This window comes from Podarcis liolepis (genome assembly GCF_965112155.1).
Source record: "Podarcis liolepis genome assembly, chromosome: 1".
In the NCBI taxonomy this organism is placed as follows: domain Eukaryota; kingdom Metazoa; phylum Chordata; class Lepidosauria; order Squamata; family Lacertidae; genus Podarcis; species Podarcis liolepis.
The window spans coordinates 91,002,116-91,146,294 of record NC_139554.1 but is presented as its reverse complement, the minus strand read 5'-3'; the positions used below and the strand labels follow the sequence as shown (position 1 = coordinate 91,146,294).

At 42.6% G+C, this 144,179-nt stretch overlaps 2 protein-coding genes and 3 long non-coding RNA genes across 9 annotated transcripts; 2 read left to right on the top strand and 3 right to left on the bottom strand.

Moving 5' to 3' along the window:
- Window positions 1-7,101: 7,101 nt before the first annotated feature.
- Window positions 7,102-11,394, bottom strand: LOC310701421. Its single transcript, XR_014523043.1, has 3 exons — window positions 11,320-11,394; window positions 10,150-10,222; window positions 7,102-7,234 (listed from the first exon to the last, which is right to left on the bottom strand). It is a non-coding gene; the product is annotated as an uncharacterized lncRNA (long non-coding RNA).
- A 15,203-nt stretch (window positions 11,395-26,597) lies between these two features.
- On the top strand, window positions 26,598-51,987 carry LOC310701322. 2 transcript variants are annotated; one of them, XR_014523002.1, is made up of 5 exons: window positions 26,598-27,873; window positions 32,542-32,630; window positions 33,130-33,314; window positions 49,200-49,320; window positions 51,414-51,987. It is a non-coding gene; the product is annotated as an uncharacterized lncRNA (long non-coding RNA). The 2 variants fall into 2 exon arrangements; XR_014523003.1 differs by lacking the exon at window positions 26,598-27,873 and having other exon boundaries at window positions 32,380-32,630; window positions 51,414-51,985.
- On the bottom strand, window positions 39,718-111,118 carry SLC15A2 (solute carrier family 15 member 2). Of its 3 annotated transcripts, none has more exons than XM_083489584.1 (23): window positions 110,796-111,118; window positions 102,684-102,730; window positions 98,149-98,236; window positions 96,106-96,247; window positions 94,201-94,293; window positions 90,622-90,721; window positions 81,323-81,413; window positions 72,365-72,442; window positions 70,415-70,497; window positions 68,340-68,426; window positions 67,275-67,364; window positions 65,042-65,086; window positions 63,639-63,671; window positions 63,322-63,410; window positions 62,375-62,456; window positions 61,329-61,454; window positions 58,797-58,961; window positions 54,188-54,234; window positions 50,299-50,409; window positions 48,837-48,933; window positions 46,334-46,480; window positions 43,782-43,886; window positions 39,718-41,048 (listed from the first exon to the last, which is right to left on the bottom strand). In XM_083489584.1, exons 1-23 carry the CDS (start codon window positions 110,842-110,844, stop codon window positions 40,872-40,874), a joined length of 2,172 nt encoding a protein of 723 aa, XP_083345710.1. In that variant the 5' UTR covers window positions 110,845-111,118; the 3' UTR covers window positions 39,718-40,871. The 3 variants fall into 3 exon arrangements, with proteins under 3 accessions (XP_083345710.1, XP_083345711.1, XP_083345709.1); XM_083489585.1 differs by lacking the exon at window positions 110,796-111,118 and adding an exon at window positions 103,041-103,112; XM_083489583.1 differs by lacking the exon at window positions 110,796-111,118 and having other exon boundaries at window positions 102,684-103,034.
- A 4,334-nt stretch (window positions 111,119-115,452) lies between these two features.
- On the bottom strand, window positions 115,453-126,523 carry LOC310700335 (uncharacterized protein). Of its 2 annotated transcripts, none has more exons than XM_083489634.1 (9): window positions 126,316-126,523; window positions 125,956-126,066; window positions 124,853-124,996; window positions 123,958-124,067; window positions 122,346-122,399; window positions 121,126-121,209; window positions 120,056-120,149; window positions 119,068-119,138; window positions 115,453-117,254 (listed from the first exon to the last, which is right to left on the bottom strand). In XM_083489634.1, the coding sequence occupies exons 3-9, from the start codon at window positions 124,924-124,926 to the stop codon at window positions 115,657-115,659; spliced, it is 2,085 nt and encodes a 694-aa protein (XP_083345760.1). In that variant the 5' UTR covers window positions 124,927-124,996; window positions 125,956-126,066; window positions 126,316-126,523; the 3' UTR covers window positions 115,453-115,656. The 2 variants fall into 2 exon arrangements, with proteins under 2 accessions (XP_083345760.1, XP_083345759.1); XM_083489633.1 differs by having other exon boundaries at window positions 124,853-124,954.
- A 27-nt stretch (window positions 126,524-126,550) lies between these two features.
- Window positions 126,551-129,998, top strand: LOC310701291. Its single transcript, XR_014522977.1, has 2 exons — window positions 126,551-126,640; window positions 129,240-129,998. It is a non-coding gene; the product is annotated as an uncharacterized lncRNA (long non-coding RNA).
- The last annotated feature ends 14,181 nt before the right edge of the window (window positions 129,999-144,179 follow it).

Below are 144,179 nucleotides of genomic sequence, written 5' to 3'. Positions count from 1 at the left end.
TGCCACTCAAATCTTGTGTGTGCACTGCGCCATGTGATCGATTATGTGGGGTGGAGCTTACCTGAGCGCCCCCCTCCCTATATTTTATTCAAGTTGGCCCCCTGGTGCAAATCAAATGGAAAATCATTCTCAAGTTACAGCCAATGCAATGGTATGTGTGTATGAATGCTCAAATGTAAGTACCCCGGAGCTCAATGGTGCTCTTTCGTCTAGCTAAGCAGGATGAGACTGCATAGTATTTAGAGCAAGAGATGAAGATGCAATAATAGGAATGTGGATGGAACATGCTGGAGCTATAATGAGGTCAAAGGTGGTCATGTCCCAAAGTTAAATGTTTTTGCAATCGTAAGAAAAATATTGAGTTTGATCCAACTTTGATTTGTTTCTTTAAGGGCTGCAAAATAGGTTGCAGGTTGAAACCTCCTGAAGTTGAGATGGTTGAGAAAACTGGGTTTTAATGTATCTTGGTTCTCATACTTAATCTGCTCTGGAAGTCCGTTCCAAAACCAAAGCGTTCCAAAACCAAGGCACTCTTTCCCATAGAAAGTAATGCAAAATGGATTAATCCGTTACTGACTTTTAAAAACAACCCCTAAAACAGCAATTTAACATGAATTTTACTATCTAATGAGACCATTGATCCATAAAATGAAAGCAGTAAACAACGTACTGCAGTCACACAATCAATCAGTCAGTAGGTGAACTGGGTTCCACACAGTCACAAAAATGCAAAATAATAGCAAAAACAGACAGACCTCAGCATAACAGTCAAAACGGAAGTGTGGCACTCAAATAGAAAACATAACATTCAAAATGGATGTGTAACATGCAAAACAGAAGTGTGGCACTCAAAACAGAGCACGTTTGGCTTCCGAAAAAAGTTCGTATACCAGAACACTTGCTTCGGGGTTTGCAGTGTTTGGGTTCCAAGTTGTTTGAGTACCAAGGAGTTTGAGAACCAAGGTACCACTGTATTAGGTTGCTGGTAGGAATGGTTTAAATGTGTGCATTTTACCAGAAGTGTTGAGAAATATGTGAACTATGAATGATGGAGAGTACTGATGATTGATTATGGATAAGGTGCCAGGTGAAAACATTTCTATATAACCAGGTCTTTGGATCCTATGTATGACCTTTTAAATGTGTTTGTGGTAGAGTGGTTATTTTGTATTTTGTGTTCTCATTTTCTATTTTTATGTTGTGAACCGCCCTGTGATCTTCGGATGAATTATGGTATACAAATTTAATCAATAAGTTGGCTCTCTTTTCTCTCTCTTTTCCTTCTGGGTGGTTTTGTTGTGTATGTAAAGCTCTGTGTTCACTTACAATAGATAAAATTGAATAAAACCTCAAAATCCCACAGTAACCACACCTGACCAACTTATTTAGGCTTCATAAACACTTTGGGAAAACGCTACTGTGATTTTTAGAACAAAGTTGTCCCCCATTCCTCAAAACAGTGGCAATTCTTTTGCTCCACAGCCTGCAGCAAATCGATGTATTTTCAGTGAAGACTCCCTGCATCTCCCTTGCAGTCTCCTAAATCAGCTCCTTGGGTTTAAAAGGAAAATAAAAACTTTTTTCTGGGGTAGGCTGCATGCTACACAAGTCCTAAAAGAGCACATTCCTCTCAAAAATGAAGGCAGTAAATAAGGCCTATTCCCCCTTACAATCTTAAAAAGACCCTACAAGATTACTCTTCTGAATCTAAAATAAGGCAGTCAATATGTGGGCAGAGGAAGAGGGTCCTGCTCTGGAAGACCTCCAGTGAATCCAGAAGTTTTATTTTCTGCATCAGGAAGCTCATAATTTATACTGAAGAGGCAGGAGACCTTTCAAAAGTGGTATCAACACTCTTGAAGCTTCCCCCTCCCCTCGGGGCTCTTGTTTCTCTTGCTCTCTCATTTTGCCTCCTTGCTTTTTTGAAAAGTTGCTTCCACAACAAGGCCCTTTATCATGGCTGAGGGGCTGCTTTTCCATGGTCAGCTGGAAGTGGAATTAAAACAACAGTGTGTCTACACACACACACACACACACACCACTTTGAATTGAACTGGAAAGCATTTCAGAACTGTTTAACATATTATAATCTGAGTGGTGAACAAAAATTCAATGTAAAAACAATAAAACGGTATTGTAAAAACCGATTTAAAAAAGAGGAATTCAGGAATAACAGGGTCTAGACTTACAGACCTGGAAAAGCCTGGGCAATAAGATAAAAACTTACAAAATGTCTGCAACAACAGATGGGTGACTTTTAAATATACAGACGTATCCCCACTTGCATATGATCAGGGCACATGCTCCCAATGACACGAAAACAGTGCCAAAAGGGGGCAGGGCAGGGCCAGAATGGGCGTAGAATGGGGCAGAGCGGGGGTGGAACAGGGGGGTCCCCACTTGCACGCATCCTGGAATGGAACCCCCACGTAAGTGGGGATTCCCCTGTTTATAATTTTATCCTATCCTTCGTCATAGAAGTCAAAGACGTGCAGGGCAATAAACAACAAAAACTAATTTTGGTCTATCTCCTGGCATACTGCAAAGCCTCAAGGCAGATTACAACAGTTAAATACAAGCCATGGATAAAAATAACAATTAAAAAACCACAAAAGCAGAAATAATAATAATAATAATAATAATAATAATAATAATAATAATAATAATAATATACCCATAAACCAGTAAAACCTCACACAAACAAAGACAGTTAAAAGTATCATTGTTGTATAAACTTTTGTTAAATGCTACTTTTATCTCAGGCCAAAATCATTGGTCCTAGTGGGAACACAATTGGGGAGCTCAGATAGGAGAAAAGGCTTGGGAAAAGGTTCACTATAGATCTCTTTCAGCTCAAATCAGGGAATTCTCTCTGCACCGTGAAATTAAGGGAAGTGTGAATATCAAAGAGTGGCTGTATTTTGGTTCACATATTATTTTGGAAAATGTGGGCTCTGTAGGTTTTAAATGCAAACTGAAATGAATTTCTCTGCCATCCCTTATTATAGATAATGGGGATGGATAATTTTTTGGTCTCTCTTTTCACTTCTTTGCTTGCTGTACGATCCGTTAGCCTTTGTGCTGCTTAGAGGAAATAGAGAATAATATTCAGTCACTGGGAAAGCACAGCAGCTCTTTTGCTTCCTGTTGTAAAACAGCAAAAGTAGTCTTGTCTCTATTTTAACATGAATAGAAGAAAAATAGCCTTGCTAATCCCCATTTATCAAGGAAGACTGAAGGGCAATCAGTGAACAAGCTTTGGGATAGCCTTTCCATACTGTATTTTTTTGTCTATATTGCAAGTGGTATAATTACAAAAATTGGTGTGGGTACACACACACACATATGCATTATTGTCACAGTTAGGAAATATTTCAAGCCATCAGAAAAGACACTTGCAGCTCTTTACTGGGGAGATTATTGCAATTCTTAGTTTTAGTTTCAATTTAGGTCCACTTTTCAGAGATTCCCCATCACTGCCTTCAGATCACCTGCTGCTACGGAGCCATGTAGCTGCTACAGAACAAACAACAGCAACAAAATCTAAATAACTTTCAGCAACTACAATATAGCTATCCACTCTGACCTGGAAGGTCACTTACTGATTCATTTGCTTTTAAAATAAAAATCGATTTTCACTTTCCATGATAAAACAATCCCAAAACAGGGTACACTACCAATAAAACTCAATGAAATCATAGTCGGCCAACGTATAAACTATGACAAACTGATGTCGGTACATACACAACCAAACAACTATTTACAAAGTGCAACAACACAGATTCAACCGGAAGCCTGAGTGAGTAAGTAGCAGTTTGCACAGCACCCTACACTTGGAAGACTTGCCGTCAACTGGAGAGAGAGATTTGTCCACAAACAGGGTGCATGTATCAAGAACGTTTCTTGAGTTGCCACATATCAAATTCCTGGGAAATGTGGCATTGCCATCAATAAGGCAACTCTGTTAGACCTTAAAATCCCAACTGGTATCTAAGAGAGAAGGTGTTTAATTCTGGATCCGCCCCGTTTACTTTAGAGGAACTATTATTGAGCAACCAGGATAAGTCTGTCAAGAGCCGCTTGCCAGGGTGGCTGTGTATACCCTTGAGGCACAGAGTCAGTATTGCTAGGAATACCAGTTGCTGGGGACCACAAGTAAGAGAGTGTTATTGTGCCCATGTCCTACTTGTTTACTTCCCAGAGGGCATCTGATCCCACAGGATATTGGACTTGATTGTCCTTTTGTTTGATCCAGCAGCATGGGCATAGTCAAGGGGGGTCAGGGAGGGGCAGCTGCCCTCCACCTAATCAATAAAAATGCATAACTAACTGAGGTTCTGCCTCCTCCCAACCAAAATCCTGGCTAGGCCCGTGCCCAGCAGCCCTGTTTTGTCCCTGTGTTGTGTGGTCTTGGCTAAAGGATTCCAGTTCAAACGGACCTAAGTGTGTCTTGGCTCCTTTGTCTCTTGCCTGGTTCTCATCAAGCAGTGAAATATGTCTTGTTGTGGGTTGCATTCCTGAATACAACATTTAAAACAATTACATCTACAATTATTAAAGTAATTCAAATGAATAGCTACTTTGTAATGTAATTATTTGCTACAAATGAACATAAATGATTTCAATATATTAAACATTTGTTCGAGCAGCTGTTGAAATCTGTCTTCATTAAAAGTGCCTGTGGGCTAGGCAAACCCCTGGCAGATGCCTATTTATCAACACACCCCACTTTATAATTCTGAGTTTTAATTTCTTTCACCGGTGCCAATTCTTCGTTTTCTTCCCTCAGCCCTATACTAGGTACTAGAGGCGGACATGTTGATTCAGAAGTCTACTGCATTCTTTAAAGAGCTGTACATATGATGTAACTATGCTGGAATGACTGTATTCATTTGAATGGAACCATTGCAGAGTGCATGGCTTATACAGCCTCTAAATGCAAAAACTTACCTGTGGGCCGAAATAAGAACAAGCTGCAGAAAATGTAGATGTATGCTTAGTTTTTAAGAATATTTTAATTGAGAAATAAGGTGGTTTATTTGACAATTTGGCAGCTCAAGGGGAATCAGAAATGGGGCAGGGATTAGTTGGAACATGGAAGCAGAAACACAAGACTGTTGAAAGGAGCAGCAGGGAGTGGAAAATATAGACATTATTCCCATGAGTTAATGGTCCATAACCCTTCCGGAGTTTAGATTTTCATACTTTTTGACAGTAACAGACAGATTTTGCCACACCAAGGGTGCAGAACCTGTGTCCCTCCTCTAAATTTGGACACTAAATGCCATCAGCCCCAGCCAACATGGCCATTGGTTAGACATGATGGGAACTGTAGTCCAGCAACTTCTGAAGGAACACAGATTTCCCATCCCTTTGCTACAAGTCTACTTACCTTATTTGGTGGGTGGCATTGTGGCTGATCCAGCTAGAGGATGGAGACTTGCGCCCTCCTCGCTACCGCTTGCCCATGCCAGTGGCACTGGGCAGGGCCCCACTGACCAATCAGCGCTGACAGGGGGTGTGACCACAGGGAATTTAAACCACGGCGCAGCAGGGAGGATGTCCTCTCGGGCTGTTTGCTGGATCTCCCACCCACCAGCCCTCTTTTTCTGCTTTGCTGCAATACGGCCTTGCTATGGACAAATGTTGGTCACCATATTTTGGGATGGGGCGGAAATTCTTCCACTTGGCAACTGGCTCCAGCCATTTGGTTTTCGCCTACCTCGTAACAATCGCCACAACTTTGAGAGATAGTCTGGTTTTACCAGATGCCTAAGCCAAACTGCTTGCATCTGTAACCAATAAAGTATTTGAACCCATAAACCAAAATCTGCTTTTTCGTGTGTTTTATTTATCCACTGGGGAACTGCGGGTCATGGGGCCTTGGCACGCAAGAACAGATTCAACACTGACAAGCATTAACTAGGGCTGTGGAGATTCCTAGAACCATTTCCTTTACAGAATAATTTTGTGCAGAGGAGGAACAAGTTCTTTTGGCAGAAACCCTGTTGTGTTAAGTAGCATTTTAATAGGTAAATAATGGTTATTATGGTACAGGAATGAAAAGAAGGAATCTCTAAAGACTTTGGCTTGGGGGAGAAGAGATACAGGGGCCATTAAATGTCTCTGTATAATCTAAGTAACAACTCATTTAAATATTATGTCTTAGCTGCGTGCTGCTTCTTTTATGTTGTTTAACTTTACACCCTCTATATTCATGCAGATGTAAATTTGGCATCTGGATGGAGCTAAGGAAACATAAAAGTATCAAACCACATCTAATTCCCATCCGTCCAGGTTTATACTATAAATAAATTATGCCGCAGACCTCTAAGAGAGAGAGGATGAACAGCCTGCATCAATGCATAAAGAAGTAGCTTGTAAGAATTGAGTGCAATGTGTAAATATTAGCTTCTTTTCTAAATGCAAAAATGTCTAAAGGATGTCCAGAAATTCATCAACTTTGAGGGCAGGCCACTTGCACATATATTTATCAGCATTTAGATATTTGTGGGAATGCTGGTTCAGCCAAAAACCTCACAACTTCTTTCAAGTCATCAGACTTAGTATATCTGTTAGCTTTTCCACGAAAGGAGGAACTAAAGTCGATAGCAAAGGTTGGAGCAATGATTCCCGGGCAAGAGCACATTCCTTTTCGTAACCCAACTATCTGTGTCCAAATTAATTAGAAGGTGTTGCAATGGGCAGGCTAATAGTTTTGGATTCTTCTCCTTGGAGCCTAGTTAGGTTGTCACCTGTCAGAGAATGGTAGCAATTCAAGTGGACTGAAAGGGCAATTCACCTTTCTTTATGGAATTACATGGAATTTACTGGGAAAGCAAAGCACTAAGTACATTTGGTTGTGTGACTCCCCAGGAGTGGCTCGCTGCAACAGGTTGGTTTCCCCTGAGCTGCAAAGTGATTTTGAGGATTACCTGATGTTGTAGCAGAGCCAACACTGTCTGCGCTTGAAGGAGCCGTGTATATGTTTAGCCTGGAAAAAGAGGAAAAAGAGGAGATGTGATAGCCATCTTCAAATATCTAAAGGGCTGTCACATGGAAGATGGCTTCAAATTAGAAGAAAAGATTTCAACTAAACATCAGGAATAACTTTCTGACAGTAAGAGCTATTTGACAGTGGAATGGTCTCCCGAGTCCTGGTTGCTTCAGCTGTGGATCATCTTGGCTCAGATTGGATCTTCTTTATGGCTTCCCACAGGCATCTGAATGGCCACTGTGAGAACAGAATGATGGACTAAATGGGTCATTGGCTTGACCCAGCAGGCCCTTCTTATGTTCTGAACTAGCTAAGTCTCATTCTGATCTAGGGTGGGTGGTCCTGGGATACAAAGAGGTGTAGAATTTCACCAACAGTGAGGCTTTAATTGTTAGTTATTGTTGCATTCTAGAGGTTATTTTGTTACAGCATTTGGGAATCGTACAATGTGCCTTTGCAATATTAATGTTTTAATGGATTGTTTTATAGGATACTTTAATCTGTATTTTAACAATGCAGTTCAATTGGTTTTATGATTTGCAAACCACTTAGAAGAACATTAAGTGGTAAATAAATAAATAATACGGATATGGATAAAAATCTGAATAAATAAATACATAGATTGTATATTACTACTAGGGCTGTACACCAGATCTAGCCAAATCTCAGAACCTGAACTGAATTGGGCCAATTTGCTTAGATTGGGTTGAGGCAGCCTTGGATCACTTCAGGTTGGATTGGGTCAACCCAGGGCTGTCAAAGAGGGTTAAATCCTGATTAAACACATGGTCAGCGGAGAAGAATAAGGGTTTTAAACCCTGATTAAACATATGATTGGGAGCGAGAAAGGGAGAGGCACATGCCATGACTGTACAAGGCTCTAAATAAATTTTGGACTCTCCCCAGACCATCCAGGTTGGATTGGAGCCACTACAAATCGCCATATTTACTCCTGAATTGGATTACATAGATCTTATAAGAAGCTGCTGGCTGTGAATGCCCTCTCCCAATAAAGCATTTAGTCCAAGGATGGGGAATCTCAGGCCTAGGGATGGAATGGGGAATCTCAGGCCTGTCTACCTTGCCCTTGGGGCTCTCCACATACCACACCCGCTACCTCCCCACCACCTGCTTCACACCCTTAGTGTTTTTGCCTTGCTATACAGTGTCTGTGGACCCTCTGATAATGCCTCTTGCTTGTCTGGATGGGAGAAGAGTGTGAGAGTTGTTAGGAGACCCCTATTCCCCTCATGGAGCAGCCATTTCCAGAGTGGCCTGACAACCAATCCCTCTTCCCAGGGAACTCTGGAAAAGTAGCTCTGTGAGGGGAATAAGGATCTCCTAACAACGGGATGCAGGTGGCACTAGGAAAGTGGGTGGCGCTGTGGTCTAAACCATAGAGCCTAGGACTTGCCAATCAGAAGGTCGGCGGTTCGAATCCCCACGACTGGGTCAGCTCCCATTGCTCAGTCCCTGCTCCTGCCAACCTAGCAGTTCGAAAGCATGTCAAAGTGCAAGTAGATAAATAGATACCTTCCGGCGAGAAGGTAAATGGCGTTTCCGAGCACTGCTCTGTTTTGCCAGAAGCAGCTTAGTCATGCTGGCCACATGACCCAGAAGCTGTACACCGCCTCCCTCAGCCAATAAAGCGAGATGAGCGCCGCAACCCCAGAGTCGGTCACGACTGGACCAAATGGTCAGGGGTACCTTTACCTTTTAACAACTCTCAGCACCCTCAGCAAATTACAGTCCCCAGGATTCTTTGAGGAAAGTGGTATGATACTACTTTAAATGTATAGTGCAGATGTGGCCTTACCCATGCTCTTCCCCCACCCAGCCACCTCCCACTTCACTGTGTTTGTTTGCTATGGAAGTCTCCTCCATTGAGCATGCTGTCACAGCTCTGATTTTAAGTGCTGGTAAAAGGTCACTGAAATAAGTCCACCCATAACCAAGCGAGCTAAAGGATATAGCCATTAAAACCAATCATCAAATCACTCCTAGTCCACCCCTGACCCAGCAAGGGGAGCTAGTGATTTATAGTCGTTTCTGAAATGCTGTGTTATTTTGTGATAGGTGTATATATCATGTTTTTGCTAGTTGCTCCGATGTCAGCAATCCACTTGCAAATCTCACTTTCCAAAGGTTTATTACCTGCTCATAAAAATATTCTTTATGTCACAATGAAATTTGGCAGCCGTGCTAGTGAATTGTATAATTTCTTTTTCAGAATAAACAATTATACAGCCAAACATTCAGATGAAGCTGATGTCTAACACAGACCAATTTTTTTTATCCATTAAATTCAAAGGCAAACTCTTTAGTGTATGGGAGCGTATGTGCAGTTATCAAACTATAGCATTCAAAAAAGGATGCCATTGTTCAAGCTGTTTGTTTTTGCTTTATGAGAAAGAATGGTAGTGGTTGTCAAATCATTTTTATAGTATAATAGCAATGTCTAGCCTCAGTTGTGTTTAAGTGTTGACTGAAGATCGGCAGGTACAAATTTTCAGAAACTACTAAAATGGCATCTTCTGCCTAATTATTAAAACATAAAGCAGAGGAGGGCAAGCTTTTTCTGTTGAGAGCTATTTTCCCTCAAGGATTAATGGGGGGCCTGTATACCAATGATAGTGGACACGGGTGGCTTAAACCACAGACCCTAGGGCTTGCTTATCAGAAGGTCAGCGGTTCGAATCCCCATGACGGGGTGAGCTCCCATTGCTCGGTCCCTGCTCCTACCAACCTAGCAGTTCGAAAGCACGTCAAAGTGCAAGTAGATAAATAGGTACCGCTCCGGCGGGAAGGTAAACAGCGTTTCCATGCGCTGCTCTGGTTTGCCAGAAGCGGCTTAGTCATGCTGGCCGGCTCCCTTGGCCAATAAAGCGAGATGAGCGCCGCAACCCCAGGGTCGGTCACGACTGGACCTAATGGTCAGGGGTCCCTTTACCTTTATACCAGTGAAGGGTAGCAATGGAACCAAAAGCAAGGGGGACCAGAGGTGGGTGGGTGGGGTCACCTCTATTTCGCTCTTTTTGCCATTCCCCTCTCTTTCCTACCCCTTCTTTTCTCCCGTTCCCCCTTTTGCTGTCCCACATGAAGCTCAGCCCTTGTGACCTAAGATATAGGAGCTATATTGCTGAAAGACTGACCATTCCTGTAGAACAGCAGCTGCTCCTTTGTGTTCCTCAGGATTCAGAGAGACTCAAAAGAGTGATAGTGACGCTGGAAGATATAGCAGAGAACTCCCATAGTAAGGGGATCCCAACAGAATCTGCATGTAGCTGATTGTAAACCACACAACCATTCATTTAATCATGGTGTCAAATCTAGAAATGATGGGAAGGCTTGGAAAGGGAATTTCACCAGTCTGAGCCCCCTCTGAATCAGTCCTAGATCCCTCAGAAGTTTGGCTAATAGGTGCTCAATTCTCTGCTACCACTCCTCCCAGCCACTAGTTCTGCCTGCATCTTTCCAAATTCAAACCTTATTGAGGGAAGAAGCTTTGCAAGTAGCCTAACTTTCAGGCTTAAGGACTATGAGGAATGGAGCTCCAAAGGTTTCATCAAGCGTGAGGAGCAGTATCCACTATACTGCTTCCCAGTGCCAACTGGCTATGGCCACGCTTGCTTGTGATGGCATGCAGTAAGGCCTAGGGTTGCTGAGAGACTTCCTTGACGGCAGTCCCCTTCAATAATGTGGTGTACCTGTTAAGAGTGCCAGACTGGAGACCAGCATTCAAATCCCCACTGGGTAACATCCAACTAATCACTGTCTCTCAGCCTAATCAACATCACAGGGGAGAACCATTATTTGCGTGCCACTTTGGTCTCCTTGGAGGGAAGGTGTGATCTAAATGTAATTATTAAATTAATAATAATAATAAACAAGGCAAGCTGGAAAAGGCGAGGCAGCAGTGGAGAGGGCTGACTTGGTGTGGATTGGTGGCAATGAGGTGATGTGGCTCTAGCTTCAGATAAAAATACATAATAAAAAGACCCAAAATATGAAAACAATACCATAATGAACTCTAGGAACATCAGGAAAACTCTAAGAATGCCTCCCAGAGAGAAAGAGAATAAATACCACTTTCGTTAAACATAATCTATTATAGCTGTGATTATGCTTTCTCATGTGACTAATCCTTGATTATCATAAACAGATGTTAAAGCAACATAGATAATCCAAGTTTGCTGTTGAGTCCATTAAGACTCAGTGTGAAAATCCAAAATGTCTAACATATCTCTAATGTTCGACTTGGATCTTGCCCTTTACACAGAGGCATGTGTGCCTGTTCTACAGATAAGTAAATAAATAAGCACCTCGGCAGTAGGTTTACATTCTGCAAAATGTGAAGTCTTCGGATGTTCCAAAGCATCGGTATGAATTTTACTCTTATGTACACCAGTAAAAGTTGTTAAGCTCTTCTGGCTTGTCCTACATACCTTGTGCCCTTGCCGCTTAACATAACAAATGCACTGTTATGATGTCAGCCTGTGCCAAAGTCTGCACTGATTGACTCAATCCACATCTTCAACTCACCAGTTTGGATGTTCCTAAAGTTGAGATTGAATCAAAATCCTAAAGGAATTCAATTCTTAACCTGGCAGAATCTCTCCTTTCATTTTTTTACTATTACCCCACTTCAGGAAACAGGCCACCTTTCGTGACAATTATTTTACTAACCTATGTCTCCCAGGAGCCTGCCTTGTCTAGACTTTCCTATTTTCCACAGCTCTGTACGTGAAGACTAGTCCATTAAAAGCATTCAATTTACAACTGTAACACTCAAATTTGGCATTTTGGTGACATATTGGACAAGTCATCTAGGATGACAAATTAATTTCACTTTAAAATCCAAGCAGAAAGGTCCTGAATTAGTGCTTCTATGCATTACTTTATCCAGCACCATTGACTTGTGAATCTATATGCATGGAGTTATAATATACAATATATAGTAATAGATTTTAATTGCATTGGGCCGTGGTGAAAATTGGATTGCTGGCAGATCATCACTGCTGACCTTGTGTAGCTGTGCAGGAGAATGCTAATGCAAGGCCTGCTCATTCAGCAAATCAACAACATGGAGGTTGTATCAAATATCATGAAGCCAGATCAAAATCACATTCTGTGTCTGAATGGCCTTTGTGAGGAACAAAGCCATGTAAATGAAAGCAAGTTCTTGGTTTCATCTTTTTCCTGGTCATGCAGGACTTTTTAGCACATTATGCATTATTCCCCTGTTGTTGTGGTTGCATTTTCAAAACCAGCTCTCCCCTCGCCCCACTACCATATGAGAAAGTTGCCAACAGGAAGTTAACAAGAGAGCAAGAATATAGTCTCTTTCCCCTACCCTGGGACAAGAGGAATGGCCTGGAAAATATGAACACAACCTCAGGGTTCAACAGGGCACTGAATTCCAGCTGCTGGGGATAAAGCAGTAAGGAAGGGCAAGGACACTGCTTTCGTTCAGACCACAAAACAACTCAGGCTGTAAACCTATGAACACTGACCCCACTGGGCACAATGGGACTTGCTTCTAAGCATGCATAAGATCAAGGCAGTGAATATAATTGTGGACTAGTGACTACCCAATTTAAGAATAATGCCTTCAAACTCAAAATCCCCCGGAAGCTGGCATTATCTATAGTGGAATTCTTTGCGCAATTGAGCGCTCACAAGTTGTACATCTTTTGGCCACACTCACATGTTACCACCGGGCACCTCTCAGGAACTATGTGCTCCACCCACCTCTGCGTGGCATGGTTTTGCTATGGTTAAAGTGGCAATTTATTGCTACAGTTTTCTTGACGTCGAGACACATAGTGGAAATATAGATTTACTTGAAGTGCTCTGTTTCCCTGGCACAACACAACACAACACATGCACACGCAGTCTTTTAGCAGTAAGGGAAGTAAAGGGGAAATGCATTGAAGAGTGTAGAACAAACACAAACAAATGATGGGATGTATAAAAACCTCCACAAGCAAATCTGGTTGATTGCTCATTGTATAATCTCCTCCTGCAAATAAATCACAATGAATCCTCAAGACCAGACATAGTCTAAACTCCTCAACCAATAAAAAGGTCTGGAGGAGCCCCCATAGTCACCTCTCACATTCATACTGCTTTTAACACTGATTCAAGAGATAATTGTGATGGGTCTATCATCTGATAGTATGAGCAGCATTGAGGAATTTACTTAGTCTTTTCTATAGAACATCCTTGAGGTGATTCCCCTTCCACAGAGTATGGCAAAATATCACTTTAAAAAACAGGCAACGCAGCCATCACAGGGACAAAAATACCCCTACTACTACATGTGCTGCATCTTCATTTTGTCAGCATCCCTCCACAGAGAGATTTGTAGAAGTCTCCATCCGTGCATTGCCATCCATAACTTCTCCATAGTTCATTGGCCTCAAACATTTTATCGACTTTCACCACTATGTGAATCCCTGGATATTTATTCTGTAAGCCCCCAGGGATCCATTGAAAATAAAATTTATTTTATGGAGCTTTATGACAAAGGTACTTCTGCAGATAAAATCTTTCCGTTACTGCTCAGCTTTTGTTCTCTGTATGGTATGCTTTGCCAACTCACCACCTAAAGCCCATTTTAGATTAAGACAGTGGCCATAAAGATACCCGCAGGATGTAAGCACTCATGATTAAATAGGAGGGTGTCCGCTTATTGCCTGTCATTTGCTCAAGGGGAAATGTTAGGACAAATTGGGACGGTAGGAAAGGTAATGTACAGATGTGGACTTGAAGCTTGAACTCTTTTCTGCACAAGGCAGTCTAGTTACAAAACGCTCCTCCCAGCTCTCCTTTGTAGACTGCACTAAACACCAGGTTTTTCTGATGCTAAAGCTGTTGTAAATTTATCCTGGACTACCTTGCAGTCACATCACTTATTCATTTCCTTCAAACATATGTCGAAACTGGTGATCACACATTCAAGAGGAACTTTTAAAAAATGCTTAAAATATCATGTTAAAAAACAAACAAACCCAGAGGCGTACCTCTTGGGAATTATATCGACTGACATTCCTGCCGCTAGGAAAAAAGTTTTCTTATATGCAACTGCTGCGGCCAGAATGATTATAGCAAAAAATTGGAAGGGAGAAAAAACTCCCTCAGTAAGAGAATGGCAAATAAGATTTTGTGAATATATAGAATCAGCAAGACTTACTGCAGTGGTAAGAGGCCAATCAGACCCAAAACTGATAGAGGAGTGGACTTGCGTGAAGGAATACATTTAAAAACATTGTTCTAGTATTAATATATCAATATGCAATGAATGAAACATAGAGTAAAAAATTAAGAAGAAATGGGTATAAGATGAGATAGTCAAAAATAATATTGATAACACAGTGAAAAGAAGAAAAGAAACAAAGGAAGCCACATATAGGTGGAGGGAAGTCAAAATTTATGTTTAGTTTATATGTTTGTTTTCTTTTTTGCAATTAAGTTGAGAGGTGTATGTATCTATGTACAATAAGGCATTTCCTCTCCAGTTCATGGCGGCTGGCAGCTGGGGAAGCTCAGGCTCGGTGGCCCGGGTCTTCACGAAGAGACAACACACCATAATCTTTTCAGTGCATAGGGCCTTTAAATGTCTTAATCCAGCCCTGGAAGGAAAACTTCCACCAAGGTGAGGTGGGCAGTAGGAAAGCTGGCATATCCTATTCCAGCATTCCCTTCTGGCACATTGCACTTCCCTTTCCTTTGTGACGGCTATGACAGTTTCCAGTCAGAGCGGAGAATTATACCTATTGGTACCACTAGTGATATTAACAGTCAGGAAGCCTGCTTAAGCTTGAAGAAAATTAGTAATATTAAGAACAAATTAATCAAGAGGGCAGACAGGTATGTCACTGGAGCCATTTATCTGCTGGTCTCTTTGCTCTGAAAGCCCATAATTCATGTCCTCCTGACTTATTACTTGGGCAAGTTTCTAGACGCTGGCACTCTGTGGCTATTTGCTTTAGGGGAGACAAGAGGCTGAGTAAAAAGACAGTGATGAGAAAACCACTTTAGGAACCTGCCATTTGCCAGAAAAGAAGAATTGTCCACAAAGATCCTCTGTGATTTGTCGGAAGAGCTCGGCAACCAGAGGGACTCGGCAGTCATTGATCAAGTCTGCTTTTAACAGTTCCTAGTGTATTTATGGCCCACAGCAAGACATCGGAGTGGATGGGGAAGACTCTTCCAACTGCATGCAATTGCTGCCGTTGGGCACAACGTATGTTTCAAAGGGTGAACAGACAATCTGTACTGTGGTTCATTTTTGGTACATTGTACTGAGGAACGGAGCAAAACCTCCTGATCTGAGCAGGGTCAGCTCAAGATATTTTGCTGCCTGAGGTTAAGGACAAGATGGCGCCTCGCTTCCGTTTCATGAAGAGACTGGCAACTGGAAACCTGACTTCAATTCTGGCCAGGTAGCAGCTTCTTCCATCACACCTGAGCAGGAGGGGGAGAGAAGGAATCTGACTCAGTTCACCTTTAAAGGCAAACCTACCTATATTGCACTTTCTGAAACGACTTGCAAACTGAAACACAACCATCCTTTGAAATTCTCATGTCCTTGACTTTTTCAGTGTAGTTCTCTAGCCATGTAATATGCACAAAATGCATATACTAGGATAAAGTGTGTGTGTGTGTGTGTGTGTGTGTGTGTGTGAAGAGAGAGAGAGGGGGTGGGGAATTAACTAATGCATTGGCAGAAAATTGCTTTGCCAAAAAAGTGTACAGTGGTACCTCAGGTTAAGTACTTAATTTGTTCTGGAGCTCCGTTCTTAACCTGAAACTGTTCTTAACCTGAAGCACCACTTTAGCTAATGGGGCCTTCTGCTGCTGCCGTGCCGCCGGACCATGATTTCTGTTCTCATCCTGAAGCAAAGTTCTTAACCTGAAGCACTATTTCTGGGTTAGCAGAGTCTGTAACCTGAAATGTATGTAACCTGAAGCGTATGTAACCCGAGGTACCACTGTATATAGGACAATATTTCATGCAAACATGTGCATAAGAAGAAATTGGCACAAAAATGCTGGCAAATTTTAATTAGGTTTTTAAAATTGTAAACTGATATGGAGAACTGAACTTAAGAATGAAGAAAAAGAGAATCTGAGAGAAACCTTATCAGAGAGGTTTGCCCACCCCTACCTGAGTGCAGCAAGTTTCCTTGAAGAACAAAGGGCAGCCTGCATGGCAGCCTGGCAGCAGTGCTCCCCTTCCCCACCTCCCAGCATCCACTGCCTGAGGCAGCTGGCACACACTGCCTAATCATTAGGCCACCCCTGCATCCATACCACACGCCAAGCAGAGGGTGCTGCTGATTATATCCATGAAGCAAATTCATAGTTCATGGAAGCCAATGTGATCCACTAGTCTTTAGGCAAGGTCATTGGAAGAGGAGTAGGGAGACATGCTTAGGGAGGGCCTAAACCTATGCTGGTTGAACATGGAGAGAAATGACTGAGCTAGTTAGGTTATTGGTCTGAACCAATATAACTAATCTGGAGTAATTTTGAGATGGAGCTTTAGAAAGAAAGAAAGAAAGAAAGAAAGAAAGAAAGAAAGAAAGAAAGAAAGAAATTGTACTAGTGTGAGCTCACACGTTTTAGTAACATGGTGCAGGTATTCCTGAATGGAGAAAAAGGGTCAATAATACATTGCACTCTTCTGCCTAATTGATTTCCCAATGCTATGCAGAGCAACATGGCTATCAGTTGATTATGCCATTTAAAATATGATCAAAAGCTAACTAATATTATAGCCCCTAAATATGCTTTAGACCGATACAATATCTTCTCAAAGCAGAGGATTAAGCAGTGTAAGTAGGCAATTTAAATTGACTAGAACTAAAAATTGGAGTCCATTTACATTTACAGTTTCAGTAATTAAATGATAACGCAAACCATTACTGCCTTTGATATGAAAAGGGAACTCAATTTCTCCCCTCTCCCTGCAAAGTGCCCATTTAGAACTGCATTCCATGGAGGGCTGCTACTCGGAAACCACACGAAGCTATCTCAAAGCCCTGGTGCCTTTACGAAGATTTCCCTCTCACAGTGGTTTTCTGAAAACTGGGCCTCCAGTAATGCTGAGTAAATCCATGGGAAATGTGCTCCACTCTCGCACATCTGGATGCCTCTATGAGGCAATGATGCTTTCTCGCTTGGTCTCTCTGACACGAGCTGTTTGAGGCAAGCTGCAAGGCACGTTAACCAGAAGGCATTACTGAGTGGAGGCAAGGAGTGAACTGGGGCAGCCCAGTGTAGCTGCTGTACCTGGAGAATACAGTATATGGTGCCATTGGTTTGTGTGGCAGGCATTCTCTAGATATGGCACCTGTTCAGGCACAGCACACACACCTACCGTCTTCACTGCTACCAAGGTATGCAGACTGGGCCCCTTCCCTCCATCTCAGCCACCAGCCAACAGCATCAGTGCTGCTACCAGCATTAGCATCCACCCCTCCACATGAACAGATTTGGTATCTCAGAGACAACATACCTCTGAAATGTTGCTGTCAGACAGAGATAGAGAACCTGAGGGATGGGGGCCAAATGTGGCTCTCCAGGTCTCTCTATCTGGCCCTTGGGACTTTCCCCTACACACGTCCCCAGCCACATCCTCTCCCTCCAGGCCACACACATTACCAGCCCTACTTTGTACCCTGCCAGCCAGTTGAGTGTTTTCACTTGGCTTGACTGTGCCGATGAACTCTGGCGGCGCTTCTTGTTTGCCCAGATGGGAGGATAAATGGATGGAGGTCTGCACATGCACATAGAAGGCAACCTACAGTACCAAAGGTGAATTTCACATTTGTTGCTCTGTCCACTTTTGCCTCTGGTTCTGCCCATCACTAGCATTTGGCCCCTGGAAGAATATCCAGAAGGAAACATGGCCCTTGGGTTGAAAAAGCTTCTCCCACCCCATGTTTGATAACAACAGAAGAGCCTGTGCAAAAGTTTCAAATGTGAGTTTCATGACTCTATTTGATTTCATTAGGAAAAGAAGTTCAGTCTTGAAAGACCATCAAAGTCATAGTTTTGACTGCAGTCCAGGAAACAAATGGCTGTGCATTTTTGCAAATCCTGGTGAAGGTAACGTTAGCTTGAGTAACTGTGCTGAGCAAATCAGAGACAGTGGGATGGAACTACAAAAACAGCAGAAGGGTCAGAGGGAAACTGGCTGAGGAAGACGACTCGTTTTTCAAGCAGGAATATTGAAATGCATGAAAATGATTGAGAAGGCAAGGGCAGCAGTTTGCAATCCCCCTAGCTATTCAATAAAACATTGGCTAAGACCCTTCTTTTTTTCTTCTTTTTGTTGTTGAGGGTGATAAAAGAAAATCATTATGACTTTGTTCATGATGAACACTTGAAGGGTTTTCTGTGGTGCTTGGAGTGCCATGGAAGCTGTCAGAAGGGGCAACTCCATCCAGAACTGAAAACTGGTGATTCAAGGCAGCTGGATTAGAATGGTGTGTCTTTTCTCTTTATCTGGATTGCATACTCCAGCAGCTTTCCAAAGCCTTAGGCAGAGATGTTTTCATAAACAGCTACTTGATCCTTTTAAGTGCTGTTAGCAGCTAAACTAAGGACTTTCTTTTTTAAGGCCTATAGCAGGAGTCAGAAACCTATGATCCTCTAGATGCTGTTGGACTAAGGTTACCAGATTTTTTTCAATGAATCCGGGGACACTTTTCAACTTCAATTGATTTTGTATGGGGACTGATGTGTAAATCTGGGGACTGTCCCTGGGAAACGGGGACATCTGGTAACCTTATGTTGGACCCAACTCCCATCAGCCCAAGCCAACATGGTGGAAACAATGGCAACAATACCTGGAGAGCCACAGGTTCCCTATCCCTGGCCTTTGCTACCTGAGTGCCTGAAGGGTTATTAATAATAGTGCATTCTTGAATGATTTGACATCATTCAAGTGTGAGAGCCTTCTGATATAATATTACAGATCTGAATGTGAAGGGATGTGGATGCCAAAATAACCTTAAGATGCCAAACAATCTAGATCTAAATATGAAATACAGTCATTTTACAGGCAGGTCTTTTTTTCAGCAGGCACTTGAGGGAACTCAGTCCCGGCACCTCTCAAGTGGGCGCCATTGCTATTCTAAGAGAATGAGAGAGGTGTTCATGGTGAGTTCTGGCAGCTCTTTTTTTAGGAAAATAGCACTGACTACAGGGATTAAGACCTAAGCAATGGCATTCTTTCTATTAAACTTTTATTAAACTGGCCAAAATGTTACAGAAACAAAAACTCTATCTAATGAGCCTGCATTGCAACTTTATTATAAAAGGAAACCATTTTTGCAACACAGAAATTGATGTTGGAACTCCATTACTTCTTTGTATATGCTGTCAATCAGTTTGTCAATCTCGGCCATCTCCAATGCCTTATTCAGCTATTCCTTAACAGACAGAACAGAAACAGCATTCCAGTGTATAGCTAAGAAACAATGGTGGGTGGTGCCCACTGGGACTGGTAGGGCAGAATTTAGGGAGACCCACAGCAGGTGGAGCTACAGCCAATGACAGGCAGAGCCAACTAATTCCATTTTTATCCCCATCCTTCTCCCTGTTGAGTTCTACATGAGCAACTCTGGTCTCATCCACATTCCATTTATACAGACACTTTCCCTGGGAAAAACCGTTGAATCGCAACAAGCATCAGTTTGGTTACTTTGCTGATTTATTTCAGCAATAAACAGTAGGCTTTCCCGGGGAAAGCGGTGGGATGAAAGAAAAACCTCTCAGACCTGTGCCCAGAAATGGAGGGACAAACAGAAGAAAATATAGGACAAATGGAAGTATAGATGAGCCCACTGAGGCCAAGGAGGAAGAAACTGACAGGCAGTTCCACCCCGTAAACTGATTGTAAGTAAGAGGACAGGCAAGTGGGGGCTGGCTGAGGGCAGGCTGGAGCTGGTGGGACAGTGCCCCACTTTCCCCAATGGACCACCCTCAAAAGGCTAAGGCAGTTTTCGCTGCAGCCAAGAGTCAGTAGTTTTATAGGAATCTAAAACCCCACATTAAAAAATAAAATACTGCAAGAGGCCAAATGTAATATTAATTCCAACAAATTACCAAAGGGCATGACCATTTGTTTCAACCGCTGACCCCAAAATACATCTGGTGAAAGTGGCTGCCCATACATAGTAAGCAATCTTGCAGGAGTCAAGAGCACCATATTAAAGCAAAGTGAAAATAAGGCAAGGGGATGGCAGAAATAATGTTGCCACCAAATTCACTTTTGCAAACATCAATGCAAAAGATGAAAAATATTTATAGAAGCAGCAATTAACTTCCAAATGAAGGGGAAAACAGAAACAAACAAGGAGTGTTTACCTGTTGGCCTACTGTGGAAATCTGCGCTTTGCTAACAAGGAGACGCCAGTGTTTGCGTTCTGATTAGGAGCATGGATTGAGAGCAAGCCAAGAAGATGGAAAGTAAACAGGCCATAAAAGCTGACCTCCCATGTTGCATGCAGCCTGTAATTTGTTTCAGTCACTATGGGAAAACAGATGTGCCTTCATTAGCACGTCCCACCTCCACAAGTTCTTTGTATTGATTGCAAATAGGAGAACAGATTGGTGGGATTTGGGAACTGTTCTAGACAAACATAAAGGATCCCTAGTCCAACTGGATAAGGTGGAGAGAAAAGAAAGGTAGAAAGCAAACGTAACATGTTTATTTGAACTAATAATAAGACACATCAGCGTATTTTTCTGTGCCAGTCAGAGGAGAGAAGAAATGGAATTAATGCAAATTGTGACATTTTTTTAAAACCCCATAATTCAGAAGCTTTAGACCTTGGAAATAAGAATTGTGAATCAGCTCATGATTGCACGTGCTCAAGACCCCCAAAAAGCATCACCATAAATTAAGTGTGTCTAACTGCACAATGAATAGCAGCTATTATGTTTATTTTAAGTAATAAAGCAATACACCAATACTACTGCACAGACAACACATGCGCACAAAGAGAAGTGGTGTGCAATAGTTCCCAACTGAAGACAAATTGCCTCTATACAATGGTTACTTTTACTTAGACCCAAAGCTATGTCCTGACCCCCTGACCTACCTTGCAGCAAGTCAGTACGCCAAGTCTCCAGTCCTGGCTCAATCCACTTGTCGAGTGTCCAAAGCTCCTCAGATATCCTGGAGCATCTAAGCTGCAGTCCATCAACATGGGCAGTTGAGCAGACACAGCACCTCAGCTCTGATGCTGATTGCAGCATCTGGGCTTGATGAGGCATGTGACCCTCACCTGTTCCAATCCTACTCCACCTCCTCCCAGAGCTAGCGAGCCCCACCTGGCCTGCTAGGGAGCTCAGTTATGGGCCCTTGCCTGCCTCAGCTTCCTAGAGCGCCACTCCCGCTGCTCCCTACACCTCAGAACCCGCCATGTTTGTGGAGACAGGGGCCCCTCTGGCTCTGGTGATGGGTCCTGCTGCTCTGGTTCCTGTGCACTGAACCCCATCCCCTCATCATTTTCCAACACCCCATGAGTACTTCCTACATCAGCCTCTCCTTCCTCATCCCTAGCTTGTCCTGGTGTGACCCAGTCCTGGCTACAACCCTTGCCAGGCTCCTCTTCCTCCTCCCCATTGTCCTGCCAGTTCATGACAGGCTCCTTCTGCTTCAGAGAACAGCTGGGAAGATTGACTTGCAGTGCAATCCTGGGGAAGGGTCATAGCTCATTAAAGAGCATCTGCTTAGCCACTAGATGGTCCCAGATTCAATCCCTGATATCTCCAGGTAGGACTGGAAGATAATCCTTTCTGAGAACCAGTAACAGCTGCTGCCAGCCAGTGTAGACAATACCAAGCTAGGTGGACTAATAGTCTGACTTGGCATAAGGCAGCTTCCTATGTTCCTATAGTTGTTTTCTCATAAGACTCACTGGGGCTACTCACTAGCAAGTGTGCTTAGGATTGCACCCTTAACATGTTTGCAACCAGTTTTAAGATGCTGGCCACTTGCCACTGTATAACACTGTTGAGCCCTAATGTGCAAGACAATAATGGATTAGTGTGTCCCAAGCAGTGGATAGAGGCATAGGCGCCCACCCCTGCAAATATGGGGCCTGCATTTGAGTGGCACGTGGGCCACTTCTGAGAGTGCAGCAATGTAGTGCTCTGTTGGCTTCATTGCCTGGCAAAATCCTGATTTTGCAACATGGCCTTTTTTGCCATCTCCCTACAAAGGGAACAAAACAATGAACAAGCGTGTCCATGAAATGTTTTCTGTTTTTGGACATATGTTGCCAAATACGAGCAAACAAGTGGCTATTCTACCCTACTCACTACCAAATTTGACTAAACAACAAATAACCACAACCCTAGAAGTAAGTCCCATTGTGTCAAATGGGGCTTACTCCCAAGTAAGCGCACACAGGATTGCAGCCTATGCAAAGCAAGCCCCTTATTTCTGTTATTTTGCCTATTAGATCAGTTTGCATGCACAGTTAAACATCTGCTAAAAATTTCATCCCTAGTGACAGTACAGATGCCATTTATATCCCTAAGTCTGCCCAGTCTCCTTTAATGCCATTAATCACATTATTTCAATTAATGGAGCTGAACTAGCTGGCCTGGGCTAATGGGTTATTAATGAGATCATGTTAGATTTGGACGATCCCAAGCATCAGCTATATGAGTCTTCATCATTTCTGCACTGTGCCTCTTTCATTCCTTGAATCTCCTCAAGAATCGCAAAGGTTCCATTATGCTTTCCCATCACACCAGTCCTCTCAGTGATGCGCAGCTGTGCCTGGTATCAATTACAGACGGACTGGAGTCATATTTTATTTGTGATACTGTATGTTCTAAAGCAGGGGAGGGAATCAATGGTTGTTTATATTGCCATTCCTCAATCCCCTGCTTTAAAGTAATTCATGACAAGGCTGAAGCCATTCATTTTATTAAGCTGTTATTAGTGGCCAGAAATTATTCTGCTTCATTGATCCTGAGGTGAATGAATTGCTACTCATTAATTTAGGGCCATATGTTTCAGATTTCAATTTTCCTTTGGAGACCAAATCCTTGTTGCTGTTGTTTCCTTAAAAAATAAGTACTGGAACAGACATTTTGCTTTGCTAAGGATTGGGTTCATTGTTATTTTCTTTCCTTTCATTTTAAAGATAACATGGTTGAGAAATTGAGAAAGAAGGATTTTTTCTAAATATAGAACAGGTTTGCCTGTTCTGTCAAATCTGAACATTCTGCTATTGCAAAAGCTTGCGTTGGTAGCAATTTTCTCTTTTACTTGCATCAGGCCTGGTTGATTTTTGTTGTTGTCTTTGGTTTTCAACAATTTCCAATGATCCCCTTTAAAAGAATTCAAGATACGAAATTCTTTGAAACATCATAGCAGGGTGCGATGATGATCAAAGTGGCTGGATCGTCTTGGGGCAGTGAATTCTATAGTCTTGGACCCTTATTTCCAATATTACCACTCTGGTGCTTAGTGTGATCTGTAAAGAGCACCTGGGGTGGGGAGGGTTTGCTCTCCTATCTTAGCACAAAATTCCAGCATTGGAGTGATGTGGGGGCTGGGAATGCTACCTTCTACTCTCTAAGAGAAAGCAGATGGCTTTACCACCAGTATAAGATGCTTATGTGCTATGATGCCTTCTACTTAGACAGGATCTATCTCTGATTGGGAGAGAGAGTGCTCTGCCAGTTCTTTAGATCTCTCACTAAAGAGCAGGCAGGATGCTTTATTTTTTGGATGGCTAAATAAAGCTAATAGAGAAGTGTTAAGCTAAAGCTTTGGGGCAGGTGGGCCACTTCCTGGGGCTTGGTGGCCTGGATTCAGTTTGGGAAGGCACAGGTTAGCCCAATCTGAGATCATAGAATTGTTGAGTCAGAAGAGATCCCAAGAGCCATCTAGTCCAACCCCCTATGATTCAGGAATCACAGCTGAAGAATATTTGATAGATGGCCATCAAAACCCTGTTTAAAAACGTCCAATGAAGGAGAGTCTGCCACTTTCCAAGGTAGCCCATTCCACTGTCAAACAGCTTTTACCATCAGAAGGTTATTCCTAATGTTTAGTTGGAATTCTCTTCCTTGAATTTGAATCCATTGGTTCTGGTTCTACCCTCTGGAGCAGCAGGAAACAAGTTTGCTCCAACTTCTTTGTGACAGCCGTTCAGATATTTGAAGATGGCTATCATATCATCTTTCAGTCTTCTCTTCTCCAGGGTAAACATATTCAACTCCTTCAACTGTTCCTCATAAGACTTTAATTTTCACATCTATCATCTTGGTTGCCCTCCTCTGCACACATTCCAGCTTCTCGATATCCTGTGATGCCTTAACTGGACAAAGTACTCCAGGTGGGGTCTGACCAAGGTAGAATAGAGTGGTACTATTACTTCTTTTGATATGGACCCTTTATGATACTATATATCTGAAGTGCTTTGAACAATCGAGCTGTATAAATGCTAAACATTATTACTGACCAGGACTGCTTTAGATCTCTCTTTAATTTTGCAAAGTTTAAAAGGCAGTAGCAAAAAACTTTATTTCATGGGATAGTGACTTAGTAAACCTTAAAAAATCCTACAGGAGTGACAAAAATAAAAAATGTAGCGCATTTGTATAAGCTATACATCATGCAGTGCAACAAATACATTGCACAATAAATTTAATACATTTTGTACTCAAAATGATGCATCGCCTTCCAAATCAAATTTATCACCGCTTCAGTTTCACTTCATGTGCTGAATCAGAGTCGCCACCTACTTAATTAAAATCTTCACCTGTGGTTTGGTATCATGCTATAAATCAGGTCAAACCGAAATTAAACATGTTGCATATTAGAACCCATTCATCAGCTCATAAGTTAATTATAAAGCAAAATAAACCTTTATGAAGATGTTCCAAAAGAAAACTAGGCACACTTCCACATGGACAGAATGAGGGCCAAGTGCCCGTATCTGCTGAACATGGTGCCATTGAAAAGCTGGATTCATGTGTGTGTGTGATGCTATAAACACACAGCAAAGACAATTATTGCGTTGGCAGTCACCTGGACATGTGCAGATTATGACCACCAGCTTATGACAAGCAAAAGTCCACCTAGAAGTTCTGCTTTGCCCCACAGAAATTAATGGGTGTTGTGCCAGGACCACAATTGTGTTTTTGCACAGCAACCTGTGCTTATTTCAATGGGGCTTGCGTGGGACCTTCTGGCTGAAATGTGCTTCTTAAATTTGGTGCTTGGTGTGCTTTAAGTATGACTAGTGTCATACATGCCTGTTGTAAACATGCTTCCTCTAGTGAAGCGATGGGGAACCTGTGGCTCTCCAGTTGTTGCTGGACTACAGTTCCCATTGTCCCTGAACATGGACCATGCTTGTTGGGGCTGATGGGAACTGGAGTTCAACAACAAGAACAGGAGGGGTACAGATTCCCCATCTCTGATCTAGTGTCCCCTTGGACAAAATTCCATCCTCCTAAAGCAGCAGGTCTCGCATTCCCAAGGGCAGCATGTGAAATGGGAACCACTGCTGTGCTGTCAGCCCAGCTGCAGAAGCACTGCTGCTTGGAGGGGCCAGGATAGGAAAGGGCAGAGTGGTGGTAAGGGTGGGGGAGCACTGGGTTGGTGGCAGACGTGGGTGAAGATGTGTGTGTCCCCCATCCTCCCTTGTGCTTCCCCCCTCCTTTCCTTCCATTCTGCCCTACCTCATCCCTGTGAGCAGAAATGCTGCTGCAGGAAGGAGGATGGTGCAACAATGGTGCCTCATCTCATGCGCTCTGAGCATTCCTGAGCACACTCAGGCAGATAGCCTGCTGTTAGGTAGAATGAGGAAGGTGCCGCAGGCAGCTGGTTTTGGGTTGTCATGGAACAGTAGCAAGTTGTTAGCTATTTAGTTAGGTGTCCTCCCCCCCCCCCAATTATTATTTTTATTATTGCCAGGAGAGGGAGAGACTGTTTTGTGCTTTTCTGCCTCAGGTCTCAAAATAACTTGACCAACCAAGACTGGTGTATGTGTCGTATGCTGATTTGCCTCAGATAGCAAAAACACCTTGGCTGGCTCTGACAATGTACTTGCCAGTTTCTCTCAGTTTCCTCATTTTCTTCATTCTTAAGTTCAATTCTCCACTTTGAGACTGTTTGTTTGCTTGTTTTAAAGTCCTTATGGAAATTCACCAGCATTTTAGCATGATTTGTTTCCTAATATACACATGCTTATATGCAATTTTGCCTAATCTACACATTTTTGAAAAGCAGTCTTCCCTAATCTGATGAGTTTTTAAAAATGTTATTTTTGTGGGATATATTCAGTCTCATACAGCCAACATGCTTAACTCTAATTCATGCATGAAGAGGTTAAGACCATATAGTAAGATGCCCTGCTAGGCTTAGCTAGGTCACACCCTCTCACCTAGGGAGAAATGGTTACCAAACTCTTTGTTCTAAGTTTTTCCACCATGTGAACCAGTAAGGATGTCTAAGTTGGATGCTCCAAGCTTAGACTGTGTGGCTTTAGCAAGCCATCTAATTTAGAAACATTTACCATTTTGAAACTAAGTTAAACTGCTTGTCTTTTTTTGCTGCTGTATGGAAAAGCATATTAATATGACCTGTGAATAATTTGTAAGTAAACTATTTATGGTTCTATGCTAAGGGAAGTGGGAATTTTTGAAAGCAACTTAGAAGGGGATGTTTTAAAAGTCTAACATTTCCATGCTTTATATTGCTGCTTGTTTTGTGATTTTAAATCTCTACCGAGGCTCTCTCACCAAAGAATACTTGCCCCAAACCTGGATCTAGGCACCCAGGGAATTTTTCCTTTTATTATACCACTACTATTTTCCTTTTACCAAAACCAAACATTTTCACAAATATATGCATTTTTATGCACCCTTTACATCAAGTTATGTAGTTTTGCACACATTACTTGGCTGGGTAACTGTGGTCCAAATTTGGAATGATGGCCATGTTTTGTTTCTGAAAGTACAGATTAGCTAGGTTCACCTTGAAATGCAAACTGAATTGAATTTCTCCTCCATCCCTATGTCAGTTTGTATCTGCATGCCAAATTATTATGGGGCCTGGTTTTCCTTCACAAGCCTCTTCCCTTGCTGCACATCTTACAGGGCTTTTAGACTGAATCTGTCAAGTGAGAGGGCATTCACTCTCCTATTCCAAAGAAGAACTTAGAAATAGGATTTTGTAAGCGCTCTCTCTCTCTCTCTCTCTCTCTCTCTTTACCTAGCCAAGCCATGCTGCTTTCGTATTATCTGCCTTTTAATCTCACCTCCTCAATTCTAATTCAATTAGATCCTGACAGCTAGCAGATGACATAACTTCTATTTAATTAGCACTCCACCCCACAACGTCCTGTTCATCAATATTTCTCTCACACAGACATGGCTTCTTACAGTTTTCCCTGATGATTCTTTCCATGGTTAGATACAAAGAGCATCCTTCTGACACCACATCCATCAGGGAGGAAAACAGAGACAACAAGAAGAGCCGAAATGAGATCTCACACAAATGGGATTGCAATTTTGTGATTTGATGGAGTGAGGGAAAATCTGGTACAGGTCAGGAAACAGGGCCACATGGGGAAGTATGGGTGAGAGCCAAGGCCCACAGTTGCCAACTGCCACATCACCACACTGCTCTGCTACTGTCACCCGCATTGTACCAGTGGTACAAGAGGCTGGTTTCTACACACCCTCACACACCCCTCTGCCCCATTTATCCAGAGGCATTACTGGAGGACACATTCCAGCCAGGCAAAAACCCTTCGGATGTGAAGCAGGGGGCCATGACATGACATGCAAGGCTGAGATCGACAGCCCTGTGGCCCAGTACAGTGGGTATATATGTAGCTACAGTGGTATATATGTAGGCCCACTGGGTTGGTAGGAAATTGCCCAGAGGCCTAGTTGCCAGTTGTGAGGGGGGTGGGTGGAGAAGGAAAGATGCCTTTCCTCCCTTTTCACATGTGTGAATCACACACTCACGTGAAACTAGCAGAAGTTGTTTGCATGTGCCTTGTTTAAAGGACCTAAATTGCTTTTGTTGAGGTACCAAAGTGCACATCAAGCGGTGAGAAGTTACAAGGAGCGGGTGAGGGGGTGGCCAGGCACTGTGGTAGGCCACAAAGGCATGGCTAGTGGGTTACATTTAGCTTCGTAGGACACAAATGGGGGAGGCCTGATTTTTTTAGAAAGTGAACATAGAGCAGTGCTGTTTTTCTAGGATAAGAGGTGCTGAACTCACCATGAACGCCTCCCTTGTTCTCTTAGAATGGCAATGGTGCTCACCTGAGAGGTGCCGGGACTGAGTTCCCCCAAGTTCCTGGTGGGGGGAGCCCTGACATAGAGACACTGGAAGGCACAGAGCTGTCTAGCCAGTTCTAAGCTGCAGCTTCGGCTCATGCTAAATGAGTTGGGCCAATCCATTGATTACAAGCAGGGAGTGAAGATCAGTGGTTTAGGCAGCGAGTCTGTGTGCAAAGTGCCAAATTCAGTGGCTGTTTATACACCTAAGTTGGGGGACATTGCTGAGGGAAGGGAAGTGGGGTCAGAATTTTGCTCCTGCTTTCTAGCAACTGTCTCATAAGCAAGCAAGCAATTAGACAAAAAACCTTAGCCAAATGGAATCTTCCTCCCAGGTTGTTGTTATTGTTCTTAATTACCTCCCCTTCACCCTAAGATCCCAGGGCAGATTACAACCTTAAAACACAATACTGAAAACAGTAATAAGCTGGCTCCTGAAAATATACACCTCAAGTGTCAGAAGTCAGGGTAAATACGTGTGTCTTCCGTAACCAGAAGCTGTATAATTAAGGTGGTAGATGCACATCTATGATACAGTATTTGCAACCTTAGGCCCAACATCATAGCAGCCCAGCACAGCTGTGGGGCACCTTTGGTCCTCCAGATACTGCTCAACTACAATTCCCATCAGCCCAGCATGTATCCAATGATCAGGGCTGATGGGAGTTATAGTTCAGCAACACCTGAAGGGCCAAAGGTTCCACGCACCTAGTCTAGTGCTTAGAAGTCTGCTCCAGTAATCCCGATTCTATATTTTGCACTGGTCTTCAAACTACAAGAAATATTCCAACCAGAGTTTTGCTGTTGCACAGAAAGTCTCCTGACCCACTTGACCTGACTGGCAGCTGTGAGAGTTTTCTTGTAGGCATAAATTTGCATTTCTGCTATACTATTTTCAGTAAAACTAGCCTTTTTACAATGTTTATCTGTGCCCATGAAGCACACCACAGTCGCTTGGTCAGTAGCTATGGCCTGGCTGCCCTTATACTCACTCTTTGTAGCAACTGGAGCATGTTGTCAATTGATATATGACTGAAGACTGACCTCTGCAGACCTAGGAGGAGGCAGCTGTCCTTTTTCTCAGGCTGAAAGTAGCCTGGGCTGATTGGAGCCATTGCTAGTTGTCCCCCTAAGTGAGTTATTTTGCAAGCATTGTTTGCAGTCCTGCCATTAAAATTCATCGAACTACAAAAATCAATTACTCTGGGACATTTCATAGATTATAAACATGAATGATGATATCTTCATAATTAATGATTATAAGAGAGCAGCTTTAATAGTTTTCTTCCTTGTGGTTGGCTTGATTCCTAATCTACAATGGTTGCTGCTGGTGAACTGCAAAAGGTAAATTGGGTTGTCTTACCCTTGGGGTATCTAGCTGGGGACTGCAATTTCAATCCTCTAATATTGTTTTTCACTTTTTGTGCTCATTTTCCCAGTAAGGCAGGGATAGGGAATCTCTGGCCCTCTAGATGTTGCTGGACTACAACTCCTGCCAGCTCTATCCAGCATGGTCAATGGTCAGGGATGATAGAAACTGTAGTCCAACAATATCTGGAGGACCTCAGGATCCCTATCCCTGCAGTATGGATATGAAATGCATATGCAGCAATGTTCATGGCTCAAAGACATTGAAAGAAGATGGAGGTCCCATTAGGGTAGAATACAGTATGTGTTTTGTGCCAGAAAGTCCCAAACATTTATTGTTTTGTTGTTTAGTTGTTTAGTCGTGTCAGACTCTTCGTGACCCCATGGACCAGAGCATGCCAGGCACTCCTGCATTCCACTGCCTCCCGCAGTTTGGTCAAACTCATGCTGGTAGCTTCGAGAACACTGTCCAACCATCTTGTCCTCTGTCGTCCCCTTCTCCTTGTGCCCTCAATCTTTTCCAACATCAGGGTCTTTTCCAGGGAGTCTTCTCTTCTCACGAGGTGGCCAAGGTATTGGAGCCTCAGCTTCAGGATCTGTCCTTCCAGTGAGCACTCAGGGCTGATTTCCTTAAGAATGGAGAGGTTTGATCTTCTTGCAGTCCATGGGACTCTCAAGAGTCTCCTCCAGCACCATAATTCAAAAGCATCAATTCTTCGGCGATCAGCCTTCTTTATGGTCCAGCTCTCACTTCCATACATCACTACTGGGAAAACCATAGCTTTAACTATACAGACCTTTGACGGCAAGGTGATGTCTCTGCTTTTTAAGATGCTGTCTAGGTTTGTCATTGCTTTTCTCCCAAGAAGCAGGCGTCTTTTAATTTCGTGACTGCTGTCACCATTTGCAGTGATCATGGAGCCCAAGAAAGTAAAATTTCTCACTTCCTCCATTTCTTCCCCTTCTATTTGCCACGAGGTGATGGGACCAGTGGCCATGATCTTAGTTTTTTTGAAGTTGAACTTCAGACCATATTTTGCACTCTCCTCTTTCACCCTTATTAAAAGGTTCTTTAATTCATCCTCACTTTCTGCCATCAAGGTTGTGTCATCTGCATATCTGAGGTTGTTGATATTTCTTCCGGCAATATAAAACACTTATACTGGACCTCTAAGGACCCACATTTAGGCTTGTAACAAGAAGTTTACACTTCCCAGGCAAAGGCTATAGCTTAGGAGCATGGAAGCCTAGATTCTTGCAGATGACATCTTCAAATCTCACACATGATGCAGTGGGAGCAGCAGACAGACACAGAAGAAACATGCAAATTGGGCAAATTGCACACTCACCTGTCTGCAGGATTGCTGCTGCCCCACAATATAGTGTTTGAATCATGCTGTTGGTGCTCTGAATCAAAATGTCTGAGCTAGTGAATGTGAGTGAATGTCATAAAGTTTTTCAGTGGTGCTCCATACCTATCATCCTCCATCCACCTTCACAGCTGCCCACTCCTGTTAAGTAACAGTCATATCAGTGGATTTAACATTATTTTCAGCAGAAGGGGGAAATAATAGATGCTGGCATTTTTAATAGAAAGGATTACTTTTTGGTTTTGGAGATCCTCTGGAATTTCATGACTCTGCTGTGTGCAAAACCATAGCTCAATGCACATGTAGTGCATGTTTTCTGTGCAGAAGATGCAATGTTAAATCCATGGCAGCTCTGGTTAAAAGGTTCAATCTGCACTTAATGGGAAAGATCACTGCCTGGGGCTTTAGAAAATCACTGCTAATCATTAGACACTACTGCACTAGATGCACAAGTAATTTAGACCTGGTATAAGGAAAGATTGCCATGTTCCAAAACCAAGATTTCTTCCTTAACTTGAGCATGTTTGTATATTTGGGCTAGGCATTACCTAGTAAATGTTCCCTGAGGCTCTGAGTGGAGCCCTCTACCTAAACTATGCCTTTAAAAAATTATTTATCATTTGTGTTGCACTCTTCATTGAATATTTTTTTTAATCTTCTTAGTTTAGCCTTGCAATAGCTCTGTGAAAAAGGTTAAGAGATAATACTTTGCCCAAGGCACAAGGCCAAAGAGTGAACTGCATAACTGATTGAGTTGAGTTCTGCATTTACCCCTCTCGACTCTGTAGCTCTCAAAGAAGCCAGCTTTTCCAAAGAAATAGCAGCTCAGAAAGGGAATTGGAGATTTTTTTAAAGATGGACGTGATATCTTGGCTATGTCCTGGGGAGGTGTTGGGTGTCCACAGAATGTCACATTTTATTTCCATCGCCTGTCCACAGAGTGTCACTTTGCAACTAGACACACAGGACTTGACTGCCTATGACAAAATGACATTTTAAGTGAGATCATTGCTAATTGCAGCTGTAGCCGTCAATAAGATTAAAATCCCAAACTCAGGGAGAAGAAAAGGCGAGCCCGTTAATTCATTTTGTACAATGTTTGCAAACTGTCACATCAATAACGCATAATAAGAAAAGCCTGCCCCGAAGTAGTAGGCTCAGTGCACACACAACACAATGAGCCACTATATGGCCCCCTTGCCATTACCAGTGGCACATTTATTATCATAGAGAGCGGAAAAACAAACTTCCTGGCTGAAAAACAAGATCAATTTGTACTCAAGCCACTATGTTGGATTCTAAGTGCTGTAATTAAAATGAGGGGCAGATGTTCCTCAAAAGCAACGGCAGACATATAGCCTTGTCATAATGAGGATGTTCTTGCAAGGCTGGCTGTGCAGCCCAACAGCATCGCCATCACTTCTTATTTGTGTGCTGTTTGGACTCTTGGTTCCCCTTTAGGCAGAGAGACAAAGGAGCCAGGTGGCAGATGCTGCTGCAGGGGATTAACAAGTGTGCTTCATCCAGAACCGCCCCATCCATGAGGCAAGGTTAGGTGACTGCCTCAGGCAGCAGGATCCACAGGGGCAGCAGATCTGTTCTTTACTCCCAATCTCTTTTCTTTTTTTGTAATCTCAATCTTGATTCCCCCTTCTGTCTGCAGCTGTTATTGGTGTGTGTGTATGTGAGTGGGTGGATGAGGAGAACAGGACAATGTGCATTATGTATAGTCATCCATTTAATGTCATGTTAAATTTGACCCTAAGCCACTAGAGGCAAAATCTTACTTGTATGGTTAGGGGAAAGGGGGGAAATTAATAAAAGCCAGTGCATTGATTGCATTGATTGCAGAAGTTTAACTCAGTGGGGGTTTCCTTTTTTTTAATCCCAATCTCTTTGGAATTGTATAAATACCTTATGTACCAGCCAAATTGGCTCATCAAATCAATTTATCAGGGGAACCTAATTTAATCTTGCTATTCGATGAAAAGGGCGTCTTTGCGAAGCAGCAAGGCTTTTAATGATTTACTCAGCTTATCCTGTTTAAAGCACCATGAATGTAGTTCGACAGAACTCGAGGGAGCCATAATGGAAAACCATGACAGAGAAGATGGAGGTGTCAGACCGTTGACAGCTTTATCTGGGAGAAGCTGCAGGAGGAGCCCGGAACAACCAGAGGAGAGTGGAGAAATGAAATAAACATGGGGGCCAATGTCACCATTGGTAACAGACAGGTGGGACTAGCAAATCTAGAATACAAACTTTTCTGTAACATGAATACTCAGCCAGCAAACCCATGATTCTAAGTGCTTCTATGTGGTGGTTGCGTTCCACCAGTTGTATCGGAGGAAATGCAACACAGTACACCTAATGCGACTGTACCAGAGAGACTGACAGGATGCCGTGTGTTCTTTATATTGCAAAGGAGGAATGAAGAAGGATTTGATGAACTGAACATAAGGATAGGCATGATGCAAACAGCTGTACTAGCGCATGGTTCCAAACTGATAGTTGTGAGCCCTGGCAAATATTTCTTAAGGTGATACATTTTTATGTGTATCTAGTCACAGGGACTTCATGAGCCACCCTAGCAGTGCAACCCTGTGCCCTGAAACTGACCCAGAAATAGGGCAATAAGAATGAAGAACAGGGAAAAATTCAAATCAGTTTGCATTTCAAGCCAAATTTATCAGATCTGCACTTTCTGAAACAGCATGAGTACTGAAACACAGCCATCCTTCAAAATTCATACTCATCTAAATTTCATGATTTAATTCTCCAACCAACCAACCAACCAACCAACCAACCAACCCATGTTTACAAAAATGCATATTTTAAGGGGAAATGGGCACATTTTCTACCAATGAATTATGGTAAACCAAGAGGGTAAGTGTGCATGTAAATAGGATCTGCAAACAAGGCAGGAACCCAGAAAACTCCTCTGGTATCTGCTCAGCTGACATCATGATGGCTTCTAATGTGAATGTAGGGAGTGGAATGTAGGGAGTGACGGACGGACAACAAGCTGGCTCCTGCAGCACCTGTTTTACAAAGAGGTCAGTGCAAATCCATCACTTGCTGCTGCTTAGAAATCTTTCTTGCCAAATTGCTTAGAATGCTCATGAATGGCAGAGAGAGGGTTGTGTGTGTGTGTGTGTGTGTGTGTGTGTGTGTGTGTGTGTTGGTAATATCTAAAGTCTTCCAGTATTTAATTATATTCTCAGCTTTACAATCTCATTTTCTCTCAGTTTAATGCGCCACAGTGAATTTGACCTGCTAACAGCTGGTATATGTACCTCCATTTTCCAGGTCAAGCTGCTCTTCCAAAAATGGAGGTGTATTTGGTGGTTTTCAGCTTATTTCTTTTGTGATCTAAACGATACCTTTGTCATTTTAACTGTACTCTTTCCGGACAGCACAGAAATGCTAAAAAACATGCCCCCCCCAACACTTCCAACTTATTTCTGCACCTTTAAAGAGCAGCATTCAATGAAAAACTTTTCATTTCTGCACACCTGATCACTAGCAAAGTTGCTTTTAAAAGGCAGACTGACTAGAAACAAAGATGGAACTACTATGTTTATTATATGGTGGTGATGTGTAAAAAAAGACCTTCTCTGTGGCAGTGCCCCTATTATGGAATGTGTCACCTCTCTGAAGTATGGCTGGTGCTGACTTTTTAATTTTTAGTGTCAGATTAAAACTCACCTGTTTACTCAGGTATTCATGGAATGTTAGCAGCACGTTTATTTTGAAGAATGAAACCTTTCAAACAGACATACAGCCTTCCTTTCAACTTGCTTTACTTGGAATAACAATTGTGCATAAAGAACTTTTAACACTCTTCCTTGGGGTGGCATGTACGGAAATAGCTGTGTGATGGCATGCTGCCTTGGGCATGAACACTGAAGCTTGGTACTCAAAGCATGGACAATAGCCCTGGCTGTAAAGCTGATGTGCCAGATTTATGTGACCAAAGGGAATTCTAACCCCCACCCCACCCCCAATCTTTTCCATAATGTGTGGCAACCATTTTGGGACTATATATGGCCAAAAGATTTTGTTTATAACCCCCCGAGATCTCATGGAAATATGTGGAAAGATTTTTTGGAGCGAGCTGTAATAATTTGATTTGATATTTTTAAGCTGACGTGTTTTGAGTTAGGTTGTTTTATGTGTGATGTGAAAAATGAAAATCAATGAAATCTTTTTATTTATTTTAAGAATGAAGCCTGTCTATTCTTTTGAAGTTATTTACTGTGGGTTTTTAAAATCCCTGCTGATATATACTATGGTTTGGAATTTGATGTATTTATGGTTTCAAGTTCAGCATTTTATTTTGCTATACCCCTCCCTGGGATAATTCTTTGATGAAAGGTGGGTGGGAAGTATTGAAAAATAAATAAATATTGTGTGGAATAAATGTAAACTGAATCAGATTTCTTCCCCACTCCTACTGAGGCTTTAATCAATGAGTGAATGTGGGGAAAGGATCTGTAAGCTGCAGGTGTTTATTTGCAGGCAGAGTCTGCTTATATTTACTGGATGGAAAGGAAAGAGTAGAAGCCACAGCAATTCTGATTTGAAGTCCCCTGGGGAGACCAGGGGTGGGATTTGCCTAAGGAGTCTGGTCAGTGTGAGCCCTGCATATTGAGGGCTTCTGCTTGCAAAATGGAGCTGTCCCTTTCCTCTCTCCGTGCCTCCTGGAGCCCTGAAACTGGCTCAGGGGGAGAGGGGTCAGGAGAACCCCCAGAACGGTGAATGAAGGGAGAAAAGGTGGGGTTGTTGTTCTGTCTGGCAAATTGCAATGCTTGTGTTGTTGGGATGCTCACCACTGAACGACACTGAATTCCACTAATGCTCTAATGCTAACAGGTCTTGCAGGATCTCAAATCCAGATCTTTGACATTTTTGAAGGCAGGGTGGTGGACGACCTCTGACCTTACAAACGTTGCTGGACTCTCATCATCCCTGACCACTGACTGACCATGCTGGTTGGAGCTGATGGGAATTGGAGTCCAGGAACATTCAGAAGGCCACAGGTTATAGCTAACCCTGATGACTCTGAAACAGGGAACATACAGTGATTCGTGGCAGTGATCACGCTGCATTGTGAAACTGGGCTTTTTAAGGGTTCTGAATCTCATCAATGAGCAGGACAAGATGTTGAGTTGTTGTTTTTAAACCTCTTATTGTCTCTTCTACCACTCTTTGCAGATATCTATTGGCAAAATCTGAGACAGGGGGTATATTTGGCAATATGAATGGAAAATAAAGAGTCATGTTGCATGTAAAATGGCTCTTTTATGATATTGGAACTGGATTCCTTTAATTAAAGCTCTGCGTGCACGACAATCTGTGCTCCCTGACTGATTCTGGCTCCCTCTGCCCCCCCCCTTGTAATTTGATTGTTGTTGTTGCTTTTAGCAAAGGAAGAGCTTTTGGAAATTATGTGATTTTAAAGAATATCTCATTGGGCAGTGGCATTGCCTTCTGCAGATAAACCTTTTATTTTACAACAAAATAAAAGTTCCCAATAATTTTCATTCATCAGGTGCCATGTGTGTTCCAAAAGCCAAGTACCCAAATTGAAGGCTTATAAAAATTTAAATGCTCCAGTAATTTAAAATCATGTCTGCTAGTGCTAACCAGTGCTGGAATTCATCTGTTCCTTCAGGCATGGGATTTGGGATGAGTGGGTAAGAGGCCTATTTTCTATGTGTGCTTCAATTTGGAAGCAGCTCATGGAAGCATCACACTCGTGCAGTTCAGCTGTTGCAGAGCTAATTTGCAATGTGTCATAAAACAGAATTAGGAAAAGCAAACAAATTTCTTGAAGAGCAAAGAATGTGCTCCAGTAATCCCCAAACATAATGGGCATAAACAGAGAAAATGGAAAACAAGTGAAACTTCACTTGTGGGTAGCCAGAAGCAAACAAGAGCACAGGGCTCCTGAACATTTAATAGTCATGTTGAAAAGGAAATCTCAGCATGTGTAGTTTTCAGTGTGCAATTTATGGGCTAATTCCATTGGTGTTAAAAGTCAACTTGCCAAGAGGGGGATGCAAGCAAGCAGGTGGAGTGGAATGATCCTTCAGTGAGATAGCATGTATGTTTATTGGCTATATAGTTGTGAGGGAGTTTTCCTCTTAATTCTTGGTTGAATGTCTCTGTTTTATACACATGAAGGAAGGGAGGACTTGTCCACACTTCCATTTGTCCTGTGCCTAGGAAAGCAGAGGGTTGTTGTTGCTTTCTAGGCATGGTTTTCTGTTTGCCCCACCACATTACCTGGGGAAGCCCATTCTGTTGTTGTTGTTGTTAAAATTTGCATACCATCCTTCATCTGAAGATCACAGGGCAGTTCACAACACAAAACCGTAAAATGAGAACCCCAAATACATAATAGAACAAAAACAGACCAACAAAGGCCTAGTCCTAGAGAAATGTTTTCGCCTGGTGCCTAAGGATATGTCATGAAGGCACCAGGTGAGTCTGCCTGGGGAGAACATTCTGCAAACAGGAAACCACCATAAGCCCACATTTAAAAGCCCTTTGAGCATTTGGGGTCCTGCCTCAGAGTTTTCCCCATGAAAACCCACTCTTTATCGCACAGTCGGAGCAAACATCAACTCAGGTGGACATCAACTTTAAGTGGATTGCCATTTAAAGAAGAAGAAGCTTCGAATTGACCTTAAAGAGAATTGTTGTTTGGTTGTTTGGTTGTTTGGTTGTTTGGTTGTTTGTTTCAGCCAAAACTCATCAGAACTGAGTTCCAGCACCTCTCTGGTGGGCGCCATTGCCTTTATAAGGGAAAAAGGGAGGTATTCATGGTGAGTTCCAGCACCTCTATTTCTAAAAAAATAACGCTAAGAACTTCCATCAGTTGAACTTAAGCTCTAGCTGAACAAACTGACTCCTCCTCTTAAGATTCTATTCATCTCAAAGATACAGTCACATACATCATCATGTGGTGTGTGTGAAAAGGGGGCTGAAGAATAGGATAGAGGCAGTGGCATGGAGATGGGACTGGTCTGGATGCAAGGGAGAGTTGAAAAAAGGAAGGAGGAGGCAGGGAAAGGGGCTGATGGTGAAAATTAGAATTGCAAAAAAGAGGGAGTAGGAAGCATGGAAATAAGGGTGAAGATGAAAGCAAGGGTACAAAAGGGAGTGCTGAATAGGAGGGAATGGTGGTTTCATAGTTGAGTAGGAGATGAAAAGGGTGCTGAGTAGTTGCAATGCATGGGAAGAGGAAGATGCAGGGGGTTTCCATGGGGGTGGTGTGTCTGTAAGTGGGTATTGCACAAAAGGAGGGAGAAGGGTAGGCATGGATACAAGGGTGAAGGTGTAAATGGTGGTGCTGTAGAATAGAAAGTAGCTTAAAATATATTGGGAAGGTGAAAGGGTGCTTAGTAGTTGCATGGGGTAGGAAGGGAAAGCACTGGGTGGTTAATGTGGGGGGAGGGGAGGAGTGATGGGGTTAGCAAGTAAAGAGAAGCAGGCAGAGCCCTACCCGCCACCAGTATTTTTCAAAAGGTAGCAGGGAGAGAGCAATTCCTATCCATCTAGGATAGGCATAAGAACTGGGCCAATAATTATGAGGCTATAACTTTCAAGCAGCAAAATATCTCATGCTTCTACAAGCTGAGAAATTGGACAATTATATTACAGGCCTCCTGGAAGTTGCACTTCTCGACATTGCAAAGAAACAGATGCATCTCTGATTAATTCTCTTACAAGAGCCAAAAGCATCATTTATGCTCTTATCTGCCTTCCTCTGAGCCTGAAGAACGGTAAGAGATAAGAAGATACATATTTTTTTCTTATTTTTTTTGCACAATAATGTAAACCTTGGTGCTCTTGTGCCCCAACTTTTAACATATCCTGATCCAGCAATTGTTTATGGGTTTTGAAGCTTGTTAGAGATGCATCCTCCAGATACTTTGTGCACACTGATCATGTTCCTTCAGTGAAGTGAATGGGGAAGCTTGCAAATGCAAAAGCTTTGTGTATGCATCAGAATAGAAGTGGAATTCTGGAGAGGCTATGCAAGTGTTTCTACTGAAAGCAATGACTATTACTCAACTTCCACATAACCACTACAATCCATATATTTGTGTTGATGGATCTTCATAGCATTATTTGTTATTTGTTTCCTGCCGTGTCTCATAAGACAGCTTACTTGGGGCTTATCACAGGAACCCTGTTAGGTAGGATAGACTGAGAGTTTGTGTCTGACCCAAATCTAGCCAATATACTTCACTGACTCACTAGGGTCTGAATTCAGGTCTCTCTAGTCCAAGAGTCACTCTGTGAGTGACAATTTGCTGTGATAAAAGGAACAGATGGATAAAAAGTTACACACGGCTTGCATGCCATTCTCTATGTGGAAATGTTTTCCGCTCAGAAAAATTGTCACATTTTAAAGAGCTTATTACTTGAATAGCGATATTCTATGATCAGTTGATCCATGTACAGTAAAACATACAAAATCAAAGCACTCTTCTGGCCAAGTCACTAGAGCTTAGCAAGCAGAGCATACAAATATCTCAATCCAGAGTCTTAGACTGTCTGGAAAGTCTTACAGGCATATGCTCCATGAGCGGATAATTCAAAGAAACACAGCTTTGCAAAATGTTGGATTATGAAACAAACCAAACATTATGTTACTATTGTGATTAGGAACCAGATTTGTTTTAACAGTACTAACACCAAAACTGAGGTGTAGCGCTTTTTTTCTGGGGCTGCTCAAGGGTATGATGTACCAGCACCATTTTTCTCCAGATGTTAAAAGTGTGGCACATACTGTAACAACTTCGTTGAGAGTAATGGCCCCTTTTTTTTCTTAAAAAAAAAAAGGCACAGCTGAGGTGTATGAGCTGATTTTCATTGGAAATGGTGAGACTGAGTTTAACATCCTGCTTGGTAGTTCATATTAGGTGGAGAAAAACAACTTCCCCTTAATGCCAGTTGCCACATTTTGGGGTGATGTTCTACTATGTTGTACTCAGAGTAGACCTACTGCAAATAATGAACCTAACTTAGTCATGCGCATTAATTTCAGTGCGACTACACACTGAGTAAAACTTAGTTGAAAACCATTCTAGGTCCCAACAGAAACAGCAGTGCCAACACCTCCCACATTAGTGTAAGAACTTTGGGGGAGTTGTTTTGTTTTAAAGATCAGGTTGAAGATTGCATGAGGAGAGCTGCTGAAAGAGGGGCTCTTGGAGGTAGAGTGGGGTTCGGTCAGGGATACATAGGTAAGCAAGCTTCATAAACCGCTCTGGATTGTGACCTATTGCTTTTGTCTGCCTGTAATAGCATGTTGGCACAAAAATGGAACTGAGCAGGAAGGGTGAATTATAACATCACACCCCTTAGATTTTATCCATTGATGCATTTCTTGAATATTTTTTTATGCATTACTTGTGTGCTCTTCAGGTTGTTTCACTCATTCATTTCTTGAGAACTTTGCAAATAAACACGACCTGTTGTTTGAGATGATGGTCACTCACCACACTGTGTACATTTGAGAATAACTACTCCAACTGCTTGGTGGGGCTGGAAGGAATGGGCAGATTTGAAACCGCTTTGCATCTATTTTTAATGCTTCATGTCCAAGGAGTTTGTTCACATTTATTCAGCCGACTTTAAAAGAGCCTATTTTGCCCTTTCCCCTGAATATAATATATTTTGTGAGATGCCATCATGAAAAATAAATCCATTTCCTCCACATCTTGTTAAAAGAGAAAGGCCACAAAATCCCATGCCAGTGTCCACAGCCGCTTTTATAGCTCTGCTTTCTTGGTAACAAGCCCAATCATATTTTTACTGTTTGATGTCCCTTGTTGGTCCTCTCTGGCAAGGAGTTCTTCTGGGTCCATGCTGGTGTAAAAATATCCCATGATGGAGAAAATAATAAACACGATAAAGAGCAGTGCAGCAAAGAGGACAAACTCGAGCCACTGGAGAAAGAAGAGGGTTTTGAAAAAAAACAAAAAAATAATATTTATTTGCCAACAACACTTACACATTCACCTTCTTCCAACTGTATAGAAGCTTAGTCAAACTATTTCACTTCTAGTTACCAGCTGCATATGGCACCTGGAAGTGACAGAGGAGTAGAACTCTGACAGGGCCAAACGAGATGCAATTTATAGGACACAATTTGATCTTTTTGCTTTAACCAATAGCTGGTGTGCCTCCTTCCCCCAAACACCAAGCTTCAATAGGACTGTGACATGGGTGATAGGGATGGTGTCATCCCTTTGTGCATGACTCCATTGCAGTACTGATCTGGATTAGGGGTCCTGCACTGAATACTTACATTGGGGGAAAGCTCCAGTTTGCTCCAGTTTCCAAAATGGCTCAGGAATGTGAGCATGGAAATCCTTCGGAAGACCATATAGCTAAACTCCTGCTCTTTTCAGTGCATGTGTGGCATGGGGGAAAAAAAACCAATTTTGATAACCCAATTTTTCAAAATCCACATTGTGTTTTATTTGGGGAATACTTAGGGAGGCTAAAAACAGGGATGTGCTATCCTGAAGGGCAGAATTTTGGCATTTTGGCCTCTGAGGGGAGTTACTGGAATTACGATAAGTTCACCGGTTCTCATGACCACAGCAAAATGTCGCTGTGTGCATGTGTATTTGGGAGACGACTGAGATAACATGAACAGCTGTAGTTGCAGATGTACCATAAGGGGCAGAAGTCCAGGTTCCCACTCAGCAGAATGAGCTGGATGGCCACAAAATGCAGCAGAGCTGGCTCAGCATATTTTGCAGTAAGTGCAATAATACACATTACCAACTATGTAGCCCCACCCCCAACCCACCATTATGTCCAAAGTTTAAAAACACTTAATTGCACATAGGAGTTCTTCTGTGCAATAAAAGACACTCATATGCTGGAAAATGAGAATAAATACACACATTTAAAGCATACACACACCACTAAAGGATCCTTGGAGCTGTGGTTTCTTAAGGGCGCTGGGAATTACAGCTCTGTGAGGAGTGAACTACAATTCACAGGACTTCTGGGGTGGGGCAGGTGCTTTAAATGAATGGTTTGTAGCCTGAGTGTGCATGAACTTGATATTGTCATATAGAAGCAAGGTCATGCATCATGTGAGCTGACAGGTAGAGTCAAATGAATCTAGTTTAATTAGTTTTCTTATTTCCCCCCAATGTCCTTCCTGTGAATATTTTCCAGCAATATACATCTATTGTTACTGGTACAGAATGGAACAACACATGTGCTCGGCTAAATGCCCTGGCATTAATTTTTTTTGGTGTGTGTATGTTATTAATTTGTGAGGGAGGACACTAAATTGGATGGCACACTAATTGCATTCTATTCTCCTTGTTGTGTCAGCTCTATTGCTTTATTAGTTAATTGCTCATTTGCTCAGTGGCCTTTCTCTCCATTATGTAGGTTAATCAGTTATTTTTTGTGATGTATCTCTTCCCCTTTGTACAAGTTACTTATTTCCGCATTCATTACTTCTGGGCTATATACTGGGGCCATTGGTAGGCAAGTGTCCTAATCATACACATTAAACTGTCGGCAACAATCTAGGTTATAAGTCTCTCTGAGCATTTTAAATTAGCACTTGGAAGGAGGATTTGGTTTCCACTGGTTGTACCCAGTGCATTTTTTGGTTTTTAAAAAAGTATTGCCAGTAGTCATATCTTGATCATCATGGTTGCAGCACAAAATGACTATCATGCCAGCCAAAAAAGAAAAAAAGAGATAGTACTCTGTACTGGTGAATACCATCCATTAGGGTAATCCATACCAGGGAGTGCCATCACAAAAAAGAGCACTAGCTGTGCCTATTCTTTTGGATATGCCTGAATCCACACCTTCTCGTGTTCACTGACATATGTGCCACACTAACAGAGAAAATGTTGTCCAGCATACTAATATGCTGTGTCCTTTACAGAAGTTGAAGTGATAGGAAGGATGGTCCATTTTAGAACGTTCCTCTTCGACACAACATGCATTCTTGCCTTAACAGAAGGATGTCTTTCTTTGCGTGAAGAAAGTCCTGCATCTTTGGGTATGCATTCATGTTTCACAGATGGGGAACCTGTGGCCCTCCAGATGCTGCTGGAATACAACTCCCATAATACCTGATTGTTCACCGTGGTTGCTAGGCCAAATGGGAACTGGATTCCAATGACATTTGGAGGGCCACAGATCCCCATCCCTGGTCTAAACAAATGTAATGTGTGAACTGGACAATCAGGTGCAACTGTGGTTAAGCGGATTACTTCTGACTATATTGGGGATTGCCAGGTTAATCACCAGTAAAACCAGGTCTAGGAAATAAATAGGTGAGTGACTGCCATTTCCATCTTACCTTGTACTCTCTTCTTTAACTCCCTAGGATCTAATGCAAAGAAAATGCCTTTCCCATCACCCTCTACCTAATCCTTTTTACTGGACAGGACAGGGATTGCACCTGAGCATAGAAAACATACCTGAGAACTCCAATCATCCCTGCCAATTCGCCATGTTGACTGAGGCTGATGGGATTTGGAGTCCCAACAACATATGAAAAGCCACTAATTTCCCCACCCTTGTTCTGCAGGAATGGCTGCCAAATGTACTGAAAGCAGATCAGAATGTCCTGTGGAGAGTTACTCACAACTCCAGCCTTAGTGCCATGGTTAATGTATTCTATCCCATACCTGTTCCATTGGTGCAGCCTGGGCAACAACAAGCACAATCGCATTTCCAAAGGCCACGGTTAACAGCCAGCCAGCCTGCAGCACTGACTTCATGCTGGCAGGAGCCTGAAAAAAAATGAAGAAAACCAGGAAGATTAGTCCATTCCCAAACACTGAGAAATTTCCTCAGCATCCTCACTGAGTACTATGCTGCAGACTGCGCTCAACCACTTTCCTGTTTTGCGATGGAGTAAGCAAATCACCTCATGGCTCTGTGGGTCAGTTACAGATCAGTATGAATTCCTTAGTTACTTGGTTCAACACCTGATGCCTCGCCAGGACCGGCCTCTACCATCAGGCAGAATGAAGTGGCCGCTTCCAGCAGAAGATGCAGAAAGGGAATGGTGGTGAGGCATTGGAGGACAGGGCTGTGTCCACCATGTGGCCTGACCTTCAGCCCTTAAGTTAGTTTGCTGCCCTCATGTGCAGTGAAGGACATCTGCCTCATTGCCAGAGTTAAAGTTAAATTCCCTTAATAATAAATGGTGATGGTGGTGATGGTGATGATGATGGTGGTGGTGGTGGTGGTGGTGGTGGTGGTGATATGCCACTCCAGTTATCTGTACATGTAATGGTAGAGGGTGGGGATGGCAGCACACCATTTACCTCAGGTACCAAAATGCTTTTGAGTGGCCCAGTGACTTGCAGACAGATGTGTGAACTGACTCAGTTGAATAACACTATATCATTCTGAGGTAATGTGAAGTGATCTGGAAGTCTTTGCCGAGGTGTCTGACATGTAATGGCTCATTCACATCTGACCATCACAATCTGATGCTGCGGCCATCGAGCGATGAGCATTTATGTGTGTGTAAATCAATCAACCCTGAGGCATGGCAGAAAATGGCACTGAGGTATATCAAGGGGAGTCTGAGAACCAGCACATACTTCCTCTGCCCTCCAGCAGCTCTCATGTAAGCGTCATCCTACCTGCCTGTGTCATGTGTGGGTTATCTTTGTTTTTTCCCAGGGGCCCCAAGAAGAGACTTCAGGAATATAGGAGAGTGGAGAAATACCACATAGCCTTTGAAATCAATGTGGCTGTTGAAATGCCCTGTGGTTTTCTTGGACGTTTGAGGGAAGCAGCATAGGAAGCTGCCTTATACCAGGTTTGCTTATCTTAGTGTTTTTGCTCTGATTGACAGAATCTCTCCAGGGTGTCAGGCAGGGATTTTCCCTTATCACCAGCAATCTGATCCTTTTTTAAAAAAAATTGGATAGACCAGGAGGCCTTCTGCATGCAAGGCATGTACTCTGCTACTGAACAATGGCCCCTCCTCATTGCACACAAATAAGAACTAATCTGTCAGCACAATACAAAAGAAACAAGAGAGAGAGAGAGAGAGCACATGACTGAAGCTAACACTGCTCCCAATTATATTCTGTCCCATATTGCTATAAACCTAATATGTTACTAGACCTTAAGTTTTAAAAGGATTACTCAGGATTACTTTATATACTAGTTTTCCCCCATCACCTAATAAATTTTAAAACATCAATATTATATTGTGATAGCCAAAGCAAATGTTTCCATTTACTCCTGGAACCTTTAATACAGGAGGGTAATTGCTTCCATAGTATTTGTGTGGGCTGTAGTTTCTACCCATTTGACCTAGTTTATAGTAGAATTATGAAATTTGTTATGACGGGATGTAGTGATGGCAACCAACTTGGATGGCTGTTATATGGGACAAGTTCATATGGCTATAGTCAAAATGGCTATATACTACCTTCAGTCTCTGAGGCAGTGTGCCCCTGTATACCAGTGGATGAGGATAATGATCTGTAAAGGGCTATTATGCTCATTTCATGCTTGTGGGCTTCCCACAGACCATTGTGAGAACAGGATGCTGAACTCGATGCACCTTTGGACTGATCCAGCAGGGCACATCTTATGTTCTTATTGTGCCAGATCTTCTGGTCACTGCATTCAGTCATCATGTCCACACAAGGAGATGGAGAATAGAGAGGTGTACATATTAATAGATCAGGACTGCAGTCCAAGGCACACTTTACTTGCAAGTAAATTCACAGTAAATTTGGTCAGGATTGTGGTGCAAGTGTACACCAAACTTGCAACTTGTTCTCTGTTCTCTCAGCCTTTGGAAGACCTGGCACAGAAGAAGTGAAGAAGAAGAAGAAGAAGAAGAAGAAGAAGAAGAAGAAGAAGAAGAAGAAGAGGAGGAGGAGTTTGGATTTGATATCCCGCTTTATCACTACCCTAAGGAGTCTCAAAGCGGCTAACATTCTCCTTTCCCTTCCTCCCCCACAACAAACACTCTGTGAGGTGAGTGGGGCTGAGAGACTTCAAAGAAGTGTGACTGGCCCAAGGTCACCCAGCAGCTGCATGTGGAGGAGCGGAGACGCGAACCCGGTTCCCCAGATTGCAAGACTACTGCTCTTAACCACTACACCACACTGGCTCTCCACACAGTGCAGCTTTCTATCCTGCCCTTCTCCTCATTAAGCACATCAGATTTCCGATTTTCTTCTTTGTGCTCTACATACATTACCTGGGAGTAAGAGAAGGCAATGCCTGTAATGGAAAACATCACTTCTCCAGCTGATATTAACAGGTACTGTGGAATCTGCCATGAAATATGGACATTATTGGCTGAGATGTCTTCTGTCTTCCATGCTTGGAGGGATTTTGTAGAAGTCTAAGTTAGGAGGAAAACAAGTCATGATGATTAGGTGATGTTAATGCAGAATCTATGTTGGGGTGTGTGTGTGTGTGGAGAGGAAAGGTTTTCTTTTGAAGACTGAAGCAGCATTCTCCTCCTGGGCCCACTAAACAACTGTGAACTCTGCCAGTGGACTGAAATAAAGTCACATTAAAAGCATCGGCAAACTCTGCTTTTACCGGGAAGGTGCTGGAATTGTTTATGAGATGCATTTAATCACCATAAAGGGAAAGACAACAAGAAGGCCTGTTTTAGAAGGCTAAAAGGGGTGAGCAGTAATTGTGTGCATTACTCATTGGACTATGGAGAAATGTCACAAACACCTTCAAAAGAAGTTTGATGTTGACAAAAGATTGGGCATAGAAGATAATGATCCTAGCTATTTACATACTGCAGTTCAGCCATATTGCAGCACCATATGCATAATTTAGCTTCTTTATGCATATGCCACAAAGCATAATAGATCTGGAAGCCGAACAAAGCATACTGTTAATTGCAACAGCCAGATTGGAGAAGATCAGTCACTTGGTCAATAATAAGAAGAATAGGTATATAATGAGAAGAGATACTGCCAGCAGAAAATTCAAAACAGGCCAGATTGACTTGAGTGCTATCAGTGGCAGTTCTTTACCATCCTGATGCATACTGCTAGACTCTTGATTGTTCATACTGTTATAAATCTAGATCCCCCATTATTCTGACTGCAGTACATAAATGCACAATACATACTCCTCAGTATAATACAATTACATTTACTTCAGGTCTTTCACATCTACCAACTCTACCAATCCAGAACATAACTACTTGCAGATAAAGACTGATTCACACAATAGAAATGATGAATACGCATGTGTATACTTCATTGCTTGGAATGTGTGATAAATTTTACTTGTCTTTTTTTGTTCACAGTAGAGATGAAAGAAAGCATTGCTTTCTGTTCCTCCCTGTATTCACTGCATGCAGCACTGTTTCCATTCTGCTGCAGTTCAACTTCTGTCAAAAACTGTCATTTGTCTCACTCTCTGCTGCAGTAAAATTACATAACCAACGTAATTTACATAATTAAGTTGTATAAGTTATGTTGTCACTATGTTATTCCACCCCATTATTTTCAATGCAAATAAAATCCAATGCAAATGCATGTGTGTGTGCGCGCGGTGTTAATCAATAAATCATTTTTGAAATGAAAGCAAGAACAATAGTGGATACAAATTGTATTTTGCTGGATTGATTTTCATTGTGGACATGGGGTGAATAAATGAGTATTGGAAATTCCTGCTCCTGATTGGCCAGTCTCATATTGTGTCCCAAGAAACAGTTGATAGAGCTATAGATAACAAATAGTGAAGTATTAAATATTCAGTAATGAAACAAAAACAAAAAACTGGACAATCTATGTCAGACCCTCAAGAATTAAGAGCAAAAATTTAATTTCTGCTGGGCTGTGTCTATCCATTCATATGTCTGTTCATTCATCCATCAGTTCATCAGTGTGTTTATCACAAATTCTATGCATATTTATTCAGAAGGAAGTAACAAAGTGTTCAGTGGGGCTTGTTTCTAGGCAGACAAAGGAAAATTCTTCTACACTGAGGCAGCTGCCACCATCTTAATTTTCCCAGAATGCCTCTGGGCCCTATGTCATGATCCAGAGGTGCCTGAGGAAATTAAGTAGAGGCTGCAGCTGCCTGATGTGCACAGGGCCTTTTAAAAAAAGTTTTGCCATTGGCATCTGTGAGCAGCATTTGCTGCACCATGCCGAGGACTATGCCAGACCTGCAATCCATGCATGTCTACTCAGAAGTAAATCTCACTCTGTTCAGTAGGAATTAAAAAGGTAAAGGTAAAGGACCCCTGACAGTTAAGTCCAGTCACGAACGACTCTGGGATTGCGGCACTCATCTCGCTTTACTGACTGAGGGAGCCGGCGTTTGTCCGCAGACAGCTTCTGGGTCATGTGGCCAGCATGACTAAGCTGCTTCTGGCAAAACCAGAACAGCGCATGGAAATGCTGTTTACCTTCTCGCCAGAGCGGTACCTATTTATCTATTTGCACTTTGATGTGGTTTTGAACTGCTAGGTTGGCAGGAGCTGGGACCGAACAATGGGAGCTCACTCTGTCATGGGGATTCGAACCACCAACCTTCCGATCGGCAAGCCCTAGGCTCAGTGGTTTAGACCACAGCACCACCCGCGTCCCTAATAAATCCACATAGAATTTCAGCCAGATACCCGCTGAGGTCAATGTGGGAGACTTGTATGTGGCTTAGCCTTGACTTCCGTGGCTAAACTTTGGCTGGAAATGGCATGCAAGAGTCAATGGGCAACTTACGTTTGTTATTACAACTGTATATGCAGCTCCAAAATCAAGAAGGCCCAGGTGCAGGATGAATTCTTCTGCTCCCACTCTGCATTTGACATTGTTGTATCTTGATATGACAAAGAGGGAACACAATAGTTCCTGGTTAGCCACTCATGACTGAAAAGCACAGGGTGTAGCCATTAACAAGATCCTTCAAGCTGATTGAGGGCATTGTGTAACCCATGTTTCTGGTTCTGTGTTAAGTACAGTACAGTGTGTTATTAGCATTTTAATATTCACAGCTATTGTTTTAGGGACAGCTGAAGAAGGGCACTGATCAAAAACAATTGTGCATTTATTTTGCATTGTACAGTAAATTGCTTTATTTTCCAGCTCTGGTTTTCTTTAAAGACAGGGGGGAAGAAGAAGAAGAAGAAGAAGAAGAAGAAGAAGAAGAAGAAGAAGAAGAAGAAGAAGAAGAAGATACATCTTAAACCCTGTTCTGCGTGTGCAGGTAGGCAAAATTGCAGAGAAGCAATACGGATTTGCCAGATGCCTGGTTTGGTTTTACTAATTTCAGCAAGGCTTACCAACCGTAAGGACTGGGAAGAAGAATAACTTTTTGTACTCATCTTTTTCACACATACTAATTTACTCAGGAGCAAGAGAAGATGCAAAATGAACATGCCTTTCTTAAAAAGAGACCACAGCTTAGTGAAAGAGCATCTGCCTTGTAGGCAAAAGGTCACAGGTTCAATCCTGGGAACCTCCTGTTAAAAGATCTCTGAGAGCAAAGCTGTTAAAGACCCGTGTGAGAGCTTGGAGGACTCCTGCTAGCCACACTAGAAGGATTAATACACATCATTTGTTTATCAGGCCCAGTATTGTTCACTCTGACTGGCAATGGCTTTCTAGGGTTTCAGTCAGAGGTCCTTCACATTATCTGTTACCTGAACTTCTAAACTGCAAATGCCAGGAGTTGAACCTTGGACTTTCTGCCTGCAGAGCATGAGCTGTACTACATGGTCCTTCCTTGCTGTCAAGTGAGGATCAGAACTGTCAGTTCTAACAATGCTGAATTTCCTTGTTATGGACTATGTGGGAAACTGTGATGCCTGCCTTGGACTGGTAGTGCTTAATCCCATCATACATCTACATGATCACTTATGGATATTCCATGTAGTCATTTCAGGCTGAGAAAGCTCTATGTGAGCTTCATTCCTAAACTCAGTGGAGCTTTGTTGTTGTTCTTGTTTGCTTCTTGGAGCGTAGGCTATCCACTGAGCTGTCTAGCCCAGAACATTCCCACTGTGCACATTATTTGGATGGAAAGGTATTTGGAAGATATACATGGGGAAACTAGACCAGAACCATACCTTATAATAACAAGAAAGAGCCAATTTTCTAGTGAACTGACCCAGAGATATCACAGAGAGCCCCCAAAGAGAAATGGGTGCTAGCTCAGAGCATGGAAATGTTGACAGCATCTCACCTTCCCCTTGCCAGGGTCCTGTAGCTTGAAACACCATAACTTTTGTTAATACTGACAAAATCCTCATTGCCAAGAGTGATGTTGACATCCAGGTCCAAAGAATTAATGAATCTGAAAGGAAACTTGATTTCATCATGACAGAAAGTGAATAAAGCGAAAGAAAGCATCAGATATTTCACTGGAGGCATGCAATCTCTTTTTAAAGGGGGCTTCATCTATCTCTTAATTTTTATGATAGTCTTGCCACCAGAAATGCTACCAATTAATCACAGATTACTGTATCCCTATACATTTAACCCCTTGAGACAATGCAATGATGCCCTTTTCCTTTCTAGAGGAAATAAAATTATTTGTGTGGGTATTTCTATCCAAGAAACTCAGTGGGATGGGATGGCTGGGGGGGGGGGATGGAAACCTTAGTCAAGGGTGCTAAACATTACTTTCCTTCATGATACTACTCCAGAAAGAACAATTTCCTATTGGCTATATTAGACAAACACTATGTTTTTCAGAAGGCACTGGATAAGTTCCAGAGTTGTATGATTACTTATTTCAGAATGAAAAATAACAAAATCTCAGAGTTCAGGGGCATCACTATGGCTCCAGGCAGAGGATGTACAGCAGGGGGTGGCTAGTAAGCTCTGATGCTTGTGATTCTCAGCAAGGCGTCTGCCCAAACATCTGTCTAAAACAGGATGCTGAACAACAATTGTTATGCAACTGTTATGCAACTATATCAGACCTGCACAACTCATGACTGACCAAGCTGAGCCTAGCCCACCAGGTCCTTGACAATCTACTCTGTTTTGCAGTCAACAGAGGTGAAAGGGACCTTGAAGGTCACCTGGTGCAACTCCTGTTCAATACAGAACCTTCAGTGCATCTCTGGCAGTGGGCTACCTCCTGCTTAAATACATCTAGTGAAGGGCAACCTTTTGCATGGTTTGCACAACTCTTACAATTAGCAGGGTTTTCCTAACAGCCAAGAGTGTTGTTTCCCTGCAAATTGCCACCCACTGGTTCTAGTGGGGCAATGAGAACATCTTCTGCCTGACATCCCTTCACATTCCTGGAGAGACTGCTACCATATCTTCCCTTAATCTTTTCTTATGTAGGCAGGTAGCAGAACAGGAGGTTCGCTGTGACCCTGGTGAGCCACCATACATGGCTGCATTTGGCTTGAGTTACTAACTGTGCAAGCCTGACATCTGCTGATTTGAAAGAGACCTTCCTTCAACAAATCAGAAGGGAATTTCTAACATTGGTAGGAAACACAAACCTGCATTATGATTTCCAGTGTCCTCCCTCCTAAAATTCTATCTATTTCTTTTTGGGCTGGCTTAATTTTGCTAGCAATTTAAATAGAATGCTCTATGAACAAGACAGGGTGAATATGTCTTTGGGAGGGTGAAATAGATCCCATTATATCTTAAATATTTCATCTGGGAGGGTAGAGAAACTGTGGGAACATTTTGGATAAATCCCAGCTCAGCACAGTTTATGAACATTTGCTGGTTCTATGGCACAGCACATACTTGTATGCTAAAGTTCCCAGGTTTGGTCTGGCTTTGTCAATTAAAGGACTTTGTAGGGTTCCCAATTGTGGGGAGGAGTTCCTGTAAACATGGAAATGTTGAGGGTAAAGCCAACAGGGACATCGTGGGTGAGGGTAGCACACCCTCACCCTCCTCATATTATTCACCCAAACTTTAACAGAACGCCTGAATGGCATATTGTAATTCCTTACATCCTCCTGACCTGGAATCCATTGGTTGTATCCAATCCAGTCCAGTCAAATCCAACTGCACAGCCCCTTTTCCTCCCCTCCTTCTGCACCCCCAAAATCTACTCCACAAGGTTCCTCAGCCCTCTAAAGCAGATTCTGAGGTTGCACAGGTGAGAGGAGGGGAAAGTTTTGAAGTGCAAGTCGAAGTCTGCTACATGGCTGGAACACCAGCACTGGGTACAATGCCAGATCTCCAAAGTGGGGTTAAACTCAACAATGAAGATTTAGTTTTCCCATAAACTTTACAGTGTTCCAAGTCCTAAATAAGCCGAATAGATCTGTCCAGTCTCATGCAAAATGGTAAGTTTCTTTCCATATATTTCCCATTTTCCTTGCAGCTAAGGACTAGAACCGAAGGAGCATCAGCAACCATGTAAACCAAGTGAGTTGTTCCCTGCTCCTTTTAGGTAAGCACAGTGTAGGCTGTTTCTACTCCTTGCACAATGCAAAGAAAGAAAAAACATTACAGTCTAATGGCTACAGATCTGAACTATCTGGGATTCCACCCACCCCACCCGCCGCTTTCTGCAGAATGATGGAGGCTCTGATCCCTAGAGGTGGGCAGTGGACTGCAGCACAACAATAATTAGGATAAGAGAAAAAATGGAATTAATTATTGCAATTGATTAATTCATTAATCACAGGCTTTAACAGAGGTTGTAATTTAAAAGACGTATTTTCCCTTCCAAAGAGTGTTCAACAGAAACAACATTTGTAATAAGCAAACTGTGTGGAAGTCTCCACTCAAGTAAGGTTTTACAGATGACTTTCCCAATGAATTATGTGAATTGTTATTCAGATGGAAGGGGTGCTCTTTCCTTTATTAATACTCTCAGAATTATCTTCAGTTAATCAGTTTAAAAGCAAGACACATTTCAGGAATAAGAATAAAATAAGGAACATGTATAAGCAATATGGCAAGCTTGCATTTCCTTCTTTAGAACATTATTTTGGTGGCGTAAGGCGGGGTGGGGGTGGGGGTGGGGACTGGGCTTTTGGATGTTGTTGGAGACTCCAACTCCCACTGGCCCCAACGAAATTGTCAGGGATGATTGGAGTTAAAACCCAGTAAGTTCTGTGTGGAGGGACACAGGTTCCCCTCCCCTGTCAACTCTCATGAGCCCCAGCCAACATGGCCAAAAGTCAAGGATTATGGGAGTTGCAGTTCACTGATACCAAAATGGCTTCCCATCCTTCACATCAGGTCACTCCCCTTCACCCACATTTCAATCTTGGGCCACTCTGAAGGAAGCATTTCTAATGCCATTTGGGCTTGCATGGTGGATTCATGAACTGTATTACTGCTATACTACTACTACTACTACTGATACCCCGCCCATCTGGCTGGGTTTCCCCAGCCACTCTGGGTAGCTTACAAGACTGAACCAGAATACCTGACTAGTGCAGCTGTCTCGCTGAGCCTCTTCACAGTTTGCATGGCAATCATGTTTGCTGCAGCAACATCAAAACTGTGTGTGCCACATGAAACAGGGGGAATCTGGCATGGGAGACATGAATTGCTAAACACTAAACACTTGCTAAACACTTGTCAAGAGCTGCAGACTCCCTCTGCTTCTGGAGAGCACAATGGATTGGGACCAGAGGGAAATGGCGATTGACTGACCCACCTGGGAAGGTTACCCACTGAAGGCATCTTGTCCAAACGCTTTGCAAAATGCAGAGAAAACACAGCACCCTTTCCCTGGGTGGAGAGAAGCAGCTGCAAGGAGCCAACTGAATTCAGCGTTGTATAGATGTGTGTGATGTGGCTGCTTCAGAGTGCTCAGTGGGAACTGCTGCAGTGGTTGTTCCTAACCAATCAGCAGCTGCATATCTGCACCATTTGACTTCCCTGCCTCCACCATCACCTTGCATTTCCTACTGCTAAAGTTCTCCTCTTCTTTGGTCACTGCTTAGTGATAATAGACTCTTCCTACTACTTCCTACCTTTACACTCTCACTGGGTGCAGCCATAGCAAGCATGATTGCCATATAGTACAGCTTTCATTTGAAACACACTGATGAGGCCCAAGCTCTGGCTGAGCCTGTGTTAACGGCTTCTGTCAAAGCATGGAATTAGAGCAGCAAAGAAACAGGTCACACCTCACAGCAGACATGCCTTCTGATGGCTTTCCCCCCATATCTTTAATCTGAAAGCAAAGGAAAACAAAATCAGTACATGGTTTCTGCTTACATGCAGGCTTTCTAACGAGCAAATAATTTGTAAATAAAAATTAAAAAAACCATGGGTTCTGAATGTGAACTTATTAAATGGAAGAAGATGTTTGAAATGCTCTTTTTATCAGGTCCTACATGGCTTGATTTCTGGTAGGAAGGTTCCTATCCAATTCATAACCTACCAGGCTCGCATTGGTCCAAATGACAGGCAAGGCAACTTTCTCATCTCGCTAAAGCTAAAAGCTAAAATGGGACCCTGTTTTGCCCAGGCATGCATTGATCTACTTTGTGGCAAAAACAGGTGCTTCACCAGCTGCACCAGGGCTCATCCAGATGTTCTTTTTTGCCCAGCGCTCCCCCCCGAAAAACCCACTCTTTACCACTGAATTGGAGCAAACAGCAATCAGCAGAAAACCCAAATTACTGTTTGTTACGATTTAGCATTAAAGGGTGGGTTTTCCTGGGGCAGGGGACAAAAAATGAAAAAGTGAAACCAAACAGTTGGACACAGAGCTTTAAAGTGCAGGGCAAAAGGTAAGTGTGAACAAGCCCTTAGTTTCCACAAATCATGGAGGAATGGAGAAGATCACCAGGGGCTGGGTCAGCACTGAGTTGAGAAAGAAGTGGTGGAGAAGTACACACTGAAGCATTGCAGTGAGTCCATGTGATACCATGTGTCTGGAGGGCCTCTGGAACAGGACTCTTCAACCTTTCCATCCACCTTTAACCCAAACATGCACTTGGAGACCCAGTTCTTAATTTTTAAGCATTCATTTTTTTTTGGTGGAAGTGCTGCCATTGTGACCCACCTTAGATCAGGCTGTGACCTTGAAGTGGGTGTCCTGACCTATCAGTTGAAAACCAGAGGTCTAGACAAGTACGTAGCACCTTATATACATTTCTCAATTCTAAATAGCAGACGAATACTTAATGGACTGTCTGTGACCTTTCTTTCCTACAGAATGGTTAAGGCCTAAGCTTTATCACCACAGCATAGCAGATCATGTTGGTTAAGGAATTGAATGCATAAAGTTGTTTAGCTGAAGGTTAGGGAGTGAAAGATGCAGGAGGGGAATGGTGGGAAATCTCACACAGATCTGAAGAATGGAAGATACTATCCAATTACATCCTTCCACTATTGGAAGTTTTCCATCAGCAGAGGGATACAACTGGATACAAACCACAGTTACTTCTCATTAAAAGGGCTGGGAAGAGATATGCATTGCTGAATTTTCACATATTCATCCAAAATAGCATTTTTAAAATCTGAACAATTTTTTTAACCTGCAAGTTTCTAGATAATGGTTGTAATCGCTATAATATCACTCCATAAACTGAGTGTGCTACACAGAACTTTCTCAGGGCATACAAACAGGACTAGTGAGAGGGCCCCAGTTGTCAGTAACAATTCCAACAGCTGGACAGTCCTTTACACTTAACTGTAATGACTTTTGGAAGAGGGTTTCTTCCCAACCTTTTCACTTCCATCTCTATAAAAGGCCTTTGAGTGCTGCGTGGCTTATATTTGGTAAACAGACAATAAATTGTAAAAGGAATAGTAGATAAACATGATTAATAATGAACAACTAGTTTGCAAACAGTCCACAGCAGCATTTCCCTTGATAATGAATTCAAGCTGATTAGCATCTCACTAGTGGATCCAGCCAGTTATTGGTGCTAACCAACAATGATTAATTTTTCAGTCAGTGGCTGTGATGCCATCAAATATATGGAGATGCTGCAGCAATCATTCTCTTCCTGAATCCCACCAAACAAACAAAACAAATAACCAGTCTTGCAAAAGCAACAGGGCTTAAACTGAAAACAAGCCCCATGCATATCTCCTAAGAAACAGATCCACGGAGTTCAATAGACGTTATTCCCAGGTAAGTGTTAGTTGACTTCTGTGATGTCTTGCTAATGAACAGGGGATGCAAAGGCAAAGGCAGAAAAAAATATGTGCACATCCTGATGTCTAGTGGCAGCTTTTGCAAGAGCCTGAGAATAAAAGCACTGAGGGGCAAATGTCTGTTTCATAAGAACATGGGAAATAAAATGAAAAGAGAGGCATAGGTCCAGGGGCAGCAGCAGACAGTGAGAGAAAGTTGGGAGTCATGGGGAGAGGAAATAAAACTCTGTTGCAGAAAGAAGACCTCTGACCTTAAACTCCTGTCAGGACTAGCTCTATCATTAGACTCAGCCACAGAGGATACTACATGAGCCGCTTGTTGAAATAAAAAATGACTGCCAGCCCAGTCAGCTTCTGTACTACATAGAAAGAGGGAATGGCACCTGGTTGTTCCTTGCCTCATGAATCAAAATGTCCTGCACCAGCCCGGACACTTGTAAACATCTTTAAGACCGCATGCATGGTAAATGTAAAGGTAAAGGGACCCCTGACCATTAGGTCCAGTCGCGGACAACTCTGCGGTTGTGATGCTCATCTTGCTTTATTGGACGAGGGAGCCGGCGTATAGCTTCTGGGTCATGTGGCCAGCATGACTAAGCCACTTCTGGCGAACCAGAGCAGCGCACTGAAACGCCGTTTGCCTTCCCACTGGAGCGGTACCTAGTTATCTACTTGCACTTTGATGTGCTTTTGAACTGCTAGGTTGGCAGGAGCAGGGACTGAGCAATGGGAGTTCACCCCGTCAAGGGGATTTACCACTTTTGTGCTGCTAATAAACAAGGGCAAGTTTTCCACGGGGAGGATTTCAACATTGTGTTAAGGTGATGGTTCTGAAAGGACAAATATTTCAGCTTGCCAGGCAGAATGATCCTCTCTCCCCCCACAGCACAACCCCCCACCCCTGAGCCAATTTTGGGGGCAACACAGGGGGAGTAGCTGGGAGCAGGGCGCCCCATTGCAAAGTGGAAGTGTTTGTGCAGGGATCCTGCTAATAGGTCTCATTCACTGAAACTCGCACACAGTATGGCACTTACATGTTTAAAGAGTATTACTATAATAGAATGTTTAGGTCAAACATCAACATCATATAGTTCAATCCCTTTATTTTGGCCTGATTCCCTTGCCCATCATCTCTTTATAGAAAACATTAGCCTATCATCATGCAAATTACATTGTGCAAGAAGCAGAGAACAGCAAAAGCTGCCTCATCATTAAGTCTTTGGCTCTGGTTTTGCTGCTTCTATGTAGATTTCTGCAGAAAGAGAGGTTTGCTTAATCCTGTGGCCTATTCTGTCAGCTTAATGGCTGTTCTGTTCATTTGCAAAGAGCCTAGAGTCTAGAGAATTTGCGTCTGTTGTGAAATGAGGAGAGATTTAAATCACAAACACAGGGTTCATTGTCAAATCAAAAACTTATCTTTTTTTAAATAAAAAATGCAAAAGTGATTTATTGTAAGTGCTTTAGTACTTCAAAATGGCCAATGTAACTCTAATGATTCTGATGGCTTTTGGTACGGTCATTTTGGTGGCTTCTATTCCAAATTACTATGGTGTCGTGTTAGAGCAGTGATTAAACATGTCTCATCACCTAATTGATTTATCCAATTTGCCACTCCACAGCCTCTTTGTAAACTTTATTTTATGTGAAAGACTTTTGGAAAAAAGTTTCTTCTTGTCCTCTACTCTTTTTGTAGGGCTTTGCCATCTAGTAAGTCTTATTCTGATCTCCCCTCCCATTGCAGTGTTTGGCAGCTTAAATTGGGTCTAGCAGCTCAAAAGCTATAAAACCACCTAGCAGAAGTGATAGCAGAGGCAGTACTACTTGTTAAAACATCTAAATTAATCATAAGTCCCTCATGAATAAGTAGATGAGATAATGAACTAGTTATCTCTTACTAATTGCATTGTGATATCCGCTCAATAGATGCTATACTTTTCATTCTAGGATGGGAATTGCTTCCTATTTAGAATCTGTGAGGCAATCTGCTACCATGCCTACCAAAATCAAATCATAGCTTTGGATTCCAAGGACCATGGATAAACTTTTTGGAAGATAGCCCTTAGTCTGGGAGTAGAACTAAGCCAATTTATTTTCAAAAGACATTTTTCCTGAGAATTTTTTTCCTTATCACTAACCACCTAGGGGGAAAAGCCACTTTGACAGATTTTTCTCCAAATATTATTCACCATTTTTATGGCCCACCCCACCAATGCTTCAGAATGACACATGGACCAGGGCATTGTTTGAGACAATGGAAATGGTAGCTAGGTTAAAAGAAATCCTCTTGGGGTGGGGTGGGGGGAGGAAGCTAGAAGCTGTGCTAGTGCTACATTTAAAGCAGATCACCAGTCCCAATAATTTTTTGGAGAACTTTTCACCCTGGAGAAATTTGGTGAAATGGTTTCTCAAGCTATTTCCCCATGGATACAGGGAAGAATTTTGAGAGGCCATTTGCATGCATCTCTAGTCTAGAGGTACAAAATTTAGAAAATGGGATGATAGCAGGTCCAGCACATTAATGTTCTCTGCTTGTTGACTGCAAACTGGAATCTTCCTTACAGGATTATGTAGGTTGTTGGATTTTTTCAAGTATCTGACATTGCCCTACTTGATTTCCACACTTACTAAATGGCTTGTTAGGCTTCTTTCCACCTTGTAGACAATTAAGCTGTACACTGACTTTTCGTGGGCGGTAGTATTAAACATGAAAGATGATCCTTGATACTGTATCTTCAAACGAAGGTTTTGTTGGCCATCTCTCAGAATCAATTTGGTGTACTCAGCAGGATCCTGAGCAAAATGAAAGAAAGAATACAATATATTCATTGTGCATGGGAAAAAATTATTTCAGTTTTCAGTTATTTTTATCAATCATTTCTTAATAAACTGTGAATTTGCACCTTCGCAGCTGTGCACATCCCAAAGATTTTATGCAATTTGTCAGAAAAAGACTCATGAAATGGTTCATGGGGTTGGTAGTCTGAAAGAACGATTATTAGCATTTATGTAATACTAGACTGGAGTGCCAAAGGGACACAGGTGGCGCTGGGGGTTAAACCACAGAGCCTAGGACTTGCTGATCAGAAGGTCGGCGGTTCGAATCCCTGCGATGGGGTGAGCTCCCGTTCCTCGGTCCCTGCTCCTGCCAACCTAGCAGTTTGAAAGCACGCCCAAGTGCAAGTAGATAAATAGGTACCGCTCCGGCGGGAAGGTAAACGGCATTTCCGTGAGCTGCTCTGGTTTGCCAGGAGCGGCTTAGTCATGCTGGCCACATGACCTGGAAGCTGTACGCCGGCTCCCTCAGCCAATAAAGTGAAATGAGCGCTGCAACCCCAGAGTCGGTCACAACTGGACCTAATGGTCAGGGGTCCCTTTACCTTTAATACTAGACTGTACAAAGCATTTTGTCAATGACCCAACATTCCCATTGAATAGGCCAATATTATTGGGCAGTAGCCAACACTCCCATTCTGCTAGAGAAATGGATATGGCTAGCAGAACAGAACTTGGCTCCCCTCTTCCCTGCAGCCCCCCAGCACCCTCGAAACCAGCTCGAAAGGGTTGGGGGACTCAACCCTTGGTGCTACCTTGGATACAACCCATTGTCCCCATACTGCAGGTACGAACCTATCTGCAGGTTATGCCTGTTTTACTATACAGTGGGAGATTAGTAAATAGGCTGTTGAATCTTTTAAGTGATCCTGTGCTTTTAATTTAAGTTTTTGCCCTTTTGTGGCTTTCCCCTAATTTCTGCTGGAAGAATAGTGATGAATTGCCCCTTGATTGCCCCTTGAATGAGTTCTTTAACTTCTTCCTTGTTGTCAGTTCCTGCTCCAGCAGTGGAACAGGGATGTTAGTTACTAATGGTCTCTGTCTTTTTCATTTTTATATAGCGAAATAATGTAATTTCATTATGTAAAAAGAAAATAATAATGGAAAAATTGGGACCTAAAACCATCCCATGGGAACAAGAGCAATTTTTTCATGCTGGACAGATTACCCCTGCAATTTACAGCACACACACATCACACCACAACAATTCAGGTTTAACAAAAATGGGAGGACAATACAGAAAATGGAATACAATACTCTGCCAATGATGTCATCTGTTTTCTCTGAAAAGGTGAGTTAACTAACGATGGCAATTTCAGACTGAACTGTTAGTGTAGAAGAAACCTAAGTTTCAAGCCGCTCCGCTCCACTAGCTCTCACATCTAGATGAATGAGGTGGGCAGGAAGTTCAACTTCAAATGGGAAGCCAAAAAATATAAAAAGTGGACATGACCAAGCTCCAGCCCAGACTTCTTCAATGAATCCCAAGCTTCTGCATGAACAAATCAAAGGAAGAGGAGCGTAAATGATAACACTCCCTCCTTAACTGAGTTTCAGTGGCAAATCATGCAGAAAGCCTGCCAGCTGGATACACTGCATGCTTGAACTTACTTCTGATAACCCTAGAATTATGAAAAAGGGGAGAGAACCACACTTTCAGCGCTTTCAGTTAACCACCCCATTCTTTATATTCTTCCTGTGCACTTCTTTTAATTTTTCCTGTTCTAGCATGTTCCTTTCAGATCTAAACTGACTGTGACCTATGGGAAACACAGATCATATAAAGAGGCTTTTTGGGGAACATATTCATCCGAGAAGATTTAACCTTTTTTCCCTAATTATAAGTAAATATAGTCAGCCATCTGTGCCTTTTTTGTTGAAATACGCTGGGGAGGATGGGGATTGCTGTCAAAGGCACAGTGCCCTGTAGAAACATGTCACCGCTCCATATGGTAGGACAGACACAGGGGAAGGAAGGTCAAATCTTCTTGTTCTTCTGAATATATGAGGAAATGGAAGCTTTCTTTGTCATACAGAAGCCATTATCATAATGACTGAGAAAGGATCCATACAATAATAAATACATATGGAATGTAAAACACAAAACCAATAATTATCATGGGGTGTGATAACAACAACAAAACAACAACAACAACAACAACAACAACAACAACAACAACAACAACAACAACATTGTATACTGCCCTTCATCCATAGATCTCAAGGCAGTTCACAGCATCTGGTATCTGTCTGTGGTATTTTGGAAAGTTAAGTATTAACTTTGAAAAGGAATGATCTTGCCAAGGAAATAACCAATAAGCTCACCTGAAATGGTTTGATCGGCTGTCGAAATAGGTCATAATCTTGGATTGCCACTTCAATATCACTGTCTGCCAAATTCAGGACCTGAATGTAGCTTTCTTTTGAAACTGGCTTTGGCACAGCATTTTCCTAATGGAAATAAAGTGCATAGTTATAATACTACAGTAGGTAGTTGTAATATTAAGCACTTGGTTAGTCAAAACCCTATTCCCTCCTTTACCAAAGCTGTACAATAGCAACAGAACATAGCTCTTAGTTATATATATCTTGATGGTTGGTAGTTATTATAAAAGAGGCATAAAAGACTTTTGAAAATGTTGCTGTAAAAGAGGTGTGTTCCACACATGCACAGACTTTTCCTCTACTTGATAATATATACAAGAATATACATACAGGTGGGTTTCTTTCTAACTTTAGGGCTGATGTTACCTTTTGTGATGTGATCATCACATCTTTGTGGCCATGTGTCACATTGCACCATTCATGTTTGGAACAGGAAGTGTGTGTGTCCAGGAAGACGTCCTACTCATCTGAGATGAACCAGAAACATCTGCCCATCTCACGTGGTCTTCCTGTTCCAAGTATTAGCAGATTGGCATGGGACCCAAGCATGAAGAACCAGCAGCTGCACCACAAAGGACAAGAACTGGACCTCCGCACTGAGTCTCAGGCAACATGCACTTGTTATGAGTTCCAGCGTGCTATTGCTAGGATTATGTCTGTCAAATATGTGGTCTGAAGGCAATATTCTTTTGGAATTGGCTTCAACATAGCCTTTCCTAATTAAAAGAATATGCCACAATATAATCACAATGATTCCCTGAATTCTGGTTATTAATGATCCAGATCACTTTCTGATCTACAGATTCATGACATTCAATCTCTGTTCCAAAATAAGGACCTGAAACCTTAGAGTATTTTAAAATTGTGTATTCAGGAGCCAATACCATAAAACAAGTCAAGGAGGGAGGATGGGTAGTGCATTGGTACATAGAGGTAGGAAGCATGTATCTTTACCTCTTTGCTTCATACAGCTGCTCAGTGCTTACCTCTATCCTGAGTTCTACAACAGCTGCAATTGCAAATGCCAGGCCCGCAAGGATCATGCCAGTTGCCATCTTTTTAATGGGTCTGATAGTAAATAAACACAACTTAATAACAAAAATTGTGTAATTTAAGATGAATCATGCAATTCCTCTGAGTCCGAGATCATTGCACATTAAGCCATATGAACAGATAGAGGCTGTTCTTTTAACATAAAACCTCCATATTATATTATTATGAGGCTATAACCGAGGCCCATTCAAATTGATAAGCTATTTAAAAAATGCTCTGTGCTAGCAAGTTTCATATTATCTTCCCCTTAGCTCTTCTAGGAAGGAACGTTGTTTGGCATTTAGTTAATGTGTGAAGTGGAGGAAAGCACCACTGATGATCTATCTCCAACTCCCTTCTAGGGCAGCAGACAGAAAAATTGCCTTGGGTTATTGAACTACAAGTGCTGAAGGCATGTAAGAAATAAATTGCACATCTCCCAGAGCACCTATCATGACCAACATTTTCAAAATGTGATATCTGTGCTTGTGTGGATATCCCTTGGGCCTAAATGAAGTGAAGCACAAGTTAGGAGAGTGTTTCAATACGTAAAGATGCTCTACTTTGACAGAAAAATATTGGAAGGTTGTAAAAATACTGGTGCCTCCCACCACAAACCACTAAAACTAGAAGATGCTGGTGTTTGCATGCAGTCCCTCTGCTTTGAGGGGATATGTAAAAGCTGCAGAAAAGTCCATCTTTTTTTAACTAGTAGGCCATATTTTCCTAGAACTCACAGGCTCTAGAGATTGAAGGAGATTCTCCCTTCTGTTACCTCTCCTTCATAAAACTATCCATGCTTGACTAATAATCTTAGACATTTTCAACCTACAAGAGTATGTGCATCCATGAATCTGTACTGCATTTTCTAAATAAAAGGGGGGAAAGTTCAGGTACTTACGTGAAATTAACTTTGCACAGGTTCACCAAGGGGTACAGCCCGAAGTCAAAAACTGGGATGAAGACAAGGATCAAGAGAGGATTTAAGAACTGAAAAACCAAATGATGCATTATATTAGCCATTTATGGTAACTTAGGCTGCAGTCCTAAATACACCATAGGGAGTAATTCACAACTGGTGCTGATGGAATGCCAGGATACAGTCTGTAATTATATAGATGAAGTGGTTAAACGACGAATCGCTGGTGCTATGACAGTGGCATCAATACAAATTCCGACACAGTAGCAACGTGCCCTAGCTGACAACCATTGCCTTACCTGCATCTGGTCAGGTTGAAGGACAAATCCTCCCTGAAATTAAAGGATTGAAACTGGTTAGCAAACAAAATAAGGGAACTGTGGCAGAACTGACATCAGTGAAGCAGACAGCTAACACATGCAGGAGGATGAAAGGAACAATGCTTTAGAAGCAAGCCATCTGCCGAACATAACAGAGATCCCATAGCAGAAAACTTCATTGCATTTCAGACCAAACTGTATTTGGACAACATCTCTAAACAGACGTGGGACTAGCCACAGGGACACACTGTTTGTTTAAGAACAGGACTGTATCTATTTATGAATTTCATAATGTATCATGAGCATTTGTCTGATTCCTCAGTCATGCTCTACTGGAACTATGTTCTCAGCCCTGCCCCACTCAATGGCCTGGTCATGTGTCATGATCCCTGACCTCTGAGACCTTGTAGTGCACAGCAGTGGACACCAATGGTGACAAGATTCAGACCACTTCCTCATGGAGATAACTGTCAGTATCTTATTTGGGGCCCTCCCAGTGCAATGACACAGCCCTGCCACCATTCTTGGACTCAGATGATGAGACCCTTGCAGGACCTCCATCCTCTCAGACTTGCAGAAGTTAAAGACTGCAAAATCAGGCAAGGGCTCTTCCATAATTCAGCCACCTTTCCCAAGAGGCAGAACCAACCACATGGTTGCATCCATAAGGCTTCAGTAGACTTTAGCTCTCTGCTGAGACATCATCTTCCTATAATAACCTTAGTCAAAGAGAGTTTCAGCCAGAAGTCCAAGATCCTATTTTGTCCACCCACTGCATGAAAACACTTTTCAGCTGGCTTTGCCTACCTTGACTGAACATTACTGTTGTTGCTGATGGTAATAATACAAAGTAGGCTGAAAATCATGACAATACTATGATAAAGTAAGTGGAAGACCATGAAGATGATCGTAATGTGTTTTATCTGTTTTTAGCTACTGTTTAATTTAATAATATTTTGAAAGCTTTTAAATACCTGGTTTTACTGAAAGGTTTGATGTTTTATTTTATATATCTGTAAATCGCTTAGAGGGTCTTTTTATTATCAAGCAGTACACAGTTTTTGTTAAATAAATAACATGACACAGTAGGCTAAAGAGCAAATGGGAATTCGCTTAGGGACTCTCAGAATCTCACTGAGCCAAAATATATTAATTGCTGGAGGATACTCTCCATATCTCTTCTATTCCATATTAAATTGTTCTCCCGTCCTGCCCCCCACTAGTCATTAAGTCTATAATTATTGTTCCGTTAGAGATGCACTTACTTTAAAATCAATAGAAGTGTGACCCTTTATTACACTGCCAGCCCATAATTTAAACTACTGACTTGAATTTGTTTAATGAAGAAATATAATTATCGTGAATGAACCCTATCTACTTACAAAGTCAGCATTCATTTTAGTGGCTTGCAGTGTCCACCTAGAACCCTAAGGAGAAAACAGATCAAAATGAATACCATGGAGTACTGCATGCATGGCCAACATTGGAAAAAAAAGCAATAGCAAATTACCAAAAAGGGCCATGAAATATTGTTAAGGTTCAGAACATGAAAATGCATTCATCATACATTCTTAACATATATAATAATTGCAGTTAAATGAAAGCATGTGCATTTTCTCCTTATGTGTTATCAGAAACAGAACCTTGTCAATTCTTTTCCTAAATGCCTACCCTTTGAATAGGGAGAAAATCCACAGAATCACATTTAGCAAACCAAGAAGAGGCTAAAGCAACAGGTAGAATTATGCACACAACCAAGGTAGGAAGGCTGTTCTTAAAAATGGAATCAAATGTAAGATTTTCTAAGCAATACCCAGTTCTTGACATGTATATTTCCCACACAAGGAAGTATCTTATTCATCTTATTTTCTGTTAGTCAAATGCTGTAAGAAACCCAGAAACAATGTTTCTCAATGAAAAGGAAAATAAATAGTTAGGGATGGATTCATCTTCAAGGGCTTATCTGTGCAATCCACCACATGTCTATTGAGAAGCAAGTCCCATTGAGTTCAATGGAACTTATTCTCATGTAAGTGTGTGTAGGATCTCATCACCTATCTTGATTGTGACAATTGGTATAAATAAATTTGATATAGGCTTGTAGTGTATATGTGCCCCAGGATCTCTTAAGAGGAATGGAGGTGGGGCAAATATATGCCCACTACATCATTGGATTTAAATATCCACATGTATAGGGATTGCCATTGGAAATTTAAACAGAACAATATGTTCTACAGTGTCTGGCACATTCAAAGAACATCCGCAATGTCTATCATTTCTGGGGATGTTTGATTATCTGCTCTTGACGGAAGCTGAGGGACCAATGCATTTTTGTACATTGTTCTCACTACAGGCATTTTATTGCATACCTTACCCTAGCATATGCATTTTTAAATACTTTACTTTGCTGTAGAACTCCATTGCAAAATTTGGAGAAGTGAAAATTTCCAACAGTGGTTGTGTTTTGGTGTGCATAGTGTTGTGAAAAGTGCAGGTTAGGTGCAGGTTAAATACAAGCTGAATTTAATTTGGTCTCTAATAATATCAGAGGGTTTTTTGTTCTGTTTAATTGCTTGAATGTGTGCATTACAGGAAACTTTTCTTCTGTCCATTGTACAACCAGCTACACAAACATATGCTATCCCCCTTTTTGGGTAGTCTAACATCACGGCACAGTGAAAATATTAGTTTCTATCTGTCTGACATTCACCTGGAAGTAACTGCAAGGGTAGCTGAGTTTTTGTCAATAGTATCTCTTAGGCACTATTTAGAGAGAAGAAATTCCAATGAAAATCCTCATTATTACATATTTTACGTGGCTGTTTATTTGTATATATTTTAAAATTTTATATATAGATGTTTTATCATGGCCTATACTTGTAATGCCTAATAAAGGTCTGGAGAAGTTAAAAATGCATTAGATTATGGGAAATTGCATTGCAACGATATGTGTTAGGATGTAAAACTGCATACAAAATTGTGCATGTTTGGAGCAATTTGCTGATGAATTTTCATGACAGCTTTTTTAAAAAAACAGTTCAGAAAACTAAAGAATCGAACATAAGACTGTGAAAGTCACTGGTGAAGGTCACCTTTTACTTTCACACACAGTGGTGTAGTGGTAAATTCTGAAGTGCAGGAGCTAATCAAGGAGTCCTGTGGCACCATAAAGTCTAAGGTTTTTTTGCACCCTGTCTGTATCCCTATACCTAGTTATTTGAGAGTAAGTTCTGTTGATCACAGTGGTGTTTACTTCTGGCTGCATATGTTTAAACTTGCAAAGCACACTGAAATTTAGGAAAAGATCTTCAGCCCAGCTGAAATGTAACCTTAAGCTTTTTATTAGAAATGAAAACAAGCTTGCAAAGATGTACTACTGCCATTTAAATTGCTAACCTAACCTACTGTAATGCAGAAACCCCATTAACGGAAAGGACCTGAAAGCCTTATTACTAGCTCAATCACTTGCCAGAACAAAGTGTGTCTGCCAATTACCCTGGTTCTTTACCCAATGATGTCATTGCTCCTGTTCTGAAAAAAGTCCTGCAGCTGCATTATCTTGATACTGGGGCTGAGGGGTACAGTGAAGCCACACTAGATAGTACTGCACATTACCTGTTGATCAAAGAGAGCCCAAAACATTGGAAGTGGTATGAAGAGAAACAGGACCCGTGTCACCATTTTAACTTCAGTTATCAGTTGGTTCTGTGAAAGGAAACACAAAGCAAAAGACAATAATGGTTAGTAGGGAAGAAAGGTCTACAAGCAACAGTCTCAGACAACATAATTTTGCTGCATGGATGTGAACTCCGTGTAGGAAAATATGTGTGTTTTCCCTAATATCAACTTTTATGCTTTAAGTACACCAGTTCTGCAGATGATGTGTTCAGGTGCTTCTCAATCCGTTCAGCTCCGTTGTGGAACATTTTAGATGCAATGATTTTGGAGGCTGATGCAAAGAGAGCTATGCCTATGCATATTTGGGGTGACCCAGTTACTGCAGAATAATCACACATGACAAATCTGGTTATGGATATTTGAGCAAATGTACTGTAAACAATGTGAGCTAATATAGCAAGCACAAGGGAGGAACAAAGAAAACGGGTAGGCAGGTATGCACTGCACCAAATCAATGTATCTCAGTATCAGGGAACACACTACTTTTTCAGGCATACACTAAAATCGTAAGGTGTGATTGTGACAAACACATGCCTATAATAGAGGCGCACTAACCACAGAGCTGGAATTGGATGCACCTTCCTGAACAGTGTGCTCATGGTGGCAAACTTGGGTTGGTTCCGATCTAAACTCCTCTGTTCTTGGGTGCTTTGTTTTGGGAGAGGGACAGTTTACAAACAAATTTCCACTATGGCTGATGTTGGGAGCTTCAGTTTCCCTGTATTCACACTACGATTCCCAGGCAGTGTTGCAGAAATGTGTATTCATTCCATAAAGGAAGCACACATGCACAAAAAACTGAAGTCAATTTAGGGGTGTGTGTGTATTTTTTGTACATTCTCTGAAGACACTTACAGTGGTCTTCAGGAGACACTTGCAGTGATTTTGAATGAAGATGAGGAGAGTTGATCCATTTCTACATTCTAGCTGTTATACTCTGATAGCTCACATCTTATTTGAGGAATATATATTAAAATACTTCAGATCCAAATATTGACTTACTGAGTATTTTTCTGAGGCCCAGTCCAGCCAGTGCTCCCTTTTAGGAATGTGCCGGGATCGATTTTTGATCCGGTTTGTAACAGCAAACTAGAGGGGAATAAAAGCATTTGAGAGATGTGTAGGTTATGGAGTTGCTCCTACATTTGTTTAACTTAGTCCACTGCGTAAAGCCCATTACAATTAATTACATCATTTCTTACACAACCTTATATTGTTTTCTTGACCCTACTCTCACGCCATATATCATGAGTGGAGAACCTGTGGCCCTTCAAATACCATTGGACACTAACTCCCATCAACCCCAGCAAGCATATTTAGTGGTCAGGGATGATGGGAATTGCAGTCTAGCAACATCTGGAAGACCACAAGTTCCTAATCCCTGTCTTAAATAAGGTTTCATCACTTTCGTTGATTCACTGGATGACTTCCACAAGACACAAAGGATATTATTTTCTGGGTAATGGCATTTGTTGTATGAATAAGGCCTTGGGTTCCATACCCCTTAGTCCAGCAAAGCAAATCATGGCATGCGTGGCATGCTTGATATTGTTCCTGCAATTCTTGGTCTTTTTCTTTTCACCAGAAAAAAGTGGCAACATTTAACAGCTACTGGTGAGCTCCATATATGCAACTCTGTAGTTGACCACATATCTGCAGTGTCCTTTATTTCGGAAATGTTGATCTGGAAAATCTAGATGATAGAGAAAAGTTTCCTGTCCTTGAAAAGTAAGACCAAGTTTCATTCACCCCAACATTCTGTCAGTGGCCCACTGCCAACTCCAAGTGGGCCCCATCCCTGAGAGAGCCCACCTCCTCCTTGCTGCTGTTGCCATTGGCCATTATTTTCCCTCTCCTTCAGGACCCAGAAGGAGAATTCAAGGCAAGTGAAGGATGCTGTTTTTTCCTCCTCCCTCTGCTCACTCCTTGCATGTCCAGAGAGGGAAGATGAACAATGACAGCAGAGATAAGGTACAGCAGTGTCAGGAGGCCCAGAAGGTCAACAGTAGATCTCTTAAAGGGGCCCATAGAGCCCTACCCACTGCAGTGGCAACCCTATGTTAATGAGGAGGGTGTGATGATTACTGAGGCAGCCATACCTAGCACCTCATCATCAATTGTACTTCCTTTGGACAGAGAATTTCCATTTATCTGTAATGGCTAATAGCCACTGAGCAACTCATTCCCTATCGAGGTATTTAATCCATTTTAAGAAATCACCTTCAGGCTGGTGGCCATCACCACACCTTCTGGTGATGAATTTCATATGATAATTATGTACTAATGATTGTATGAGAAACAACTTATTTTGACTGCAGTTAATACAGTGCCAATCAATTTCACTGGTTGACCCTGAATTCTAATATGCTAGGAAGGGGAGAATGAGAAAGTGATGTAATATAATCCTTCATACCATTCACAATTCTTCACATGTCCATTGCATCACACCCCTGAGTTATATTTTTCCTAATCTTTTTTTTTTTTTAAGCCTCAAATGCCTTGTTGTGCAAATTGTCACAGTGACCTCAGTGCTGGAGTAAAGTAATACTAATCAGGATGATGGATGGTAGGGAGCCATTCTGGATGTTGAGCAGCAGAGCCAATGAACGTTTTTGGCCCCAAGCCCTCTGGTTTAGATCCAACATGCAGTTATGCTTTGAGAGAAGTTGGACAAAATATTCTCATGTATTACCTTTGAGTCTGAATGGCTACTTGGCTAAAGTCCCTTCTCCAATCTGAAGCTGGCTCTTGGAATCATTGACATAAAAGCCCTACGCAGATGACTGAAAGAGTGGAGATAATCAGTATATCCAGCAGGGAGCAGGATAATGTTGGCTGCTTCATTGTGTTGATCAGGTATTCTGCCCAGGGCCTGTTTGTGTGCAACATAGAGGCCAGAAGCAGCAGCAGTGGGCATTATTCCACTGCAGTGGAATTTATTTCTAAGCAAATCTATATAGAATTGCATTGTAAAACTCATATGGCTAATCAATTAACATCAGGGTCAGACATGTGTAAAATATGATTTTACAATCTCAGAGTCATGCATGAAAAGGATATCTAAGAAACACACTTACCCCAATGCACTTGCAAATTTCGAGTAAGATATTTCCTTCTGGTGGAGTCTTTTTGTACATTCCATTTCCAGCAATAAACACAACTATAAAAGAAGTGTGGTTTGAATGTAGGCAAAAGGAGTTACTGTACATCCAATGTAGCTAGGCATCTGCATGAAGAAACTTTCATAGTTGGTCCTGGGGGTACAGGGACCTTTCAGAATAGCACGGAAAGTGGCACAGAGGCAGGATGCACAGTCAAAAATCAGGTGCCTTGCCAAGCAGAATCACTTTCCACTGCTTTAGAAATCTTACGAAGAGTGTGTCCATTGAGACAAAAAATGCATTTTTTAAAAAAAATCTAAGTATCCCCAAACATTGATTGTTATAAACTTTATTTAGGTGTTCACATAATGCATGGGGGGGGGGGATAAAGTGTGGAGGAGGTGCTGGCGCATACAGCTGCACATCCACTCCTTAATTCAGCACAAGAACTTACAAAAAGCCCTGCAGGGCCAGGCCAAAGCCCATCTAGTCCAGCATCCTGTTTTGGGAGTGGCTAAATTGGAAGCCCAGCAGAAGCCCTTGAGAAGAATCTGAGCGCAACAGAAAGATTCCCATCAATTGGTATTCAGAGGCATGCTGCCTCTGACAGATGAGGGAGAATGTATCCATTATGGCAAGTTGCCATTGACAGCTTTATCCTTCATGAATTCATCTGCTGCTCTTTCAAATGCATCCAAGTTGGTGGCCGTTAATACATCTAGTGGGAGCAAATTCCATAGTTTGACTATGTGCTGTGTGAAGAAGCATTTTCTTTTGTCTGTCCTGAAACTTCCAACACTTAGCTTTGTCCCCACTATCTACGTTGTGCTTAATTGCTCATGGAGAAGAGAATGATGTGGGATGGAGGGAGGCATCTGTGGTGCAATTGTGCATTCTGGACAAAGTAGTTTTTAAATTTTGCCTAACCCGACACAAGCAAGAGCAGATTTGAAAATCATCATGCATAAAAAATACTCAAAATCTGATGTTGTTGTTTTTTCATTTGTCACTGTAACAAATGAAATACTGGACTAAATGGTCCAGTCATATGATTTGTTCTGCCATTTAATTTTGTTGCTATCACAGGCATGTGTTTGCATGCACACAGTATACATGTAAAGAAACACACAAGTAAAATATAAGCATGCTTTGAATTGGCATTTAATCTGGGCTTCTGTGTGTGTGTGTGTGTGTGTGTGTGCGCGCGCGCATACCTTGAACCATAATTATTAATAACCCAATTTTGGGGGGAAGGGAACTAACTAAAATCTTAGCTTTGGTCCTTTCCAATATATGCTCTGAAACATAGTTGTGCCCACCTCATATCACTGAAGGATCTGCAGCCATATCAACAAATAGCAGGAACAGCAACAAATCCATTTTGGGTAGACTTTTTAAAAAAAAATAAGTGAAAGAAAAGAACTGCAGCATTTGCTGGCGTATTTTCCCTTGACTGCTTCTGTGATGTACTTTTCAAACAGTAATGTCAGATGATATCCAACAAGCACAGTACACGAATACAAAGGAACCATGTGGTAAACAGGAGGCTTCTAGGATTCTGCTGGCATGTTGTTGGGTTTTGTTTGGTGTGTGTGAAGGGGGACCATTCCTGCAACATCAGCTGTTGTCTAGTGGCATCTCCTAGCCTTTGCTGGGAAGATTTCTATTCCAGAGGGCATTAAAACAGCTAGACAAATAGAAGCTGGGGTGGGTGGTGGGTGGTGGTAGGAAACACTGCCTTTTTCATTGCACAGATTGTTCTCTCCAAAGCAAAAGACAGCATTTCTCCGGGCCTCTGGGTGGACACTGATTCTCTGCTGTGAGTGACTGTACATCCAGTTGCTCTGCTTCAAGCAATACAGTATTGCAAAGGGGTAGATAAGATGTTAGCACTGCAGCTGCTCTGTTACAGCACCACCTACTTACTGAGAGCGATGACCATGAGAGCAGCAGGAACACCAAAAGCCAAGGCATAGCAGTCTCCACCAAAGCACTCCACATCACCTAAGAGAAGCAGAAACAGAACTCCCTTTCACCATGTTTCAATTCGGATTCCCACCCTTCCTTCCAATGCCATAATAAAAAGAGATGCCCATTACCACCTTTTTCTGTGCTTGAAGTCAACACAGGACAAGTTTTCCTTAGTATACCTGCATGCACTGAATCAGTTTTGTGGGTGGCTCAGAATGTATGCAGATCAGGAAATAGCGTGCCTAGGGCTCTGCTCACTTTCTAAGACTTCTCAGGATGTGGCATTCTGAGGGCAATTCCTGTGACTGTAATTTGTTCTAACTATTTTTAATGTTGCATTTTAAAATTGTCGTAACCTGCCCCAGAGCCAGCTGGTGAAGGGTGGGTAATGAATAATATTTTAAAAATTGTATGAACTGGTGCTTAAAGTCAAGGGCACCTGTAGGCTCACATGTGCCCACAGAACCTTTCCCTGGTGCCTGCAGGGTCCCCTACATTCACTGAAATTAAACTCAAAAGAAGCATTTTATTGTAGCCTATAGGCTAGGTTATGGTATGTGCTAGGTTGTGGTGCATGTGTGTGTGTGATGCAAATGACTTTAAAAAGTGTGTCTAATGCACATTTAAAACACATAACTTTCTCTGCAATAATCCCGGGAAATTTGATTTGTTAAGGGTGCTGAGAATTGCTGTATCTGGGAAGGGCCAAGTTTCTTGGTTTGGGGGGTGGAATTGTGTGCTTCAAATGTGCATTGGATGTACTTTAAATGAGTGCCCATTTATCCAGTCTGCAAACTTGCCTCAAAATGGTTGATGATAACTCCTGCCTTAATTAATCTTCCATACACAAAACATTAACATTGCACTGACTCCAAAAGCCACAACATTACTTTGTTGATAAGAACACTTCCCAACAGTGTGTGCCTGGATATATGCAGTAGGTGTGAAAGTGATGGGGAGGGAACAGTTACCCAGGCATCCAGACTGGAGTCCCAGGCTCACCTGGCTGGGTACTCAAGCCAGAACACAGTGAAAGTCAGAGAGAAACCTCTAGACTCATGACTGTGGCCCAACTTCTGAATCAAGGGTTACATGCACCCAGCTGCAAATATTCCAGGAGAAGTGGTTGCAAAGATGCTGTTTGTTCTGCACCAGAACAAATGAAAACAAAACAATTTCACAGCTGAACACCAACAGGATAAAAAAAATACTGGTCATTATTAATGTGTGACATATTTATCTAAAGTTTATAATGCTGCCTTTGTGTTTGTGCCTGAAGTTGGGTTATTTACAGTATTTTGCTTTCAGAGGCATAAGCAGAAATTTGATAGTCCAGAACTGCCCATGTTATTTCTGATTTTCACCAGAGGACTTTTTTAGCTGTTTGGGACATTGGCTTGCTCAATATAGTAGCCACAGAGACCACACAAAACAGCCAAGTTTTAAAGGGAATGTGCTCCTTTTTTCTCTTAAGAACCAAACATCCTCATTCCACTCTGCACCATGCCACAATATTTATTTGTCCTGGCATTGACCTATGTTGATATAAGATGCAGAGCCTAAAAGAAGCTTCCTTTTCAATCAGCTACAAAATGTTCTGAGCAGCACCTACTTACCAGTGTTGACACAGGTAAATAGCTTTGCTTTCTGCCTTGTACTTTAGATTAAATATAGAAGGCAAGCAAGTTCCCAATCCAACCCCAGACATTAAATAGGTTTCAAAAACAACACACAAGACACACAAGACACACAAACTGTCCTCTCTTTGCTCCTGTGGATGTGATTGTTTTTCTCCTGAGAGCTGCTCTGTGCAATGTTAAAGGTAACCTCTTGTTCTGTCTGCTTTCACTCCTTGCATCTCAGGACATGGGCTGAAAACACATAACACAACAATTTTGCTGAAGCTCAACAGGTCTATCTGGTCAGTGTATGGGTGGGAGAATGTCTGGGGAACTTTAGGGCAGTGTTTTCTGGCATAGGTCTCACTGGATGATTGTGGATAGGTGGCCATGCAAAGTCAATGGCAATGTGATTTACAAAGGTCTGCAAACTTGTGATCCCGCTAGATTATGCTCACCAGGTGATGTCATGCTGCGTTCCACCAGCTCTCAAGAAAGAACATATACAGTATGGGGAAGGATCGTAATGAAGTTGTAGAGCACCTGCTTTTCAAGAAGAATGTCCCAGTTTCAATCCCTGGCATTTCCAGATAGGGCAAGGAATATCCCAGTCTCATATCCTGGAGACCTGTTGGCGGCCAGTGTAGACAGTTCTGATCTACACGGTCTGACATGCTGTATGGCAGATTTCTATATTCTTTATGTTATGTAGTATAGTTTCACCCTGGGCCAACAGGGGGATACTGTATATAGTTTTCACTCAGGTCTGTAGATAGTTTTCACTCAGGTCTGCGTCTGTTATTTTAGGCGGGAACTCTGGGCTGTTGTGGTTACAATGTTGACAGCCGGCTGCCTATAAATACAGGCCGGCTGAGCTGTTCGCAGTCAGTTCTATTCCAGCTTACCATAATAAAGAGCTACTTGAAGAATCGCTGTGCCGGCTGCTATATCAACCCACAACTTAACACTGGCGACGAAGGTGGGATTGATGGACATCAGAGCACAGCCAGATGCGGCCAGCCTCTGAACTGAGCTGAATCACTGAGCTGAATCACAGAGCGAAATCACTGAGCGAAATCACTGGGCAGAACCAATTCAGAGCTGACTGTTCTGGCTAGAGCACTGTGTTCCATCCATCGCCCTTCACGCCGGCATCGGAATCATGGCTTCACTTGTGCCTCTACCGCTGTTTGCGCCAGCCTCTGAATCATGGGACTCCTACCTCGCTCGGTTCGACTGCTACCTCCAAGCCAACGAGCTGACAGCAGTATCAAAGGATCGGAAGCGGGGCCTATTCCTCAGCCTCTGTGGGCCTGAGGTGTTTGAGACGGCCCGAGCGTTGGTTGCGCCTGAAGCAGTCCAGGCAACACCATGGGACACGATCCAAGAGAAGCTCCGCAACCACTACGCACCAAAGCCGTCCAAGATTGCTGCCCGCCATGCGTTCTACCACCGGAACCAGGCAGAGGGGGAGTCAATCAACAACTACACCACCGCCCTGCGACAGGCTGCAATGCACTGTGAGTTCCGAGACTTAGACCTTAGCCCTGATGGATCAAATCGTCTGCGGGGTCCGGGACATCCATCTGCAACGGCGCCTCCTAGCCAAGCCAGACCTCACGCTACAGAAAGCCATTGAGGAGGCTGTGGCCTCAGAAGCTGCTGAACGCTCCGCCCAGGAGATCCGCAAGTCCAGCAGCCCGCGTCTTGCTAGGGAGCCAGTTCCGGTGCATCATGAAGAGGCCAGCAGTGAGGAGGCATCCTCCAGTGAAGACGATGACGTGCACCAGACAAAGCGGGAGCGCAGGAAGTTTCAACAGAAGTCCAAGGGCCAACCGGAATGTGCTGGCTGCGGAGGCCACCGGCATCAACTGCATCTCTAACGCAGAGACTGAGGGTCTGGTCAAAGACTTTGCCGAGGTTTTTGACGGCACCTTGGGCCAATATACAGGTACGCCCATCTCCTTTAGCCTTGATCCACAAGTCGCCCCCATCAAGCTAAAGCCACGCCGGGTTCCCTTTGCTCTCAAGGCTAAGGTGGACGAACAACTGGACAAACTGATCGCCCAAGGAGTTTTGGAGCCGGTTGACCACGCAAAGTGGGAAACCCCCATCGTCACGCCTGTCAAGCCAGATGGGTCGGTGAGAATCTGCGCTGACTACAAGTGCACGATCAACAAGGCACTTCAGCAGCACGCTTATCCGGTTCCTGTTGTCCAACACCTGCTGCATTCCCTGGGTGAGGGTAAGGTCTTCGCTAAGCTGGACCTTGCCCAAGCCTATCAACAACTGCCAGTCGATGATGCCACTGCTGAAGCCCAGACGATCGTCACCCACCGGGGGGCATTCCGTTGCCGCCGGTTGCAGTTCGGGGTGAGTGTGGCTCCTGGCATCTTCCAAAGCCTTATGGAGCGTCTCCTGCAAGGGCTTCCGGGCGTGGTACCATATTTTGATGACGTCTTGGTGTCTGCAGACTCACACCAGCAGCTGTTCGAGCGCCTCCGTGCCGTGCTGACCAGGTTCCAGGAGGCCGGGCTCAAAGTAAAGAGGGAGAAGTGCCAGATCGCCGTTCCACAGGTAGAGTTCCTGGGCTATCTTATCGATGCCTCCGGTCTTCATCCAACCACATCCAAGATCCGCGCTATCCAGCAGGCCCCCACCCCAAAGAACAAAACGGAGTTGCAGGCATTCCTGGGGCTGCTGAACTTTTATAACATGTTCCTGCCCCACAAAGCCACAGTGGCTGAGCCTCTTCACCGACTCCTTAGCACTAAGACGCCTTGGGCCTGGGGTCATCGGGAGACGGCGGCCTTCAACGCGGTCAAGGCTCTCCTTTCTTCAGACAGTGTGCTGGTACAGTACAGTGAATCCAGGCCGCTGGTCCTTGCCTGCGACGCCTCACCTTTTGGCATCGGTGCTGTCCTTAGTCACCGTTTTCCAGATGGAAGAGAAGCACCGCTCGCCTACTTTTCCAGGACACTATCTCCGACGGAACGGAATTACAGCCAGCTCGACAAGGAGGCATTGGCACTTGTGGCTGGAGTGAAGAGGTTCCATGAATACCTCTATGGCAGGACTTTTGACCTCATCACTGACCACAAGCCACTCCTGGGCCTCCTCGCCGGTGATCGTCCAACTCCACCGGTCCTCTCACCACACATGCTGCGATGGACTGTTTTCCTGGCTGCCTACCACTACCGGCTCATCCATCGCCCGGGGAAATCGATGGGCCATGCCGACGCCCTCAGCCGTTGCCCTCTTCCAGCATTTGTGGAAGACCCGGCTCCAGCTTCATCGCTCCTTCTGATTGAGGATCTTCCGGCAGCGCCTGTATCGGCTGCCACTGTGGCCTCCGCATCTGCCCAGGATCGCACCATCAGCCGGGTGCTCAACTGGGTGTGGAGGGGGTGGCCACAAGGGCCTTTTGCATCGGAGTTCCAGCCCTTCACAACCAGACAACATGAACTCTCAGCTCATCGCGGCTGCCTGCTGTGGGGAGACCGCGTCGTGATTCCCCAGGGACTCCGTCAGCGCGTCCTGAAGGCTCTGCACGTTGGCCACCCGGGAATTGTCAAAATGAAGGCGTTGGCTCGGTGTTACGTCTGGTGGCCTAATATGGACGATGCAATCACTGCCTGGGTGTCCGCCTGTCAAGCGTGCCAGGAGTCGAGGCCTGCACCACCGGCAGCTAAGGGACACACCTGGGAGACGCCAAAGACACCCTGGTCGAGGGTGCACATCGATCTGGCTGGCCCCTTTCACGGCCGGACCTTTATGGTAGTGGTGGACGCCTATTCCAAATGGCTGGAGGTCGCCCTGATGCCCTCCACCACTACCGAAGCTGTCATCCGGGTGCTGCGAGGCCTGTTTGCAATGCATGGGTGTCCTGATGTCCTTGTCTCTGACAACGGACCGCAGTTCACGTCAGGCACGTTTGAGCGGTATCTTTTGCGACTGGGCATCCGCCATGCCCTAACGGCACCCTTTCATCCATCCAGCAACGGGCAAGCGGAAAGAATGGTGCGCTCGACAAAAGAGGCACTGGCGCGCCTGGACCGGGGAGACTGGCATGAGCGGGTCGCCGAATACTTGTTCGTGCAACACATCACCCCTCATGCGGCCACAGGGAGGAGTCCTGCTGAACTGCTTATGGGCCGCCGCCTCAGGTCACCGCTCGACCGGCTACACCCAGACTTTGCCGTGGCTGAACCCCCAGGCTGTGCCAACGCACCACGGTCATTTGTCCCAGGAAACCAGGTCTTTGCCCGGAACTATGTGGGGGACATCCCTTGGGTGCCAGCCACAGTAGTGGGAGTCACTGGACCTCGCTCGTACCAGGTGGCACTCGAAGACGGACGCTTGTGGCGACGGCACATAGACCAGCTTAGGCGCAGGGTTGGGGACTTGGACACTACAGAGGTGCCCCTAACTGCGCTTGCGGCTCCAGAAGAGACACGTACAGATGGCGAGGCCCCACCTACACCTCCCTCGCAAACTGCCAGCGTGGAGCCGAACCAAGCCGTTTCAGAACAGACTCAGACCACTCCACTTGCGGAGGCTCCACCCACAGCAGCGGATCCAGGGGAGTTGGTTCCAACGCCACCTAGGGTCGCACCACAGCCTCAGCGAGAACTGTGTGACCCTCCGGACTTGGCTACCAGTCCCCGGCGGTCTGGCAGAGTTTCCAAGCGCCCAACTTATTTAAAGGACTATGTTGTTGGACAGGTATCACTGTTGGTCTAAGTATGGGAAATGTAACCGATATGCTTTTGTGCTTAATTGAACCATTACGCGTAGTGCTGTATATAAGGAAACCATTACGATTGTAACTAACGCCTTATCTCGGTGGGGAGGGGTGTTATGTAGTGTAGTTTCACCCTGGGCCAACAGGGGGATACTGTATATAGTTTTCACTCAGGTCTGTAGATAGTTTTCACTCAGGTCCGCGTCTGTTATTTTAGGCGGGAACTCTGGGCTGTTGTGGTTACAATGTTGACAGCCGGCTGCCTATAAATACAGGCCGGCTGAGCTGTTCGCAGTCAGTTCTATTCCAGCTTACCATAATAAAGAGCTACTTGAAGAATCGCTGTGCCGGCTGCTATATCAACCCACAACTTAACACTTTAACACAGAGCAAGCTGCATAATTCTGCCTCTACTGCTGTTCTGAAGATCCCAGAACGATTGTGGCCTGGCCCTAACAACATCTCAACTGTTCTCAATACGTTGCTATCATACTCCTGCTACCAAACAGAGCAGTCAAAACACGAAGCAAGAAATGGGAAGCATTTAGCCTAACTTGGACATGTTAAATATCAGGGTGGTAGTGATGTTTTGATTGAAATGGGCTTTTGCAACTTGGTGGTCAGGAGAGAACTTTACTCAGTTTGGCACATTAACTAAAAACCTTTGCAAATCTATAATGCTCCTGAAAGGTGCTGTGATGTAGAAGAGAAATTGGTATTATGTTATTATCCTAAATTATTTCTCTAGGCACACTCCAGAATGTATAATTCTGGGCAGCTTCGCCGGGCAGCTTCCTCCTGGCACAGAGCAGAGCCCGCTGCCCACTGCTGCTGCTGCAGCGGTAGCTTCGGCAGCTTCCAAAGCAGCAGTGGACAGCGGGCTCCACGCCGAGAGGCAGTCGCCCAGCGAAGCCAGCTTAGCATCACTGGGCAGCTTCGCCGGGCAGCTTCCTCCCGGTGCAGAGCGGAGCCTGCCACCCACTGCAGCCGTACCCAGCGTATAAGACGACTCCCGACTTGTTAACCTCTTTCCAGGGTTAAAAAGTCGTCTAAATGCCGGAATCTATTGTATTTCTCTATGGGAGAAGATGAGACCAGGAGGGAAAACTCCTTTATCTGACTCCCTGTAAGATATTTCCTCCTTCCTACATTGTTTCCTTCAGTGACACAATATAGGACAAGCAAAAGAGTATGGCGTCTCTGGCAGGCTGGCATTATCTTGTAATGACTACCATTTTGTTTGCCCCAGATCTGTTGGTCATAGCCCAATATACAATTATCTGTGCTTTTAACTCAATGTGCTGGTCTGAGGGTAGCAGCCCTTCTGTTTGGGAATGGAATGAAGATCACTTGCAGAAGCTGGGAAAATGCATGTTGGATCCTGCTGCAATGTATAGTGTTTCTAGGTTCTGCATAGCAGCACTCCAGAGTCATAGGAGGATGACCTGTGCCATAAATCAGTTATAATTAACATATCAGAGTGCTCTTCAAGTAATAGTTAAAGCCTTTATATATAAACCTTTTGTGCTCTTCCACACCTGTCCAATGTTCTTGACCCTTCTTTTGGATTCTTTTAGTTTCTTTAAAATTCTTATAGACTTTTATATTCACCTTGTGCTTTAATACCTTTTAGCTTTCTAAAGCGCTTTTTCAGATTTTAAATGCTGGTCTATGGCCATAATAAAGATTTGTATTGTATTGCAAGTTGGATCCATAACTGAGCTTACTCAATCACATCTTCTCTTCAATGTTTATATCACAGAAAGTCTTATGGTACTTAAAACAAACAAACAAACAAACAAACAAACAAACACGACACAATCCTTTGAAACATGGGTACAGCACCTGCACATGAAGGAATCCCCCTAACAGATAAAAGAGCATTGTTTCCTCCTTTTCTCTCCCCACACCCCACTATAGTGCATAAGCATAGGCACAGGCATTCAGCCTGCCATGCTGTTCTGGTGAACTGGAGATCCATGTGCAACTCTGAGATCTCCACCTTGTCCTCTAATCTCTGATCCACTCACTCAAGGAACATGAACTCCACGTTTGCAACCTTCCCCAAGTAGAGAAGGCTGGTTAGGTGGACCTCCTGCTTCCATGTCTCCCATTACCCAGACTGCCCTGGCACTGTTTCTAAAGAGTCATCCATATGTTTCCACCTCCTAAGGGGGAATGGGGTTGTATTCTTTGTGGAGCCCTCCAAGTTCCAGTGCTGTACATAAAAATTGTATCCCGTTTTAAAAACAACTTCTCTCTATTCTTTCAGCAGAATCACAGTGGTCTAGTCACTCTAAACAGCCATATGATTTTATTCACATGGAAGTCAGGAAAACCCAATTAGCTAAGGGAGTGGGATAGTCATGCTGCATCTAATTCCCACCTTCATTCTAAATCAATGCTGGGAAACTGGTGGCCTTTCAGATGTTCTTGGACTCCAGCTCCTATTGCCGCACAATGCATGGCTAATAGTCTAGAATGATGGGAGTTGTAGCCCAACTATATCTGGGGGAATATCATCCATCCATGTTGTTAATCAACACTGACCTCTCAGCACAGGGGTAAGGAAAGTAGAGATCAGGCTTCCTGCATTAATGGACAGGTAGAAGACAGAGAAGAACTTGCTTCTTTCCTGGCCCTGAAATGAGAGAAGATCAAATCAACATCAGAGGTTTTTTTAAACACTGCTTAGAAACATAGAAATGGATTTGTCAACGGGGCTCCATCAATTCCACTCCACTATCAATTATACATTTGTATTGACCTAAAATAAAATGCAAGGTTAAAATCAAGGCAAGATATAGATTCTCTCTCTTTCTTCACACTTCTATATAAACACACAAGTAGAAGGAAAGATTCTCTTCTCTTTGCATGATAGAGGGAGGGGGATTTACAAAGAGAGTAGCAGTTACTTATTCAGAAGGAGCATTTTAATTGAGTCCCAATATAGCCTCATTCAATCCAACTTGGCAGTGCTTGACAGCTCATCATGTCTAGGCAATATTCTCCCAAAAAACACAAATAGGAAAAGAAACATATTCATTATAAAAAGCATACACCAACAGCTCAGATAAGGAAAAGGGTGGAAGAAGTTGGCAAAGTGAAGCCATAGTTAGGCAAGAAATAATTGGGATTATATAAATTACATTTCAGCCTTAAGTACATTTGCTTCGTAGTATTAGCTCATTTATTTCAACGGAACCTACTTCTGTAGGCTAAAAATATCCTTGCTAGACAAATTCAAGGGGCTGTTAACTTTTGCTTATGCTAACCAGGAGCACAGAAAAAGAACTGATATTACTAATATGCATTATATGCAGATATAGGTGGAATTTACAACAAAATGCTACAGTGTGGATTCCAGCCAGCCATGCCTTATGCCAGGGCATTCTAAAAAAGCTAGCAAAGCCATGCAGAATCTTATGGCTGCTCCTTTTCATGAATCAGAACACAACTAAAAATAAGCCATAGAAATCAAAAGTGTTTCAGTTGCCTAGCTCAGGAAGTTAGAACCAGGCAAGAGCAACAAGTTTCCAGGTAATAGGCCAAAGATTCAGGTTTCACAACCACTTATTTAATTGTGGATGACAGAGCGGAGCAAAGAGCCGCCAGCGAAATAAAAAAAACTCAGACTCAATATGCACTCAGAAGCCTTGGCCAATTTACAGCTATTCAGCTATACTCTAATGTGAGTAGCACAGTTAGATGATTTTGATTCTGGACTTAGAGAAGGGACTCTTTAAGATGGTAATGTGGATTACTTCACGTACTTTAAAGTGTGGGAAGCCAGCCCTGCTGTGTTTGTAGCTCCTCCTGCTGAGTGGGGCCCCTCTCTGTTTGCCCCAAAGTGCTGCTCTAATGGCACCTCTCGCTATTATTGACTCTGAAGTTGGCAAAAATAATAGGCAGACTCAGTTCTCTTTGTACTGGCACAGGCTGATTCCGACGTGAGAAAATGGCAGGAGGGAGAGCAATATATGTAAATGTCTGCTCCTCTTTTTACATGAACTCCTGCGGTTATTTAATTTATAAAAAGGTTCAAAATCATTATACGGTAATGAGAAATTGCCCCATATAGATTTTTTATGTGCAGAGCTACCTTCCAGTGCTCAAGGTTGTGGAGCTTCACAGGCAGACTATGATAATGAATGGGTGGAATCCAAATATTATTTTCTTAATAATATTTAAGAGGTGCAACAGCGAACCTTTGTTTATTTTTCACCAGTTTGTAGACCACCCTTCCTCATGCCAATTTACTACCCCAAAATGCTTTCATATTTAGGTAAAGCTCCTTCATGAGCCCGCACAACCTTTACTATCTTCTTTGGAGGACCTGATCAGAGTGCCTCCAACTTCTGAGGGGAGGTGAACAGCAAGAAGAAATAGGACTCAATCATGGTGCTTTGTCTCTGGAACATCCTCCCCCTGCTCATCTATTAGGCTTTCTCTCTGATTATTTTTATAATGAAATTGAAAGTGCCTTTGTTGATTTTAGCTTTTCATATCTCAGCTTGCTCACTGAGCTCACACGGAGAAATGCTGTTTGTTGTCCCTCATGTTACAGAGGACCAGCTGGCTTCAACAACAAGTTGGGGTCCACAGCATACTGGTCCCATGCTGTGGCAGATTCTTATGGTGGAGATCTGGCGTGTGCCCTCACTTTGAACTTTCAATTGTATCCAAAGACCTTTTTTATGCTGACAGTGAAGTATTCTGTGGGTTTGGGAAGGGTATTCATTGTGTGAAGAAATCTTGCAATGGATCTGTCCAGGAAACAGCCGGAGTCAGGAGAACTTCAATAGTTGCATTTATTCATGAACAACAACATTCAGACAGAACCTGGTACTGGAGATGAAAGGCTCTATCTATCTAGTTTCTCTCAGTTTCTCATTTTTCCAATCTTAAAATCAGTTCTCCAAATTTTGCAGCTATTTAAGAATTCTTTTTTAAATGTGTCAACATTTTAGTGCCAATTCCTCCTAAAGAACGTATTTTAATATGCAGTTCTGACTAACGTACAGATGTTTGCAAGCATCTTCCCTAAATACAATGCACTTTTGTATGTTACTTCCACAAATAGCTTTATTCTTATGCACACTTTCCTCTAATATATGCATTTTTGTAACTGTTTTGTGCTTGGAGAACTGTATCACAAAATTCTGGTAAGTGTGAATCTATGATTGCTTCCAGACTGTCACTATGTAAGGTAAAGGTAAAGGGACCCCTGACCATTAGGTCCAGTCATGACCGACTCTGGGGTTGTGGCGCTCATCTTGCTTTACTGGCCGAGGGAGCCGGCATACAGCTTCCGGGTCATGTGGCCAGCATGACTAAGCCGCTTCTGGCAAACCAGAGCAGCGCACAGAAACGCTGTTTACCTTCCCGCCGGAGCGGTACCTATTCATCTACTTGCACTTTGACGTGCTTTCAAACTGCTAGGTTGGCAGGAGGTCACTATGTAGGGGTGGGATTAAATCACATGCTGGCAAATTATGATTGTCTAATTACAGGTGCTTGGAAGGTCCTGCACAACAAACCCCACCCCATGAACTTTTTATGACAAAGAAAGTCACAGGGAAAATGCAGCATTGTTTAACCTCACCACATTCAATGTTCAGTGAATAGCTGACATCATCTAGCCTCCCTATAAACAAATCAGGATGAACTGGGGTCATCTGGAAACAGCTGAATTTCATTTTGAGTGAATACAGTAATATTGAAAGGGAAGTATGGCTTAGCCACATTTTCTATAAACAGAAAAGAAAAAAGTCCAAGCTTACCCTATAGCTTAATTATAAAAATCAAGAGCTGTTGACCATAATTAGTATGCACAGAAACCTTTTTGCTCACACTAAGTATAGCAAATGTAATTTTCTGCAGTTGAATTTGGTTTCCGGATTACTAATTATATATACAGAAATACAAGTAATGAAAATAAATATTAAGATTTTGCAAACAACTTTTCACCATAACTCTTTAACTTGCTTGTTAAGGGATAAATTGTGCTACTGTTTCATCCACTTACCTATTAGCCCCTTGAGCTAAATAATCCCCACTACCAACTATCGGACCATAGACCTGCTATGTGAAGGCAACACTGGTTCCTTACAGACTATCCATCAAACCCAAGACTGAGCAAGGTTTGCTAACTGCTGTTAGACAGGGGTTATCCAAGGTGAGTCCCGACAGATGTGGACTACACCTTCCGTCATCCCTAACCCTTCACTACATTTACTGAGTATGATGAGAATTATAGTCCCAAACACCTGGAGGACACCACCTTGGCTGTCCCTGTGTAGGACCATTTTTGGTGCTTTTCCTGGTGACTGTGACTAGGGATAGTAGGGTCTGTCAGTTTTGATCCCTTCTTAAAATCAATTCTCTACATTTCAGCAGCAATATGTGGATTTTCTGTTTTGTTTTAAATCCTCATGAAATTCTTCTGCATGTGTGAATTTCTCCAAATAAACAATTTTTTGCAAGCAAGTTCTCCTAATATAATGAATTACTGAATGTTATTTTCACTAATATATTCATGTTTATGCATACTGTTACCTAATATATGCCTTTTTTTGGGTATACATTAGCTGGTCAGAGAACTGCATCACAAAATTTAGAAAAATGTGAATTCTGAAGGATGGCTGTTTCAGATCTCATACTGTTTCAGAAAGTGCCAATTTGATAAATTTGGCTTTAAATGCAAACTGAATCCAATTTCTCCCCTATCTCTAGCCTGCACCTATACAGACTGATGTAAATGATGCACCACCTCCACTTGCTTTAGCATATTGCTATACATTTGGTGCTTTCTGGTATTCAAGATGGACTCTGAAATTGTGAAGGCACTTGGGATTCTTGGCATGTAGCTTGTGTGAAGTTATTTATTTTGCTTGAGGTCCATGCTGCATGAAGGACCTTATAGCCTTAAAGCTCTGTCAGCAGTCATTCTCAAGCTTTTGAAAGCGTGATTTCAGCATTCGCATGGACTTTCAAAGCTGTACTGTGGATATCATGGGCTGGTGACTTTTTTAGAGATCTCATTAGGATTCGAGGGAAGGTGAAAGGATCACCAGGCTCAAAATCCCTAAAGCATCTTATGCCTGAATTAACCAGTTTTGATGACTTCACTGGTTTCCACCTCCCACAGACCATGCACAGGAACCTGCTGAGCAACTGCATCTGTCAACACTTAGCAGCTGCAGAAAAAAACTTCAAAGATCATTCCCCACTTTGTTACTTCCCAGCAGCAGCATCCATAAAGTGAGGTGTGAATTTCCAAAAAGGCAGTACATGAGCCTGAGCCCCTTGACATATTTGTTTTGATTCTGGCGTAGTTCTTCATGCATTTTCCGCACCTAAATGCCTCCCCAACTTGGGAGTCCACAATTAAGATGTAAATGTATGTCTCATTATGAGCAATCACATCTGGTACATCTCTTGAATAATCTTGATGCCACGGAGGGGAAGGAAAGAGAATCTTGAGTCAGTCAATCCAAGTGTGAAGCCTATAGAAGAGATCCCATTGTCAATGCCATTTTCTTGGTTCCAAGAATTGGATTCCGGTGTAATTGGATTTTGGTGGATTTCTGTTGGTTGCTTTGAAATCCCTTCAGTTCCTGATGTACTTCCATGCTGCTTTCTCAATTATTTGCTTTAATTCAAAACTCTGGATATTTGTGCACATGCATTTGCACACTCTATCACACTGCATTTTGAAAGCTGTAGTCATTCTTGCAGATGCATATTTTGCTTGAGGTTTCAGACTATAACTCCCATAACAGCTGACTGATGGCAGATAGGAGTTATAATCCTAAATATCTGAAGTACCTGTTTAAACAACAGCATACATAAATTTTGGAACCCTTAACTAGCCAAGGTTGCTGGCTGCAGCCCATGAGTACCTAAAGAGGTCCATACAGGCATTTGATACAATGTTTGATGCAAAGAACAGAAATGCAACGCCTTGTGTATGTACACAAGCTTCTCAATCACATTTTTTTTGCACATAATCCTACCTGCCCTGCCACAGAATATATACTCCAGCTTGCCATAATGTACCCATTACTTTAAAGCATAATGGGAGAAGTGGTCCTAAGACACAGGGACAGGAAGTTACATTGCAATACACTGAATAGTTTGGGGTGGCTCATTTTAAACAGTATGTCAAGAAATTGACATAAAGCTGAGTGACAAAAAGAAGGGAAGTCAAGGATTTTGCCTGCAAGATAAAAGCGCATTGACTTAAGCCCATAGTAAGCCTTAAATCTGTGGCCTGCAGCAGGTAGGCATCCTGTGAGTTCTAACAAGCTCCAGCCTGAGGAGAACTACAAGGAAAAGAGCCACATCAGACAGCAAGTAATTCTCTTCACAGCAGTAGGCTAGAACAGACCATGTGGTGCTGCCTATATAAAAGCTGCCAGGTCACCCTTGCTCTGTAGGATGAACACCAAGGTCCCAGTCCCTGTGAAAGATACTCTACCCCTGCCTTCTTTGCAGAAGTCAAGTGTGACAAGTGTTATTTCCCTTCCCAGTGTGCATCTGGAACCTACGCACATTAAACTGAAGCACAGCAACCTGCAGGGTAAATGCATGAGCTTGCTCCTTTTTGCAGGCCAAATAACCCGCGGAAAGCAGAAACATGAGTCTGCTCACATGCCTGCTTTTCGCAGGGATGTTGGAGAATTCTAATGGGAATGGAAACAGGAAGGGAAATTAATGACATTTGCTTATTTAGTGCATGTCCAGAATGGAAATCAATCCAGCGAATAGGATTGGTATTCATTGTGGTTGTTTTCAGCCTGCAAACGATTGCATAATTGTTGCTGGGGTTCCCTTCCATTTGCACTGTGCTTCCTTTGCACTGCAATAAATGGCCTTTGCACTGGAAGGAATGTTGTCAAATAATGTAACAAGAATGTAATTAATTAGGTAAAATTCCACCACAGTGGACAGCAAGACGAATAATGTAGTTTTTGTTGGATGCTGACATGCAGCAGAGCAGAAACAACACTGCGTACGATAAACACAGAACACAAATCAATGCCTGCTTACATTCCTACATATGAAGTGAACCTTAGTACATCCTCCTTAAGGAATACACGGCTGAAGCAGAGTGCACATGATAATGATCTTCCAAAAGAAAACAACTGTTTCTTCATTCAGAGTTTGGAATTTTGGGGTGAAACATTCAAAGGTCTCCTCATCTCCATTAACGATTAGCTTTTAACAACTTCTAAAGATCAACTTAACCCAGGAAGGTAATACTTAACCTCTCAGACAAGAGCACAGTGATTAATTTGGAGGGAATCTGTAAAGCATTTTGAAAACAAGTGCTGTGTGTTCTTGTTATAATCACATACTAATTAGTTGTTAATTAGAAGTTGATTACAAAATATTACTAATTATTATTAGTCATAGATGTTGCACTTCTGGGAATGATATAACCCTCAGGAGCTGCTACTTTGAGATAAGCAGAGGAAGATTCCTAATGTCAATTACAATTACTTTTTCTAAACTCAAAGAAATCTTTTATGTGTCTTTCCCTTCCCCAGCCAAATTACATGATTGTAGTAATTCTTATGTTGTCAGCTCTCTGCCTAACAATGATACTTCCCCATACCTTAAATCTATGATTATCTGTGTTGTAATATTATTTTCTGACATAGGCCCAGATGCTAACTACATAATTCCACCCCCCAAACAACAGGCAAACATAAACAACCAAAATGCAATAAAATAACTCATTACATCCATCCGCAGCTACAGAGATGATATGCAGGGCTGTGAAGATATGCAATCTCATGTTTGATCAAAACTATTGCCTGCCTGATCATTAACAAACAGGCTTTAGGGGGATGCTAGGAATTTTCAATATCCTGAAGGTATCCTATTGTTTAGGTTTCATGAGCTATGTGAGAAAGACATATTGCACCATTTTGTTGCATAGGTTCAACTTGTTTCCTTCATTGCTAATGCCAGAGTTTCCTTCTCAGTTTGGACAGTGGTCCATTTAGGCCTATTTGAAATCTCCATGAAGCCACGGTGGGTAGTAGGTAATGGGAATGTCCAAGAGCTCAGAGAGTTGTTTTCAGCTCAGCTTCCGTGATGGCATGAGAGAGTATCCTTAGGGGAAGTGGTGGCAAAGAAGTGGAAAAACAGGTTCCAAGGAAACAGATTCTGCCTTGTATGCACAAAGTTTTGGCAAAGGAATGCAGGAACGCCATTTGCTGCTTCTTCAGTTCCAACCACCGCAGCTCACAGTCATCTGTGCCGTCGATGATGCTTTCTGAGATATGGAGGGAGGGACTAAATGGAAGTAGGCAACTTCAGGTAGTGCTTGTCCAATGACATCCCATTTTGTTTCCACAGATGCCCATGTTTTAAGAGACCTCAAGCCATACTTGGCAACAGTGACCAAATCCTGCATTACCAAACTTAAAACCATGGAGAGACCTGGTCTGAACAAAGACATTGGATTCTTATCTCATTATACATGACTTAGCCATTTCCCACCTTCTCACCCCTTGCCTTTTCCTGTAAGACCTATTACAGTCGTTAAGAGTCGTCAACAGGCTCATCTCAGCTATCTGCCAATCACCCATTCCCACTACCCTTCTGAGTAATACCCCTCCCCACCTTCTCACTATATAGAAGGATCTGGCATGCACACGAAAGCTCATACCAAGAACTAACTTAGTTGGTCTTTAAGGTGCTACTGGAAGGAATTTTTTTATTTTGACTATGGCAGACCAACACGGCTACCTATCTGTAACCAAATCCTGCATATTTTCCTGTTTGTTCCTCAGAGGCGTCAGAGAAGTGTGGGAGGAAAGGTTTAGCTCAGAGGCAGAGCTCATGCTTTGCAGGCAGAAGGCACCAGGTTCAGCCACTGGCATTTCCAGCAAAATGAATCAGGTAGCAGGTGGTGAGAAGTACCTTGCTCTGTTTGAGACCTTGGAGCACTGCTGCCAGACAGAGGTTAACTATGCTTGGTTACATTAGGCAAGGCCTATGACATGGCATAAGGCAACTTACTAGGCTCCCTAGATGTGGACAGAGGATGCGCAAGTTGCACACTTCTCATGGACAGAGCTTCTGAGTAATATCCAAAGCTACCCTTTATATAGGCAACCTTGCTATCGTCTCTTTTGCATGGATGAGTCAAGAATGCATGTTCATTACATTGCATTTGACTTTTTATTAAAAATGATGAGCCAGGGGTGAGTAACCCTTTGAGGGGGCTTGATAGTCACATTGAAAGTTTGACCGCCATTCCAAGGGCTGCATGGCAGTGCACACACTCACACACTCAGCAGAAGGTGATAAACAGGTAGCGTACATATACAGGCACACACTCAACAGAAGAAGGGAGACAAGCTGGCATAAGAGGGCCTGCTCCTGTTCCATTGTTGCCATGGGGAGCAGAAACACTGTCAGTAGGTCTTAGAAAGGAAACAGGAAAGAGCATTCCTTCCTGTTTCCCAAACCTCTCTGAGACTATCTAACAATGTCACCAACATTCAAAGAACGATGCCAGGTCAGATGTAGAAGGGACCCTTTGGAAGGTGAAAAGAAGCAACAGCACCTCCCCCCCTCCCCGCTGTGTACCAGATCAATGGAGAAATGGTGGGACTTAATAATGTCATCTGCTGGACAACCCTTTTTTATAAGGGTTTTTTTTTTTATTAAGAAAGAAGGCAAATTGTTGGAGTGGTAGTTCGGGACCACCATGAATTGCTTCAGGAGTCCAGATACAGCCCACAGGTCAGGGATTAACCATCCCTGCCAAGTGCTATGTTTAAAAAAGCATTAAGAAACCACATGGATAAAAGAAACAAAACTCTTACATGCTCCTCTTCAAACTGGTCTCCACCAAACGCCGCCACACAGGGCTTGATACCTCCTGTTCCAAGAGCAATCAGAGTCAGGCCAGTCATCGACAGAACCCTTCAAACAGGAATGGAGACATTTCAGCACCACGGAAGGGTGTGTGGGTGTGTGTAGGGATAATAGCAGCACCTCCCAACTACATTGCACATCAAAATACTTTTCTCCCCAATAAAATTTTATTAAGACCTTTCATGATGTGTTACAACAAAAAATAAACTAATCTAAACAGAAAAAAGAGAAAAAGGAGAATGCAAAGTCCTCTCTTGCAGGTAGATCTTAACTTGTCCCACACGGAAAGAGGTGAACCCTCCCAGCCTCCCAGTCTGGGAGATCTTTCCTTCCCTGCTTCTCACACAGGGTCCTTCCCCAACCATCCATCACCTTCATCTGCATGCAAACTCCTGATTAACCCTGAGTGGAGGACCAAAATACTTTGAAGCACATTACTGAAGGCCCATTCACACTTGGTGTGTGACACCTGCTTTTCTGCAAGAAGGGGCTGAATACGGGGTGAGTGGGGGTGAGTGAGGCCAGTTGCATGAGTTAAACTGCTTCCCAACTAGGAAAGAGAGTAATAACCAAGTGGGATCTTTATTCTGAATCCCCAAAAGTGTGCTACCAGAAAGATTGGTATGCCGCAAGGGAGGAAGCAATCAAACCATCATGCTGGATTGGGCAGAAACCACCCTCTCACTTTCTCTATCACTTTCCAGGCAGCGATAACTGTCCTGAGGGTGCACTGGAAGTCTCTGAAGCAGCACTTGCTATGGCTGATTAGTGCAGGAAAATCACAGAAGCATCACCATTCAAGCCTGGTTTCAGATTTTACAGGGCCCTTCCCTCAGCAGACTACCCCTTAGTGCTGACTGACACCCCCCCCTCAGAGCCATCTCCTCTGAGCATCAGCACTACTGCAGCTGCCAGCCTCACCTTCCCAGTACATTCCCGAACACAATTCAAAGTGTTGGTGCTGGCCCTAAACGGCCTCGGTCCTGTATACCAAAGGAGCATCTCCACCCCCATCATTCTGCCCAGACACTGAGGTCCAGTGCTGAGAGCCTTCTGACGGTTCCCTCACTGCAGGGAACCAGGCAGAGGGCCATCTTGGTAGTGGCACCTGCCCTGTGGAACGCCCTCCGACCAGATGTCAAAGAGAAAAACAACTACCAAACTTGTAGAAGACATCTGAGGGCAGCCCTGTTTAGGGAAGCTTTTAATATTTAATAGACTATTGTATTTTAATATTCTGATGGAAGCTGCCCAGAGTGGCTAGGGAAACCCAACCAGATGGGCAGGGTATAATTAATAAATTATTATTATTATAATATTATTATTCCCTTTGCACTCACTCTGTGAACTCACTGGTAGCCATGGAACTGCCACCAGCTAAGCTCACTCATGAGTGTGAGGTGAAGCAGATGAGACAGCCAGTTCCACCCTTGTATAGCGAGTGGATTTACTTGGCACCAGACCCCTGGGAACCAACCTGTCACTTTGTCCCTGACCACTACTTTCAGGTAGTAGGTATTGGGTAGTGGCAGAATGTTCTAGAAGAGCAAACCAGGCATCAGCCCCAGTGGGTTCCATGCTGATGCTGGGCCTGTCACCATGGCAGGCAAACACACTGCTGTCTGCTTCTGGGAAGGGCTGTAGCTCAGTAGAAGAGCACAAGCTTTCCATGCAGAAGGTTCTGTTTTCACTCACTGGAATTTCCAGGCAGGACTGCGAAGGGTTCCCTATTGGAAACCCTTGAGGGCCACTACCCAGTCAGCCTAGATAGATAATACAGAGCTAGATGAGCCAATGGTCTGAACAAGGTAGGTCCTGCTCCTGATAACACTGTATTTTTTAAACATTCTGATAACACTGTTTTTTATAAAAAAACCAACCCAAAACATTGGAATATTACAGTACTCATGTGCCTCCCATTTTCAGCCATGGCAGGGAACCAGTTTCAGCCCAGGAAAAAAAACATTATCTATGTCATAGCCAGCCAAAGTTTGGGGAAACCCTGCTTTATTTATATGCATGCTGCACTTGCCTGGGATTTGGCAAGAAAGTTGCTAGCACACCACTAGCTTGAAGTGGGAATGATGCCTAAGGCCTGATTCAAACCTTCAGAAAAATTACATCATACAGTTCTGGAATGAGCTGCCAAAGGAAGTCTGCTAATGCGCTCCTTTAGTGTGGTTTTGGGAGCTTTGAGAAACTTATTTATTTAGGCAAGCTGTTGAAAAGTTAAGCCATTCCAAGTGATTAACTGGGGTTATCTGTTGGATGGCATTTGGGTTTGTGCTGTTGCGGGTGTATTTTTGACTCTGCTGTTAATACGTAATACTTTTTCATGTGATAAGGATGTTTCATGGTGGCTTTATAAGCCTCCTTGAACATTGTGGGCCAAAAGAGTGCAGTTTTAAAAACAACAGCAGCAAAAGTCTGGAATGCAAAGAACTGTATGTGGTGTTCTGTATGCTCGTTTCTGGTGTAATAACTGAGAAGGGGCTGTAGCTCAGTGGATAAGGGTCTTCCTTGCATGCAAAAGTTCAACCTGCAGCATCTCCAAGTAGGGCTTAGGGAAACTCCCTGTCCCGAAGCCTGGAGAACTGCTGCCAGCCAGTGTAAGAAGAATTTGCTTGACATGTGTAGAGAGCTTTTGACATGAAGGGAGCATCTGAATTTGTGATTCCACACCTGCATTCTGAACTGGCACAATTTCAAGGCAGGATCAGAGGCACGCTCTATTTTCCATGCTGGGTAACCCTTCCTCAGCTGGTTAAACGTTCCCTCCCCTGCAAGTCCCAGGATTGTCGTTAAATAAACTCCCAGTTTGAATGGAAGCCACCGCCACCCCAACGTCTTTCCCTCCCTCTGTGGCAAATGCAGCTGAAGTGGGCATGAAAATGCCCTGCCTGGTTTCCCTAGGTCATTCCATACAACCAGCTGTGATGGTCAGCTTACAAGACTTCTGCAGGATTCTAAGGTGGACTCTGTCCTTGCCTGCCTATACCGTTCACTTCTGAGAAAACCAAACATACACTTTTTAAAACGGTGGTTTACTTCCCCCCCCCCCGCCCCACTCTAGGTTTGGGCTTTAGATCTAAACAAAATGAAAAACCTTAGAGTGCTAAAAAATAAGTAACAGCTGAAGTTAATGAGCTTCTGAAGCATGTGGCTCTGGACAGAGGTTTGCCTGCAGCTCATGCGTAAAGCGCTTTCTAAGGGCTCATTGCTTGAAGGAGTGCTCACCCTTGCCGTGGAAACGAATGGAGGCTATGCCAGTACAGCACAAGACTTAATGCATTGCCCCCCGAGACGCAAGACTGGTGGATTGCCTAGCACAAGGTGCTAGCAGCTTTCAAGGCTACGATGTCCGGACACGATTTGGGATGGAGGACACGGTGCCAGCGTTAACAAAAGGCCTGAAATAACCACATAACTACGTATTGCAAGGTGCACGTGAATGATCTATACCTTAATACCAGCCAATTAATAATAATGTTATCAAAACATAGCAGACCCGTCTTTTCATTACTTACACATGAACAATTTGGTTTCCCACACTCGGTATCGCCCCAACGGACTTGATCACGTGCCCAATAACGTAAACAATGGAGAGATAAATGATTGTTCTGTGGAGAGAAAGAAAAAAAAAAGTAAGGAAATGCTATCAGCCCAAGGCAGTGGCATGATTTATAATCTGAAAACAGAACGTGTGTCTGTATTTCCTGATAGGCAAGGCACAAGGATTTTCTCTGTTACCCTCTTCCCTCTACCAGAACTGAAACTCCTCTTTCTCCATCATGCTTCAAAGCATTGAGAAAAAGCTGCAGCTGAACAGAAAGTTGGGACAACCGCACTGACAGACACAGCTGCTCTGTTTCCCACCACTTGTGGTAGCAGGGCCAGCCCAAGACACTCTCTGCCTCAGGGACAGAACAGCAAATGGTGTCCCCAAACTCCACTTCCCAAGCCCACAGAACCCAAGCAGACCAATTTTATTCTCTTCATTTACAAATTATTTATATTCCATCCATAGCAACAACAAAAAAGTTCTCTGAGCAGCCCAGAGTAAAAATTAATATGGCAAAGTACACAAATAAATTACCACCACATAAACAAAAACAGACTAAAAACAGCAGCAAAATAAAACCAAAGTGTGTGGGGGGGGGGAGTAACAGGATGTAATGGTACAAAAGCTCTAAAATCCTACAAACACCTCTCCCCTGGAGTAATAAATTAAATTAAACAACGGGTTGATTTGCTAGCTTTTCATCACCCCCATGGCCAGCTGTCTGAGGCAACCGCTTCATGCTGCCTAATGATGGAGCTGGCCCTCAACCATTCCTAGCAATAATATGGAGGTGCCACCCCAAACACACTGAACACAGATCCTGAAAGAGCAGCGCTTGGTGTCCTACACCCTAAATGATTGTCTTTCAGTGCAATCCAGAGAAATTTAGCCGAACATAAATGCCACTGAAAGCTAGGATACTTAGATGTGTGAGTAGACAGAGCCAGCATTAACCCTTACTGAAGTCAGTGGAGCCCAGCTAGAAATGACAAGGCCGTTGTTTGGATACCTGTTTGCATACTTTCCTGTATAAAATGAGTCTTCTATTTACAAGAGTCTACTCTGTACAGGAGAAAGACGAAAGACTATATAAGGGATGGAAGCAAACACCCCTTGTACCCACCCAAACCTCAGTTGTATTCCACTGCTTTAAGCACTTTTCTCCCAGTCTACCTCCAGTGCTAGATATGAGCTGGACAAGGGGGAGATTTCTTAAACCAGGATATAATTGTGCAAAGACCAATCAAAGTGCAAACAAAAATCTCATTGCATAGGCAAGTTCATAAGGCACGCTAAAATTCAATGGCAAACAAAGGTGGCAATCTGTGATAATGTATATCAAAAGTTTCTAAAAATAGTACTATTAATCAGCTAGAAACTGCCCCATTTGCTCCATTAATTAATTGGGGGAGGGGGGTCATTTATGTACCTGAAGTACAGATGGACAAATTCATGAATTTTGGTTTCTATCAGGTTTCTTACTTCTCCAAACGTAAATTCAGTTCTCCACATTTCTGAATCTATTTTTGCTTTTGTTATAAATTTCATTCCTGTTGAAAAGTCATCAGAGTTCGCCTAATATCCACCCATTTGTTTGCAATTTTGCCTAAAACACATATTTTGGCAAGCATATTTCCGCTAATATATGAAACACTTTTGTATGTTATTTTCACTAATATGCACATTGTCATGCATGCATTTCCCTAACATGCCCATTTTTGTACACATCATTTGGTTGGAGAACAGCATTGCAAAATTCAGAGAACCACAAATTTCACAAATTTGCATTAAACAAGGTTGCATTAAAATGTAAGCTGAAAAAATTCCTCTCCCATCTTTCACTTGAAGATGTAATATATTGTATCCTTACTTGTATTTTCCCAGCCAAGAGTCAGCCATGAGGGCACCAATGACAGGTGTAAAGTAACACAGACTTGAGAAGGCATGGTAGACGGAGGTGGATGTATTCTCATCCCAGTGAAGGAAGTAGAGGAAATACAAAGTCAGAACGGCTGAGGGATAAAAACAAAGACAAAAGCAATGAGTTTCATAAACAATGTGTGAGCCCCAGAGTGTGACAATAATTGCCATTTTCTTTTCCTGAAAGAGGCTCTGTGCTTTTACCAGTGGTGTGACAGAAAGAAATCCAATGAGGGTCAGCTTTCACTACCATGAAAACTCTACAGCCATACCAGGCTCTGTAACTCTCCAACAGTTTGACTTTACCCCTGAAGGCGCAACTTTTCCATTGTCTCCTGAGGCAGGCCGATGCCAACAATGACCGAAAGAAACCCAAGGAGGCTCCGCTTTCACTACCATGAAAACACAGTGATGAGCAAATTGCCCTTTCTCAGTCTCTAGCTATCATCCCACTGATACAAGCATACAGCCTCCAACAGAGGAAAAGCAAGCAATCCTGGATGTCAGACCAATAGACCTTTTCCTGTCACTCTTCCTTTCTCTCCCCTATATGCTCCTGGTCATTCTCCAGAGATTGTAGCCCTTGCTGACCAGCTTCCAGTTCTGCTTCCATATTACTGTCCCCAAAGGGAAGAGACAGGAGAGAGCTTCCATAGCAGGGGGCGAGATCCAACATAACTTTAGTGCAAGCAGTTTGAGAGTTGATGTCCGAGCAGTAGCACAAATAGTAATGCATAAGCTTAACTGTCACCAAGTATAATAATAACATTCAGTTGGGGGTTATGAAACTTTTTACTCAAGCACAAAACACTCATTGAATTGGGCTATTGCACTATGGCTAAGAATATGGCTTCTACTAGTGGACGAGCAGTTGCACAAGTGGGCTGTCACAATGGGTGCTTGATGTGGAATTGATGCTTCATTTGCACACTTTTCATGAGACATCCACACAATGCTTTCACCCTTTATTGCTCCTGTGGCTCTTCCCACCTTTTCTCAGAAGACAGAAAGTCTGACATTTTTCAGAAGAATAGAAGAGTGATGCAATCTCCACAGGTGTAGATTGGCATTAGTATTCTATCTTTTTAAAAGTTTGGGGATTTGATTCTCTCTTTCTCTCTGTGTGTGTGTGTGTATTAATGTTATTTAAAAGCACTGAAACTCCTACCAGTAACCTATGTTTGCCATGTTGCTAAAATAGCAGCGATCAGAAAGGTTATTTTTTAACTCTTTTGTTTAAAATGTAGTATTATGGCACTTAAAAAAATGAATGAGAATTAGAGCACTATAACACCAAATTTGTTATATAATGCTCTTTCTGACCGAAGCAATTTTAGCAAAATGTACACGGCTCCCATTTTACATAGTCAAGAGAGGTGATTTTTTTTGTATACATGTATTCCTGAAATAGTTTTTTTAAAAAAACAAAACAGCATTATAGTGTTATAGCACTATACCTTTCATTCATTAACAAAGGCAAGAAAGAATTTTAGAGCTTATTAAAAGACAAGGTTTTAAAAATAGGGCCATACAAAATGGCTGCTGCAAGGGTTTTAGTAGATGTGTGCTGAGCTTCAGTTGGCCCCACCCACAGCAGTTATGTCATGAGCACTTGTGTACAGAACACAGCAGCATGAAGACACAGAAAAAGTTCAGAACTCCCAATAATGTGGAAAGTCAAGTGCAACTTCACTTGTAGCTTACAGCAGAAGTGCAATTATTCAGGAGCCACCCACCTGGAAGCAGCCTCTGGCACCATGTTTATAACCTTTCAGTCTATCCTGTTACTGTCTACACGTATCAGAGACAGCTGAGGTATCTGAGGCAATTTAAGATCTGAAGGCAAGGAATCTTTTCAGATTATTCCTACTATTAATTCTCTCCTCCCACCCACAGGCCACCTTTTATCATCCTAAAGGCAAAACAAATTGCAAAGAGAGCCAAACTATTCTCCGAGAAGCTGTGGAGAAATGATGAAAGATATAACACACACCTTTCATGCCATAGTAGGAGAAGCGCTCGCAAAACTCATTCACCACAATGAAGGCGATGCTGAGAGGGTAATTGGTACCACATACTTTCTAAAGAAGCAAACCAGAAAAAAGGTAGTGTCATACAAAACTTGTCCTTCGGTCATATGTACAGTTGACATAATGACGCACAGCACGCAGAATCCCAGAATCAAATGTACAGACCTATAATTCAACACTGAATTGGCAGATGTCCCCAGAGAAGGGATTCGAAGGAAATACAGAGTTTATAATAAACAAAGGCTTGCCCAAAGGCTGACAATCAGCACAGTGAACGAATGTCAAATGGAGGTGAATACGTTTGAAATATATATTTCTACCTCTGTATAAATTTTCCAGCTATAGCAGGCATAATTGCAGCTTTGCAAGTTAGATAAACAGGAACCACAAATGTTCATGATTTTCTTCAAACTCATTCCTTGCATTCCCAGTCACCGCACTCTACAGGAAAGGGCCTCCTGCAGACACCTTCTCATCAGGAGTCGTCTTCCATATGATGGAGAACCAGGCCTTTCACGAGGCAGCACCTTCCCTTGGAACGCCAATCACATATCAGACATACCTTATCCATTACCTTTTCAGCACACCTGGAAGACTTTCCTTCACCAACAAGCCCTTTACGTTTGGATTTTTTTAAAAAATCCCTGTCCTTATCTGCCTTGGACTTGAAATTGTTCTTATTGCTGTTTTTATATTATTGATATTTTTCACTGTTAAACTACTTTGGGATGTTTTATGGGAAGTGATCCATAAATGAAACGAAACGAATAATTACATGACCACCTGGTCTAAGGGACAGCTTATGTGAGGGAAAACAGCTGTTGGCAAAAAAAAGGAAAGAAAGAAAGAAAAGAGGAGGAAGAATTTTTGTGGATCAGAAGTGATCAGGGCAGATGTCAACTGCTTTTCTAGAAAGTTCCATTTGTTCCATTTAGTGATTAATTCTAACCACGAAGCAAATCCCAGCATGCTTGGGTTCCACCTATCCAGTAGTTTGTAATGAGTTCTATCCAGTAGTTTATGTCATCAACAGAAAAATAAACAAAAAGGGGGAAGAAAATGATAATGCCAGTGTCAGTAAGACACAGGTCTCCAGACATCACACGCAAAAGGATTACTATGTGACTGGAAGCAACGTGACACTCATATTGCATTCAGAGCCAAGCCCTCACTTTGTCCTCAACTTTGTGAGGCTTCGCTGTAAAACAAGGAAACAATGTTAGCTGGCATTTTCCCCAGAGTGCTGTTGCATCATTTTGTGGTGTTATCTCAGGACATAAAAGAGACAGCATAGCCTATGGAGAAACATAAACCCATCTGATAGTGGGGGGAATAAACAGCCTATCCAGTGCTGGTGACATGGTTCTGACAGCAACTAGCTGGTTAGGTGAATTCGAAGGCCCAAATTTAGAAATTCGAAATTTATATTTAGGCACTGCAGATATGAACAAAACAATTAAACTTGCACTTCCTCAGAAGACTCTATCCCAACCAACAAGCATTCATGTGAATATGTGCAGTGAGCTCCTGCATGAACTCCTTGGAAATCAGAAGCTGCTGAACACACAGAAAAAGCCCTCCACACGTACAGTTCTACATGGAGGGATTCTCTATACATGCTCATAAAATGCTGAGTCTGCAGCAGCAATCCTGCTCCATCCAGCACATGTTCACTGGAACTTCTGTTAAGGAGAATTTTTGCTCTCCTATCAGGAGTGTTCACTAATCAGGTGAGTGTCATCATGCTGTCAAAAACCTGGATGAATTCAAAATGAGGATTAGTACATTAGGCGTGCCAAGGATGCTCCTGAGCACTAACCCCTATTTTGTACTCTGTTTGGATTCATTCAAACATCCGTCATTATCCAATGAGCAATTATTTTCTTTCAAAGTAAAAATAGCATCTACCTAGCATCATTTCATGCATCTTAGCAGAACAACACACATCAATGCCAGAAGAGGGAAACCCTTCTCCTTCTAAGTTAATGCATGATGTGAACCAGAAAGCACATATATCAGGATCACTGTGGAATTTAAAGAGGATTGAGACACATCTCATTAGGGATGGGTGAATCTGTCCATTTCAGTTTTCCAATCTTAAATTCAGCTTTCCATATCAGTTGGTTATTTTCTTTACTGGGATAACTGCATTGCAGAATTCAGAGAAAGACAAATTTTGCAAGATGGCTGTATTTTGGTACTGTCATAGTTTCAGAAAGTACGGATTAGGCAAGCTCACCTTTAAATGTGAACTGAATCAAATTTTTCTCTCAACCCTACATCTCATTAATGAGAATAGAACTGAAAATCTAAGTTGCTCCTAACCAAGTGTGTGTTTACATTTCAGCCAAGGGCAGAACTACCTATTCCACCTCCAATGCTTCCAAACCTAGACACGATTGCTTCTTGCAAAGAAGTTCTGGGCGGGTGCAACTTGCAGCAGAGAAGTGATAGGCAGGAAGAGGGTGCTTAAACCTTCCCTTGCCCATCACTTTCCCCCTTGAAATTTCGTTCTACTAGCAGCCCAGGTTCATTTGTGTTAGTAGACGAAATAGAGGTCTGGAAGCCCTGGTTCTAATATTTGAAAATGACTTTTATTAACCCAGAACACTTTATTCTGGAACCTTTGATTTTCTCTGTTTATTAATCTGCAACAATTACCTCCCAAGTTCTGAGGAGATTTATGTGGCCTTGCTAAACTTCTTCCACCACTGCTTTCAATCCTGCATATCACTCCTTCCCACCTTGTCTATTTGGGAAACCTGTCTTGTCAGGCATCCGAATATAACATAATGTTTGAATAGAGTAAACACAAATAAACATAAACCAACCTGTATGTGTGAGAACAAGCAATTTGGTCAATTCCCAGAATATATGAGGGAACTTGAACGTTTTTCAGGCCTACACACATTGCATTTTGTACAGATGTGACCTTCTCAGACACTATATTCACTGGAACAGGTATGCCTGATGGGCATGGTGGAATGTTGTGAGCTTGCTTCCCTATAATACTTAAGGGGGGGGAGTATGATCACATAATCTAGGTCCAAACACCAGTTTTGTGTTTGTGTGTGGGAACAGGGCTTAATAAATAAATTTAAACCATTAAAGGTAAAGGTACCCCTGACCAGAAGGTCCAGTCACAGATGACTCTGGGGTTGCACGCTCATCTCACTCTATAGGCCAAGGGAGCCGGTGTTTGTCCACAGACAGCTTCCGGGTCATGTGGCCAGCATGACTAAGCCGCTTTTGGCGAACCAGAGCAGTACACGGAAATGCCGTTTACCTTCCCGTTGGAGTGGTACCTATTTATCTACTTGCACTTTGACTTGTTTATAGCCTATAGTTTCTTCCAGTGGATATTGACATTAAGGGGAACAACACAAAATTATGTTGGCTCATTCCTTAAGGTAATTACAGCATTAACTTATGAATTTGCACAGGTGTCAATGCTAATGCGTTCCTGTATCCATCCTTGAATCTGCACAAATGACAAAACTGTATACAGTGAAAGAAATTCATCTGATCAAAACCTCAATCAGAACACTTTTCCAGATTATCCCTAGTCATGCTGCTGAGTGACCCAATTAGACCCTCTCCCCATGACTCCTCATTTTTATTAACACTATTAATTTTTTTAATGGATTGAGAAGACATTCCAACATATGAGCACTCACCAAGCCACCCCTTGTTTTACTAAAAACCAGCAAGGTTTCCCCTCTCCATCTGTATCATCATGTATGTTCCTCTTCATTAGCCTTTTGACTTTTACAAATATACATAGCACAATCTTGTTCTTTGAAGGTTATGTACTTCCTACTCCAGTGCTTGACTGCACATCTACCTTAATTTCTTCCTTAATTCACCACTGCGTATCTATTCTTTTTGCAGCAATCTTTAAACTAGCTCTCTACAAATACAGTCTGGAGAATAAAATGTGTGCTTTTGAATAAGCTAGAAAGGCTCAGGAGCACTTATCCTCAGAGAGGGGAAAGAAGGAGAAAAAATCTAGTGGAAATTCTGACAATAGAACTAACCCATATCAAAATATTGCCGCTGAATTGGAAGCTGCCTCCACTTTTGAAATCCAGCAAGCAAAGCTGCCGGCTCACCTCCCCCTCTATGTATATCATTCTTGCTTCCTTCAAAAGAGTGTTGTTTTTGCCTGGGAAATGCATTCCAAGAAGTGGTAATTCCCAAAGAAGCCATTGGCTCGGGTTTGTTCCTCTGTTGTCTGAGCTGCCTTTCTAGTACATTAATCAGGTTAGCAAGAAAGAATTTCGTTTTGAATCTCTAATGCTAATACCAACCCTAGGCAAGAAATGGTGCTTGTCTGTCTGAGGCCAAAGCACAACAGGGGAAGGCGAGAGCAGCAAGCTCTCGAGAATTGTTCCAGGGAAGTTGAAAGAAACAGCAAAATAAACTCGCCCCAAAATAAATACAACCCTCCACCACAACCCTTCCACCACACCCCAACCAAGACAGATCAAACACTTACCGGGGACTTTTTCTCAGGAGGGCAAACTCCTTCTGAAGGATTATCTCCTGCAGAAATAAAAGTGAACAGAGTCTCCTTAGATTCTTTTCTCCCTGAGAGGTCCATCCTATGCTTTTCCTTTTTCCCTCCCCAGTTTGCCTCACACAACTCTCTGCTGTCGTGGTGAGTTGGTTGGGAAGACTTCCAAATGAGTGGAGTTTAGTTCAGATTTAAGTTAACCCTGATTGTGCACATTTTTCTCTCTGCCAGGCTGAGGCAGGAGGACAGCTTCATGAGGAAGGAGAAGAGCAAAGTTAAACTGGGCTGGTGAAACTGTCACTAAATCACAACGGTCACAGGGCTGTCCTCAGCACCTGCAGGCAGGGCTGTGTGCCGTTTGCTCTGAGCACACTTCAGGTACTCTGAGTAACCCTTGTGTTGAGTCAAGCGAAGTGCATACTGAATGATAATCCCTATTCCAAATGTTGAAACTCATAATTAGTGGCAAGGTTTGTGGCTTTGGGCCATCTCTGCTATAATAGCAGGCTTATTCTGCAGGAACCACAGGCATCCCCGCCTATTTGAAACTAGCTGGCTGAAGCAAAATGATGCATTGAGAGCTCAGAGCAAATGAGCTCTGTGTGGCTTACACTTAGATTTCTGCTGCTCATTTGCTATTTAGGCGCTGCTTGGCTTTAAAAGACTCTGATATCTCACTAATAAACTGCTCCCCAATAAGCTTGCCGCAGGAAGAGCAAGATATAAGAGCAATAAATAAATGCATACATAAAATAAATAACTGCGAAGAGCTCCTCACATTTCTTTTGATTGACCCTCTTTTTAATAGTCTCTTATCTGTGCAGCCACCGTAGGCTACTAGTATAGGTAATAAATGGATTCCTCATGCACCCCTCTGCAGAGATAAGGGCAGGGCTTGTATGTAACTGTTTTTGTGTTTTGTGAGATGCTTCCTGCAGGGTTGTTTATAGCTTACCCTGCTCCACAGGAGGAGATTAGCTAGCAACCCTAGTACCTCACAAAGGACTTACCATTTTTGAACAAAGAGGTGGGGAGAACAGGAAGCTTAGAACTACTGTGTATAATTAAAAGTGTGTAAGATGCCCAGCCCCTCAAAATCCACTCCCTCCAGATTTATTTGTCCATATTGGCCTCTGCCTGGTTTTTGCTCATATTGTAAAAATAAAAACCCATCAATTTATATCTCCTCATCTCCCACTGTGAGAACATGCAGGACAAAAGGAAAAGAGTCACAGCCATTGCTCCACTCACTTTTGCCTTGGGCTCTGCCTACCACTGGTAAGTAACCCTTGAAAGATCATGCATGAGGAAATGTGGCTCTTGGGCTGAATAAGGTTCCCTACCCCTAGGGCTTTTAGAAATCTTGCTGTAACATTCAGGCATCAGTTCCTCTTTTTATCGCAGTGGCAGACTTTGGGCTCTCAAGTTTCAGCAGTGCCCTGTGCAAGAGCAACATTTAGCCCCACACCGCCTCTTGGCCTCCATGCTACAGCACTGTTGTGGCAGTTGCACCAGTTGTGCTACCCTAAAACCGCCTCTGCTCATGGTGCTGCCTGAAGCAGGATCACTTCTTTCTAGGCTGCACACGAGGGTCTATCCTGACTGTGATCAAAGTTTCTGCAGCTGCATGTGTACAGGAGATTCTACTGCCTGGGCAAAGGAGGACTGGGATATAAATCTATCTTTCCAGTTGTCCTACTTAGGCTAAGTTGTGACTCTCCAGATGTCGCTGGCAAGTGTGCCTGCTTGGCCCCATGACTGAGAGGGCCTTGGCCGTGCAACATGCTGATGTCACTCGCGCATGCTGTGTAGTGTGCTGATGTGTCATACGCACGCTGCACGGCTTGTGTGAATGATGTCAACATACCTCACAGTGTACACGCATGGCCACCATAGGATTTTGAGGGGGCCAGGCCCCCACACCTTGAAATTTTGGAGGGCCCCCAGATGCCCCTAGCTGCTGGACTCCCACTTCCATCAACCCAAACCAGCAGAACCACTGGTCAGGCATGATGGGAGTTTTAGTCCAGCAGCATCTGGAGGGCCAAAAGTTTCCCCTCCCCTGTTCTAGACAAACCATACCAGAACCAAATTACAACGTGAAGTTCACAGTCTCTCATTTCTTATCAGCCCCAAGATCAAATTGCATGCTACCTCTGCAATCAATACCAAAACAGCAAACATTATTTCCACTGCATCGCTCCCTTCAGGGACACCCACGGCCAGGGCGCCTATGTTTTATCTGCTCCTTGTTTTGTTATTGTAATGTAGAACCCTTCTTTCCTTGCTGCTGTTCATTGCTTCACATTTTAAGGTGAACAACTTTATAGGAACACACACCCCTATTATTTTTTCTGCTGTTCAAGTCTTGGCAAAAATCTCTGTCATTTTTGTTGCTGCTGCTGCTGTCTGTCATACAAGTGCTCAGCGACTTGCTAAAGGGCATGTCTATAGCCACAAGATGACCTGGGAGGGCAAAGGCCTTACCCCCATGCCATTCCTGGCCCTCCTGCAAGTTCTTTACTGGCTGTTTTACGTCCAACAACAAAAAGCAACATCATTTGTACTAAAAAGGCAATTCACACTGCCCCTGTCTCTGGACAGAGCAATGCATTGGGGGGACAGCTGTAGCTCAGCGAAAGAGCATCTGCTCTGCATGCAGAAGAGCACAGATTCAATCCTCATCATCTGCAGGCAGAGCTGGGGATGTCCCCAGTCTGAAACTCTAAAGAGCTGCTACTAGTCTGTGAGGGCAATACTAAGCTTGGTGGACCAGTGGTCTGAATCAGTATAAGGCAGCTTCTTCTGTTCATATCTGACGCAAGGCTGCTGCTAAAAATGGCAGCTGCTTGTCTAGTTCCGGAGGTCCGTACTTAACCTGAAACTGTTCTTAACCTGAAGCACCACTTTAGTTAATGGGGCCTCCCACTGCTGCTGCGCCGCCGGAGCACAATTTCTGTTCTCATCCTGAAGCAAAGTTCTTAACCTGAAGTGTAGGCTGAGCCTAGTCCATGCCAGGGAATCGTTGGCCCGCGTCCTCAGATCCAGAGAGAGAGTAAAAGAAAACACCAGAAAAGATCCTTCTTTGGAGGAAAGCAGTTTTATTCTCTGTGCACAGGAGACAGCCAGCAGAATAAATTCTGGAAAACTGACTGCCCAGAAAATACACCTCTGCAGACTTTCTTATACCTTGAGTGGGCTCTCTCCCCCTCCCCACGCCCTCCAGAAACCTCCCCAATCAACTGGAAAGTTTTCAACTTATTTTTAGCATGTCTATAGCCCTCTAAACAGCCCTCCCTATTGTTCCCTATAGTCTCTTTCTAAGCGTCCTGCATCCTCCCGTCTCCTCCTCCCGTCTCCCCGTATGTGTCCTTTTTATCTTGCATTCCTAAGGTAAAAAAGCGAGGCTATTTCTAACTTACAGTCTCTGTCTTATCTTGCATTCCTTCGGGGGGCCCTTTTTGCAGGTGAAGTTATTTCTAGCTAAGAAATTGACTTAGACAGAAAATATGAAGATCCTTCTTAGGTACATATGAAGATCCTTCTTAGGTACAAGGTACAAGGTATAGAAAGCATATAGAAAGCAACCCTTCTCTCTCCCTTCAGAAGCACTATTTCTGGGTTAGCGGAGTCTGTAACCTGAAGCGTCTGTAACCTGAAGCGTCTGTAACCCAAGGTACCACTGCACTTGCAACATGCATTGCAAGGTGATTGGGATGTGAACTTTTCTGCCATAACTCCATATTTGGCTCCTGCTGGCAGCAGTGGGGAAACGCCAAATGTTATCATATATAGGAGCCTACTCCTTCGGTCTCCCACCAATGATGATGGGCACTGGTATTCAAACGGTGTCTGCATGCCACATCTTGTGATCAGTTAAGCAGTGTGGGGCTTACCTGGGCCCCTCCCAATATTTTATTCAAGTTGGCACCCCTGTGATAATATCACACAACAGGAGAAGACGTGCCTAAATGAGCATGGCGTTGAGATGGAATAACTCAACATTGGGCTACATTTTTAGAGGCAGCCCTGTGTGTTAAGCATAACATATAGTGTTGCTCCCATTTAGAGGAAGTGCAAGGATGGGGTTTTGTGGATTATTGCTTAAGTATATGCATTGGTGTTCGCTTCTCTCATTAGCTAGCTATGAGTAAGATCTGAAGCGAGGCACCATTAATTAACAAATGACCTCAGCAGCACCAGTCTGATGTCCCACCCTGCTTTACCTTTAGGCTGTCATCTTTCTACACTGCAAAAGCCTCACCAATTTATTCTTTTTCTGAAACTCTTTCCAAGGCTGTCTGTCAGATTAAACCTACTGTGCTGATTTTTGTGTTGTTTTTACAGAGTCTCTGAGAAGTGATCTTAATGTTTATTGCTTAGCAAGAACCAGAGGGACAGAATGTGGATGGTAAAAACCCATTTATTTTGCACTGGGGGGGGGGTAATAAAACCTTAGGAAGAGTGCTTAATATGTTAACGCTGCAATACTAACCCCATTACCTGGGAATAACCCCGCTGAATTCAGTAGGAGGTGCTTCTGTGTAGACATGGTTAGGAATGTATTTAATTCTGTTTGTATCTTATCCACATTACATTTTATTGAAATTCTTTAAGAAATTAAGTCTGCTGCAATCCTGTACATATTTACCTAGGAGAAATTCCCACTGAACTCACTGGGGCTTACTTTTGTGCAGATTATGTGTAGAATTGCACATTATAATGTTTGAATAATGGGCAAGATCTGTCGCTTCCTCATGCATTGCTCCACACTCATAAATCTGCACTTGTGGAAGTGCTTCCCCACAAGGAATACTGAGTCCTTTCCGTCTCTCCCACCAGCCTCCAGCCACTTGCAACTATTGCTGCGTGCATTGCAAGGTACTCCATCATTACTAAGAACGTGAGGGATATGCACACATCTTCTTAATATATAGTGGCCTGTTCCTTGCTAGGCCCAAGAAGAAGAAGAAGAAGAGTTTGGATTTGATATCCCGCTTTATCACTACCCAAAGGTGTCTCAAAGCGGCTAACATTCTCCTTTCCCTTCCTCCCCCACAACAAACACTCTGTGAGGTGAGTGAGGCTGAGAGACTTCAGAGAAGTGTGACTAGCCCAAGGTCACCCAGCAGCTGCATGTGGAGGAGCGGAGACGCGAACCCGGTTCCCCAGATTATGAGTCTACCACTCTTAACCACTACACCACACTGCAGTATGCAAGATATATTATTTGCTGACCTGGAGCCCAGGAAAGGAAGGGCCACGGCATTAGGGATGCTTCCTTTTTTTCGTTATTAATTTGTATTAGGTTTTTTTTAAAAAAAATAATAACAAATTTATTTAACATACAATGTATATATTTTTATTTTTGATTGCCCACCCTTTCCACACTGATGTTTTTATTCTTATCCTTAATTGCTGCATTATACTTGACAAATCCCTGATTCCTATTCCACATGTGGTTCAGACTGTTCTCTTTTGTCCTGTCCCACATGAGAAAGGAGGATTTTCTATTCCCCCCCTTTTTTCCTGCACAGCTGTTTTTCCCCCCATATTGATTTTTATTTTGTTACATAAGGACTTAACATCCAGCATCCAGTTTCTTTTGCTAAACAGATAGCCTGGCACATTCCTGTTTGTTGGGAGAATGAGCCTTTGCAAAACTAAAGAGCAGGCCAAGTATAGGTAATTTGTTGCCATAGTAGTTAATGGTCAGAGATGTCATGTGGGAGCAGTAATTCCAGCATAATAATGTACGCTATGGCATCATATGATGAATAAAAATCCCTTTTTTGCTGTGCCAGAAAACATGCAGTGATTCACCATGAAAATTTGCAGAACACATGAATTGGGGGGGGGGGGTTAGTTCTGGAGTGGACTTTGGGGTGCTGGAACATCCCAAAGCACTGTAACTTGTAAAATGGCCTCGCATTCTCCATAATGGCAAGGATGCTTTGCAGTGCACCTTGATGAGTGTCAGAGGAGAGGGATGTGAAAGGGCTCCATCAGTTGCCTGAGGGGAAAGGCCCTCCCACAATATATCCACCGGCTGATTGATATTTTACAATGAAAGCAGCAGTCTTCAAAGTTTTGAAAATGCAATTCACAATTAGTTTAAAACCGAAAAGGACCAGCTGAACCTTTCACAGGTTGGAACTATACTTATCCTTGACACGATGCTGCAACAAAGACACATGCTCTTCTCGAGTTCTCCTTGGCGTCTCCTGTAACTTTCATTTATTTATTTCATTAGCAATGTTTATATGCCCCTTGACTGTAAAAAACAAAAAACAAAACTCCCTCTAACTAGCGTATCACAAAATGAAATAAAAAATAAAAATTGTGGATTTAAAACATTTAAAAACAAGTTCAAACTGGGCATTGTATGGCATCCATAACAGTACCACTGCCACAGATTGAAACACTGGAGTGAGCATATACAGTGGTACCTCGGAAGTCGAACGGAATCCGTTCCAGAAGTCCATTCAACTTCCAAAATGTTCAGAAACCAAGGCGTGGCTTCAAATTGGCTGCAGGAAGCTCCTGCAGCCAGTTGGAAGCCGCGGAAGCCATGGTGGACGTTCGGGTTAAAAAAAAAATTCGCAAAACGGAACACTCACTTTCAGATTTGTGGCGTTTGGGAGCTAAAACGTTCGACTCACAAGGCATTTGGGATCCAATGTACGATTTATTGGGAATGGTAATCCCAAACTGTGAAGGGCTTTATATATGAATACAGTGGTACCTTGGTTCTTGAATTTCATCTGTTCCGGGAGTCCGTTCAACTCCTGAAAAGGTTTGAAAACCAAGGCACGGCTTCCGATTGGCTGCAGGAGCTTCCTGCACTCAATCGGAAGCCACGTTGGATGTACAGCTTTTGAAAAATGTTTGCAAACCAGAACACTCACTTCCAGGTTTGCAGCGTTCAGGAGCCGTTTTGTTCAGGAGCAAAGCTGTTCGACAACCAAGGTACCACTGTAGTAACACCATGAACTTGGTCCTATAGCAAGTAGGCAGCCACTGCTAACCTCTGAGCTCAGGTGTTATATGCTGACAGGGTCTCACTCCTGTTAGCAATTGTGTTTTAGCATCCTGCAGTAATTACTGTTTCCAGGTCAAGGACAAGGGAAGACAATTCTGATGTTACCAATGCCTTAACTATTGTGGTCAAGCTCTGCTGATAAATTTTTAGACTAACTTACCCATGTCATGGTGTTATCATGGGATGCGTTCCTTGCCCCACATCACTGGCTGTTGATAGTAAGTGTTGGAGAACTCGGAAAGGAGACTGGGAGTGCCATATGTTTTGCATATTATATTAATTCAATTTTTTTGCTGTTCTATCTATTCAATTGAGTTCCTTCAATTTATTTTTTTCATCTTTCTGTTTCGTTTCATTATTCTGCTGTGAGCTGCCCTGGAGGGTTTTACTGAACAGCAACATAATGAAAATATTTTCAATGAATAGAACAGAAATTTATTAACATCACTCCATGCATCTACTAACTTAAAATAAATTTAGGTTTCTTTCAGCTTTGCTCTTTCTCATCCCTTAGGATCCTCCACCACCAAACCTTTGATAAGGGGCCTGCCAAAGGACAATTATCAAACAAGCGGCAGAGTCAAGAAAAGACCTGAGGAACGCTGAGCACTAGACACCATCCCTGGCCAGCAGTCTACATGGTAAATGAACAATATGCAACATAGGAAATCCCAGTGAAGTGACTGGCCCTCATTCATTCCACCAAGATTCTCCACATATGTACTTCATTGTACCTGTAGGAGCTCTGATCCTTTGCAGACAGAGAAGTTCTAGTGGAAAAGGGCAACTCTCCTAGAGATGGCTTAGAGTAGAAGAGGGCAACTCTACTAGGGTAGCGAACGAGGACAGGGCTCCTGTGCCTTTAGTAGCAGTGCAGAAAAGGGCATTTCAGCAGCTGTGTAACTGCTCAGTCTTTCAGAGTCTGTGAGCAAGCTTCTTTGCACTGAAGCGCCATCTGTATCCCCCAAAGTGTACAAGAAGCTCTGAAGGATGGGCAGAGTCACTTTACTTTAGAAGGACTAGGGGTGGGGAAGCATCAAATAGCCACTGACCTCTTTGCTTCTCTTTTCCTCCTTTTGCACCGCTTTCCTCCTCAGCCATTTCTGCCTTTTCCTCTGCACTCTGCAAATCCAGCTGTGCACTGGCAGAGGAAGACTTTCTCTAAGACGTCCTGAGCGACTCTGTGCCAAGCCTTGTTAATATTTCACTTTACTGTCTTAGCTCCCTTAGCCACCTCTAAAATACAAGCAAACTTCCTCCCCGCAGCTAAACTTTTTTTTTGTCAACAAGATTAACTTGTTAACTTAAAGTTACTTATTCCCAGTCTGGCCAAATTAAAAAGCTTGCATACAGTCCGCATTTGTGTGTAAATGTAGCCCATTGATTTTAAAAGAGGCTTGACATACTTTTGAGGGTTGCACTTCAGAAATCGCCATTTGTTACAGCAGTGGTGGTTTTTAAAGGGGTTTTTTGTGTATGTATGTTATTGTGGAAACAGGATGCTCGCTCCAGATGAATTAGGCCCAACTCACTGCCTGGCATAAATTGACACAGTCTCCTTGGCTTGGACAGGGTTATGCCATTTTACACCAGCTTAGTTTCAAAACATTTAATGGCTCCATGTGACAGTTCTTAACTTCAGAAGAGGAGACAAGCTTCTTTCAGTCTAAACAGGCTGACTTTTATTCCTGTTTCTGCACCCTAGATAGGCTTGCCATTGTTCATAATTGTTGCAGACTATTCATATTTCAGGACCTTTGTCCATACCAAGTAGAAAACATGTTTCATAATATAAGTGGAGTGCTTTGAGCCCATATGCCAGATGGCTGAGAGACTGCAGTTGGTCTAAGGCTGTTTTTTGAGGTTTGGGGTGAGGGAAATGAAATCAATACCTCTATGATGCTTTCTTATCCTGAGGAAGACTCTTGGTCCATCTAACCCAGTGCTATCTATACTACAGTAACTGCCAGGAAATCTCCAGGCAAGGGCAGGAGGTAGAAAACCTGTCTTGCTGATGTGGCAAGAGGCTAAAATTTCCCATAATTCACAGGGTTAAATGGTGGTTGCAACCTTCAAACCAGATGTTTAGGAAAAAGATTATTTGCTCACAAGCCATTGAGATCTAATTTTAATTTAATGCATCTACAGGGAAAATACCAGCTTCTTACAACTTCTTTAATAATTGGCAAGGTCAATCTCTCTAATTCTGTAATGGGTTTTCCACTATTTGGGTGGATACACACAATCATTTCTGTCAGGAAAAGGCCACTTTTTGTGGTTACTATTCTGTTCAATAGCCTAGCAGCAGAGTGGTTCCTAAAGCTATTGAGAGCCTTACATACAAATATATTGAATCTGGCCTGGTAACAAATTGGCAGCCTGTGCAGATCTCTTGAGCAGGGATGTGATATATGTGTGGACAGAGTCTCACTCCTGTGAACATTCATGCTGCATTGATCTGCACTGTATTTTCCAGACCAATCACAAGCAGTGCATCATAGTAACTACATAGAGTGCATTGAAGTAACCCAGCCTTGAAGTTGTCAGTGCCTGGAGTATTGCAGTCAAGCTATCCTGGTTCCAGAACAGTTGCAGCTGGCACGCCTGCCAAGAATGGTAAAAGGTGGTCCTAGCCACTGAGGCCATCTGAGCCTCTGGTGACAAAGCTGGATCCCAAAGCATGCCCAAACTGTGGATCTGCTCCTTCAGACAGTATATCTCCATCCAAGGCATGCAAGTGACCAATTTACTGCACACAGGAAGCACTCTCCCATAACAATTCCATCAGGGCCCCAACTCCAGAAGGCCTAGTTTTGTCGCCACTCCTTTTCTATGGGGGGGGGAGCCCATCATGTTCCCCTACAGTTAGAGGATGGGACCACACATTTAGGCCTCTGTCCCAAATTATCGCTAGCCCTTTCACTCATGCTCTACTTTCCCCTGCCCAGAACCAGCAACACTAAAGCACCATCGCTGTAGCTCCCTGTCACATGCCCACACAAACAAATCTTGACAGCATCAACTAATAACACCGCATAAAGCATGAAGGTTAGGGTTTCAGATGTTAAACTAAGCGTCTGTAATAAGCACAGACAGAAGATACCGAACCTTTAACTGCACTGGGGTTTGTATTCAGCTAAGTTATAGAGTAGACCCATTGAAATCAATGCAATTAAGTAGGACATGCCAATGTGTTTCCACTGAGTCTGACTTAGCTGGATACAATCCATTATCATTATTATGGTCATAACATTCCTTTCCTATTGGTAAACATGCTCCCCACCCCCGGGGAAAAATCAATAAAACTGTAAGTTCAAAAAGACTCCCCCACAAGCCATGTGATTTACAAAACAGTCAGGCCTGCTTCTGACCTTAAAACACAAAATCAATTTGGAGTGTTCAAACTATTGTCCTTTGAATATTTCTTGAAAGTTCACGTATTAGAACAGCACATGTTTCCATCTTCTCAATTTGTTTTCCCTTTTATCTGCTCTTTGATTTAGTAATACTGCACACATTTTAAACCATTTTGGAGCGCAAGGCATTTTAAAATAAAACCACACCTTGGTACAATCAATAAACAACTGCACTATGATGATTTACATTTCCAAGGAAGGTCAAAAACACTATTCATGAAAAATTTCACCATCCATGAAAAAAAATGAGAACTGCAATTTTTAAGAGGTTACAGTATGAACAAAGGTTGCAATCATATGCACACTTATCTGCCCTATTGAAGTAAAATACATGTACTGTATGGGATTGCACTGAAAGACTGCACTCCACAACACACTGGGAAGAAAGTCCTATTGAACAAAATGAGACTCCCTTCTGAATAAACTGGATCAGTTGTTTGATCCATGCATGCATGTGCACACATTTTAAAGTTACAAAATGGTGCAGTCACTGCACATAGAAAGGAAGTTATACTGTTTGTCACAGTACTAAAATAGTCATGAAGTCAAGCCTATCGTTTGTCTTGACATTTGTACAACTAGTCCATACTATGCAAACTATCATGGTAAGGGTACTACCCACAGGAGAAATTACCATGTTTGCAGAGACAAAATATTGTAATTTTGGTGCTGTGGAATGAAAATGTATCCACAGTGTAAGTGCTTTTGAGGGATGATATTTAGATTCCCCGCAACAATAGCCCAGTTATTGCTCAAAGTGATGCTGCAGATGCTGAAGCCCAGAATCACTTCATAATTGACAGCGTAAAAATACATTTTCAGCTTCATCCAGAACCTGAGTTTTGTCCGTCTCCTAATTTCATGCCCAATAGCTCAGTTATTAAGCCCCCGGTGGCATGTTACTTATCTAATAAGGACCTTTGAAGAGTGATGTGTTAATCCTTTCAGAGGAGATAAACAAATCATTAAAAGATGCTTGTGAACTGCCTCAAAATAAATTATAGAACATGATAGGATTGCTACGGTGTATCTTACCACCGGAAGATGGGAATTAATGTTTTAAGGATCTGCGTCATGTCAAATTTAATATGACATGACATGGGAACAACAACACCAGAGGAATCGCATTCACATTTGCCTAACACAAATGTCACAGAGAAATTGTTACAATGGCTACCTTTGTATATTTCCCCTGAGATGCTAATATTGCATCAGGTAAAGGCTGTACTGAGATGTGGGGTTTATTGTGTTAGTTTTACTGGTTATAATGCTAGCACTGCTGTCTCATGTGTTGCTGAAAGCCATGGAGCATTGTGGGGCCCAGAGAAAGCAAAGAAGGGCAGGTAAGGGAGAAGAAAATTACAGAGAGTCAAAAGGGATGAAGCAATGGAAGGGAAGAAACCATTTACAAGCAATCCGTTCTGGCCTATGTTAATGGAGAGAGAGAGAGAGAGAGAGAGAGAGAGAGAGAGAGAGAGAGAGAGATTTGGTTCTTCCTTTGCCCACTTTCTTTATTTCTTTTTCTTCCTCCACCACCTTTCTTCTTTCATGGAACCCAACAAAGGCAGCGTACATGCACACTTTGGGCTCTGCCTAATACAAATGTAGCAGAGAAATTGTTGCAGTGGCTCCCTTTGACGATGGTCCAGCCCACTGGCTGCATGTAGCCTCCAATGGATTATCCCTGAGGGAACACGGCCCTCAACATAATTAATAGCACTACTAGTAGTAGTACTTATATGCTGCCCATCTGACTGGGTTGCCCCAGCCACTCTGGGCGGCTTCCAGCAAAATATAAAAACACAATAAAACATCAAACATTAAAAAAACTTCCCTATAGAGGACTGCCTTCAGACGTATTCTAAAAGTCATATAGTTGTTTATCTTTTTGACATCTGGTGAGATGGCATTCCACAGGGCGGGCACTGCTACTGAGAAGGCCCTGTGCCTTCTCAGTGAGGGATCCACTGAGCTGGACTTCAGCCCACTTTATGGGTTAGGGCTGGAAATGCTGTGTGTTTCCTCCATGGTTAAGAAAGCCTAGGCAATATCAGGTCCCAAATTGCAATTTGCAAGGCCCTTCTGTGTGTACTTGCCTATCCTGTAATCTACAAACATAGATGGAAACACACTGGTGAATTAAAAGTGAGCAGATGCTCAGCAAGCCCAAATCTATCCTGATTATGGGGGAAATCAGGTTCATGTGGAATGTAGAAATCTAGAGCTAGCTCAGCATCTCCTGAATATATACAGCATCCTGTTTCTTACCGAATAATAAGCACATACCAAGAAATTGTGAGAGTTACATTACTGCCTTTATTGAAAAACACACCTCCCTTACCGACCACAATCTCTGGAAACTCTCCTTCCTGTTGCAGCCCAGCAAATGTGGGGTCCTGCACTGCCTGGTGTGAACACAGAAGTCAGAGGTGATCACAAATCAGTGAGCAAGACGGTGAGCTTAAATGTGAGCCAGCTAGCTTGAACATATACCTGGTCAGTGAGTCACATTTGGGAACTGATTCGCTCCAAGTTTCTGGCCTTCAATACTTGGAAGCTGTGTACCAGACTGAGGGAGTTTAGTCAGTCTCCTTCTCCGTTGGTCATTCATGCTGATGAACTGGGTCGTTTCAGATACGTACTGATGCTTTTCACTCTGGACTTCAGATAAGAGGTGACATTGTGCTGTTCTTCTGAGCAGTCTGTGTTTCGTTGGGAGAGAAATGTCACCCCCCAGGAGAGCTGATAGAGGTCCCTTTTTCCGACCTTGCAGTGCACCCTTAGAATCTGCCTGTGTCTGCTTCCCCTCAGGAGGCACCTCCCTGCTTCCATTGGCTGAGCCATTCCCCTCAGGCTCTCCTAAACTGCATCCTTCAACTGAGTCGTTCCTCTCAGGCTTTCCTTTACCGGGTTCTTTAGCTAAGTCATTCCCCTCAGGCTGTTCTTCATCGAGTCCTTTAGATGAGCTGCTCCCCGCAGGCTCTGCCTTACTTTGTCCATCAGGCACCCTATTCTTCCCTGCCCGGGACTTGCTCCTACCACCGTGCGATGACCTCCTTCCAGCTTGAGACCTGCTCCTCTTGCCATACGGCTTTCTTACCCGAATCTGGGGCTCTTTCCTTTTCAGCGGCAGCACTTTGCCACAAGAGGAAGTCAGATGTGTTTGAGGAGCCACTTTAGTATCAGCACAAGCCTTTCCCTTCATACCATTGAATTCTGTTCCCTTCCCAGGCTCAGACTCTAAAGTAAGCCTGTGCTTCTCACCTTTGGACTCCAGCTTGTCATCCTTCAGCTCATTCTTTCTGAACAGCTTTTCGCTTTTCACAGCACGTGGGTTGCTTCTTTCTGCCAGTTGCTTCTGTTTCCCAGCATGAGTCTCCCTATTCCCAGCCTGAGGGTTATGTTCAGAAACCACCTTGTGCTTCATAGCTGATTCATTATACACAGGGTCTGGTTTCTTATGACTGAGGGACCCCTTATCTGGCCTGGGCTGCCCCTCGTCCTGCCTAGGCTGCTCTTTTTTCCTTGTGGCATGCCCCTTGTCCTGATCCGCATGTCCCTCCCCCAGCCTAACAACTCCTGGGTTGTTCTTATCTGATGGGGGATGCCCCTCGTCCACTCTCTGTTGCCTCTTGTTTGCCTTGAGATGCCCTTCGTCTGGTCCAGAATTCTCACCTGGCTTGGGAAACACAAAATACCCTTTATCTGACTTGGAGTGTTCCACTTCTGGGCGAGATAGTCCCTTATTAGTCTTATGTCCCTCTTTCAGATCACATTTCCCTTCCCCTGGCCTAGGACAACCCCTGTCTGACCTGAGATGTTCCTCACTAGCCTTTGGACCCCGTGCTGCTTTTGCCCAGCGATGACCAGCATTAGCCCCAGAAAAGCACTTGTCTTTCTCATGTTGCTTTCCTTCAGCCCAGTCTCGACACTCTTCTGCCCAGTCTCGCCATTGGCTTGCCCAGCGCCGCCAGTCTTCTGCCCACCGACGCCTTTCACATGTCCAAAACCGATTCTTTTCTGGATAATAGTAGCCCCTGTCCAACCTGTAATCCCAGTTGTTTGCGTTAATTTCTCTATCGTAAACAGGTATGCCTGCAAGAGCCAGAATATATTGGTCAACTGGAGGTCTGTTCCAGTGATGGAGCTACAGAAATAAGCCTAGGATCTGCATTTACACACTCTTTCCATGTCCAGCATGATTAAAAATTATCACACGATTTCAGGGCATGGTTTATGTTTCTCCCATAGAATGAAATTTGTAGAGCATGTAAACATCCAGAATTATTATGACTCGCTGACAATAATGTTAACTATTCTGTTGCATTCTGTTGCATTCAGGCTTAGTCATGCTTAGAGTAGACCGACAGAAATCAATGCAACTTGATAGTCACAATCAATGAGATTTCTGTGGGTCTGCTCTAAGCATGACTAAGTCTAGATTCAATCCTTTTTGTCACCCTTATATCCTATTTGCACTAAGGGTATGCTGAATTCAGCCACAAATGTTCTCTCTCAGTCCCTATGGTCCCCATAAGTCCCTATGTTGACTGAGGCATACAGCAAGGGATCTTGAATATCCCACCATCTACCAGATGGCCCACCAGAATTTGGTCAGTGGTCTGCATTTGGTGGCTTTAGTAGGAACACCAATTGTACTCACACAAAGGAAATACCCAAGAAAAAGAGTAAACAGACTGGGTTGTATTCAATGCTGTGTAAGCAAAATTCCATTCATGCAACAGGACTTTCCAGAGATTCTGTGGGGCAAATTGTAAGGGTGTGTAAAAGCTATACAGGGGAGGAAGTTCCTTTGTGCCAAGCAGAAGTCTGTTATGTGAATGGAACAGAGGCACTGCATGCCACTCATTATCATGTCCCAAGGAAGCTAGGATAATAATGCACCACACACATTCAACAGGGGGGAGAGAAGCAGACATTGAAGGAGATATAAGACAGGTAATGGAGAACAGTGCCTGAATTGACTAAGGTGCATAATTTTGCCAAGTAAATGAGAACAAGACTAGAATAAACCAGAGAGGGTTCATTTTTTGCACCCAGCATCCCCTGGTTTATGCTGGTTGTGCTGGTTATAATTCTTTTATCTGCTGTGTCTTGTGCTGCTTTGGGGATAGCATTGCTGGGCTTTTATTTTTTGGTTTTTAGGTTTAGGTGTTTTGTTTTGTTTTGTTTTGTTTTGTTTTGTTCTGTTTTTGTAAACAGGACTTTGTATTTTATTGTCTTTGTTAAGTGCCCAGAGGACTTGGTCAGATGGGCAATATATAAATGCTGCTATCATCATCATCATGACCTAATGGGTTTTATTCAGTGTTAGTCATACTCAGAGTAGACACATTGAAATTACTGAAAATGCATAACTTAGGCTCATTAATTTGAATAGGTCTACTCTACATAGAACTTTGTTGGCAATAGCTGGATGTTACCCTCTTCCCCCTGCCTGCCATTCCAGGCATTAATATATTGTGAATATTGTAGATTCCCTAGATTACACCAATACAACATATGCTAATCAATAAAATTGTTCTGTCTTTTCCATTGTTTATTCCAGATTTGAGTGTATTTGGCATATATCCTGCACCTTTATTCATTCATTCATTTGTTTGCTTGCAGAGCTAATCATCCTTACCTATAATTCACAGGACAAAGAACATGTTTTCTTATTGGGTTGTTGTTTTGTTTTTTGTTTGCCTAATGAGCTGTGGAGAATAAGGTGGTTTTCAAACAAAAGGAAACAAAAAACCCTCTGAGTCAGAATTTTCTGGGTGTCTCAATTTTCAAGAGGGAAAGCATGCTTTCTGAAAGCCAGGCTCCTCGGAGGTGTCCTATACACACTGAGGTAAGCATTTAACACCTGTCACAAGGCATAATACAGCCCACTCAAATTTACCATTAACATGGATAGATACCGTCTTCCCGTCCTCTTCAACTTCCAAGTACTTGCTTTCATTCTCGAGATGTCTGAAGGGGAGAAATGTCACATAGTTACCTGACCAAACAAGGGACAGATGCTTTAGGAATAAGAGAAGCCTCCATATTATAGCCTCCTTGTTCAAACACTCATTTGGATAGATCCTTATGTGCATGTGAGAACTTTATTTGCTCCTACAGTGGTACCTCGGGTTAAAAACTTAATTCGTTCTGGAGGTCTGTTCTTAACCTGAAACTGTTCTTAACCTCAAGCACCACTTTAGCTAATGGGGCCTCCTGCTGCCGCTGCGCAGCCACTGCACAATTTCTGTTCTCATCCTGAAGCAAAGTTCTTAACCCGAGGTAATATTTCGGGGCTAGCGGAGTCTGTAACCTGAAGCGTATGCAACCTGAAGCGTATGTAACCTGAGGTACCACTGTATATGTGTGTAGGAATCTGCCCATCAAATCACTGTTGTCTCAAATATTCATCTAATAAAAGTTTCCTCACAAATTCTGTAAGGCAGACATATGACTGTTAAACTCACTCACATACCTCTTTCCTCTAAAGACGTACAGATACCCTCTCACATCCTGTACACCTGAGAGAGTCAGACACATTACTTGCTTGCTACCCTAAGGACTCCAAGCAACATACAAAGTATAAACACAGATACGTTACATTATCATGGACCCAAGAGTTAAGAACATAAAACAAGCCTGCTGGATCAGGCCAATGGCCCATCTTGTCCAGCATCCTGTTCTCACAGTGGTCAAACAAATGTCCATGGGAAGCCTGCAAGCTGGACATGAGTGCACACCTGTAATTCCCAGCAACTGGTGTTTCAGAGGCATTTTGCTTTTGGACATGCTTGCACATTGCAAACACACAGAGTAATGCAGCCAGGAGAACCAAGACTTAAGGAGAAGATTCCTACAAATATGTTCCCTCCCCTCCCCCCCCTTACCTTTTGGTTGTGATTTTTTTGCCATTCATGAAGGCAGTCACGATGGAAAAGTGATGGAACCTTTTAGGAGCGCTGAAGAAGGATACAGAAAAATCTGAAACACACAGGTTGCCACATACTCATTATGAAGTGCATCCAGGCCACAAATTACACACACACACAAAACAAGCACACTGTAATTCATCTTTCATCCTCTCTTGTAAGATGCTCTGGTCAGGGGTAGCTAACTCAGTGCCCTCCAGAAGTTGCTCTAATCATAGCAATGCTGCCTGGGTGTGAGGCAGGTTTGATTCCCAAAACATCAGGAGGTTATCATATTGGCTACACTTGCTCTTGTCAATTACCTCAACGATACTAGTTATAAGATTGAAAAGGACCTCTGGAGCTATTGAACTTGCTCCCTAAGGATCAAATCACCTCCACAGCAGCTTCCGCCCCAGCAGACTTTTACATCAGCTTTAGTGATTTTTCTGATAACACTGGCAATGGGAGGAAGGGTTGCTGGTAACAACAGCAGAAGTCTTATGCTGCTGTTTAGTCACCATTTTGGCACAAAGCACCAGAAGGACAAGTGGGACTGAAATATTGGAACCAGAAATAGGCTGAGGGACAGAGAGAAAGAGAGAGAGATGATGATGATCAACACACCCTTCCAAATAATCTTTTCCTTAGGCATTGCTCTTCTGCTCTCTTTCTACAGCATAGCTTTATGCCTGGCCTGTATGTATTCTCAGTTTGGTTAAATCCTTAAAACCTGGCTATTTATTTCTCTTTCTGTCAGAATACTGTGCCACAAACAGAAGCCTCACCACAGGTATGTAATATAGGTACCTGCAGTGCTATTTTTCTAGAAAAAGAAGTGCCGGAACTCACCATGATAGCCTCCCTTGTTCTCTTATCATGGTAATGGAGCCCACCTGAGACATGCCAGAACTGAGTTCCAGCGAGTTCCGCTAAGTTCCGGCTGGAGAAAAGCCCTGGGTACTTGAATTAGCAGTTCTAAGCCAACAGCTGTGGCAACCAACAGACTTCACAGCAGAGCAGTTTTCCAGAAAGGATGTAAAGATTACCTGAAGAAGAACGTTGTTTTGTGAAGAATATTTTGATGCCATCGTGATCAAACACAGACAGGTGCTTCTCATCCTCAGATCTCTCTAAGGAGAGAGAAAGGGAAACAATTCCAAATGCTGTGCTGTTTGAAAGGGATATGTAAATAGCATGGTTTTGAAAAATAAAAATTTGTTGTTGCATCTTCTCCTTACAGGATGTATGGGAGGATTAAGGAAAGGAGGCAAAAGAATCTTTCCTTGGAGGCAGAACTAGTTATTTGCTCCAAGTTGCTTTCCAATCTACCAGGCTGCAGCAGTCATGGAACCCCTAGATACAGTCAACCTACATGTATTATAGTAGCTATTTTCAACCGGTGGCATGCTTCTTTGTGCGTAAGGAAACAGAATTAGATTCTGGATCTCTTTAAACACATATGGGTGAAGAAGACTTTTGAAAACCATTCATAGCTCTTGAGGTATGTATAAAATAGGGGTGGGGAACATTTTGGGCTCTGCAGGTGGTGAGATGATCTATCTGGCAGTCACAACACCACTATGGCATCACATGTTTGACAGGTGGGTTGCTCCACACACCCACTGAAATCCTTTGTGGTCCCCACAATCCTGTCTGAGCACAGGATTGGGCTGAATGCTCTTTGCAGCAGTTTCTCCCACCCTTTTAAAGATTGCTGGAGCAATCTTTATAAAAAGTGGGTGAAACAGCTGCAAAGAGTATTCAGTTGCTTTCCTGAGCCCAGTGCTAAACAGAACCATTAATGTCCTGTTAGGAACGGGAGGGAGAAATTTGTTTGCTTAGCATTTTAATGCAAACCTACCCGATTCACATATCCAATACACAAAACAAAACACAGGTGTCTTTCAAAAGTCAGACCTCTCCGAATTTTGCAACACCATTTTCCGGCAAAATAAGTGTACAAAAAAGTGTACAAAATCATGTTCCAAAATGCATCATGCTAGAGGAAATTGCTTGAAAAACTGGATAGAGTGGATGCCATGTCACATGCAGAAATCATGCACTTTAGGAAAAATGAACACTAAAATATGTGGGCTTCAAGAAAAAAATGCAAACTGATGTGGAAATGTGGTGAAAGGCTGGAAAAATATGAATCCAAGAGGAACTGAAGCCGGCAGGTTGGTAAGTCCCACTAAGCCTTAGAGATGTTACTAGGCTTAATCAGAGGTTGGGACAAGGCCCTTGACCTCTTCTCTGGACTACTCACTTGTTTCCTTGAAAGTCTCTGTGCTGCTCCCATCATACTGGTTACGCGTGCTTCCTGGAATAGAAGTAAAAGTGGAAGGAAATTTCAAGCTGCCTCTTCATCTCTAGCTTTGAGTTTTTCAATTTTATTGCTGCTGTTCTGCATCATGTTAAAGAGACCAAGAAGTCCCTGGTTCAAGCCACATCACAGCCATAAATCCAGCTCAGTGACTATTAGACAAGCCGCTGTCTCTGGACCTCAGTTCTCTCCATTTCTATGCAACCCTTCATCCGAGGCTCACAGGGCAGTTTACATTACAAAAATACATAACATAGTAAGAAACAAAAACAGTTTAAAAGGCCATAACTGGGGAATTAAACAAAGACCTGGGAGAAGAGGAATGTTTTTGCCTGTTGCCAAAAGATACGATGAAGGCACCCGGTGAGCCTCCCTGGGGGAAGCATGGCTGGGAAGTGTATGTGAAGAATGTAATATCAGTTTGACAGTGGGGAGATGCACAGCGCATGATGGGGTGTGGTATCTTTTCCAACTGCTGGGCCAGAACATGACTTCCAGTTCCACCTCCAGGCCACTTTGACAGGTGGGCAGAGCCGTCCAATTGTTAATTGTCTTATTATGATGGCAGGTGACAACTTCAGAGGGGCCTGCTGTTAGTGCTGATCAACTAATTTATATTGACAGTGAGCCCCACATTAGCCTTTTGCAGGCATGGTTTGGATGCAAACCATGCCTGCATAAGGATATTGTTTCTCTGCAGCTCTATGCAAAGCTGGTCTACAAAATAAAAATGCCCAGTTACAAGTGCAGTTTGACTCCAAACCACACCAGCTTCAAAAGGCCTTGCTGTTAGTGAGCTCCGCTTGCCAAGGAACAATCAAGAGTGTGCTTAAAACTCCTTATTGTTTCTTTGCAACCACGTCTTTACGTGCCCCACACCTGATGTTCCAAATGATGTCGAGTGCAGAGCAGGTGGGTGTTGTTTGGGGAAAACAGCTGTGCAGCCCAAATTGAGACTCCTGCTGAGTCTAATTTGACCCACAGTCCAAACTGTATTATTATGCTTATTATATCTTACTAGGAATTGGAGATAAAGAAGGACAGAATGGTGGCAGATCCATATTTCTTGTATAGTTTAGCTCCAATCATAGTTAGTTTCTCCATATTCAAGCCTTTTTTTAGAAAAAAAAATCATTCTGTCAGCAAGGTAGAAGGTTGAACTTCCATCCTTCCAAAGATAATTGTAAATGGAGATTAGATTAAGCAGCTTAAACTGAAGTGCAAGAAAACAAAGGTCAAATGTGGGAATGGTCTTGTATGTGCATTGAAGGATTGGAAGAAAATATGTTAACATTTCCAACTGTGCAAACAAAAAGATGAATGAAGGAAGTTTGGAATTACTTATGCAACCTTATGTCGCTGCCTAAAGAATGGAGTGTTACTATTTTTATTTGTTCATTTATTTGCATTCTAGAGCAGCTGACAAAGTTTAATCCATGTTCATTATGTTTTTATTTGGGATTAATCAGTCAAAAATAAATTAGCTGTTGTGACTCTGAATGTTCTATTGGAGAGAGGAAGAAAAGGAGCACTGAAAAGAAACTGGGTGACTTACTGTCTGAAAGGACTTTGTAGGCTTCCACAACCTCCTTGAACTTCTGTTCAGCTTCTGCCCTGTTATCTGGATTTTTATCTGGGTGCCACCTGAGCACTTTACTCCTGTACCTGCACAGTTCACAAGATGCAACAAACATTAGTGGCTAGCCATCCTAGAACTATCCACCTATGCTATCCACCATGATGATGGTGAGAACCACCCAAATAGGCTAGTGACCATCTTCCAGTACCATTATTCTGGACAGTTTCTCAGACCATGACTTATCACGGTGATAATGAGGCAATAGCTTGCAACTGAATTTCTGCCTCAATTGTCCACAGAGGAAGCCAAGTTAACAACATAGGAACCTGCCTTATACTGAGTCAGATCATTGGTCCATCTGGCTCAGTATTTATCTACAGAAACTCTTGAGGGTTTCAGACTGAGTTCTTGCCCAGCCCCACCTGGAGATGCCAGGAATTAAACATGGGGCCTTCTAAATGCAAGGCAGGTGCTCTGCTTCTGAACTATGGCACCTTTCCTGATACAGTTGTACCTCGGGTTACCGGTAAGTACTTAATTCATTCCGGAGGTCCGTTCTTAACCTGAAACTGTTCTTAACCTGAAGCACCACTTTAGCTAATGGGGCCTCCTGCTGTTACACCGCCAGAGCACAATTTCTGTTCTCATCCTGAAGCAAAGTACTTAACCTGAAGCATTATTTCTGGGTTAGCAGAGTCTGTAACCTGAAGCGTATGTAACCTGAAGCGTATGTAACCCGAGGTACCACTGTATTAAGTCACTTACTAATATCAAGCCCTGCTGGTAAATGTTAACAGAGAAGCAACATCAGGAAAGGTTCAGATTATAGGGTTGTAGGAAAAGGGGCACTCCAAGGAAAGATTTCTCTTACGCTCTTTTAATATCACTCATAGAGGCACTTTGGGGAACATCCAGGATTTTGTAGTAGTCCACCATGATGTCCATCCATCCAATGCAAAGGCCAGCTGGGAAGCTGAGGAAGAAGAGCAGCCAGATGTGAGGGTGATTTCTCTTTCTGAAAATACAATGGGAGTACAGTAGCCTTGGGTTGCCTTGAGGTAAGCAGTGGCAGAATGTTTTCAGGGGCAGAAGATCTCACATTCCAATTTGGTGTTGATGCCATGACTCCCAGTTCCACCAGCTCTCCCAGTTGCGCTTCCCCATCCTTCACGGATTGCGACTCCACACCACTGCACAACATGGCGTCATTATGCAGCCCCCAATCAGAGAGCAGCTCCCTCTCCCTTTTTAAAAAAAGTAACCAAGTTGATGTGTTTTGCTTTGAATGCATACGTCCATCTGTCTTTCAGTGCATTGAGTATGAGCTGTAAATATAGGTGCTCCTAAGACGTAATCACACTTTATCTGAAACATTGTGGGTGGGGGTTCTCACTCCACAATGAAACTCCTGCTACAGCCTCAAATCCCCACAAAAACAATGCCATATCCTGCAGGTAATCAACCATGTTTAATTAAGAAAAGAAATGTCAGCTAATCTGCAACTATCGCCTGCATATTAGGTTTAGTTGAATGTAATTCCAGATGAGCTTAATAGTGCTAATTCTTAAGTAAAGCATGCTTAAATTTATTATAAACTGTCCAGTTGATTCATTATGTTTACTATTTCATTTTCCTGGTCACATAATCTGTCCATCATAGCAAAATTCCAGGCCTAATTCCCTCTGCTTCTATCATTCACATAGCAAGAATGATGCTTAATTAGACTTCTTATTTCCTGTTGCTCCTGTCATGGGCTTCTTCCCACCCCCCTCACAACCTACAAAGAAGATCCAGAATGTAACATTTTATTTTTCACTTCTAAAGCTTTTATAATGAACCGTCATTTTTCTAAAGCTCAGCTCACAGCCATTCTGTTGACATAGTACAATATGTTCCTGTTTGTGGATTCCTTTCTTTCTTTAAAAAAAAGAAGAAGAAGAAATCTGACCTTTTAGCATTTTATATGTCACTTACTTTTTCTTCTCCCACTAGATGGTTGGTCTTGGATCAGTTATTGCTCTGTTATATCACTGAAGCCAATTCTTAAGTGATTTTTCTTGAGGTTCAGTTCATTCTTCTGCTTGCCTAACGAGTGATAAAAATTTACACCTATTGTAAAATTGTGAATAAAACGCTGATTGCAGAAAGTAAAGACAATCATGTGCTATAACATTAACTAGCTCCATCATGCTGCGTCACTGTTTAAGGGATTTGTCTCAGCATCAACAGAGTAGTCTTTTCAGTTTCTTGTTAAAGCCGATTACCATTGAAAAACAACAACATGTTTTTATTACATGGGTACCATTATCCATATAGTTTGACCATGGTCGTTACCTTTGCTGCCAAGAGTGATCAGTCTATTAATTCTTAAGCCAAATTGTTCTGCTGAGAGATGCGAGGGGTAGGGGTGGGAATCTCTTTCTCCAAAACCAAACCAATGTTTTTTAAAGTTATATTAGCTTGCTGGGTGTCAGAGGAGGGCACAGAAGTTGGAGGCAGTGGAGGTTATTGTTCTCCAACAGTCCGTGGAACGAAAGCTTCTGCTAAGGTAGGTCAGAATTCCACCTGAAGAACAAGAGAAGTGATGTCACACACAGGCATTGGAACCACACTCCTTCAAAACAATCCCTTGCAGGCAGTGTTCTAAGAGCAACAAAAGGTAGACCCATCTTCTCAACCTAATCTCTAATGTGCAAATCCAGGTATTCAGGGGCAGATGCAGCCCTGGCCTGGAAACTGCTCGCTACTAAACAACATGGGGGGGGGGTAGAGTAACTTGCAAGAGAGAATGGTCAAGTGGCAGTTTTCCCCTTCGGCCTGTTGCTTGTAGCAAACAGACATCAGTGCATCCCATCTAGGGGGCAACAGCTGGAGGAAGCTGGAAGGGAAATACACTGGGGGGGGGGTTAAACAACCCCTTGCCCCTTCATGGTACCCTCCTTGCTCTTGTTTTAAAGCTAGCCCAGCACTTGCCCAGCTAGCTTGATCCTTGCTGCCTTGACAGCATGGGATTATCCAGTTTGCCTTATCACTAGGTAAAAAAGGTAAAGGATCCCTGGATGGTTAAGTCCAGTCAAAGGCAACTATGGGGTTGCAGTGTTCATCTCGCTTCAGGCTGAAGGAGCCAGCGTTTGTCCACAGACAGCTTTCCGGGTCATGTGGCCAGCATGACTAAACTGCTTGTGGCACAATGGGACACCGTGACGGAAGCCTGAGTGCACGGAAACACCATTTACCTTCCCGCTGCAGTGGTACCTATTTATCTACTTGCGCTGGCATGCTTTCAAACTGCTAGGTTGTCAGGAGTTGGGACAGAGCAACAGGAGCTCACCCTGTTGCGGGGATTTGAACCGCCGACCTTCTGAGCGGCAAGCCCAAGAGGCTCAGTGGTTTAGATCACAGCGCCACCTGCATTCCCATTCTTATCACAAGGCCAGGCAGCAGTGAGGTAAACAACCTGCCAGCGGAAGTGCCAAACAGCTAAGGAGGGGTGTTGGTGAGATCTGTGGATCTGCAATTTCATAGGTGTGCTTCCGCAATCAAAGGCTGGTGGAAGCTAACAAATGGAGCACCATACACCGAAAAGATTTAAAAAGGCAAGTGCAATTGATTTATGATGAGAAGATCAGGAGAGATAAATATTGCTGTAGAGCTCATCAGGGAGATTATTAGATTGGGAGAAGATAGCAGCCCACACAGTGCTGAGATATAAATACCCAAGGAGGGAACAGAATTATCTTGCAAAGTGAAGGAGTGTAAACAAAATGCAAAGGGCAGAATGGAAAAAGAAAGATCCACAGTCCTGGATTTGAAATCATAACAGCTCTGTCAGGCTGCCCTATCGGCTAGCATGATTCACTGCCATTCTAATCGGCTGTGTTGTGGAAATGAGTTTGCCTCAGAAATGTCAGTCTTAAGGCTCTTTCTCACTATAAGGTATACAGAGGTACTTAATTTGAATGGTGAGCTCATTTTGCAGTCCCCACTTTTTGTGCAGATATATAACCTTTCCCAGACCAAGCACAGGGGAAACTGGCTTTGTGTGCTTACAACAGAAGCTAGGTGTGAATAAGGATGGGAGAGAATTTTGTTCAACTGGCATTTAAAAGCAAACCTCCCTGATTTGCACTTTCTGAAACAACACACAGCCACCCATTGATATCCCCGCTTTTCAAAATTTGGCAATTCAATTCTCCAGTCAAATATTGTGTACAAAAATGCACATACTGCAGTAAAACATACATTAAAAAATCATTTATCTATGCAAGGAACATACAGAAATGCATTATATTGGGGAAAATTGCTTTGCAAAAATGTGTATATCGTGGAAAATTGCATACAAACGTGTGTATAAAATGAGAAATGCACACTAAAATTGAAACTGAAATTGACAGGTGTACCCATCCCGACCCGCAGAGCATGTGCTGTCTTGATTGGAGAGGTTCATTCTTGGATGTCATGGGGCTGCAATCCTCAGCACGACACAGCATCCTAAACAGACCAGAATGTTCTTATCTGCCCCATTCCCTGTCATGGGCCTCATCTAGAATTACTACATTGATACAATTACTATAATATACGTGCATTTTTGTACGCATTACTAGGCTGGAGAACAGCATTGAAAAAATTTGGAGAAGTGTGAATGTCGAAGGATGGCTGTGTTCCAGTTCATGCATTGTTTCAGAAATTAAGTCAGTTCACCTTTAAATGCAAACTGAATTTAATTCCCACCACCACCACCACCACCATCCCTACCTGCACTGTTTCTCATGCAGAATTCAGCTTCATTGCTGAGTTAGCATTAGGATGAACAAGTCCATCTGTCTTCAGGCTCCCTAAAATGCTAAAGCAAAGAGAAAGAACTCTGGATTGGATCCAGGTTTTACGTTTTACAGTCCGATGGCATGATAAGGAAGTATCAATCCAATTCATCAGGCAGGAACAATGCATCTCTTTTCTTTGGGTGCATCAGATTTGGAAGGAGACTGGGCTTAAAAGGCAGGAGTTACTTCAGTGTAAGTTCTATGCAAGGAAAATGTTGCTCCTTAAATTCTTTGGGGTTGTTTTAGCTATACTTCTGCCTGTCCCTCAGCTACATGTAAAAGGGTCATGAGGAAAAACTCCTGGGGACAGAAAATGCAGGTGGTCTGTGGCATAATAATGGTGCCATTTTGAAGAGGACTTGCCTTGGAAAGGGGTATTTGGCAGTCTCACAGAAGCCGTGTTCTCATTTTGCAACGTGCCTCGTTTGCACCCAGCCTCCTTCAACTGCCCAGCAGAGAATGCCTGCCTCATGCATCATTTGACTGCTGATACAGTAACAGCCAAGAGAGGGTCAGTGACATTGGATCAATTGTGACAGTTCTTCTCATCCATGCAAGCAGGAATAAGACAGCAAGACCATATTCTTTCTTCGCTTCTCGTTCCTAGACGTACATTTGAACCAACAGGAATTAAGCATCCACAATTCTTAACCTTCTCGATCTGTCCCACACACGTACAAGTCACCTCCAGCAGAGCTATTAAGTTATTACATTGCCTTTTTATATGAACATCATTCCCTTTTTCAGAGAGAAGATAAGCTTTCAATTAACGGCAGATTTAAGCCAGCTTTATTGGGAGGGAGGCCTGCCTCATTTCCCACACAAGGAGGGAGAGAGCTTTCTTCCTTTCCTCTCTGTGCTGTGAAATAATGATGGAAAGGAACATCTCTGTCCATTATGAGAACAACTTTGATTAGATCAAGAGGGCTAACCTCCAATTCTGGCTTGTTAGAATGGATTTTCAGCTATGTAGGAAAGCAATGTGGGGTCCTGGGTTTTGTGGCATGCCTGGCCAATTTTAATGCAGAGATACGAGAATACTAAAAGTATTCCCGCACTGCTGTGGAAAAGTTAAACCTATCATGCAAGGGCACTGTGCAGATTTAATTACAGATTTTCCCCAGAAATCCATAGAAACTGTGATTAAATTCCTAATTGCTTTTGAAGAAGTGAATAAACAGTCAATAAGACTAAGAGAAGTTTCTGTCTTTTCTTCCTTCTGAAGAGATTTAGTGCATGCAGTAAGGGCCAAATATGATCACTGAGCAGCACCAGCCTTCTCACAGATTCAGCAACACCAGTAGTGGACAAGACATTGGTCTTGGACCAGGGAGACCTGAATTCAAATCCTCACCTAGCCAATGAAACTCTTTGAAAAAGCATCTCTCTATCAGCCCAACCTATCACACCACATTGATCTGAAGACAGAATGGGGATAACCTCTGACATCCTTGGTGTACAAATGTGATAAATACATTCTTAAGCCCTTAAATCCATTCTATGCAGCCTGAAGCATGAGACTACAAGTGGCCTATTGAATTAAGTACTAACTGAAGTGACAAAAAAACAAAGTGCTGATAAGACAAAATTAGACTGTTCTGCACAAAAGGTTTTTAAACGCAAGTAGAATGCCAATTCATTTGGTGCAGATCATGGAGGTTACAACATTGCCGTGGCTGTTCAGCTCTAAAACACATTATTATTATTATTATTATTATTATTATTATTATTATTATTATTATTAGAATTATATACCGCCCTATACCCGGAGGTCTCATCACAACCATTTTCATCCCAATAGGGAGGGGAAAGTGCTGGAGAGGAGGAGGATATAAATACATCTGGATATTCCAACATCAAGTTCAACAGAAAGTGATGTTTACAGACTGTACCTGCTTAGAAGTCAGAAAAAGAGCCAGTTCACATTACCATTTTCTTGCCTAGTCTTTTGAGAGGCAGCTCACCTGGGGGAAACATATGCAGAATATGATAGCAGTATAGCATTGTGGTGCTATAGCTATATTAGAAGACAGATGAAAAATAAAGAAGACAGATAGATATAAATATTAATTAGGTATGCTGCTATACTCGGTGCTTTTTTTTCTAAAAATAAAATAAAAATGTTTAGGGGTACTCTCAATTTGACTCAAGAAAATCACCATTTTCTAGTTCAAATCCGGGAAAATAAATACAGTAAATGGACAAAAGTACAAAGATTCACAAAATGTTTAGGGGTATACGTCCTCCTGCATCCCCCCAGAAAAAAAAGCACTGGCTATACCTAATTAATAGACATATTAAAAAATAAGTAAACAGGGTCCCAAGATGGCACCCATGAGAAAGCAGGGTTGGCATACCCATGAGGTAGGCTGAGGCAGCTGCCTCAGGTGGCAGAAACCTAAGAGGTGGGCCCCCACTGACACCTTGCCTGCTGCCCCTGCTAGTGGTGGAGAAGCAATGGCAGGAGCTTCCAGCGAGATCTTATGAGATCTTGCTGAAATCTTAAGAGGTCTTGTATGCTTTATGAGATCTCACCGAAACTTGCCACTGCTTCACAGGTGCTTTGGGGGTCCCTGGACATCTGCCTCAAAGTTGGCACCGCTTCTCTTCCTTAGTCGTTTCCTATCCTGCTCTAGGGATCATCAAAGAGCAAAGGCAGGCACCCCTCCATTCAAAACAAAACATGATCAAATCTCCGCAGAACGGCTTCATGAAGCGGCTTTGTTTTCCTTTATTCTGTAAGATTCAAAATTCATATAAAGGTGCTGCCATCTAGAGGATATTGTAGTTTAATTACAAATATTGTGCAAATGAGGTTTAGAATCTTGCACTCTTAAAGAAATGTTTTGGAAAACCAGATTTTTTAAAAACTATGACAAACTTATTAATTTAATTTATACCCCAGCTGCCCAAGAACTGGCAATCTCCTGAAGGTGGCTAAAACCAGTTCCCAAACTACAAAATGACACTGTATTGAAACAAATATTACTAAAGATTGTCCAGAAGAAAAACTTATATTCAATAAATAGAGCCATTAAGGTAAGTTAAACACCTACCTGCCAGAAGTTTTACTTTTCATTCAGAAAACATGGAGACTTAGACTGAAGTAAACCTTTCTGAGCAGGGTGATCCAGTAAATTTAATACTCATAGTCGAAGGAATCTGAAGTATTTATTTGCTCACAACAACAACAACAAATACAATGTGGAAGATCAATAATACAAAAATTAGAAATCCTTCAAATCTTCTGAAAGAACAAGACCAATAAAACATATTCATTCACATCAAACAGGGAAAAAACCCACAGCAAAACTATGTAATAACCACAGTCCAGGCAATAAAGACATCAGCTCTGGAAAGCCACTTGGATCAGATGTTTCTTTAAGGCCTTTTGGAGACCTTGAAGCATAGTATCTTATAATATGGGCAGGAATTCCAAAGCTTCAGGGCCACCATGGAAAAGGCCCTGTCCCCCAGACTTTAATGGATATGTGGGCTTGTATGGGGAAAGACACTAACTAAAGCTGCAGTCCTAACCCTAATTACCTACACCTCCAACATTTTTGAGTAAAAACCAGGATGTGCGTCCTATGGGGCTACACTCTCGTGCGAGTCACATGATGCATGCAAGATCATGGCCATGAAAAAAAGCGTCTTTTGGGGGGTTGTGCCTTCTCAGCACCCAAGAATGTGTGACTTTGGGTGTCGTGCTCTTGTGTGAAAAAAATGGGATGTCCCGATTTCCACTGGCAGGACTCATTATTTGATTCCCACCCTATCACTGTTGTCTGAAGTTCATATCTGTGTGAATCAAAAAGTCAACCATACATTTACATTCATTAATGAAACTTTTGGAAAGTGGTTCTAGGCAGTGGATCAAAAACAACAAGCAATTAGAGCAGTCAGCTTTTAGAAAGTACCTTCTTTTCCTCTCATTTCTCCCCTCCCCCCCTTTTTTTGGTCCTCATCAGATTGAGCAAATAATGGATCCATGTTAGCTGAGCGTTAATTTAAAATAATAATTTTGGGTTTGTTAATCAAGATCTGTGTTTGCACACTGGTTGATGGTGTTGTGTGACACAAAAGGGAGAAGGGAGAGAACAGTGAAGGAAGAACTTGTTCCCATCTGATATGTAAAATAGCTATAACTTTGGGCCGCTTCTGTTCAGTCAGCATTAGCGAGACTGTGGAAGTTTAAATTACCTCATAAAATGGAAGCCGAGTGGAAGCACGGTATTACTTAAACAATCAAAAAAGTATAATTTGCAGCTGTAGATCAATGTAGAACCTTATTAAATAGAGAGAACATTACACCGCAGCGTTTATGAGTTATTATTTATTAATGTAGCTTCGCCACTTTAGCTGCAGTGCTCGGCACTATGGATTCTAATGGCATTATACTTTGTGGATAATAGTTGTCTGTCTAGTCTTCAGCTAGATATATTTATTTTCAAACTTAGCATAGTCAGGATCCTCCCCCCCTTCAAATCCCACAGCTAGCCTGCTGAGATTAAATACGAGAGACTTGGATTTAGCATCGTATTCAAATTCAAAACGGGCTCTAGAATTCCCTGTAGGTAACACGGGAGAAATAATCACCTTCCTCATAGGGCTGTTGTGTGGATAATGAGCTATGACTTGTAAAAATGTAGCTTGTAAAGTGGATTGCTGTGCAGGTTTTACATGCAATCTGCGCCTTAAAAGGCTATTCCAGTGTGCGTACTATATAGAGGAGGGAGAACAATAAAGGTTTTGTCATTATCAGCCCAAAGGAGCTTTGAAGCTTAAATCAGCTTTCTGTTGAATCAGCTCCTGACACGAACAAACTCCTGACACGAATGCAAAACTGACATGGATGGCAATGTGCATTCAGTCTTGTTTCTGGTCGCTGTCCCATGTTAATAGCATTCATATGTGTCAGAAAATGCATGCAGGTGTGGTACAAGTGCATTTTTAGTGGGGGGGGGGATACACTTCAGCTTATCTATTGGCTTAAATTGATGTTCTAATGTATTTCAGAAGCTGACTCTTGTGTGGAATATTATGTGTCTTTTTCAAAGCTATGCTGAATAGTCTCCAGTAGGTTGGAAAGACCAATTTTGGTAGGGTAGAAATATTTATCCCCCCAAAAACCTTTGCATGAATATTCACTCTTTTGACCCACATCAGACCCATAGTTTCATCTAGTTGCTGCTGTTTAGGTACCATCCCCAGCTCAGCAGCTGCTTTGCCTCTCCTTCCTGGATCAGTCATACTGGTGACTTAAATGATGGATAGGATGACATCATGAAGCAAGTAGCCAATCAGATTTGGCTCAATGAGGTCAATTCAGAAAACTGAGAGTGGGGGCAGTGCTTCCTAGATGAGCCAACGTTTTTCAGATGAACCACATAGTAGTAGTAGTAGTAGTAGTAAAATTTTATTTACATCCCGCCCTCCCCAGCCAAAGCCGGGCTCAGCCAATGATAGACCACATGGTTAGAGAGGTGGTGTTAAATTGTTAGTGTTAATAAAACACCCACTCCTTAGTGTTAATAAATGGAAGGTATCAACCCAAAGAGTAGAGAGTGATATTTCTGCAACTTTTTCCATGATGTAACAGAGCATCAAAGCCATCTTTGGTTCTTGGCTTTTCAAAGTACAGCAACAAAGCACAGTAGTTTTCCATGCACCAATCAAAACAACACTTTCTAGGACATCTGTATCTTTCTAGTACTGCAAAGCAAATGGATTACGGATGCATCCCTATTTGTCATCCCTGGGGATTTATATGGAGCCCATATATAAATAAATAAATAGAGGCAGGGTCATTTCCCCAGGAGTTCAGATTTTTCAAATCCGTATTATACCTACCTTAGCCATCTCAGTACCTCCGTATTCTTCGGAGAAAATTTAATCAGACCGACTTGTAACTTTTATCACCAGGACTAATGAAGCTACAAGAAATGAAATTGGATTACAGTTCAAACATCCTGCTCTAAAGTTTGCTTTTACTTCATAAGCACGAGCAAGATGGAGTACTGAGTTTTCATCTTTAAGGCTGTTAGATGATCCGGTTGTGCAGCGACCCCCCTCGGCTAGTGCCAAATTTAATTGCATTATGCAGCACGGCAAGGAACATGCCGGATGGTGGGGGGGCAGGTAAAGATGAGAATGCAGGCTCACTGTTGTAGAAGCTGTGCACCTTGAACAAAAAAAATAATAATTCATCATTTTTCTGAGCTCCTCTCCGAAGTGGCTATGGATACCGCACTGGAGGAGAGGCAGGGGCTCAATGGTAGAGCACATGCTTTCAGCACAGAAGATCTCAGGTTTAATCTCCAGCATCTCCAGGCAACGCTGAGAAAGACCTCTGGTCCAAAAATCTTGAGAGCGCTGCTGTGAGTATGTGTAGACAATACTGACCTAAATAGGCCAATGGTCTGACTCAGGAAAAGACAGTGTCACATATTCATCTATATTCCATTTCCATAGGACTAGGCTGCTATTGCACAACAATTAGCCCTGTGTTAGCTTAAGGGACTATGCAGAATTTATATAGATTAGCACAGGCAGTTGAACAGTAACTTCTTCTGGCTGGGTCTTCCCTTCCTACCTTCTACAAGTAAATATGCACTGGCGGAGGAAGAGGGGGGCGGGGGGAGCGCACCGCCCCTGGCACCACGATCCCAGTGGGGTGCCATCATGGCTGCCCTTCCACGCTGGGTGCCACGCCCCCAGGATGCGTGCCATGCCCCTGGGACAAGCGCCATGCCCCTGCAGGCAACACGCCATGCCCCCAGGACATGACCCCCAGGACATGCACCAGCCAAGCCGCCATCTGCTCTCTGTCCCTGGTGCCAAAGCATGAGGCTCCACCACTGTAAACATGGTATTAGAAAGCACTGGCACCATTTGTTAATACGATTTTATACTACCCAGTTCCCTGACTGGTACAAACTAAAGGGAAGCTTGCTTCAGGAACAGTTTCCCTGTGAGAAGCGAACACTTGTTCAGTATCTTCTCTTTTTTTTACAGAGAAAAGTACAGGTTGAGCAGATGGGTAGCAAGCATATCCACTAGAGATGCTACTCAACAAGCATCACAAAACCTAAGAAGCTGCTTTCTCCCGTCAGAAGTCTCTTAGCAGCCTTTTTCACCAAGCACCATACTTGCTCACATTCAAGTTCAAAAAATTGCTCATAGGCCAAATGACACGTGGTGCAGGAAACACACAATCAGATTTGTTGACATTTGTTTCTTTGCTTTTAAAAAAACTTTTAGATCTAAAAAGAAATTTTGAGAGCTATAGCGTCATATCCAACATTTGTCATACTTAGGCTATTGAAATCTAGGGACTTGGTTTCTGTGGGTGTCTTCTGGATATGATGAAAGATATCACCCAGTGGCCACAGATCTCATGTGTAAGTTTGTTCCTCAATCTCCAGGCAGATGGATGTGCCAAAAATGTCAGTAGGTTTAAACAGCCACTACCAGCCATTAAATGTCATTAATCAGAACCTTAGTGTTCACGAACAAGTGACAGGCTATATAAAATCATGTCATAGAGAGTGGGCCATTTTGCATAGTCATAGATTTTGTTTACAGGAATACATTGTGTAGTTTAGGTTGTGGATTGTACTAGTAATTCAAGAGAGACAAGACTCTCTTCTCCCTCAGGCTCCTAGGAGACTTGGGTTTGAGGAGTGGAAAAAATCTTGGATGCTGGTATGTTAGATTCCCTAATGTATACCTCAGAATTGTCATTTGTTCATCTGCCGTGTATGCTGCCTGGAGCACATTCTTCCATTATATGAGACTCACCAGCCTGGGACTCAAGAACATTCAAAGCTGAGGTGCTTAAGCCAAAAGGTAAGGAGGAATATGAGCAATAAAAGGAATTGCATTAAAAATATAAACCATCCAGAGAGCAGCTTTAGAGATCCATAAAACTAAGGGAAAGTGAATTAGAAAGATTATTAAATGGGCAGGAAAAAATATTGAGTATTAGGTTTTAGGAAGGAATTTTAGTTTTTCGAAAACAGCTCTATGCAATGTGGTTCTCAATAGAGAAGAGTGCAAATAAAAAATGTGGCATTAAAATGAAAGAGAAACATCAGCAGCATTTGATGAAATGGCAGAATGTATGAAGTAATGGGACAGGGGAAAAGAGAAAGGCGATTTGGATGCAGGAGGATCTCTTAGACAGCCAAGGCTGTACAGAGCTATATAGGATGAGAATAGACAGATAATGGGAAGAGGTGGAAATGGGAAGGATTTGGGGGCAAATTAATCATTCATCATTTTGTAACATGAATGCATTTAATGAATAAAAAAAGAGTCCTGCAGTTCCTTTGAAAGATGAAAGGGAAGGAAATAAGAAGCCTATCTAGGAAGTGAAACTAATAGGGTTGCCAGAAATTCAACAAGTGTGGCTTATTGTAGAGGCAGCAGTGGGGGAAACTGCACCTGTTGAATTTTCAGCTACTGATAAAATACTTCCAGGGATACAGTGGCACCCTAAAATCAAATAATGCCCATAGTCTCTTAGAATTGTAGAGTTGGAAGGGACGTGTGTGTGTGTGTGTGTGTGTGTGTGTGTGTGTGTGTGTGTTTTAAAGGGCAAGTGAGGTAGTCTGGCTGCTGAGATCTGTGATCTAGCAGCAAGAAGACAACTACAGTGGTACCTCGGGTTACAGACGCTTCAGGTTACAGACACTCCAGGTTGTAGACTCCAGAAATAGTACCTCCGGTTAAGAACTTTGCTTCAGGATGAGAACAGAAATCGTGCTCCGGCGGCGCAGTGGCAGTGGGAGGCCCCATTAGCTAAAGTGATACCTCAGGTTAAGAACAGTTTCAGAACAAATTATGTTCTCAACCCGAGGTACCACTGTATGCTATTCCTTCCAGCAAAAGGGAGGAAGGATGCCTGCTGGGCAAGGACGTCTGGCAAGGATCAAGGGAGTATTGGGGAGAAAGCTTAGTCCTGTATTTTCTGAGGAGTGCTTCATTTCCTCATGTCTGTTTTGCAAATATGTTAGGAAGCAGCCAGAAAATGTGCTGAAATGATCCACTATTGTTTTCGTAACGTAATATATATGTCTTGCCCTTGGTGCTGCACTGCATTTTTGTGTGATTTGATATTCACTGGGGAACCATTTCAGGGAATGTGAAAATGTTCACACAGGCAAAATAGACTCTACTTTCCACTCTCACACACAACAGTGCAAATTTTCACGGAAGTGAAATTATTGTTCTCAGAGAGGCTGCACACAGTGAGGCTTTGCGGGGAGAATCTCAAACCAATGTATTCTTAAAAGCATTCCACACTCAGTAATCACAGAAATTGGCTTTGTGATGTAGCCATCTATGTCTGTCGCTGAGTTCACACAATCAAATTTTATAGAGAACAGTGGTGCCCACGCCAACCTTCCATTACAGAACACTATTAACTAGCTTAACAAAATTTCATTTACAGAGACTTGGCAAGCTGGTCCCTGAAGAAATATTTTTGGCCATGTGGGAACATTTGCACAATGGAGAAAACCAGAGATGACTATTATGTGCAAGGCTTAGATATGGCAACTGACACATAAGGGGGGGAAAGATGCCAGGCTAACAACAAGCTGCAAACACCTATGTTTACTAAGCTTGATTTTTAGGGTAAATCTGTGTGCTTGGTGAAGGTGATCACCCCAGAACCTGTGGAGTAGAATGGAAGAAGCTCTGGCTCATGACTGAAGCAGGCCCGAATGTTTGTCATGAGTAGGGATGCAAGAAGGCCCTGTTTCCATTTCCCCCTGTATTTGTCACATACAGCACTGTTTCTATTCTACTGCAGTTCATCTTCCACAAAAACTACATTACTCATCTTGCTGTCTGCTGCTTTGACATTACATTGTAGCACCCTGCTTGTGGTTAACGCTTAGCTGGAATGAAATATTCAATGCAGCAATAGAGAATTTAAAATAATAATTTATTTGTCAGACAAATAAATGATAGGCACAGTGGTATATGGTTACCAAAAACTCTGACCCCCTCCAGCCCTGATGGCCAGCACTTATATTTCCTCAGCCCAGCCCCCTTGCTCCTCCTTTGGCTGCCTCTGTCCAATCAGCCTGGTTGAAATTCCTATTGGCTGTTTGCTAGAACCAATCATAAAAGATACACCCATTTCCTATTACCTTTTATGGGAGACAAAGAGCTATATTTCCTTCTATACATAAATGGCAGACAAGTAGCCATATATCTTACATTCGCCTCGACAAGGCACCTTAATTACCAGATCACCTTTTGCCCCTGTTGCCCCTGCATTCCAAAACAAATGGCTAAAACAAATGGCTCATGGTATTAAATTCTATCTAAACAGAGATCTTGGCTTCACATTCTCACACACCATCAATGAAATAAGAATCTAACATAAGAATCTAACATTTCTTACTTTCTAAATCCTTTGCATAATTACATTAAGCCAACAAATCTCATACATAACATGGATAGCTTTTTAGAAGAAAAGGCCTTTGCAAAGTAAAAAAGGAACTCAGTAAAAACAGCTTCAAAAGAAGCCTCTTCAGTTTACACCCCCCTTTCCCAGCCAGCTGCTTTTCCCATTAGCTCTTCCCAAAATTTGTTGCCCTTTAACTCTCTCAGTATACCTTAAACCTTAGGAAAATATGGCTAGAGTCTGATGGGAGGCACATGGTATTATTTTCTGTTAAACAATAAATCTTACTATTTACCAACTCTTAATTAGTGTTTTTGCAGCTTGATTGTATTCTGTAATATGTAGGGTCAGTGTAACATTTCCTCCCAGCCTGTAATTTCCTTTTACAACTTTGAGAAACTTGTCTCCTGCTACTGCTATAAATCAGGGGGGCCCTTGTTCAGGAGAGCAGGAAGATAAACAACTGCCAAAGTACTTAGGCAGCTGGTTTCTGCCTGGCATGAAACATACAAACATTTGCAAATATATGTTTAAGCTCATTTTAACATACAGGCCTTGATCAGATGCCTCAACATAATTTACCTAATTACATTGTCTTTATGTTTTTCTACCCCATTCATTTCAATGCAAACACACATTTGCTGAATTGATTTCTGTTCCGGACGTGGGACGAATAAGCAAACAATAGGAATTTCCTCTTCTTTTTGTATGTTGGTCAGTATCAGGGCCGGATTTAGGTTTGACGAGACCCTAAGCTACTGAAGGTAATGAGGCCCTTTATATGTCCAGCTGTCCTTTGCCAACCATAAATTGTTGCTGTTTTTTGTGTTGAATATATACTATATGGAAATTTATGGACCAAATAAGTATCTAAAGCCATTTGCACATAACAACATATGTATTTTATCAAAGTAATTGTTGAACTGAAATACAATTAAGAAGAAATATATTAATAGTGAAATAATTATTAAGCTCTAACTGTATGTAGGTTTTATTTTATTTGTTTTTTATCTTATATTTTGGACATCCAGGTTTTTTTCTTTTAAATTTTTTGGGGGCCCACAAGAGAGTGGGGCCCTAAGCTATTGCCTGTTTAGCTTATACGTAAATCCAGCACTGGTCAGAATTGTTCAGCATCCCTAGTGTTGAGAGCAGAAATTGTTTTCTGTCTGGAGTGTGAAAAGCAGAAATACTGGCCAGGCCACAAATTCGAGCTAAGACAACATACCAGTGTGGGAATAAAAGATTTGTTACTCCATGTGGCTAGCAATGCTAGGTGACTTTTGTGAGTCTCCCTGTACCCCAATAATGTCAACCTCTAAAAAATAAATAGAAAACTGTTTCTGCAGGTGTTCTGATACAGAACAAATTTTAGTGATGAGCAAAAGGGGAATTAAAGGAATGAACAAGAAGGGGGGAGTTTTGAGAATGCTAAAGAACAGAGAGAAGTTTCATTTTCTTCTCTGGACTCTATCTTGGCTTCATCTCTATTTCACACAAACAGTTCTTTCTGACGGCTTTTTTTGTGCTGTAACTTATCTCTTCTCTCAAACACACAAATAGTAGAAAGATGTGTTTTTAGATTCCATTCTTACTGTTGATAATAATTTTACACTGGGTTAGGTTTTTCTGTGCTGAATTTTCCACATCTTTTGTGTATAACTCTGACTAATCTTTGCTCCGAGTTTTGGGGAGATTTTACTTTGCCCCTGCCATAGCTATTCCTTATGATAATTGTTCCGAGCTTCAGCCTATAGACAGCTTTGACTAAATTTAGTGTTTTGTTCTCAGATAAGGGTGCTGGATAGCTCAGTTGTTTAGTGAGTGGTGCTGATAACGCTAAGGTTGCAGGTTTGATCCCCATGCGGGACAGCTGCATATTCCTGCTATTGTAGAGGGTTGGACTAGATGATCCTCAGGGTCCCTTCCAGCTCCAGGATTCTAAGGTTCATATTTCTTTCTTTCATTTTGAAACATTTTTTCTTTAATTTTTATCTGAACTTATTTTCTCTTTGGATTTTCCTGGATCCTCTACTCTGGACACCAGACTGATCTCTAGCAACATGCATTTAAGACCACGGGAACCTATTTACTGTGATCTCACTTTGTTAGCTATACTCTTCTCTAAAAGGCCATGCAGCCAGAAAAATTAAGGTTATGTAGTAAGCTTTAACTAGAAAGCTGGTAAAGTTTAGGTCAGACAATATAGAATTCAGCAACCACTAAATTGTATTTGATTTTAATATTGCATACCATAATCCCTCCATGTAATAACCAAATCATTATTTCTTGGATTTCTCATTCCTCATGATCCATACTTTTCATTTCTATTTGATATTATCAGGCTTTTATCTTTTGTAATCTGAAAAACATTTACTGTACTGGTCTTTTGCTGGTGCATTTAACATAAATATGTGCAGATGAATTGTAGCCTCTTGAGGGCCTGCTTGGTTACCACCACCCTCTCACCCACTGGGGAAACGAAAAGCTTCATTTTCATCTACAGCTACCATCTTTGTCTTGGCCAGTGTGATGAAGTACATAAAGTGATGGACAGAGGAGGCCGAAGTTCAAATCCGTATTCAGCTATGAAGCTCAGTTGATGCCATTCATAGTAGTCTAACCTACCATGCAAGGTCATTGTTAGGATAAAATGTGACAAACTCCATGTATCCTACCCTAACCTTCTTAGAAGGGGGGGGGGTGTATGTGTGTGGCTGTGTGGGTGGGGGTGTGTAATGTAAACTGATCATTTAATGTGCACAACAGCTGGCAATTGTGTACTTTCACTAGACCTCATGGAGAATGTGCACGTAATCTGTCCACTAAGAAGGATTTGTGCTACTGGAAGAATCCAGCTGGATTCCTTCCCTTTCCACTAGGGAGCAGAGCACAGCTGCTATATTAATTTGAGAAATGATTGCAGAGGAGAACATCTTTAAAGCATAAAGAACTTGCATGGCATCCAGTTCTAACATAATGACAAGAGGTGCTGCTCCAGAAAGCCCAGGAATGATGGACTCCAATTGCCTCAGTCCCTTCAACAGCACAATTAATACAATTCCATTAACTTCCAAAGGTGTTTTAAATAGTAATGCACTGGGCCATTAATCGTAGCAATGTCAGCATGCTCTTGCTATGACATTTACCCTAATTAGTAATACAGCCTGTTATTTAGCACCAGCTTTCACCAGAGATAATTTATACCTGGGCTCTGTAATCAAACAGAAGCACTTCAGACTCCATTGCTGAAGAAGCAAGACCAAGATCCAGGTACTGAAATGGGCTACATTTGTACATTGTGACAATCCACATTGTATTGTGATGGGAATGAACCAAACCTAGCGTTCTTTTGGGCACAAATATCCACCCACACACTTTCCACACAGCACACCCGCAAAAAGGAAATTGGAAGATTTGTTTTAAGATTTCAATTAAGCACAGTTTAGCATTCCATCTGAATCTTAAACCAAGGTTAATCTTAACTATGGTTTGTTGAAAGAAGAAGCTTCATAAACCAGGGTTTGAATGTGGCTCCTTTCAAACAAACCATTACTACGATAAATTGGTCTATTGGGTTTGGACAAGAAGCTGTGCTTCATAAAGAAGAAGAAGCAAAACCTTCTGAACCCCTTTTTGTGGTCATGCCCAGAGGAGTGAGGGAGCACATGAGCCCAGGAGAAGCCTAGGGTTGTTGCCCTCATGATAAACTATGGTTTGATATGATGTCTGAGTGAAGATAGTTCAAAAGCCAAAAGAAAAATACACATCAAGAACCGTATTCAGAAAGATACCTAACATTTGGTCCTCTCTTTTTATCATTCTTTTCTCTCGAAGAAGTGGCTTGGTGTTTTCTTCTTGTTACTTATGCCAGTGAAGATTTCTAACACCAGTGTTGTATTTGTTTTTTGCAGCCAGCCACAGTTAACAGCATGGCCACCTCTTTTTGTACCCTGTTGTCACTTCCACACACTTTTCAAAGCCAGGCCTGTGCAACGCCAAATTTCATCGTTACTAGAACATGGGTGACAGTCATCACTTTCCAAGAAGGATTGCAGATGATCTGTCAGCTAAAAACACTAGTGGAAGAAGTTCCATGTTAACAATTGACAAAGGGGGAAAAATAGGGTGCCTGCTCTATAATTTTTGAGCAAGGAGATAACACAGGTATCATGTCACCGAAACTATAACTGTTTGTTTATTAGGAAATGATAAATTGAATTTTGGAATGAAGGTTGCTTTCACTAAGTGGCCCCAGGGTTTTTATAAATAAATATGGCTGGCACATACCACAAAACCATCCTTCCAGATGGACGGTGGTTTTGTTTTGATAGCCAAGTCTGCAAGTGTCGCCACACTGTGCCTGACATAAAGGAAAACTAATTGGATAGGACAGTTACTATGTCCACAAGGTTGTTTTTCTTAATACAGAGATAGCAGCAGCTACTTTGACAATGAATACTCGGGATAGCAGATAGAGAGAGGTTGGCTGAGTGCAAAGGGTCAATGGTACCAGCTGACTTTCTTGTCAATCTTAACTTGATGAAGGAGCAGCAGGAAGCTTCACACAGGCAGGGCCATTCATTTCATACCCCAGTGTGATTGTTAGTGCAACCACATTCCACAAAGCTCTCACAGAATCACAGAATTCATAGGCTCATAGAACTGGAAGGGACTCTGAGGATCATCTAGTCCAGCCTTCCTCAACCTTAGCTCTCCAGATGTTTTGAGACTACAATTCCCATCATCCCTGACCACTAGTCCTGCTAGCTAGGGATCATGGGAGTTGTAGGCCAAAAACATTTGGAGGGCCGAGGTTGAGGAAACCCAATCTAGTTCAACTTCTTGCAAGGCATACATATGCAACTGCCTCATACAGGGGTGGAACCTGCAACCTTGGTGTTATTAGCACCCTGCTCTCATCAACTGAGCTATCATGAATTGCAGAGTTG

Excerpts from the sequence above, each read along its gene's own strand:
- LOC310700335 (XM_083489634.1), bottom strand. The coding sequence starts at position 124,926 with ATGGACATCATGGTGGACTACTACAAAATCCTGGATGTTCCCCAAAGT. Across the intron at positions 122,400-123,957 it reads CTACAAAGTCCTTTCAGACA|GAAGCACGCGTAACCAGTAT; the intron begins GTAAGTCACCCA and ends CTTCTATTCCAG. Across the intron at positions 119,139-120,055 it reads AAAAAAATCACAACCAAAAG|ACATCTCGAGAATGAAAGCA; the intron begins GTAAGGGGGGGG and ends TCTCCCCTTCAG.
- SLC15A2 (XM_083489583.1), bottom strand. The coding sequence starts at position 102,788 with ATGGACCTCTCAGGGAGAAAAGAATCTAAGGAGACTCTGTTCACTTTT. Across the intron at positions 81,414-90,621 it reads ACCAGTTTGAAGAGGAGCAT|GGCCAGGAAAGAAGCAAGTT; the intron begins GTAAGAGTTTTG and ends CTCTCATTTCAG. Across the intron at positions 70,498-72,364 it reads TCTCATGGTCATCGCTCTCA|TTGTGTTTATTGCTGGAAAT; the intron begins GTAAGTAGGTGG and ends CTTCTTTTATAG.